General features: G+C 38.3%; 6 protein-coding genes and 10 pseudogenes across 6 annotated transcripts; 4 read left to right on the plus strand and 12 right to left on the minus strand.

The window, feature by feature from the left end:
* Positions 1 to 9,660: 9,660 nt before the first annotated feature.
* On the minus strand, positions 9,661 to 10,691 carry LOC140508696 (olfactory receptor 52H1-like). Its single transcript, XM_072616583.1, has one exon. It carries the CDS (start codon positions 10,689 to 10,691, stop codon positions 9,744 to 9,746), a length of 948 nt encoding a protein of 315 aa, XP_072472684.1. The 3' UTR covers positions 9,661 to 9,743.
* A 10,083-nt stretch (positions 10,692 to 20,774) lies between these two features.
* Positions 20,775 to 21,486, plus strand: LOC140507559 (UTP--glucose-1-phosphate uridylyltransferase pseudogene; annotated as a pseudogene).
* A 302-nt stretch (positions 21,487 to 21,788) lies between these two features.
* Positions 21,789 to 22,595, minus strand: LOC140508698 (olfactory receptor 52B6-like; annotated as a pseudogene).
* A 10,216-nt stretch (positions 22,596 to 32,811) lies between these two features.
* Positions 32,812 to 33,757, minus strand: LOC140508697 (olfactory receptor 52H1-like). The gene is given in 2 exon segments (XM_072616584.1): positions 32,812 to 33,127; positions 33,129 to 33,757. Coding segments are annotated over 2 exon segments (945 nt in total).
* A 6,889-nt stretch (positions 33,758 to 40,646) lies between these two features.
* On the minus strand, positions 40,647 to 41,615 carry LOC140507560 (olfactory receptor 52B6-like). The gene has a single exon (XM_072615601.1). The coding sequence runs from the start codon at positions 41,523 to 41,525 to the stop codon at positions 40,647 to 40,649; it is 879 nt and encodes a 292-aa protein (XP_072471702.1). The 5' UTR covers positions 41,526 to 41,615.
* Positions 41,616 to 51,107: 9,492 nt separating this feature from the next.
* Positions 51,108 to 52,053, minus strand: LOC140508700 (olfactory receptor 52H1-like; annotated as a pseudogene).
* An 8,173-nt stretch (positions 52,054 to 60,226) lies between these two features.
* LOC140507561 (UTP--glucose-1-phosphate uridylyltransferase pseudogene) lies at positions 60,227 to 61,517 on the plus strand (annotated as a pseudogene).
* Positions 61,518 to 61,735: 218 nt separating this feature from the next.
* LOC140508701 (olfactory receptor 52B6-like) lies at positions 61,736 to 62,580 on the minus strand (annotated as a pseudogene).
* A 4,213-nt stretch (positions 62,581 to 66,793) lies between these two features.
* On the minus strand, positions 66,794 to 67,741 carry LOC140507563 (olfactory receptor 52H1-like). The gene has a single exon (XM_072615602.1). The coding sequence runs from the start codon at positions 67,739 to 67,741 to the stop codon at positions 66,794 to 66,796; it is 948 nt and encodes a 315-aa protein (XP_072471703.1).
* Positions 67,742 to 77,856: 10,115 nt separating this feature from the next.
* Positions 77,857 to 78,568, plus strand: LOC140507564 (UTP--glucose-1-phosphate uridylyltransferase pseudogene; annotated as a pseudogene).
* A 302-nt stretch (positions 78,569 to 78,870) lies between these two features.
* On the minus strand, positions 78,871 to 79,602 carry LOC140508702 (olfactory receptor 52B6-like; annotated as a pseudogene).
* Positions 79,603 to 89,484: 9,882 nt separating this feature from the next.
* Positions 89,485 to 90,479, minus strand: LOC140508703 (olfactory receptor 52H1-like). The gene has a single exon (XM_072616586.1). The coding sequence runs from the start codon at positions 90,459 to 90,461 to the stop codon at positions 89,514 to 89,516; it is 948 nt and encodes a 315-aa protein (XP_072472687.1). The 5' UTR covers positions 90,462 to 90,479; the 3' UTR covers positions 89,485 to 89,513.
* Positions 90,480 to 100,549: 10,070 nt separating this feature from the next.
* On the plus strand, positions 100,550 to 101,255 carry LOC140508705 (UTP--glucose-1-phosphate uridylyltransferase pseudogene; annotated as a pseudogene).
* Positions 101,256 to 101,563: 308 nt separating this feature from the next.
* On the minus strand, positions 101,564 to 102,475 carry LOC140507565 (olfactory receptor 52B6-like; annotated as a pseudogene).
* A 10,476-nt stretch (positions 102,476 to 112,951) lies between these two features.
* On the minus strand, positions 112,952 to 113,920 carry LOC140508704 (olfactory receptor 52H1-like; annotated as a pseudogene).
* A 6,887-nt stretch (positions 113,921 to 120,807) lies between these two features.
* LOC140507567 (olfactory receptor 52B6-like) lies at positions 120,808 to 121,776 on the minus strand. The gene has a single exon (XM_072615603.1). The coding sequence runs from the start codon at positions 121,684 to 121,686 to the stop codon at positions 120,808 to 120,810; it is 879 nt and encodes a 292-aa protein (XP_072471704.1). The 5' UTR covers positions 121,687 to 121,776.
* Between the last annotated feature and the right edge of the window lie 17,033 nt (positions 121,777 to 138,809).

A 138,809-nucleotide genomic window follows, 5' to 3' on the forward strand; every position in this document is an offset into this window, starting at 1 on the left:
GGTGCTTTGTGTATCATGACAGGATTTTCAAACAGAATTTGTCTCTACTCATGTTTACACAGTAACAGACTCATGGTGAGCTCTGATGAGTGCATAGATAGAGTGACAGGAGGGTCACTGTTTCTCTTTTTCAGGAGATAGCTGATATAAAGCTACTGATCAATGTCCATTGGAATACCTTTGGAAATACAGGTAATTTAGGACACTGACTGACAATAATGATGATGCCTAAATCAGAAGCTCTCTATTAGCTAGTCTTTAGTGAGTCCAATTTTATAAAGATTCCCAGTTTTTGAAAATGTCTTGACATTAAGAGTTGGCATAAAGATGCTGAAGAGCTTGATAATCCATAGGTCAGATGGGCAGGAAAGAAGGTATAGAGTGCATGCTAGATTGTTAAGATTACCTGTAGCAATCTTCTCAATGTAAGACTATAAATTAATGACAGTGAATGATTTCCCTGTTTCCCTAATGCCTACCTGTCTTTTCAAAAAACTCTAATGGACTCTCAGGAGATGGGTAAAATGGAAACGTTCTTGGACCAGGAATCGACAGAATTCAGTTTTAGTCCTGATTCTGCTATTAATATGTTATATGAAGGTTACCAGCTTCTATGGATTCTACCAGCTCTAACCTGCTGTAATTTCTCTATTCACAAACTAATTTCACTCTTTTTCGTCTTTGCTTAACATTACTTCTTTCCATGCAAGCACATTTTACCTAAACTGTATTCCTGAGTGAGGGAGTTGGAAAGAGAGAGAGGAATAGGAATGGGGAGAAAATAGGTAGAGGAAAACAAAAGGAGGGAGAGAAAGAGAAGAGGAAGGAGAGAGAGAGAGAGAGAGAGAGAGAGAGAGAGAGAGAGAGAGAGAGAGTATGTGTGTCTTTGTGTATGTAGAAGAGAGAAAGTGAAGGAGACAGGGAGAGAGAGAAAGAAAAGGAGAGAAACTGAGTTATGTTCATGTGTGAAGGAGAGATAGCAAGAGAGACTGAGTTATGTGTGTGTGCATGAAGGAGAGCGGGAGAGAGAGAGAGGGAGAGAGAGAGAAAAAGAGATAGAGAGAGAATGAGTTAGTGTGTGTGAAGGAGAGAGAGAGAAAGTGAGTGTGTGTGGAGAGAGAGAGTGTATGTGAGTGTTTGCATGAAGGAGAGTGAGAGAGACAGTGAGAGTGTATGTGTGTGTGAAGGACAGAGGGAGAGAAAAAAAGAAATAGAAAGAGAGAGTGTTTGTGTATGAAGGAGAGAGGGAGAGAGAGAGGGAGTGTGTGTGTGTGTATGTGTGTGTGTGTGTGAAGGAGAGAGGAGAAAGAGAGCGAGAAAGAGAGAGAGAGAGAGAGAGAGAGAGAGAGAGAGAGAGAGAGAGAGAGAGAGAGAAAGAGAGAGAGAGAGCATCTAGCATCTCATTAATACACCTTTAGTGTTGTTTTCCTCCCCTTACCCTTCTCTGTCCCACAGCCCTTGGGAAAGAGGATGTGCTGGGGCTGCAGTAAGAAGGATTCAGGATAGAACACAATCCTTATCCTCCTAGATCAGAGACCATTAAGGCCAAGCTTTACCTGCATAGAATATCCTCTACAACATTTCCAAGGGTGTTTATCCAGTCTTCATTTGAAGACTTTCCGTGATAATGATCCCATCATGTAGGGAGGCAGACGAAAAATTTCCCATTGTTGAGTTTTACTTGAGAATGAGGCATATTGTTGAGAGGGACCAGCACAGACACGCTGAACCACTACCATTTTATTAAGCATTTAATATGTTCCAGATACTGCACAAACAATAAAATTAAACAAAAGAAATTTTCCATCAAGGTGCTTGCATTCTACAGAATTCTTACTATTCTACATTGTAATATATGCAAACTCAGAAAAACATACACATTCATTCAATAATGCACTGATGCATTCCTGTATATTTAACACTTGTCTATATAATTTTAGCATCCTCTCACATTCATTTAAAATAACAAGCATAAACACAGACACAGTGTATTTCTCATGGTGGTAACTGCTTAAGTAAAGTCTTGATGGTTACCTTACAGAAATATAGGGAAAATTGCCATATTGGGTGGATGGAAAATTTGATGACTTTTAATAATTCCTCTGCCTCCAAGAGTTACGGTTCTTTTTCATAATATTAACATTCAAAACAGAAAAATAAATAGATGACATTGACATTTGATAATTTAATATTTTCCTTGATTCTACAGACATTTATCAACTCTCCATGTCAGTCAACCACTAGAATAGTGATTTTCAGAATTTCATTACTCTCGGGCAACTGGCCTTTCCTGCCATTCTTCTAAGTTGTTTTTGTCTGGAAATTTGCTTTAATCCATCTTTTTCTGAGTTCTGCCATGTTGGAATTGGCTTAGAGTTATTATCTAAAGGTATTTGTTGGGATTTGGAAGAGAGCACAGCTGAGTCCCTATCTTTACTCCACCATCACCTCCCATTCCTGTTTTTCACAACAATAGTATTGACTGTTTTTGTCTTACATGTCTACTACCCTCATAGTTGATACATAATAAATGCTTCTAAAGTTATATTGAATTATATTGACTTGAAGGTTGATGTGGTTCAAAGAGAAATGAAGACAGAGGAAATGAAAGTAATTTTCAAGTTCTGAATGCCATAGAGAACAAGGAATATTGAATGAAATTTTAGGCAGTTGATCTTGGCTGAACTTGGAGCCCTCTCCAGGTATTTCCAAGTCTGCACATGTCACTTCCAGGCACTTGTAGGCTGCCTCTTTTCCTTTCATTTCTTTAAAACCTACCTTTGCTCCCTGATTCCCTGAATATTTAACTAGATAAACATTCCTATCCCATTGAGTTTCTCAGATCATGGAGTATTGTGGAATTCCAAGAGCTGAGAAGAGCTCTTTTGCAATGAGCTCCTGTCTGACTTCAAATGGAACCTCTCTCCTGTTCCTCATTTTCTCAATTTCTTGCCATCCCATTGCATTTTTCCCACAATGACTCCTCCAGATCTCCTCTATTGAGTAAAATTTCTGGTTGCTCTTCTTCAAGAAAGCCAATCAATGCAAGCTCTCACCATCCCTCTTCTCTGCCTCAGGGTATCTCCAGTTCAAATTTATTTCCCTTCTCTCATCTCAGGAAAAGAATTTCTTTTGTGTATATTGCCAAGGCAAAATGTCACTCCCAGTCCCAAAGACACTGGGTTCTCACTCCTATACATTTACATTTCTCCAGATTCTACCAGGACTTTAAACCTATACTTAAAGGCACAGGCCCTCACATACCACAATAGACATAATCTCCTTTTCTCTATAGTCTTCTTACCTCCTTTGTCCACAAATGCACTAGCCTTGAAAGATCATTCACTTGACCACAATGATATTTATATGTCATTATATTCAAGTTTTCAAATCATGTACATTATTTCATTTTTCCCGCAAATATTGTTATAGCAGTTGTTATCATCTTGACTTTTCAGGAGTGGAAACAGATACAGAGGGTTGAAATAACTTTGCTCACATTTGAAATCAGAAGAGGGACTTGACTCCAGGTTGATTGACTGATATTTTACACATTCTAGCACTCTTTCCATGATGACACAGTCTCCTCTCTTATTACCATTCCAATCACTTTAGCTTGAAATCACAGTCATGTATAACTCTTTCCTCTCCCTTACCACTCAATCACTTACCTCATCCAAATAATCTAGCTCTTTCCATTCCCCCAGGGATACCACTTATTTGCCTAGTCAATTCCTATCCATTATCAAGGTAGAGTTATATCTTACACTCTTCAGGAAGCTTTGTTTGCTGATCCTTCCTCCATTTAATGTGCAGATGTGCTCTGCTATGTGCTGCAAATACACATAATTATTACTTTCTTGTATTCGTTAATTGTATCATCTCTCTAAAACCAGGAAACCTGGTTAAGATCAAACTGGGAACTAACACTGTAAATGGTTTCTCCCCAGCATCTGAAAGAGTGCTGAGTGTGGAATCAGGAAGCCTCATCACACTTAGTTTAAATCTGGCCTGAGACACTTATTAGGTGCATGACATGGAAAGTCCCTTACTCTTGTTTGCTTTAGTTTCCTTATATATAAAAAGAGAAAGAGACAAAATGGCAAACCACTCCAGCATCTATGCCAAGAAAACATCAAAGGGGTCATGAAGAGTGAGACACAAGTGAAATGACTGAAGAACAACTCCATAAATGCTTATTGAATGAATGAACTATGTATTCTTTCCTTCCTTATGTCTGTCTGTCTGTCTGTCTGTCTCTCTCTCTCTCTCTCTCTCTCTCTCTCACACACACACACACACACACACACACACACATACACACACCACACACACATACACATCCACAGATAAACACCAGTATAGCGGTACACTTTCATACATAGATGCACATATGTAAACACTCTTTCATCTATATCTGAAAATAATCATTGTATAATAACAGAGAGAAACACTTGTATACAATAATCTATGGATCTCTCCCAGGCTTCCCAAAACTTCCTCAGATATAAACAGTCATGTCTATTCCATTGACATGACAGTCAATATGTTCCTCCTTCCATGACCCCTAGAAGCTAGTAAAAGTTTGGGCAAATACTAAGACATCTCAACATGTTTCATTCCCTCATTATTTTTTTCTTTCTCCATAGATGTTTTCATGAGCAATTGTTCCTGTCTTCCTAATCTTCGATTTTCTGATCCCCTACTCTTGAGACCTTCAAACCCCCAATATTACAAATCTATTCCAATGACCTTTATATTCTAGTGAACCAAATCCCCTTTCCTTTATTTACCTGTTGCCCTTCACCTATTCCTCCATTCCCAAACTCATCACCTCACAACCCCCCTACACTTTCAACCCCTATCCTAGCTCCTTAATGAGCCATTATTCTAGGAATTTCCTAATTAGTTTCTCATGATTCCTTGGTATGCTCTCTTTTCCTTCTTCTCTCAATGCTACAATCCCTTTATCCTTCACTTCCCTTCAACCTTCCCTTCCATAGTATGGTTGACAGAATGTCTCATCTCAGACATCTTCTTCTCTACTTATATCAGAAGACCTAGATTTGACTCTTGCCTTTGCCTTTTACAAACTGTGTGACCCCGGGTAAGTTACTGACCTCTCTGTCCCTCAATTTTCTCATTTATTAAATTAAAAATTTGTGTTATATGATATTTCGATCCTGCACTCCTGATGTACAGTATGTCCTCTTCTTCATAGAGACCATGATGTATCTGTGACCACTTTCCCACCTTTCCTGCCAAACCACATACCTGTCGTCAAATATCCATCCCTTTCTGTCTGTATTTACTTACATCTCTGGCTTACTTGTTGACAGACTAGAACTATGTACAAAAGACACAATTTATATGAGAACGATAAAGAAAAGTCTTCAACATGGATCAGGGACTATCTTTTGTCTTTTTTTATATCCGCAGTGCTTAGAAAGGTGCCTAACTTATGAGAGGTGCATAACATAAGCATGCTGATTGATGGTTGTGGTGGATAGCAGTCCATGAAAAAGAAGAACCAGAGGTTTTCCTAAAGGAGTATCCACAAGAGTAGATAATATTTTTGATTATTTCATAAGATCACAGACCTAGAGCTGAAAAAGTTCTTGGAAGCTTATCTTTTTCCCAACCCTTTACTTTACAGATGAGGTAACTGAGATCCAATAAGGTTAAGTGCCTAACTCAGTGTCATACATATAGTGAGTGAGAAAGGGTGGATTTGAATCTAAGTCCTTTGACACTGAAGTCAGGGCTTATTTCTCTGTACCAGGCCTTGGGTATCAATTTAAGGATTTGGAAGTGCTTTACATATGTTTTCTCTTTTGGTTTAGTGTCTTGAAACTCAGCATTAGGCAAAAGTGAGACACAGTACCCGTTTACATTGAACTAGCAATTTACTAAGATCCCCATATCTTTTGGCAGTAATTAAATTCCAGTAGTCATATACTCAATACTATACTTGCAAAGTTGATCCTTAAGGTATGGCTGTATATGTGTATGAATTTAGGTACACATCTCTGCATATATTCTTGTGGATGTTATGTTAGTCTGGTATTGGGCCTCAATCACATCTACCTCTCTTGTAATAGTGTTTATGAATAGCAAATAGGAAACATGACACATATACTCACATATACAGAGATATACTCACAGATAGATATGTTCAGGTAACGGGCAATAGCAAACTCATCCTTGCTCATGAAGATATTTATACATACGTACATACCAGACACCTAGCTCAGGGATTAGTAATGTCTTCCTAGAACTTCATTTTCTGGCTCATCTTCATTCTGCTACGTAAGATATTCCAAAAAAAAGTAGAGAAACTGATACTGTGGGAGTTCTAACTCTGTCTGAAACAGAGAACACTTTGGGGAAGTCAGATACTAGATGATTCCAATAATTATTTTTTATTCTTCATCATGGTTTTCTTCTGTGGACCTAGAGAGTTCTGCCATTTGCCATGTTCTCTTCTCCAAATTCATCCAGTCTTCACCCATTTTACAACTCAGAGAATGACACTCACCAGTCTTTATGATGCTAAGCACAGATAGAGAGGCAGCTATTAATGGAGCCAGGAAAAACGCAGAGAAAATAGGTTGGATGTACATTGGAGAATAGGGATGGACAAATAACTAGAAGAAATGGTTATAAGACAGAAGAAGATAGAATGATAACCATAAAGAAAGAAAGACATGTCCATTTTATCTCTCCCTATGGAGTCCCTTTGGGAGTGGAGTATTCAGAGCCAGCAAGGCTTCTGGGTCCCCTATGCCCAGATCCAGCCTTAAGGATTAAATCAAATTATTTTAAACCTCAAACTACCTAGGGAGTCTGGGGACACCTGTTCATAGACTTTCTTATGTAGTCCAAGACAACCGCAAGTTTCTTAGACTTCACATTTTTGTTACATACTCTGAGTCCAACTGTTTGCTTCTAGTCTTCTTGCAGTCCATTAAAAACCTTCCCTCTTAATTACAAAATTATCCAACTAAGTTCCTCTGACTTTGAACTTGTGAAGTTCGTTCTTTTGAAGTTAAGAATAAAAACGCACATTTATTCTAATTAGACATAATTATGTAAAATTCAGCACACAGGAGTAATTTGTTCAGACATTTTGAATCTTAAAACATTCAATATTTTCTGTAATGTGCCTAACTTTATATCAGTGTCAAAATTGGTGAACATGTCATTTGTTGTTCCAAGTTACTAATAAAAATATTGAATAAAGGCAGGGTCAGGCACAGATCGATAGGGATTCCCTTTCAAGTTACAATTGAACCAATTCCTACTTTTTGCATTTGACCATTCAGATTAGAACTTAGAAAGATCTCATTTCTAGTATAGTGAATTTATTCAAATGTAAATGAATAATATCCTCAATTGATAAATACTCAAAGAATATGAACAGGCAAATATCAGACGAAGAAATTCAAGGTATCAATAGCCATATTTTAAAAAGTGTTTTAAAGCACTAATAATTAGTGAGATACTAATATGAAAAAAGTTTAAGATTTCACCTCATAATCCTCAGATTAGCAAACTTGAGAAAAAATAGAATGACAAATGCTGGGGGGACAGTGGGAAAACAGTCACCTTAATGCACTATTGGTGAAGCTGTAAGCCACAGTTCCAGAAGGCTCATGGTGAAATAGACTACCCTTCTACTGATTGACAATGGACACAGAATTTATAGATTGAAAAAGATTTCATTTGGACAAGGTCAGTATAGGAATCTGTTTTGCTTGGCTAGGAGTTAGTTTTTTGTTTGTTTTGCTTTTGCTTCCTTAGTATGAACATAGACAAAGAAAAGGGTAGATCTTTGTTAGAAAAAAAAGAAACAAATTAATAGATAAGAAGCTCCTTTTTGCTCTCTTTAGCTTTTCTTCCTAGTTCAAGCTGTTCTGAATTTTGCTATACTTTATACTATTTTTTTTCAGAACTGATTATGGTTTTCTACTCACTTTGTATTATCTGTCCTCGTATAGTCTGTAGGTAGTTTTTCTTTCATACGAGTTTGCTGCTGACTTACCTGTGCATCCACATCAGTGGTGTTTTTAAGCTGATATTTTTTCCTTCTCAGAGTTGGGTAGAGGGTATAGCAGGAATTTGTGACTTTCAAGTATCAGCTCAAATTCCATATTCTGTGATGTGTCCTTAATGGTAATGCTTTCCCTCTTGATTATCTCCAATTTACATTTTTCCCAAGTCATTTTCATGTAATCCTTCTTACTCCTACCATTTACTGAGAGAAACTTGAGAGGAGGGAGTGTCTTTTGCCTCTCTTTGAATCCCTATAATTTAGCACATCATCCAGTACATAGTAGGCATCTAATTGATACTTGATGACTATCAATACAAAATGAAAATACTTTGCTCTCATTCCCTGGTGAATTGGGGGGCCAGGTTCATAGTCACTACCTTTTGGAATTCTTTAGGACTTGTTTTCCAAATGTCCCTCTTATTATTTCTGCACAGACACAGTGGTTAATTTTTTTAGCTTGACTGAGAGGTAATATGATTAATACAGATAGGGAATAATAATAATTGCTGCTATATGTATGCATATGTATATATATATGTACATATGTGTATACATATACACATATGTACATATATATTACTTCAGGGTTTCCAAAGCTCTTTAAATATGCTAACTCATGAGATCTTCACAATAATTCCATGAGATGGGTGCCATTATGCTTACTTGAAAGATGAAGAAACTGAAGCAGAGGGGCTGTTAACTAATTTGCCTGATCTCATACACCTAGTGTTTGAATTAGAATTTGAACTCATGTTCTCCTAAATCCAAACCCTATTTTCTATTCACTGCAGCACCTAGTTGCACTAGAGGCAGACTTGTAGCCAGACGACTCAAGTTTGGACTAGATACTTCGGAGATGTGTAAACCTGTCAATACATTTAACTTCCCTGGCCTTGAGTGCCCCCATCTGTAAGAGTGGGTTGGAATCTATGAATGCTAGGTCTCTTCCTCTTCTAAACCATGATCCAGTTATGATCCAAAAATGCCACAGCCCATGAAGGGAAACGAAATTTTCTTACATAAATGGAAATACCAAATTCTTATTTAGTTGTTAAGTTACTGCTTTATTTGTGGACCTGAATCTCAGTGGTCTGGCATTTGCAGTAACAGAATTGGTAAGGGACTTCAAGGCAGAGAATCTTGAAAGTATGGATGAACAAACCTCCAACCAGAAAGTGTCTATATTCCTTTTCAGCAGCTGGGAACTAAAACTCTAAGCTTAAGACCAATTGAGTACAGGCACACATTACTTTCAAATAAACTTGCTTAAGATATATAACCTTAGGCCTGTGCTATCTTTCGTTTTTTTATTCTAGCTGCTAATTGATCCCCAAATTGCCATAGATATGGTAGGGAAAGGAGAGAGGGTATCCTAATTTTTTTTTTTGATTTTGGTAAACCACAAATTCACAATACACACTGCCCCAGTACAAATAGCATCTCTCTCTTGGCCAAAATCAGTCTTGACTTTCTCCTTGAGAATAAATCATCTTTTCTAATTTTCTTGTTATTGTTTTATTATCTTTATTCTGCTTATTCCTTTTACTGAGGTTAGTGTCTTGAATTTTGCGGAGATAAGAAGCAACTTGTGTTTCTGCCTTCTCCTTTGTTTGGACAATATCAAAAATGAATTTTCTTTTATGGATTCCCAACACCTATTCCCAGTTCCCATTCCAATAGCCAGATGTCACTGTGTGCCCTTTGGAGAAAATAACAGGAGAATCTTCTCACGAATTTGCTTGGTCTTCACTCCATAGACAATGGGGTTGAGAGTTGGAGGAATGACAACATAAAAGTTGGCAAATAGGATGAGGATATGACGAGGAACTTTGTGTCCAAAGTGATGAACAAGAATGGAGAAGAAAGCTGGAGTATAGAACATGAGAATGACACAGATGTGAGACCCATAGGTTCCAAGAGCCTTCTGGCGAGCACCATGAGAAGGAAGGCGGAAGACAACACTCAGTATGAGGGTATAAGAGACAACAATAAGCACAATGTCAGATACTACAGTTGTAATGGGAACAGCAATACCATACCAGATGTTGATGGAGATGTCAGCACAGGAGAGCCGGGCCACACCTATGTGTTCACAATATGTATGGGGGATGACAAGTGTTCGGCAAAAGGGCAGTCGCTTTAGCAAGAAAACAACTGGAAAGATCACACAGAAACTCCTGACAATAATTCCCATCATAATCTTGATGATGACTTGGTGAGTCAGGATGGTGGCATATTTCAGTGGGGAACATATGGCCACATAGCGGTCATATGCCATGGCCATTAAGGTGGCAGAATCGATAGCAGAGCTGAAATGGAGGAAGAACACCTGGGTGAGGCAGCCTGAGAAGGTTATTTTCTTCTCACCAAACCAAAGGTTACTGAGCAATTTGGGCACCGTGGTAGATGACAGAATCAGGTCTGTTTGGGCCAGCATGGAGAGGAAAAGGAACATGGGCTCATGGAGGCTGTGCTCTGTGACAATGAGGTACAGCAGGAGAGAGTTACCTGCAATGGCCACAAGGTAGATAGCACAGAAATGAATTGTGATCCAGATGTGGAACTTCTCAAGCCCTGGGATCCCCACAAGGGTAAAGTAGATGGGGTTGTAGCTGCTTAGGTTGAATGTGCCCATCTCCTGATGACTCTTGAAGAGGTGATTCTTGAGCCCTGAAGGAAGACAAAAGCCAGAATTAACTGCCAGAAGTGATAATGGCACTGTAATATATGCCAATGTCAAATTTCTATGTTCTTGGAGGACTCTTTCACAGTGCACAGAATTCTGCAGGGTGTGGTACACTGAAGAACTAACAGCTCACTGTTAACCTGCGTACTTTGTAGGAGGAGTAGAATAGACAGAGGACATTTTGTGTACCAGTAGTAGAAGAGGATCCTAAATATAATAGGCAGAGTCATTCCTATATAAATCCAGATATATATGTATACATACATACTTGTGTTTACGTATATATATGCATTCATTTATATGTAAACACACATATAAAGATAATCAAAGATATATATATATATATGCATATAGGTGTATATGTGTATATGATATATTTTAAGAGCTACTCATGGATGATATACAACTAAATCAGTATATTATATGCATGTGTGTATACAAGTAAAATGCTTATAGAATGTGACATTTACACAAGTGTATATACACACACATATATATATACATATATATGTATGTATATATTGTGCATGTGTGTATGTATAATGTAGTTTTCATCTACTTTATAGCTGAAAAACTGTTTTCCTTACATCAACTCTGTAATATAGGTAACACACAATATTATAATTCCAGTTCATAGATGAGGACCTTGGATTCAGAGTGATTAAATAACTCACCCATATAGACCAAATTAAGAAATTGAAAGCCCATGTCTTGTGGCTGGCCAGTACTCTTTGCATGAAATGGCAGACAATCAGACATGTACATCCTTAACAATTTTGCCTAGGGTGAGTGATCTAATTCATCTGTAAAAATGATCACTTAATGTCCACTTACAATTACAGGATTCTTAATTTCAAGCTACAAGGGGCCTTAGAAGTCATGTAATCCAACAACCTCAACTTACAGATGAGAAAACTGGTTCCCAGAGAGGTTGATTTGTTAAAGGTCTCTCAGGTTTTGTCAGAACATTTTGTTGCCAAGCTTGGCCTTCTTCCTAGTATACTGTGAGTGGAGCACCATTATTTCTAAATGGAAGCCCATTTTCCATTTGAAAAACTTTTAAAGAGTTTCTCTTATGTTTCCTCCTTGTAACTTTATCTCATTGGTGGGAATTCATATCTGCGGGGTTAGGTTTCATAAACTTCATCACCATTTTACTTGCCATTTTTGTGGAGCTTTGCAGACAGTGACCAGATCACCCTAAATGTTATTTTATCTGAACTATATATCTTTCATTCCTTGAAGCAGTTTTCATCTAATCTGGTCTCTGTTTCCCACACCATCCAAATTATCATCATATGGGGATATTCTAAAAATATGACAAGCTGAATGGAAGCCAAAAACTAAATCAGAGTATAGATATGTGATCACCTCTCTTGCTCCAGACAGTCTTGTATCTATTTATGTTGCCTAAGAAAACATATGGCTTTTTAATTGGTAAGCCACATCATTGAATCATCTTGAGTTTATGCCTATGAAAGGGTTTATTCATCTGTGTTTGTTAATTTGTACTTAACTGGTTATCTGGGCATAAAGCACCCCAACCACCTACCACCCATTCTGAACATTTGAAGTTAATTTTTCTGAAGCCCACTTCAAAACTTTACATTGTTACCTATAAAATTTTGCCAGTGAGTTCAGTCTTAAATAAAAAGTTGGGCAAGGCTGTGAACCTTAGGTAATATATTATATATAGAATAGGTAAAGTTATCTAGTGGCCTCTATTGACTTAGAAATCCATATATCAAAGTTCTGTAATTTTTTTTGATAAATATTTCTTACTTGCACAGTTGAGAGTGTTATAGGCCACATCGATCATTTTTCTGATTAGAAAAGTGAGGGCCAGGGATACCAAGTGGTTCCTCTAGGTTATACAAATACTTCATGTGTGTTCGTTTGGGATTTGTTTCTTTTCAAAAACCATCCTAAGAAATGACCTGGAAAATGGATCCAGGAGAGATAATTTAAAAATTATTGGACCGGGGGAGGAGCCAAGATGGTGGAGTAGAAAGATACACATACGCTAGCTCCCAACCCACAGCCCATAAAATACCTGTAAAGAAGAACTCCAGACAAATTCTGGAGCAGCAGAAGACACAGAACAACAGAGTGGAGGAGATTTCTCTTCCAGAGAGACCTGAAAAACTAACACGAAAGGTCCGTCACGCACCAGACTCAGAGCAGAGCCCAGCTTTGCCTCTGTCGCAGGGCACCAAGAGGAGTGAATCCGAGCAGGCTTCAGGGATGGGATCTCCAGCAGCCACACAGGTTCCTCCATCCACAGGCTCCAAAGGTCAGTGAGAGTGTCTTTTCAGCTTCCTGAGAGTGGAGCGGGATGTCTCCATAACTCAGACCCCCTTAGGAGGGAGCAACAGAGGCAACAGTGGATAGGGGCTGCAAAAGCAGGCAGGAGCCCAGATCCAATGTTGAAGGTCCCCTTGTAAACCCCCTGAGGGAACTGAGCCCTGTTAGTCCACCATGACCCCACCTGAGCACCTGAACTTAATCTCACACTGAAGAGCAGTCCTGCCCCCACTGAGAGCTCTGAGGCTGGGAAGCAGCATTTGAATTTCAGCACCCAAGCACTAGCTGGTCAGAACTGGAGGTGAGGTGGGTGTGGAGAGGAAACTCGGAAGTCGAGTTACTGGCTGGGAAAATGCCCAGAAAAGGCAAAAAAAATACGACCATAGAAGGTTACTTTCTTGGTGAACAGATATCTCCTCCCATTCTTACAGATGAGGAAGAACAATACTTACCATCTAGGAAAGACGTAGAAGTCGAGGCTTCTGAATCCCAAACATCCAAAATTAATATACAATGGGCTCAGGCTATGGAAGAGCTCAAAAAGGATTTTGAAAATCAAGTTAGAGAGGTGTAGAAAAATTGGGAAGAGAAATGAGAGAGATGTAAGAAAAGCATGAAAAGCAGGTCAACACCTTCCTAAAGGAGACCCCGAAAAATATTGAAGAAAATAACACCTAGAAGAATAGGCTAACTCAATTGGCAGAAGAGGTTCAAAAAGCCAATGAGGAGAAGAATGCTTTCAAAAGCAGAATTAGCCAAATGGAAGAGGAGGTTCAAAAGCTCACTGAAGAAAATAGTTCTTTCAAAATTAGAATGGAACAGATGGAGGCTAATGACTTCATGAGAAACCAAGAAATCACAAAACAAAACCAAAAGAATGAAAAAATGGAAGCTAATGTGAAATATCTCATTGGAAAAACAACTGACCTGGAAAACAGATCCGGGAGAGACAAGTTAAAAATTATGGGACTACATGAAAACCATAACCAAAAAAGAGTCTAAGCATCATCTTTCATGAAATTATCAAGGAAAACTGTCCTACGATTCTAGAACCAGAGGGCAAAATAAGTATTCAAGGAATCCACCGCCTGAAAGAGATCCAAAAAGAAATACTCCTAGGAACATTGTGGCCAAATTCCAGAGTTCCCAGGTCAAGGAGAAAATACTGCAAGCAGCTAGAAAGAAACAATTCAAGTATTGTGGAAATACAATCAGGAGAACACAAGATCTAGCAGCTTCTACAATATGGGATCAAAGTGAGTGGACTAGGATATTCCAGAAGTCAAAGGAACTAGGACTGAATCCATGAATCATCTACCCAGCAAAACTGAGTATAATACTTCAGGGGAAAAATTGGTCTTTCAGTGAAATAGAGGACTTTCAAGCATTCTTGATGAAAAGACCAGGGTTGAAAAGAAAATTTGACTTTCAAATACCAGAGTGAAGAAAAGCATGAAATGGTAAATAGCAAAGAGAAATCATAAGGCACTTACTAAAGTTGAATTGTTTACATTCCTACATGGAAAGACAATATTTGTAACTCTTGAAACTTTTCAGTATCTGGGTACTTGGTGGATTACACTCACACACACATGCACACACACACACACATAGACAGAGAGCACAGAGTGAATTGAATAGGATGGTATCATATCTTAAAAATATGAAATTAAACGATGAGAGAGAAATATATTGGGAGGCAAAAGGGAGAAATGGAATGGGGCAAATTATCTCGCATAGAAGAGGCAAGCAAAAGGCATTTTCATGGAGGGAAAAAGAGGGGAGGTGAGAGAAAAACATGAACTTTGCTCTCATCACATTTGACTAAAGGAAGGAATAAAATGCACACTCATTTTGGTATAAAAACCTATCTTACAATACAGTAAAGTGGAGGAGAAGGGGATAAGCAGGGTGGAGGGCATGGTGGAAGGAAGGGCAATGGGAGGAGGGAGCAATTTGAAGGCACCACTCTTGGGGAGGGACAGGATCAAAAGAGAGAATAGAAGCAATGGGGGGAAAGATAGGATGGAGGGAAATATAGTTAGTCTTACAGAACAGGACTATTATGGAAGTCATTTGCAAAACTACACAGATATGGTCTATATTGAATTGCTTGCCTTCCAAAGGGAATGGGTGGGGAGGGAGGGATGAAGAGAAGTTGGAACTCAAAATTTTAGGAAAACTGTCGAGTACTGTTCTTGCTACTAGGAAATAAGAAGTACAGGTAATGGGGTATAGAAAGTTATCTGGCACTACAGGACAAAAGAGAATATGAGGACAAGGAAAGGGAGGGATGATAGAAGAGAGGGAAGATTGGTGATAAGAGTAATTAGAATGCTTGCTGTGTTGGGGTGGGAGGAGAGGACAAATGGGGAGAAAACTTGGAACATAAAATTTTGTGAAAATGAATGTTAAAAGTTAAATAAATAAATTTAATAAATAAATAAATAAATTTCTTGCTTGAGAGAAAAAAAAAATCATTGGACTACCTGTAATCCATGATTAAAAAAATGCGTAAAAAGGTTATACAGAATGATTGTAGTTAATTGAGGATTACAGTTAATTTCTGTTTAAGTGGATTAGGTGAAGTTCTTTTCTTTGGCAAGTAATTCTTACCTTGAGTGGCCAGAGAGGAAGGAAAAAGGACTTCAAAGCTGATTTCTTTTCTTTATTCAGAGATTGTCTTTCTTGAAACTTCAAACTGACTTCTTCATACCAGGGCTCTATCCCCCTACAACCTGGAGCCAATTTTTGATCTTATCTCATACTCCAAGATAGCCATATGAGGGATCTCTTCTGCCTGCCTGTGATATACTCTAGGTGAGGTGGACTACTTCCTCTCTTTTCTCACATATTGAAAGGATCATAAATCTGGAGGTGGTAGGGAGTTCAGAGACCTTTTAGTCCAACTCTCATCACTTAACAGATGGAGAAAGTGAGCCCCTAGGCATTAACTGCTTTGTCCAAGGTTGCTTAGGTAATAGACATTGGAAATAAGATTTGAACCAGGTCTTCTAACTCCAGATCCCACTGTTTAACAATGCCATACTTAGAACTCTGTAACTTTGATTTTGGTTTAAACTCTGAGTGGAAAATTCTCTGTCCCTGCCCCTTTTTATCTGTTAAATTGAGACTCATCTTTTAATGTTCAACCTAAATGATATATTTTGCAGCAATCTGTCTCTTCTCCTACGGTAATATGAGGCTAAAGCAAGATAATGGATATAAAACAATTGTAAAACTTAAAGTGCTCTATGACTGGGAGTTATTGTGATTGTAATTACCAGCATTATTAGCCTTCATTTCCTTAACCTTCTAGTATATACTACTACTGCTGAGCTGAAGCAATGTTACATAGAGCCATCCAAGGTTGTGCAGTAAATGTTACTAACTCTAAGGAAAAATATGCCTACACTCACACTTTTCAGTTTAATCTGCATTACCAACATTTTTTTAAGTATAATCAGTGAATGAATATATTTAACTCTACTTTGTGCTGACTTTTGAAGTGTCAATATTCACATTGAAAATTTTAGAGTTCACTCTTGAAAGGTGGTGAGACCTGGCTCCAGCAACACTTCTGTCCAGATTTTCCCTCTCTGTTTGAAAAATTAGTGAGACTTAATTAAAAGCATAAGTATACATTCAACTCCCTCAAAAGTATCTTTGAAGTTTTTGATGATTTAAATGTTTGAATGAAAGGCATAAGTGAATGCTTCTCTGGATAGAAAGTTAATGATCCCTTAAGTCAAGCGCTGAACCTAGTTTAATTTAAATTTTTTCTAATTATGAGGGAGAGAATACAGTGAAAATTCCAGATTCACAGACGACTTTAATGATTTCCAGGCAACTTATTGGGATAATTTTCAGAGACTTTGACATCCCTACATGGTAAAACCAAAAGAAATTGGGCCAATGGTCCCTGTAGATGGTACAACTGATGAAATTTTGAGTGGTCTAGGGAGAAAATTGGGAGAAAACAATATTTTTGAATTCTGAGAAACACATATTCCATTCAAAATATTTTGAGCCTCATTGTTTTTCTCTTTGGGAGCTCATATGTTCCACTTACTCCTGAAGTGTGCAGTAAGAAAATGGAAGGGACCTAATAAAATCCTCAAACGTGCATGTGTAAAAAATGATCAAACAAGGGATTTTGATGCCATTTCCTAGATTCAGGTCCCATTCTAGTACTTTCCTCAGGATTGATTCCCTCTTATATACAAAGAGAAACATGCAAAAACACACACATATTCATATGTCTATTTATGTGTGTATATGTGTATGCACACATATGCACACATGACATTTTCCATCTCTACTCTGTTTCATTCCCAATTAGAAGAAGCCTCTAGTCATCCAAGGTGGTCTTGTGTACTCCCTTGCCTCCAGGTGGGCTTGCTTCATATACAAATCTTTAAAGTCAAGGTAGGTTAATGGCATTTCTGGACATATAGAAAAATACCCCACCCTAACCCAGCTCCACCACCACCATCACTATGCCCACAATCTATGTTTTGCTCATCAAGCTCTGATTTTAATTATCCTACCTTTAGGCATGAAACGTTTGTCTTTGCCATGCAACTCAGCTGAAGGGTGAATGAATGACTTTGTAAGAAGGAGGACAGGTCATTTTATTGTTCTTGGAATCCCAGGAGAGAAAGCTCCAAGCCTACAAATCCCTGAGTACTTAATTCTGTGCTATCATTTACATATAATCCTATCATTAACCCTTTGCCTATCTGAGAGCAGATATTGTATTCTGTGAAGAAAATGGTTCTACAGATTATGGAGGACAAGATTCCTAGTTTCCTGTGGCACTCTGCCTTCCTTCACGGGACCATGACAATAATCTCAGACTATGAATCTGTGGTTCCTTGGATTAGGAGCATCATCACAGGTCAAGAGCATTAGTGACTTCTCTCCTTCTACAGTACGTGTTGATATATCATTAATTTGGCATTCACCACTCTCCAGGGTCTCTGTCCATCTTTTCAGGTTTATTTCCCACTTTCTCAATTCTCACACTCCATATTTCAATTAAAGTGCAACTTTTATATGCTAATCATTGTCTGATCTTCATGTGCCTTCTTTCACCTTTATGCATTTGCATGGGCTGTTTTCCATGCCTGGAATAGACACAATCTGATTTTATCAGGTTGGTTTTTTTATGGTAGGGCCTATTGAATTCCTACCTTTTCTTCAGTTTCTGGGTCTGATGGCATTTTCCCAATAGAGCTTCCTCTGATGCCTCCAGCTAGAGGAAATCTTAGCTCTCTTAATTTCCTAGACCATTTTATTTTGTATTTTTCCCCTTCTAACTTTCATTATTAGAGGCAGTATTTCATATTGGATAGGGAATCAGCCTTGAAAACAAAGACGTGGGTTCAAGTTCTACTCTCTGAAACTTACTAGTCAGAAGACCCTAAACAAGTGTTTTAACCTCTTGGTGATCTATTCTTCTGATAGTGTCAAACTCAAAGAGAAAAGAACTACTGAATCATACATATGGGCTGCATATTGATTTAGACAACTAGGTATTTTATATTTATTTATTTTGTTAACCATTTCCCAATTATATTTTTTATCTGGTTCAGTTACTTGTTGGAATGTTGCCTGTTGCAATGTTAGTGGGTAGAGAATTAGACATTTGAGCTCTAGACAACTCTGTAAGACAATAATTTGTAGACAAAACGTTGTTCTAGTATTTGTGGAGGGAGTTTGCTTTCTTACTTCGGATTTCCCCATACCAGTGAAAGCACAGGTACAATCCATCACTCTAATTTCTACTATAGTTATTTGTAGAGATGTTTTATCCTTATACTAGATTATAATCTGCTTGAGGTCAGGCAGCTTCATATGGCCTACATTTGGCATGGTATCTTGAACATGGCAAATGTCTGTTGAATGACAAGTGATTATTTCCATTTTTCTGTGTACCTGCATGTACATGGCCACACATGTTTAATATGTGTGGTGTTATTTAGAGGAGGAGGTAGAATGACTCAGGACCTTTGTGAAGGTCCAAGGAAAGCAGGATTGTGAAACAAAGTCTTCACTGAACACTTGTTGTCTTAGTACAAATATCAAAGAATGCGATTCTTTCCTGAAAGACAGAACACTTAATATAGAGACATTATTCTTGTACTGCTTTCCTCATCTAACTTCTTCATTTTGCCCACACACCATTCCAAAACCCAGGGTTTCCTCCAGAGAAATTCCCTTATTCATCATCTCATCATGTCAACATCTATCCGCTCCTTCAATGGTGAACACATTGTATGGTGGTTTAATCATTGAAATTTCAAAAAGGATGCAGGCTAGAGAACAGATTTATGCAGTACATGCTTTTCTAAGAGAATCCTTGAAAACGTATCCTTCCTAAGTTGCCTAACTTAGAGGAGCCACAATCTAGGTTATCCAGTGACCCAGCCAATTAGGGAAATACAGTGGGATGAATAGGGACTTGCCTTTGTAATCAAAGTAAAGGTCACCAATTCTCCTCCCTAATGGTAAGGCATGATTACAGATCACTGCTCTGGCCTCTGCACAACAGTGCTGAACCAGTTTTTGAGGGTTTTCAAATTCCATTTATCATCCTGTGCTCAATAATTAGGTATGATGAGGTGATTAGGTAAAGGTGGAGATGTAGATGGGTTTAGGGATGAAATTTAGATGGCAATGTAGATAGGAATAGGGATCAACATGAGTTTGGGAATGGATTGGAGTTGGAAAGATGATGTGACTAACAGCATGGATTGCTGTGGTGATGGATTTTGGATAGAAGTTGGTAAAGTGTTGGTATAAGAGTGAAGGTGGCAAAAGGGATACAGTTAAGGACTGTGGAAGGAACATGATATAATTGGAATGGGAAAAGGATATAAATGTGGTTTAATATGGAATGAATGCTAAGATAGGGATGAGTGTTGAGTGGAGATAGAACAAAAGATTAAGATGGTTTGAAATTGGGGAAAATGTGGAATTTCTTACTTTGTGAAGGAGATATTCATAGGACTAGATGCTGGAACAGAACTGAGAAAACACTAGGGACACAACAGGCTTCAATTTGGGCACAGAGAGAGGGCTTTGATGGAGAAGACAATTTGTTGGAATTAGAAGTCAAGATCATTGGTGTCAAACTCAAGTAGAAACGGATCATGGACCCCACATACTCACTTAGAAAACCACTAATTACCTTCCAGTGAGAGCCAAGAGGGCTGACAGGATGAACTTGCTCTCTGCAGATACTGGGAATTTTGGTAATCTTAGAAAAGCAATATCTCAAGGTGAGATTTCCCAATTCCAAGAAGTCTTGTGACAAAAGCTGGAATTATCAATGAAGAAAAAAACTAGAGAAAATACTTTCAATTGCACCACAAAAAGAGTCTTAGTATACTAAAAAAGTCCTTGAAGAATTTCAGAAGGAATTCAGAAGATAGCAACAAGCTTTTTATGAGAAAAGGGACCTTCTACACACTAGGCAAAAATCCAGAGGGATCCAAAGGATTCAATTAAACCTTATGAGAATATGAAGCCAGAGGCTTACTTGATGATATATCTTCTATCATGCATAAGTAGATCTTGGTAAAACTGAAAGGTGATTTGGGACCTAGCAGAGGTTATAAACTCCCCAAAAGTCTTACTGGTATGAAGAACTTAAACTTGTTTTTGTATCTAACAGTTCAGCAAGTTGAATCCTTGAACAATACCGATGTTCCTCTTGTTTTGATGAACTCTTTCCAAACTGATGAAGGTTCAATAAAAACTTCAGAAATAAAGTTATTGCCATGTGAAAATGTACACTTTAAATAAAAGCATGGAGCAAAAGATACTATCTCACTCGGGAAAATACAGAAGCTTCGTATCCTCCAAATTTTTCTTAAATTTATGGTAGTTTCTGCAATCCTCAGTTGTTTGATACACTTAGAGGAGAGGGATAGGAATACATTTTCATGTTTGACATAGATACTTTGAGTGTCCCAGTGGATCTGTATTTTCTTGACCATATCATGAATCTACCCAACGGAAAATGTTGCCAATTTGTCATGAAAGTTACAAACAAGAAAAGGACAGATGTAAAGGGTGGTACCCTTACACAATATGAAGGCAAACTCAGAGCAGTTGAAAGTGCTGAAGTGCCAAAAGCCCACACTGATAAATTTAATTATGTATCATAATTCAAAATATTTAACAAAAACAACCTGTGGATCTCTCTAGCAGCAGTGAAGAGTTTGCAGGGGAAAATGCCATTGATATGGAGATCATTGTTACTCCAAAGACCTTGGATATAGGTCCTATAGGTATTTAGTTGGACACTGTGGTTGGAGCTGCTATTAGTAGTTTTGAGAATTCTCTTAGCATTGATGTTCCCTGAAGTTGTTTTCTGTCTGTTAGAACTACAGTCAACCTTCTCCTTGTGATGTCAAATCTACAGCCTTAACAATAAACAATAATCAAGAGTTTCCTTCTGTTCTCTTGGTTATTTACGAAAGCTCTTTTATGAAGGTACTATGTTTAAAATAAATATCATGCTAATTCTCTGAGTGAAAACTGTATATCACAAAAAACCCCAAAGAAAATCACAAATTAACATTATCTATGTTTTATTTTTATTCATTTTGTTGTACATCTCATAACAGCATTTAATCTAGGCTAGGTCTTATTAGCAGTACCTTAAGTCCACAAGTCACAAGGCTGAAACCTCTGATAAAGAGACTCTCAGTTTCTTGACCTCCATGTTGTTTATTTCCCCAACTGTGCAGACATCTGGACAGCTCTTTTCCAAATCTGTCTGGTTCTTACACCATAAATGACAGGGTTGAGAATAGGTGGGATAACAGCATAGGGATTGGCTAGGAGGATATAGACACAATGGGGAAAGCTTTTCCTACCAAAGTGGTAGGCAAAAAGAGATAATGTAACAGGAATATAGAAGAGTAGTATGACACAAATATGAGATTCACATGTTCCCAGTGCTTTGCACTGAGCTTCATGTGAGGGAGGATGGAAGACAGTGCGTAGGATGAGTACATAGGAGATGGTGATAAGAATCTGTAGAAAGCAAAGCAGTTGATAAATCATACCAGACATTGACAGAGATATCTGCACAGGATAGCCAGGCAATGCCCATGTGCTCACAGAATGTATGTGAAATTATATTGGTCCAGCAATAAAGTAACCTAATGCAAAAGCTGCGTGTAAGTGTGACCCCAGCTATATTTCTGATGAGGATGGGTGTTAGGATAGTGTTATAGTGTAAAGGTAAGTGGATGGCCACATAGTGGTCAAATGTCATGGCCAGCAGAATGGCTGAGTCAGCCACAGACAGAAAGTGGATACAGAACATCTGAGTGAGACATGCTTCAAAGGAGATGGCTTGGTCCCCAATCAGAAGAAGACTGTCAGAGCCTTTGGCATGGCTGAGGTACAGAGCAGGACATCAATACTGGCCAGTATGCATAGGAACAGGTATATGGGTTCATGAAGTTTCTTCTGGGAGATGATTACAATTATCAGGATGTTATTTCCTGCCAAGGCGGTCACATACATGATGCTGAAGGGGATAGAAGTCCAAATGTGCAGGTGCTCCAGACCTGGGATTCCAGTGAGAAAGTAGTCAGCAAGGTGGGTGTCAGTGATATTCAGAGGAAGCATTGTTACTTTACAGCTTTGGAGGTGAAGTTCTTATTATTTTAGAGATGTTTTGTCTGCATGGGAGAAGGAAGCTAGGAAATTATTTCAGGGTTTTGGTGAAAGCTATGGAATCTACAAACAATGCCAAATTCTGGTTATAACTGCAAACACTTAGAGTCTGTATGAGCAGAGTCTTTGACTATAAACCAAGGACCAGTCTTTAGGTGCTTTGTGTATCATGACAGGATTTGCAAACAGAATTTGTCTCTACACATATTTACACAGTAACAGACTCATGGTGAGCTCTGATGAGTGCATAGATAGAGTGACAGGAGGGTCACTGTTTCTGTTTTTCAGGAGATAGCTGATATAAAGCTACTGATCAATGTCCATTGGAATACCTTTGGAAATACAGGTAATTTAGGACACTGACTGACAATAATTACGGTGCCTAAACCAGAGGCTCTCTATTAGCTAGTCTTTAGTGAGTCCAATTTTATAAAGATTCCCAGTTTCTGAAAATGTCTTGACATTAAGAGTTGGCATAAAGATGCTGAAGAGCTTTATAATCCATAGGTCAGATGGACAGGAAAGAAGGTATAGAGTGCATGCTAGATTGTTAAGGTTACCTGTAGCAGTCTTCTCAATGTAAGACTATAAATTAATGACAGTGAATGATTTCCCTGTTTCCCTAATGCTTATCTGTCTTTTCAAAAAACTCTAATGGACTCTCAGGAGATGGGTAAAATGGAAACATTCTTGGACCAGGAATCAACAAAATTCAGTTTTAGTCCTGACTCTGCTACTAATTTGTTATATGAAGGTTACCAGCTTCTATGGATTCTACCAGGTCTAACCTGCTGTAATTTCACTATACACAAACTAATTTCATTCTTTTTTTGTCTTTGCTTAACATTACTTCTTTCCATGCAAGCACATTTTACCTAAACTGTATTCCTGAGTGAGGGAGTTGGAAAGAGAGAGAGGAATACGAATGGGGAGAAAATAGGGAGAGGAAAACAAAAGGGGGGAGAGAGAGAGAGAGAAAGAGAGAGACAGAGAGAGAGAGAGAGAGAGAGAGAGAGAGAGAGAGAGAGAGAGAGAGAGAGAGAGAGAGAGATAAAGAGAGAATGAGTTAGTGTGTATGAAGCAGAGAGAAAGTGAGTGTCTGTTAGAACTACAGTCAACCTTCTCCTTGTGATGTGAAATATATAGCCTTAACAATGAACAGTAATCAAGAGTTTCCTTCTGTGCTCTTGGTTATTTAAGGAAGCTCTTGCAGGAAAGTAGGCAAAAACAGATAATGGAACAGGAATATAGAAGAGTAGTATGACACAAATATGAGATTCACATGTTCCCAATGCTTTGCCCTGAGCTTCATGTGAGGGAGGATGGAAGACAGTGTGTAGGATGAGTACATAGGAGATGGTGATAAGAATCTGTGGAAAGCAAAGCAGTTGATAAATCATACGAGAGAGAGAGAGAGAGAGAGAGAGAGAGAGAGAGAGAGAGAGAGAGAGAGAGAGAGAAAGAGATAGAGAGAGAATGAGTTAGTGTGTATGAAGGAGAGAGAAATTGAGTGTGTGTGGAGAGAGAGAGTGTGTGTGAGTGTTTGCATGAAGGAGAGTGAGAGAGCGAGACAGAATGAGTGCATGTGTGTGTGAAGGACAGAAGGAGAGAAAAAGAGAAATAGAAAGAGAGAGAGAGTGTTTGTGTATGAAGAAGAAAGGGAGAGAGAAAGTGAGTGTGTGTGTGTGTGTGTGTGTGTGTGTGAAGGAGAGAGGAGAAAGAGAGAGAGAGAGCATCTAGCATCTCATTAATAGATCTTTAGAGTTGTTTTCCTGCCCTTACCCTTCTCTGTCCCACAGCCCTTGGGAAAGAGGATGTGCTGCGGCTGCAATAAGAAGGATTCAGGATAGAACACAATCCTTATCCTCCTAGATCAGAGACCATTAAGGCCAAGCTTTACCTGCATAGAATATCTTCTACAACTTTTCCAAAGGTGTTTATCCAGTCTTCAATTGAAGACTTCCAATGATTATGATCCCATCATGTATGGAGGCAAATGAAAAATTTCCCATTGTTTAGTTTTACTTGAAAATGAGGCATATTGTTGAGAGAGACCAGCACAGACACACTGAATCACTACTATTTTATTAAGCATTTAATATGTTCAAGGTCCTGCAGAAACAATAAAATTAAACAAAAGAAATTTTCCATCAAAGTGCTTGCATTCTACAGAATTCTTACTGTTCTACATTGTAATATGTACGAACTGAGAAAAACATACACATTCATTTAAAGCACTGATGCATTCCTGTGTATTTAACACTTGTCTATATAATTCTAGCATCCTCTCATATTCATTTAAAATAACATGCATAAACACAAACGCTGTGTATTTCTCATGATTGTAAGTGCTTAAGTAAAATCTTGATGGTTACCTTACATAAATATAGGGAAAATTGCCATATTGGATAGATGGATAAATTTGATGACTTTTGTAATCCCTCTGCCTCCCAGAGTTATGGTTCTTTTTCATAATATTAACATTCAAAATGGAAAAATAAACAGATGACATTGCCATCTGGTAATTTAATATTTTCCTTGATTCTGCAGACATATATCAACTCTCCATGTCAGTCAACCACTAGAATAGTGATCTTCAGAATTTCATTACTCTGGGCTAACTGACCTTTCCTGCCATTCTTCGAAGATGTTTTTGTCTGGAAATTTGCTTTAATCCATCTTTTTGTGAGTTCTGCCACGTTGGAATTTGCTTACAGTCATTATTTAAAGATATTTGCTGGGGTTTGGAAGAGAGCACAGGTGAGTCCCCGTCTTTACTCCACCATCACCTCCCATTCCTGTTTTTCACAACAGTAGGATTGGTTGTTTTTGTCTTACATGTCTACTACCCCCATAGTTGACACATAATAAATGCTTCTAAAGTTATATTGAATTGTATTGACTTGAAGGTTGATGTGGTTCAAAGAGAAATGAAGACAGAGGAAATGAAAGTAATTTTCAAGTTCTGAATGCCATAGAGAACAAGGAATATTGAATGAAATTTTAGTCAGTTGATCTTGGCTGAACTTAGAACCCTCTCCAGGTATTTCCAAGTCTGCACACGTCACTTCCAGGCACTTGTAGGCTGCCTCTTTTACTTTCATTTCTTTAAAACCTACCTATGCTCCCTGATTCCCTGAATATTTAACTAGATAAACATTCCTATACCATCGAGTTTCTCAGATCATGGAGTATTGCGGAATTCCGAGAGCTGAGAAGAGCTCTTTTGCAATGAGCATCTGTCTGACGTCGAATGGAATCTCTCTCCTGTTCCTCATTTTCTCAATTTCTTCTCATCCCATTGCATTTTTCCCACAATGACTCCTCCAGATCTCCTCTATTGAGTAAAATTTCTGGTTGCTCTTCTTCAAGAAAGCCAATCAATGCAAACTCTCACCATCCCTCTTCTCTGCCTAAGGGTATCTCCAGTTCAAATTTACTTCCCTTCTCTCATCTCAGGAAAAGAATTTCCTTTGTGTATATTGCCAAGGCAAAATGTCATTCCCAGTCCAAAAGACACTGAGTTCTCACTCCTATACATTCTCATTCCTCCAGATTCTACCAGGACTTTAAACCTATACTTAAAGCCACAGGCCCTCATATACCACAATAGACATAATCTCCTTTTCTCTATATTCTTCTTACCTACTTTGTCCACAAATGTACTAGCCTTGAAAGATCATTCACTTGACCACAATGATATTTATATGTCATTATATCCAAGTTGTCAAGTCATGTACATTATTTCATTTTTCCCACAGAAGATCATCATGATATTGTTATAGCAGTTGTTGTCATGCTGAATTTCGGGAGTGGAAACAGATACAGAGGGTTTAAATAACTTTGCTCACATTTGAAATCAGAAGAGGGACTTGACTCCAGGTTGACTGACTGATTTTTTATACATTCTAGCACTCTTTCCATGATAACACAGTCTCCTCTCTTATTACCATTCCCATCACTTTAGCTTGAAATCACAGTCATCTATGACTCTTTCCTCTCGCTTACCACCCAGTCACTTACCTCATCCAAATAATCTAGCTCTTTCCATTCCCACAGGGATATCACTTATTTGCCTAGTCAATTTCTATCCCTTATCAAGGTAGAGTTATATCTTACTCTCTTCAGGAAGCTTTATTTGCTGATTCTTCCTCCATTTAATGTGCAGATGTGCTCTGCTATGTGCTGTAAATACACTTAATCATTATTTTGTTGTATTCGGTAATTGTATCATGTCTCTAAAAACAGGAAAACTTTTTAAGATCAAACTGGGAACTAACACTGTAAATGGTTTCTCCCCACCATCTGAAAGAGTGCTGAGTCTGGCATCAGGAAGACTCATCACACTTAGTTTAAATCTGGACTGAGACACTTATTAGCTGCATGACATGGGAAAGTCCCTTACTCTTGTTTGCTTTAGTTTCCTTATATATAAAAAGAGAAAGAGACAAAATGGCAAACCACTCCAGCATCTATGCCAAGAAAACCTTAAAGAGGTCATGAAGAATGAGATGCAAGTGAAATGACTGAAGAACAACTCCATAAATGCTTATTGAATGAATGAACTATGTATTCTTTCCTTCCTTATCTCTGTCTGTCTGTCTGTCTGTCTGTCTCTCTCTCTCTCTCTCTATCTCTCTCACACACACACACACACCCACACACACACATACACACACACCCCACACAAACACGTCCACATCCACAGATAAACACCAGTACAGCAGTACACTTTCATACATAGATGCACATATCTAAACACTCTTCCTTCTATATCTGAAAATAATCATTGTATAATAACAGAGAATAACACTTGTATACAATAATCCATGGATCCCTCCCAGGCTTCCCAAAACTTCCTCAGATATAAACAGTCATGTCTATTCCATTGACATGACAGTCAATATGTTCCTCCTTCCATGACCCCTAGAAGCTAATAAAAGTTTGGGCAGATACTAAGACATCTTAACATGTTTCATTCCCTCACTTTTTTTTGCTTCTCCATAGATGTTTTCATGAGCAAATGTTCCTGCCTTCCTTATCTTCCATTTTCTGATCCCCTACTCTTGAGACCTCCTAACCCCCAATATTTCAAATCTATTCCAATGACCTTTATATTCTAGTGAACTAATTCCCCTTTCCTCTATTTACCTGTTGCCCTTCACCTATTCCTCCATTCCCAAACTTATCACCTCACAACCCCCTTACACTTTCAACCCCTATCCTAGCTCCTTACTGAGCCATTATTCTAGGAATTTCCTAATTAGTTTCTCATGATTCCTTGGTATGCTCTCTTTTCCTTCTTCTCTCAATGCTACAATCCCTTTATCCTTCATTTCCCTTCAACCTTCCCTTCCATAGTGCGGTTGACAGAATGTCTCATCTCAGACATCTTCTGCTCTACTTATATCAGAAGACGTAGATTTGACTCTTGCCTTTGCCTTTTATGAACTGTGTGACCCCCGTTAAGTTATTGACCTCTCTGTCCCTCAATTTTCTCATCTATTAAATTAAAAATTTGTGTTATTAAACATTTTGTTCCTACAATAGTGATGTACAGTATGTCCTCTTCTTTGTAGAGACCATGATGTATCTGTGACCACTTTCCCACCTTTTCTTCCAAACCACATACCTGTCGTCAAATATCCATCCCTTTCTGTCTGTATTTCCTTACATCTCTGGCTTACTTGTTGAAAGACTTGAATTATGTACAAAAGACACAATTTTTATGAGAAGGATAAAAAAAGTCTTCAGCATGAATCGGGGACTATCTTTTTCCTTTATTTTATATCCCCAGTGCTTCGAAAGGTGCCTAACTTATGACAGGTACATAACATAAGCATGCTGATTGATTGTTGTGGTAGATAGCCGTCCACGTAAAAAAAAGAACTAGAGGTTTTCCTAAAGGAGTATCCACAAGAGTAGATAATATTTTTAATGATTTCATAAGATCACAGACCTAGAGCTGAAAAAGTTCTTGGAAGCTTTGCTTTTTCCCAACCCTTTACTTTACAGATGAGGTAACTGAGACCCAATAAGGTGAAGTGCCTAACTCAATGTCATACACATAGTGAGTGAGAAAGGGTGGATTTGAATCTAAGTCCTTTGATACTGAAGTCAGGGCTTATTTCTCTGTACCAGGCCTTGGGTATCAATTTAAGGATTTCGAAGTGCTTTACATATGTTTTCTCTTTTGGTTTAGTGTCTTGAAACTCAGCATTAGGAAAAAGTGAGACACAGTACCTTGTTTACATTGAACTAGCAATTTACTAAGATCCCCATATCTTTTTGCAGTAATTTAATTCCAGTAGTCATATACACAATACTATACTTGGAAAGTTGATCCTTAAGGCATGGGTTTATACGTGCATGAATTTAGGTACACATATGTGCATATATTCTTGTGGATGTTATGTTAGTCTGGTATTGGGCCTCAATCACATCTACCTCTCTTGTAATAGTGTTTATGAATAGCAAATAGGAAACATGACACATATACTCACATATACAGAGATATACTAACAGATAGATACGTTCATGTAACAGTCAATAGCAAACTCATCCTTGCTCATAAAGACATTTATAGATACGTACAAACCAGACACCTAGCTCAGGGATTAGTAATGTCTTCCTAGAACTTCGTTTTCTGGCTCATCTTCATTCTGCTGCGTAAGATATTTAAAAAAAAAAGTAGAGAAACTGATACTGTGGGAGTTTTAACTCTGTCTGAAACATAGAGCTCTTTGGGGAAGTCAGATACTAGATGATTCCAATAATTACTTTTTATTCTTCATTATGGTTTTCTTCTGTGGACCTAGAGAGTTCTGCCGTTTGCCATGTTCTCTTCTCCAAATTCATCGAGTCTTCACCCTTTTTACAACTCAGAGAATGACACTCACCAGTCTTTATGATGCTAAGCACAGATGGAGAGGCAGCTATTAATGGAGCCAGGAAAAACGCACAGAAAATAGGTTGGATGCACAGTGGAGAGTAGGGATGGACAAATAACTAGGGGAAATGGTTATAAGATAGAAGAAGATAGAATGATAACCATAAAGAAAGAAAGACATGTCCATTTATCTCTTCCTATGGAGTCCCTTTGGGAGTGGAGTATTCAGAGCCAGCAAGGCTTCTGGGTCCCCCATGCCCAGAACCAGCCTTAAGGATTAAATCAAATTATTTTAAACCTCAAACTACCTAGGGAGTCTGGGGACACCTGTTCATAGACTTTCTTATATAGTCCAAGACAACCACAAGTTTCTTAGACTTCACATTTTTGTTACATACTCTGAGTCAAACTATGTGCTTGTATTCCTCTTGCAGTCCATTAAAACTCCTCCCTCTTAATTGCAAAATTGTCCAACCAAGTTCCTCTGACTTTGAATTTGTGAAGTTGGTTTTTTTGAAGTCAAGAATAAAAACGCACATTTATTCTAATTAGACATAATTATTTAAAATTCAGCACAAGGGAGTCATTTGTTCAGACATTTTGAATCTTAAAACATTCAGTATTTTCTGTAATGTGCCTAACTTTATATCAGTGTCAAACTTGATGAACATGTCATTTGTTGTTCCAAGTTACTAATAAAAAATATTGAAGAAAGGCAGGGTCAGGCACAGATCCATAGGGATTCCCTTTCAAGTTACAATTGAACCAATTCCTACTTTTTGCATTTGACCATTCAGATTAGAACTTAGAAAGATCTCATTTCTAATATAGTGATTTTATTCAAATTTAAAAGAATCATATCCTCAATTGATAAATAGTCCAAGAATATGAACAGGCAAATATCAGAGGAAGAAATTCAAGCTATCAATAGCCATATTTTAAAAAGTGCTTTAAAGCACTAATAATTAGAGAAATAGTAATATTAAAAAAGTTTAAGATTCCACCTCATAATCCTCAGATTAGCCAACTTGACAAAAAATAGAATGACAAATGCTGGGGGGACAGTGGGAAAACAGTCACCTTAATGCACTATTAGTGAAGCTGTATGCCACAGTTCCAGAAGGCTCATGGTGAAATAGACTACCCTACTACTGATTGACAGATTGAAAAAGATTTCATTTAGACAAGTCAATATAGGAATCTGTTTTGCTTGGCTAGGAGTTAGTTTTTTGTTTGTTTTGCTTTTGCTTTCTTAACAAGAACATAGACAAAGAAAAGGGTAGATCTTTGTTTGAAATAAAAGAAACATATTAATAGATAAAAAGCTCCTTTTTGCTCTCTTTAGCTTTTCTTCCTAGTTCAAACTGTTCTGAATTTTACTATACTTTATACTATCTTTTTCAGAACCGAATATGGTTTTCTACTCATTTTGTATTATCTGTCCTCGTATAGTCTGTAGGTAGTCTTTCTTTCATACGAGGTTGCTGCTGACTTACCTGAGCATCCACATCAGTGGTTTTTTTTAAGCTGATTTTTTTTTCCTTATCAGAGTTGGGTAGAGGGTATAGCAGGAATTTGTGACTTTCAAGTATCAGCTCAAATTCCATATTCTGTGATTTGTCCTTAATGGTAATGCTTTCCCTCTTGATTATCTCCAATTTACACTTTTCCCAAGTCATTTTCATGTAATCCTTCTTGCTCCTGCCATTTACTGAGAGAAACTTGAGAGGAGGGAGTGTCTTTTGCCTCTCTTTGAATCCCTAGAATTTAGCACATCATCCAGTACATAGTAGGCATCTAATTGATACTTGATGACTATCAATACAAAATGAAAATACTTTGCTCTCATTCCCTGGTGAATTGGGGTGCCAGGTTCATAATCACTACCTTTTAGAATTCTTTAGGGCTTGTTTTCACAATGTCCCTCTTATTATTTCTGCACAGACACAGTGGTTAATTTTTTTAGCTTGACTGAGAGGTAATATGATTAATACATATAGGGAATAATAATAATTGCTGCTATATGTATGCATATGTATATATACATACATATATATCACTTTAGGGTTTCCAAAGCTCTTTAAATATGTTAACTCATGAGATCCTCACAATAATTCCATGAGATGGGTGCCATTATGCCTACTTGAAAGATGAAGAACATGAAGCAGAGGGGCTGTTAACTAATTTGCCCGATCTCATACAACTAGTGTTTGAATTAGAATTTGAACTCATGTTCTCTTAAATGCAAATCCTATTTTCTATTCACTGCACCACCTAGTTGCCTCACTAGAGGCAGACATGTAGCCAGAAGACCCAGGTTCGGACCAGATACTTTGGAGATGTGTAAACCTGTCAATACATGTAACTTCCCTGGCCTTGAGTGCCCCCATCTGTATGAGTGGGTTGGAATCTATGAATGCTAGATCTCTTCCATTTCTAAACCATGATCCAGTTATGATCCAGAAATGCCATAGCCCATGAAGGGAAATGAAATTTTCATACATAAATGGAAATACCAAATGTTTCTTTTATTTTTAAGCTACTGCTTTATTTGGGGACCTGAATCTCAATTTCTTTGGGGCATTTGTAGTGAAAGACTTACCAGGACTCCTCTTGGAAGAGGCTCTTGAAAGTCTGGATGAACTAATCTCTTACTGGAACGTGCCTAGAATTGTATTTTAGCAGCTAGGGTCTTATTCTCGAAACTAAAAACCAAGTGATTATAGTTTCACCTTTCATTCAAATAAATTAGCTTCACATATGTAACATTGTGCCCATGCTATCTTTCATTTTTCTGCTCTGACTGCTGATTTATCCCCAAAACACCTCTTTGTAAAACACATTTCTAAATGGTAAGGAAAAGAGAGAGGCTATTCTAATTACTGCTTTTGACTTCAGCAGGCTACAAGTTCACAATACATGCTACTCAAGCACAAATAGAGAGTTTCTCCTCGTTACAAACAATCTTGACCTTCTCCTTGACAATAAATCATCCTTTGCAATTTCCTGTCTCTAATTCTGCTGATTTCTTGTACTAACATCTTGAATTTATGGAGACAGGAATAAACATGGGTTTCTGTATTCTTTTTTTTTTATGAAAAATGTCAAAAATGAATATTCTTTTAAGGATTTTCCCCACCTCTTACGAGTTCCCCCATCTGATAGTGTGAGATATCATTGTGTCCCCTTTGGAGAAAATAGGAGGAGAATCTTGTCACGAATTTTCTTGGTCTTCACTCCATAGACAATGGGGTTGAGAGCTGGTGGAATGGTAACATAAAAGTTGGCAAATAGGATGAGGACATGACGTGGAACTTTGTGTCCAAAGCGATGGGCAAGAATGGAGAAGAAGGCTGGAGTATAGAACATGAGGATGACACAGATGTGAGACCCACAGGTTCCAAGAGCCTTCTGGCGAGCTCCATGAGAAGAAAGGTGAAAGACTGTGCTCAGTATAATGGTGTAAGAGACAGCAATAAGGACAATGTCAGACTACAGTCATGAGGGGCACAGAAAAACCATACCAGACATTAATGGAGATGTCAGCACAGGAGAGGCGGGCCACACCTATGTGTTCACAGTATGTATGAGGGATGACAAGTGTCCTACAGAAGGGCAGTCGCTTTAGCGAAAAAACAACTGGAAAGATGTCACAGAAGCTCTTGATGATGATTCCCACCACAATTTTGATGATGACCTGGTGGATCAGAGTGGTGGTATATCTCAGTGGGGAGCATATGGCCACATAGCGGTCATATGCCATGGCCAGTAGTATGGCAGAATCCACAACAAAGCTAAAATGGAGGAAGTACACCTGGGTGAGGCAGCCTGAGAAGGTGATTTTCTTGTCACCAAACGAGAAGTTACTGAGGAGTTTGGGCACTGTAGTAGATGACAGAATCAGGTCTGTTTGGGCCAGCATGGAGAGGAAAAGGAACATGGGCTCATGGAGGCTGCGCTCCATGGCAATGAGGTACAGCAGGAGAGAGTTACCTGTAATGGCCACAAGGTAGATAGCACAGAAAGGAATCGCGATCCAGACGTGGAACTTCTCAAGCCCTGGGATCCCCACGAGGGTGAAGGAGCTGGGGCTGTAGCTGCTTAGGTTGAATGTGCCCATCTCTTGATGACTCCTGAAGAGGTGATTGTTGGACCCTGAAGAGAAGGCAAAAGCCATAATTTACTTCCACGTGGGATGATGGCACTGAGGAATATGCCAGTGTCAGATTTCTGTGTGCTTCGGGACCTCTTCCCCAGTGCAAAGAATTCTGCAGGATGTGGTACACTGAAGAACTAACGGTCACTGTTAACCTGAGCACTTTTCAGGTTGAGTAGAATAAAGAAAGAGCATTTTGTGTCCCAACAGTGGAAGACTGTGCTAAATTGAAGACAGGGGGTCTTTTCTACACACATCGAGACGCATACTTACTTTTTAACATAGTGTATATATATATATATCATATATAAAATGATATTCAAAGATATAAATACATGTACATTTGTGGATATGATGTATATTAAGTCCTATTCATGCAGTATACATGCCTAAATCAGTATATTGTATGCATGTGTGTATAGAAGTAAAATGGGTATTTTAAAGTCCTATTCTCAAGCAAGTATATAAACATAGAGTGCTGTTCATACACTTTATATCTTAAAAACTGCTTGCCTTACAACAACTCTGTTAGCTAGCTAATAAAAAATGCTAGAATCCCACTTCATAGATGAGTGCCTTGTATTCAGAGACCTTTAGTAACTGACTCATAGAGACAAAATTAAGAAATTGAATACCCAGGTCTTATGACCTGCCAGTACTCTTTACATGAAATGCCCAACAATCAAACATTTACATCCTTAGCAATAATGCATGGGGTGATTCACCTAATTCATCCCTAAAAAGTGGTCATGTTGTGTCCTCTTACAATAATTGAATAGTTTATTTCAAGCTAGAAGGGTCCTTAATAGCCATGTAATCCAATTACATCACTTTACTGATTTGAAAACTGGTTCCCAGAGAGGTTGATTTGTTCAAGGACACCCAGATTGCATCAGAACCCTCTGTTGCCAAGGTTGACTTTCTCCTTAGTATTGTGAAAGTAGCCTCATTCCTTCTAAGTGAAAGGCCATTTTCCATCTGAATAACTCTTAGAGAGTTTCTCTTACGTTGAAACAAATTATGCCTCCTTGCAACTTTTTCCCCTTGGTGCAAATTCATATCTGTGGAGCCAATTTGCATAAACTGCATCCCTATTCTATTTACCTGCTTTGGGAGCTTTTCAGACAGTGACCAGATCACCCCTAAATGTTCTTTCATCTGGCCTATATAGCTTTCATTTCTTGGAGCAGTTTTCATCTAGCTTGGTCTCCATTTCCCACACCTATCCAGGTTTTCATTTTATGGAGATATTCTGAAAATACAATACCCTGAACGGAAGCCAAAAACTAGAGCAGAGTACAGTGAGTTGATCACCTCTTTTGCTCCAGACAATCTTGTGTCTATGTATGTGGCCTAAGAAAACCTTCAGCTTTTTAATTTCCAAGTCACATCATTGAATCATCTTGAGCTTCTGCCCATTAAAAGGCCAGACTCATTTGTGTTTGTTTATTTGTACATGACTTGTTATCTGGGCATAAAGCATTCCATCCCTCTACCACCCATTTTGAACATTTAAAGTTAGTTTTTCTGAAGCCCACTTCAAAACTTGACATTGATACCTATAAAATTTTGCCAGTGAGTTCAATATTAAATGAAAAGTGGAACAAGGCTGTGAATCATAGGTAAAGATACCTGCTGGCTACTATTGCATTAGAAAAGCACATATTAACACTATCAAAGTTTTATAATATTTTTATTTATTTTGATAAATATTTCCGCTTTGCAGTTGGGAGTGTTATGGGCCATATCCAGTCTAATGAACTCATTTTTCTGATTAAGAAACTGCAGGTCAGGGAAACCAAATTATTCCTCTAGATTACATGAATTGTTTGTATGGGTTGGTTTAGGGACTATTTGTTTCTAAAAAATCATCCTAAGAAATAACTTAGAAAATAGATCTAGGAGAGAGAATTTAAAAATTATTGGACTACCTGAGAACCATGATGAAAGCAATCTCAATAATGTTATACCAAATGAATATAATTAATTGAGGATTACAGTTAATTTCTGTTTCACTGGATTGATGAAGTTCCTTCCTTCCACAATGGAAGCTTTTCTTAAATGGCCAGAGAGGAAGGAAAAAAGACATCTAAGTTGATTTCATTTATTTATTCAGAGCTTATCTTTCTTGAAACTTGAAACTGATTTCATCATACCAGTGTGCTAACCTCCTACAACCTGGAGCTAATTTTTTATCTTATCTCTTAGTCTAAGATAACAATATGAGGACCCCCTTCTTCCTCCATGGTATATACTCTAGCTGTGGTGAACTACTTACTCTCTTTCCCCAACACACTCAAAGGATCATAAATCTAGAGGCCATTGAGTCCAACTCTCCTCACTTTACAGATGGTGAAAATGAGGCCCCAGGAATTAATTGGTTTCGCCAAGATTTGTTCGACAATAAAGATTTGAGATAGGATTTGCATTCACGGCTTCTTGGGTTCAGGAACTCCAGATCCCACTGTTTCATCATGCCATTCTTGTAGCTCGGTAACTTTGCTTCTGATTTTAACTTTGAGGGGAACATTCTCTAACTCTGCCCCCACTTTATCTGTTAAATTGAGACTCCTCCTGTAAAGTTGAACCTAAATGGTATCCTCTCTTGGAATCTGTCTTTCACCTTTGGATGATAAGAGGGTAGAACAATCTAATGGATACAAATATAATGTAAACTTTAAAGTGCGCTATAACTGCCAGTTATTATGATTATGATTATAGGCATGATTATCCTTCATTTCCTTAGCTTTCTGATATATACTACTCCTGAGCTCAAGCAATGCTACATAGAGCAATACAAAGGTGTGCAGCAAATGTTTGATAACTAGACTCTCTGGGGAAAAATACACACACACTTCCTCTTTTCAGTCTAATCTGCATTATAAACATTTTCTTCATTACAATCCATAAATCAATAAATTAAGCTCTGCTTTCTACCAACTTCTGAAGTGTCACTGGTCACACTGAAAATTTAAGGGCTGGCTCTTGAAAGTGGTTAGAGCTGGCTCCAGTACACTTCTACCCTGATTTTCCTATCTGGTTTGAAAAATTAGTGAGAATTTATTAAATAGGTAAGTATGCATTCACACTTTCCCTGCAAGTACACTTGAGTTTTATGGTGATTTAAATGTTAGAACCAAAGGCATAAATGACTGTTTCTCATTATGGAAAGTTAACTATCCCTTATACCGAGGGTTGAAGGTAGTTTTATTTATTTTTTTCAAAATGATTGAGAAAGAATGCAGTGAAAGCTTCATATTTACAGATGACATTAACGACTTCTAGCCGATTTATTAGGATATTTTTCAGAGACTTTGAAATCACTATACAGTATAACCTAAAGATGCTGGGCCAGTGGACCACTATAGACAGTACATCCAACAATGGGTGGTCTAGGAAGGAAATTGGGGAAAAAAAAACACAGACTTTTCAAATTCTGAGGAGCATGTACGCCATTCACAAGAATTTGAGACATTTATTTCTCTCAGGACGTTCATATCTTTCACTTACTGTTGAATTGTGCAGTAAGAAAGATGAAGGGACATATCAAAAGCCACAAATGCGCATGTATAAGAAATGATTAAGCAAAACGTTCTGATGCCATTCCCTAGAGCCAGATCTCATTACATTACTTTCCTCAGGATTGAGTCCCTCTTGTACACGAACAGAAACAAGCACAAATGTACACATATGTATTTGCCTATTTATGTATATATATGTAATATACATATATGTATGTGAGTTTGTGTGTATATGTATATACACAAATACACATATCACATTTTCCACTATCTGCTCTCTGTTTCTTTCCCAGTTAGAAGAAACTCCTATTCATCCAACCTGGTCTTGGGTACTTCCTTGCCTCCAGGTGGGGTTGTTTCCTACACAAATCTGAGACAGATAGTTTAAGAATATTTCTGGACATATAGAAAAACCTCCACCCAGCATCCCAACCCAGTCTCCCAGCCACCACCACCATCACTATACTCACAACCTTCACTTGGCTCACCAAAGCTCTCTCTGGCTTCAATTATCCTACCTGTAGGCTTGAAAAATCTGTCTTTGACAGAGAACTCAGCTGAAGGGTGAATGAATGCCTTTGTAAGAAAAAAGTTAGGACTTTTTGTTCTTCCTGGAATCCTAAGAGGGAAAGATCCATGCTTATAAAACCTTGAGTACTTACTTCCGTGCTATCCTCCAGGATATAACACAAATCATTCAAACATTAACCCTTTACCTGTCTGAGAACAGATATTGTATTCTGTGCAGGGAATGGGTCTAGAGACTATGGAGGCCAAGGATTTCTGGGCTCCTGAGAGACTCTGAAATTCAGTGGACTGGAGCATGAGAGCAGTCTCAGACTATGAATCTCTGATTCCTTAGATTAGGAGTATCATCTCAGGTCAAAAGCATCTTCTACAGTACATAATAAAACCGTATTAATTTGGCATTTATGACCCTCCAGAGCTGGGGGTTCAAGTTGTCAGGATTATTTTACATTCTCACTTCACACACTCCATATTCCAATTGAAATACAGATTTTATATGCAAATTATTGTTTGATCTTCTTGTGTCTTCTTTCCTCTCTAAGCATTTCCCTAGGCTGTTCTCCATGCCTGGAATATACCCAATCCTTCTTGATCATTTTGGTTCTTTATGGTAGGGACTATTGAAATCTTACCTTTACTTCAATTTCTAGCTCTAAAAGCATTTTCTGAATGTGCTATAATGCCTCCAGCTAGAGAAAACCTTAGCTTTTCTATTTTCCTAGACCATTTTGTTCTGTATTTATCTCCTAATTTTTTTTTTTTTTTTAGGAAGGGCAGTATTTTATAGGGATAGGGAGTCAGCCTTGAAAAAACAGATGTGAGTTTAGGTTCTACACTCTAGTCTTTACTAGTCATGCGTCCCTAAGCAAGTCATTTAAACTTTTGTTACTCTTGACCTCAGAGAGTGTCAAATTCAAACAGAAAAGGGCTACTAAACTGTGTGTATGGGCTGCCTACTAACTTAGAAAACTACATATTAACATTATGTCCTATTGAATTTTTATTTAGTACTTCCCAATTACATTTTCATCTGATTTATCTGCACACTGGAATGTTGGATGCTGCAATACCAATGGCTATAAGGTTGTACATTTGTGCTCTTGACAAATCGGTAAGAGTATAAGTTTTAGAGAAAGTGTTGTCCTATTATTGGTAGAGAGAGTTTGTTTTCTCAACTGATAGTTCCCTATACCAATGAAAGTACAAGTACAGCACCTCACTGTAATTTTTATTATATTTATTTGTAGAGATGCTTTATTCTTACGTTAGGATATAATCTACTTGAGAGCATACAGTGTCATTGGCCCTACATCTAGCATGGCATCTTGAACATGACAAATGTCCCTTTAATGGTAAGTGACTATTTCATTTTTGTGTGTGACTGCATGTACACACACACACACAGGCACACACACACATTTAATAAGTGTGGTATTGATTTGGAGGATGAACAACGAAGATCTAGGACCTTTGAGAGGGCTCAAGGAAATCAGGACTGTAACATAAAAACTTCAGTGCACACTTGTTGTGTCAGTACATATATTGCAGAAGGGGATTCTTCCCTGAAAGAGAGGCAGAACACTTAATAGACACCTTACTCATGTACTACTTTTCTCATCTGACTTCTTCATTTTGCCCACATACCATTCCAATACCCAGGGTTTCCCCCAGAGAAATTCCATTATTCTACAACTCATCATGTCAGCATCTGATTGTCTGCTCCTTCAATGGTCAGCACTTTAAATGCTGATATTGTAGTCTCTTGAGATTTGATAATGGGTACAGAATAGAGAATAATCTGTTTACTACGTGTTTTGCTGGGAGAATCCTTGAAAAAAGTATCCTTTCTAAGTTGGTTAACTTGGAGGAGCAACTCAAAAGGGGAAAATTTCAGTCTAGGTATTCTTGTGGCCCAGTCAATTTGTGAAATACAGTAGGATGACTAGGGACTTGTGCATGTAATAAAATTATAGGTCACGACCTCTTCTCCCTCAAGGCAACCCATGATTGTAGGTCACTGCTATTACTTGTGTACAACTGTGCTGAACTAATTGTTGAGGGTTTTCAAATTCCACTTATCAACCTGTGCTCAGTAGAGAGGTACAATGAGATGATTAGGTAAAAATGTGGATATAGATGGGTTTATGGATAAAATTTAGGATAGGAATGTAGATAGGAATAGGGATCAACATGGGATTGGGAATGAATTGAAGTTGGAGAAATGGTGTGGATGAGAAAAGGGATTGTTATAGTGATAGGTTTTGGATAGAAAAAATTTGAATATTTTTATAGTGTTGGGATAGGAGTGGAGGAGGAAAAGAGATAAAGATAAGGACTGTGTAAGGAAAATGATATGATTGTAATAGGGAAAAGAATACGAATGTTCAAAGCCTTAGATATAGGCCCTATAGTTGGACCCTGTGGTTGGAGCTGGCATTAATAGTTTTGAGAATTCTCTTGGCATTGGTGTTCCCTGAAGTTGTTTTCTGCCTGTTAGAACTAGATTCAGTCTTTTGATGTCAAATCTGTATAGCCTTAACAATGAGTGAAAAACAAGAGCTTGCTACTATGCCCATGGTTAAATTAGGAAGCTCAATAAGGAAGGTAATATTTTAAAAATAAATATGCTGATTCTCTGAGTGAAACTTTATATCACAAAATATTTCAAAGAAAATCCCAAATTAACATTACCTATGGTATATTATTATTTGTTTTGTTAAACATCACATAATTACATTTTAATCGAGGCTAGGCCTTATTTTCAGGCAGTTTAGTCCCCCAAGTCCCAAAGTTAACAACTCTGGTCAAGATGACTCATAGTTTGTTAGTCTCCATCTTGAATATTTCTTCAACTGTGCAAACAACTGGACAGCCCCTTCCCAAATCTGTTTGGGTCTTACACCATAAATCACAGGGTTGAGCATGGGTGGGATAACAACATAGAGGTTGGCTAGCAGGATATGGACGTAATGGGGAATACTTTTCCTACCAAAGCGGTAGGCAAAGACAGAAAATAGAGCAGGGATGTAGAAGAGTAGTATGACACAAATATGAGATCCACATGTTCCCAGTGCTTTGCGTTGAGCTTCATGTGAAGGAAGATGGAAGACAGTGTGTAAGATGAGTACATAGGAGATGGTGATAAGAATGATATCTACACCTGTGGAGAGCAAGGTAGCAGCCAAACCGTACCAGATATTGACAGAGATGTCAGCACAGGATAGCAAGGCAATGCCCATGTGCTCACAGAATGTATGTGAAATTATATTGGTCTGGCAATATGGTAACCTTTTGAGGAGGAAGATAGCTGGAAACATAATGCAGAAGCTGCGTGTAAGTGTGGCTCCAGCTATCTTTCTGATGATGATGGGACTAAGGATAGTGTTATAGTGTAAAGGTGAGCAGATGGCCACATAGCAGTCAAATGCCATGGCCAACAGGATGGCTGAGTCAGCCACAAACAGAAAGTGGATACAGAACAACTGAGTGAGACACGCATCAAAGGAGATGGCTTGTGTCCCCAACCAGAAGATGGTCAGAGCCTTTGGCATGGTTGAAGTGGAGAGCAGGATATCAGCACTGGCCAGCATGGATAGGAACAGGTACATGGGTTCATGAAGGCTCCTCTGGGAGATGATTACACTGATCAGGATGCTATTCCCTGCCAAGGCAGTCACATACATGATGCTGAACGGGATAGAAAGCCAGATGTGCAGGTGCTCCAGACTTGGGATTCCAGTGAGAAAGCAGCCAGCAAGGCGAGTGTCAGTGATATTCAGAGGAAGCATCGTGACTTACAGCTGTGGAGATGAGGGCCTTATTACTTTATAGATGTTTCATCTGCATGAAAGAAGAAAGCTAGGAAATTAGTTCTAGACTTTGGTAAAAGCTATGGAATCTTGACACAATGCCAAATTCTGGTTATAACCACAGACACCTATAGCCTACATGAATAGAATCTTTTGAGTATAAACCACCAAAAATCTTTAGGTGCTTTGTGCATAATGACAGAATTTGTATCTACACATTTTTAGGGGGTGGGGCACAGCAACAGAGTGCATAGATAGAGTGACAGGAGTGTCACTGTATCTGTTTTTCAGGAGATAGCTGATATGAAGCTACTGATCAATGTCCAATGATCAATTGGAATACCTTTGGAAATAGAGGTTATTTAGACCACTCACTGATAATAATGATATTGATTAAATCAGAAACTCTCTATTAGCAAGTCTTTATTGAGTCCAATTTTGTAAAGATTCCTGGTACCGGAAAATGTCTTGACTTTAAGATTTGGCATAAAGCTGCCCAAGAACTTGATAATCCAAAAGTCAAATGAGGGAAGAAAGAGACTGTTATGGTTACCTCTAGCAATTTTCTCAATATAAGAGTATGAATTAATGACAGTTATTGATTCCCTAATTTCCCTAAATATCTATTTGTCTTTTCCAAAACCTATAATGGACTATGAAGAGGTGGGTACAATGGAAACATTCTTGGACCAAGAATCAACAGATTTCAGTTTTAGTCCTGACTCTGCTACTAATTTTCTGTATGAAGGTTACCAGAATTTAGTGATCCCACTGGCCCTAAACTGCTGTAATGTCATTATACACAAACGAATTTCACTCTTTTTCATCTTTATTTAACATTACTTCCTTCCGTGCAAACACATTTTACCTAAACTGGACTCCTGAATGAGGGAGTTGGAAAGGAGGGAATAATAGATATGGGGATAAAAATGGTGATAGGAAAACAAAGAGGGGAGGGAGAAAAGGAGATGAGAGAGAGAGAGAGAGAGAGAGAGAGAGAGAGAGAGAGAGAGAGAGAGGGAGAGAGGGAGAGAGGGTGTATGTGTGTGTGTGTGTGTGTGTGTGTGTGTGTGTGAGTGAAGGAGAAAGGAGGGGAGAGAGAGAGAGAACATGTAGTATGTTATTAATAGAACTTTAGTGTTGTTTTCCTCCGCTTACCCTTCTCTGTCCTGCAGCCCTTGGGAAAGAGGATGTGCTGAGGGTGCAGTAAGAAGAATTCAAGATAGACACAATCCTTTACCTCCTAGATCAGAGACCATTAAGGCCAAACTTAACCTGCACAGAATATCCTCTACAACATTTACAAGGGTATTTATCCAACCTTCAGTTGAAGACTTCCAGTGATAATTATCCCAGCATGTCTGGAGACAAATAGAAAACATCCTATTATTGAATTTTATGTGAGAATGCGACGTCTTGTTGAGAGAGACCAGCACAGACACATTCAACAACAACCACCACCATTTTATTAAGCATTTAATATGTCAGGTTACTGCGCCAATAATGCAATGAAAAACAAATGAAACCTTCCGCATTTTACAGAGGGTGGAGGAGATGTAGTATGTGTAAATTCAGAAAGACATACACATTTATTTAATAATGCACTGATACACATTCTGGTGTGTTAAACATATGTCTATGTAATATTAGCATCCTCTCAGATGCATTTAAAATGGCATGCATAAACACAGACATAGTGTATTTGCTATTACTACAAGTGTTTAAGTTCAATCTGGATGGTTACCTTACAGAAATATAGGCAAAACTGCTATATTGGGTGAATGGATAAATTTGATGACTTTTAATAATCCTTCTGCCTCCCAGAGTTTATGGTTCTGTTTTTCAAAATATTAATATTCAAATGAAAAAAAAAACCAGACAACTGACATCTGATAACTTAAAATTTCCCTTGATTCTACAGATATTTAGCAACTCTCCATGTCTGTCAACCATGAGAATAGTGATTTTCAGGACTTCATCACTCTGGGGCAACTGGCCTTTCCTGCTGTTCTTCTAAGTTGTCTGTGACTGGAAATTTGCTTTAATTCACCTTCTTCTGGGTTCTGTCATGTTGGAATTTGCCTAGAGTCATTATGTAAAGGTATTTGTTTTGGTTTGGGAGAGAGCACAGGTGAGTCCCTGTCTTTACTCCACCATCACCTCCCATTCCAGTTTTTCAAAACAATAACACTGAATGTTTAATTTTTGTCTTGTATGTCTAGTGCTTGACACATAGTCGACACTTAATAAATGCTTGTTAAATTATATTGAATTGTATTGACTTGGAGGGTGATGTGGTTCAAACAGAAATGAAGACAGAGGAAAGGAAAGTAATTTTCAAGTTCTGAATGCCATAGAGAACAAGGAATATTGAATGAGATTTTAGGCAGTTGATTTTGGCTGAACTTGGAACCCTCTCCAGGTATTTCCAAGTCTGGACAAGTCCTTTCCAGGCACTTGTAGGCTGCCTCTTTTACTTTCATTTCTGTAAAACCTGCCTATGCTCCCTGATCCCCTGAATATTTAACTAGGTATATATGACTCTCCCATTGAGTTTCTCAGATCATGTAGCACTGCTGAATTCCAAGAGCTGAGAAGAGCTGTTTTGCAATGAGCTCCTGTCTGACTTCAAATGGAACCTCCCTCCTCTTCCTCATTTTCTCAGTTTCTTGTGATTCCATTGCATTTTACCCACAATGGCTCATCCAGACCTCCTCTATTTAGTAAAATCCCTGGTTGCTCTTATTTGAGAAATCCAATCAATGCAAGCTCTCACCATCCATCTTCTCTACCTCAGGGTATCTCTAGTTTAAACATTTTTCCTTTCTCTCTTATCTCAGAAAAATAATTTCCTTTGTATTGCCAAGGCAAAATGTCACCCCAAGTCCCAAAGACACTGGGTTCTCACTCCTATCCATTCTCATTCCTCCGGATTCTACCAGGACTTTAATTCTCTACTTAAAGCCAAAGGCTCTCGCATACCACAATAGACATAATTTCCTTTTCTCCATTTTCTTCTTACCTCTTTTGTCCATAAATGCACTAGCCTTGAAAGGTCATTCACTTGACCACAATGATATTTACATGTCATTATACCTAAGTTTTCAAATTATGTACACTATTTCATTTTTCCCCCAAAGAATCACCGGGATATTGTTGTAACAGTTGTTACCATCCTGATTTTTCAGGAGTAGAAACAGATTTAGAGAAATTAAATACTTTGCTCACATTTGAAATCAGAAGAGAGATTTGACTCCAGGTAAATTGACTGATGTTTTTACTCTTATTCCAGCACTATATCTATGATGACACAGCCTCTCTTATTATCTTTCCAGCCATTTAACTTGAAAACACTGTCATCTTTGATGCTTTCTTCTCCCTTACCACCCCATCACTTACCTCATTCAAATAAGCCAGGTCTTTCCATTCCCACGGGGACATCACTTTTGTGCCTAGTCAATTTCTATCCATTGTCAAGGTTGAGTTATATCTTACTCTCTTCAGGAAGCTTTGCTTGCTGATCCTTCCTCCTATTTAATGTGCAGGTGTGCTCAGCTATGTGCTGTAAATACACTTACTGTGTATATACATTACTTGCTTGTGCTTATTAATTGCCTCATTTCTCTAAAACCAGGAAAATATGTCTTAAAGTCAAACTGGGAACTAACACTGTAACTGTTTTCTTTCCAATTCTGAAAGAGTGCTGGGCCTGGAGTCAGAAGACTCATCATGCTGAGTTCACATCTGGCCTCAAACACTTACTAGTTGTATGACACTGAAAAATTCACTTAACCATGTTTGCCTCAGTTTCCTCATAAGTAAAATGAGCTGAAGACAAAAGGGCAAAGCACTCCAGCATCTATGTTAAGGAAACATCAAGCGGGCCATGAAGAATGAGACACAAGTGAAATGACTGAACAGCAACTCAATAGATGCCTATTGGATGAATGAACTATGCATTCTTTCCTTCTCTCCCTGTCTCTCTGTCTCTCGCAAATACACACACACAAACACATACACACCCACAGATACACACAAGTGTAACAGTACACTTGCATACATAGATGCACATTTTTAAACATATTTTTCCATCTATATGTGAAAATAATCATTGTACAATAACAAAGAGAAAGACTTGTATGTAATAATCCATGGGTCCTTCCAAGGCTCACCAAAACTTCCCCAGACATAAACACTCATGTCTACACCATTGACATGACAGTCAATATGTTTCTCCTTCCACGATCTCTATAAACTAGTAAAAGTTTGGGCAAATACTAAGCCATCTCAACATTTTTCATTCCTTCACTTTTTTGCTTCTCCGTAGATGTTTTCACAGGCAAACATTGCTGCCTTCCTGATCTTCCATTTTCTAATCCACTTGTCTTGAGACCTCCAATCCACCAATCTTCCACATGCATTCCAATGACCTGCATATTCTAATGAACCAATCCCCCTTTCCTCTGTTTATCTGTTGCCCCTCACCTATTCCTCTGTTCCAAAACTCATCACCTCAAAAGCCTCCTCCACCTGCAGCTCCTACCCTTAGCCCCTTCCTGAGCTATTTCTCTGGGAATATCCTAATTAATTTCTCATGATTCTTTGATATTCTCTCCTTTCCTTCTTCTCTTAATGCTACAATCCCTTTCTCCATCATTTCCCCTCAACCTTCCCTTCCTCAGTACAGTCAGCAGAATGTCTCATCTCAGACATCTTCTTCTCTACTTCCATCCAAAAACCTGGAAATGATTCTTGCCTCTGTCTTTTACAAACTGTGTGATCCTTGCTAAGTTACTGACCTCTCCGGCCCTCAATTTTCTCATCTATTAAATGAAGGATTTATATTATATGATTTATTAGGTGTCTTCCAGATCAAAATCCTTTGATCCTGTAATCCTGATGTATTGTATGTCTTCTTCTTCATAGAGACCATGCTGTATCTTGGACACCTTCTTCCACCTTTTCTGCCAAACCACATACCTCTCATCAAATATCCATCACTTTCTGTCTGTATTTCCTTACGTCTCTGTCTTACTTGTTGAACTATGTACCAAAAGAAACAGTTAATGTAAGAGGGATAATAAAAAAGTCTTACATAGAGGTAAGGGACTATCTTTTGTCCTTTTTTATCCCTAGTGCTTAGAAAGGTGCCTAGCCTATCCTAGGTACTTAACAAAAGAATTTTAAAGGATGGTTGGTGTGGATAGGGGTCCATGTAAAAAAAGAACTAGAGGTTTTCATAAAGGAGCATCCACAAGAGTAGCTGAAATATTTTATCAGTTCATAAGATCACAGACCTAGAGCTGAAAAAGTTCTTGGAAGCTTTCTAGTCAAACCTTTTCTTTTTCAGATGAGCTAAGAGACACAATAAGGTAAAGTGCCTAACTCGATGTCATACACATAATGAATGACAGGTAGGATTTGAATCTAGGTCCTTTGCCGCTAAAGCCAGTACATTTTTCTCTGTCCCAGGCCTTGGGTTTCCATTTAATGATTTCAAAGTACTTTATACATTATCGTTTTTGGTTTAGTGTCCTGAAACTCAATATTAGGCAAAAGTGAGACACTGTACCTGTTTACATTGAACTAACAATTTAGTTAGATCCTCATATCTTTTTGCAATAATTAAATTCCAGTTGTCATATACTTTTAATACTATACTTGGAAAGTTGATCCTTAAGGCTTGGCTGTACATGTATATGAATATATGTACACATGTGTGCATGTATTCATGTGCATGTTATATTAGTCTGCTTCTGGGCATCAATCCCATCTGCTTCTCCTGTAATAATGTTTATGAATAGCAAACAAGAAATATGACAAATACTCATATAAAAAGACATATATATTCAGGTAACAGGCAATAGTAAACTCATCCTTGCTCGTAAAGACATTTATAGACACATACAAACCAAACACTTAGCTCAGCTTTAGTAATGTCTTCCTAGAACTTCGTTTTCTGGTTCATCTTCATTCTGCTACATAAGGTATTCCAAAAAATAACTAGAGAAGTTGATACTGTGGGAGTTCTAACTCTGTTTGAAACATAGAGCTATTTGAGGAAGTTAGATACGAGATGATTCCGAAAATTATTTTTTTCTTCATCATAATTTTTTTTCTGTGGACCTAGGGAGTTCTGCCCTTTGCCATGTTCTCTTCTCCAAACTTATCCTGTCTTCACCCTTCTTACAAATCAGAGAATGACACTCACCTGTATTTGTGATGCTAAGTACAGATGGAGAGGCAGCTGGTAATGGATCCAGGTAAAACACGGAGAAAATAGGTTGGTTGCACCTGGAGGGTGGGGATGGACAAATACCTAGGAGAAATTATTATAAGAGAGAAGGAGATAGACTCATTACCTGAAAGCAAGAAAGTCACGTTCATTTATTTCTCCCTATGAATTCCCTTTGGGGGCGGAGTACTCAGAGCCAGCAAGGCTTCTGGGTCCCCATGTCCAGAACCAGCTTTAAGGATGAAGTCAAATTATTGTAGACCTCAAACTGCCTAGGCAGGTTGTTAACACCAGTACATTGTCTTTCTTATGTAGTCCAAGACAAATGCAAATTTCTTAGACTTCACATTTTTGTTACATACTCTGAGTCCAACTGTTGGCTGGTATTCATCTTGCATTCCATTAAAACTTTTCCCTCTTATTTACACAATTATCCAACCAAGCTTCTCTGTCTTTGATCTTATGAAGTTGGAACTTTTGAAGCAAAGGATAAAAATGTACCTTTATTCTAATTAATCATGATCATGTAAAATTCAGTTCAAGGGAGTAGTTTGCCCAGATATTTTGAATCTTAAAACATTCCATATTTTAGGTAATGTTCTTAACTTTATATCATTGTCAAATTTTATGAACATGTCATTTGTTACTCCAAGTTACTAATAAAAAGTCTTGAAGTAAGGCAGGGTTGGGCACGGATCTATATAGGGATTCCCTTTCAAGTTGTGATTGAACAAATTCCTACTTTTTGGATTTGGCCATTTAAATGAGAACTTAGAAAGATCTCATTTCTAATTTAGTGAATTTATTCAAATTTACAAGAATAAGAGCCATTCCTCATTTGACAAATTGTCAAAGAATATGAACAGGCAAATTTCAGAGGAAGAAATTCTAGCTACCAATAACCATATTTTAAAAAGTGTTTTAAAGCACTTTAAAGTACTAATAGTACTAATTTAAAGTACTAATAATTAAAAAGACATAAAAAAATCTAAGACTCCACCTCAAACTCCTCAGATTAGCAAAGTTGTCAAGAAATAGAATGACAAATGCTGGAGGAACAGTGGGAAAACAGGTACTTTAATGCACTACTGCTAAAGCTGTAAGCCACAGTTCCAGAAGATTCGTGGTGAAACAGACTTCACATCTACTGATTGACAATGGATGCAGAATATACAGATTGAAAAATAATTCCTTTGGACAAGACCAATATAGTAATCTGTTTTGGTTGGCTAAGAGTTGGTTTTTTGCTTGTTTTGCTTTTCCATTTTTACTATGAAAATAGAGAAAGCAAAAGGGTAGATCTTTATTTGAGAAAAAAAGAAGCATGTGAAAAGATAAAAAGTTCCTTTTTGCTGCCTTTAGCTTTTCTTCCTAGTTTAAACTTGTTCTGAATTTTACTATACTTCATATGATTTTTTCATAACCATAAATGGTTTTCTACTCATTTTGTATTACCTCTGCTCCTATCATGTGTAAGGAGTCTTTCTTGCATACAAGTTAGTTTGTGATTTATCTGTGCATTCATATCAGTGGTCTTTTTAAGCCGATTATTTTTTTCTTTATCAGAATTGGGTAGAGGGGATAGCAGGGATGTGTGACTTTCAAGTATCCGTTCAAATCCCATGTTTTGTGATGAGTTTTTCCTATTTGTCCTTAATGTTAATGCTTTCCCTCTATTGATTATCTCCAAGTTATGTTTGTTCACAGTCGTTTTCATGTTATCTTTCTTGCTCATACCATTTACTGAAAGACCCTTGAGAGGAGGGAGTGTCTTTTGCCTCTCTTTGAAACCTTAGCACATCATCTAGCACATAGTAGGCACCTAACTGATATTTGTTGACTATCAATACAAAATGAAAATTCTTTTCTTACTCTCTGGTGAATTAGAGTGTCATAGGTTCATAATCACTACCTTTAATTACACTTTGGGACTTGTTTTCATAATATCCTTCTTATTGCTTCTGCACAGGCACATTGGCTAACCTTTTAGCTGGACTGAGAAGTAATATGATTAATACAGATAGAGAATTATAATAATAGTTTCTATATGTATGTATGTATATGTATATATGTATATATATGATATATATACATATATATGTGTGTATATATATATACATATATATATGTGTGTGTGTGTGTGTGTGTGTGTGTGTATACATATATCACTTCAGGGTTTCCAAAGCTCTTTAAATATATTAAATCATGAGATCCTCACAAAAATTCCATGAGGTGGGTGACATTATGCCTACTTGAAAGATGAGGAAACTGAGGTAGAGAGACGGTAAGTAATTTGCTCGATCTCATACAACTAGTAAGTATATGAATTAGAATTTGAACTCAGCTTCTCCTAAATCCAAATCCTATTTTCTATTCACTGCATGACCTAGTTGCCTGACTAGAGGCAGACTTGTAGACAGAAGACCCAGGTGTGAATCAATACTCCAGAGATATGTAGCCCTGTCAAGACATTTAATGTCTCTGTCCTTCAGTGTCCTCATCTGTAAAAAAGAGTGGGTGGCAATCTGTGAATGCTTGGTCTCTTCAAGTTCTAAACCATGATCCAGTCATGATCCAAAAATGTGACAGCGCAGAAAGGGAAATGAAATTTTCTTACATAAATGGGAATGTCAAATGCTTCTTTTATTTTTAAGCTATTTTATTTGGGGACCTGAATATCAATTGTTATTGGCATTTATGGTGAAAAATTACAAGGGGGCCTCATGGAAGAGACTCTTGAAAGTGGATGAACAAACCTCTTACAGCAAAGTGCCTAGAATCCTATTTTAGCAGCGAAGCTCATATTCTCTGAAACTAAAGACAAAATGATTATAAATTCTCTTTTCATTCAAATAAATTTTGCTTCAGATATGTAATATTGTGAGTTTGCTATATTTCATTTTTCTACTCTGCCTGCTGATTTATTCTCAAAACACCTGTTTGAAAAACACATTTCTAAATGGTAAGGAAAAGAAAGAGGCTATTCCAATCACTGCTTTTGATTTCAGGAAGCCAGAAGCTTCACAATACATACTACTCAAGCACAAATAGTGTCTTTCCTGGTTACAGATAGTCTTGATCCCCTTGAGAATAAATCACCTTTCCTAATTTCCTTGTTATTTTTTTACTGTATTCTTTTTAGGGAAAATGCCAAAAAATGAATTTTCTTTTAAGGATTTCCCCCACTTCCTATGAGTTCCCCTTTGCAATAGTGTGAGATGTCACTGTGTCCCATTAGGAGAACATAGGAGGAGAATTTTATCACGAATTTATTTGGGCTTCACTCCATAGACAATAGGGTTGAGAGCTGGTGGAACGGCAACATAAAAGTTGGCAAATAGGATAAGGACTTGATGTGGGACATTATGTCCAAAGCAGTTGGCAAGAATGGAGAAAAAGGCTGGAATATAGAACATGAGGATAACACAGATGTGAGACCCACAGGTTCCAAGAGCCTTCTGGCGAGCTCCATGAGAAGGAAGGCGAAAGACTGCTCAGTATAATGGTGTAAGAGACAGTAATAAGGATAATGTCAGAGAGTACAGTCATGAGGGACACAGCAAAAGCATACCATATGTTGATGGAGATGTCAGCACAGGAGAGTCGAGCCACACCTATGTGTTCACAGTATGTATGAGGGATGACAAGTGTCCTGCAGAAAGGCAGTTGCTTTAGCAAGAAAACAACTGGAAATTGAACACAAAAGCTCCTGACAATGATTCCCACCATAATTTTGATGATGACCTGGTGGGTCAGGATGGTGGTATATCTCAGTGGGGAGCATATGGCCACATAGCGGTCATATGCCATTATCATTAGTATTGCAGAATCCAAAATAAAGCAGAAATGGAGAAAGAACATCTGGGTGAGGCAGCCAGAGAAGTTGATTTTCTTGTCACCAAACCAGAAGTTACTGAGGAGTTTGGGCACCGTGGTAGATGACAGAATCAGGTCTGTGTGGGCCAGCATGGAGAGGAAAAGGAACATGGGCTCATGGAGGCTGCGCTCCATAGCAATGAGGTACAGCAGGAGATAGTTACCTGCAATGGCCACAAGGTAGATGGCACAGAAAGGAATCACAATCCAGATGTCGAACTTCTCAAGCCCTGGGATCCCCACTAGAGTAAAGGAGCTGGGGCTGTAGCTGCTTAGGTTGAATGTGCCCATCTCCTGATGACTCCTGAAGAGGTGATTCTTGGGCCCTGAAGAGAAGGCAAAAGCCAAAATTAATGATGATGGCTCTGAGTAATGTGCCAGTGTCAAATTTCTGTCTTCTTGGAGGCCTATTCCACAGCGCAAAGGATTCTGCATGGTGTGGTACACTGAAGAACTAACCACTCAGTGTTAACCAGAGCATTTTGTAGGCAGAGTAGAATAGAGAGACGGCATTTTGTGTCCCCGCAGAGGAAACATGTGCTAAATTAAATAATGGGAGTCATTGCTACACAATACAAATATGTAGATGTATATATACATATTTTATATGTAATATATATAAAATTATAGTCACAGATGTACATACATATATACAAGTTCTTGTATAATATATACAAAATGGTCTTCACACAACATACATACATAAATCTATATCCATCCATGTGTGGATACAAGTAAAAAGCATATAAAAAGTGCTTTTCACATATAAGGATATACATGTAGGTGTATATAATGTGAAATTCTTACATTTTATACATTTCTTCCCTTACAGCAACTCTGTGAGGCAGGTAATACAAAGTGTTACAAATCTGCATTATAGCTGAGGGCCTTGGATTTTGAGAGATTAAGTAATTGGCTCCTTGTGAAAAAATTAAGAAATTTGAGAAGCCAGGTCTTGTGACCTGATCACTACTCTTTGCCTAAGATGGCAGACAATTATACACTTCATCCTTTGTAATTACTTAATAATAATTTTTTCTCTTTTTACCCAGGAACCCTGAGGGTGTTCCCTTCCTAGTTTGATTTTTTTTTTTTTATTATTAAAGAGGTCATCGCCTTGAATAACTACTTAAAGAAGACTTTTCATTGAATGGGTGTATCTCACTCAAAGTGTGAATGTGTTAAGACCTTAGCCCAATAGGTTCAGGGTCTTACATTGCATCCTGGGCCATCTCCAGTTGTCCTGATGATTATCTGGTCACTGCACCCAGATGGCTCAGGAGAAGAAGGGAGGTGAGTGACCTTGCACAGCCCTCCCTTAGTCAAATCAAAGTCAACTGCAAGTCAAATCATCAGCTTGATGTCATGGTCCTCTTTGAGAACGAAGGACAAACACAACAACAATAAGTCTAGGATGATCCTTAACCTTAGAATAAGGTATAAATTCTTCAAATTGGGTAGGTTACCTGATAGCCATGATAAAGAAGTCTAAAAAATTATACAGAATGAATACAACTAATTAAGGATTTCAGGTAATTTCTGTTGAACTAGATTGGATGAAGTTCCTTCCTCCCACAAAACAGTCTATCCTTGAATGGTCGGAGTAGAAGAAAATCATCAAAGTAGACTGGATTGCTTTATTCAGAGATTATCTTTCTTGTCACTTCAAAGTGACTTTGTCATACCAGGGTGTTAACCCTCCCCAACCTGGAGCTAACTTTGTGTCTTATCTCAAACTCCCATACAGCAATATGCGAGCCCCCTTCTGACTCCATATTATATACACAAGCTGAGGTGGACTACTTACTCTCTTTCCCCCACAAGCTGAAAGAACCATAAATCTAGACGTGGTAGGGACCTTAGAGGTCAACTCTCCTCACTTTACAAAATGAGATTCCAGGAATTAATTGGTTTTGTCAAGATTGCTTAAGCAATAAGTGAGATAGGATGTGAAGCCAGTGCTTCTTGCGTTCAGGAACTCTAGATTCCACTGTTTAATAATGCCATTCTTACAGCTCTGTAGCTTTGCCTTTGATTTAACTCTGAGTGGAACATTTTCTATCCCTGCCTCATCCTTTAAATTTGAACCTAAATGGTAACCTATCCAGGAATCTGTCTCTTGTCCTGGGGTGATGTGAGCCTTAACTGAGGTAATGTATATAAAGCACAATGTAAACCTTAAGGTGCTGTATAGCTGCCAGTTATTGTGATTACAATTGCAGGCATTATTATCCTTCATTTCCTCAGCCTTCTATTATAAAGTACTGCTGAGCTCAAGCAATGTTACCTAGAACAATCCGAGGATATGCAGCAAATGTTGTATAACTGAACTCTCTGTGGAAAAATATGCCTACACTCCCACATTTCAGTTCATCTGAATTATAAACATTTTGTTAAGTATAATCAGTGAGCCAATAGCTTAAATTCTGCTTTGTGCTGACTTCTGAAGTGTGAATAGTCACACTGAAAATTTCAGTTGACTCTGTAAAGGTAAATAAAGCTGCCTTCAGCACACTTCTGCTCTGCTTTTCTTTATCTAGGTTGAAAAGTTACTGAAAGTTGTTTAAATGGGAAGTTATACATTTACACTCCCCCTGAAAGTACGGTTGAGTTTTATTATGTCTTGAATACTACAACTAAAGGTATAAGTGAATGCTTCTCTGGATAGAAAATTAATGATCCCTTACATCAAGTGCTGAACCTAGTTTTACTTAAATGTATTTCTAAGTGATTCAGAGAGAGTGAAGTGAAAACTTCACATTTGCAGATGATATTAATGCCTTTTAGCCAACTTACTGGGATGCATTTCACAGACTTTGAAATCATTACATGAGCTAATGACATTAGGCCAATGGTCTCTGCAGACAGTACATCCAATAAAAGTATGAGTGGTCTAGAAAGAAAATTGAGAGGAAAACACAGACTTTTTAATTTCTGATTAGTACATACCCAATTCAAAAGAATTTGAACCTCATTTTCGTTCTCTCTGACAGCTCATATCTTTCACTTACTGCTGAATTATGCAGTACGAAAAATGAAAGGATATATTAAAAGCCACAAATGTGCATATGTAAGAAATGATCAAGCACAGTTTCTGATTCTAGTCCCTAGACCCAAACCCCATTCTAGTATATTACTGAGGACTGAGTCTCTCTCTCTCTTTCTCTCTCTCTCTGTCTCTTTCTCTCTCTCTCTCTCCCTCTCTCTCTTTTCCTTTCACACACATACATACACACACATGAATATGTGTATTTATGTGTGTTTACATTTATGTGTGTGTACAAATGTGTATACATATGTGTATGTGTGTGTGCATAAATGTGTATACATGTGTGTATGTGTGTGTACACACATGCATCACATTTTCCATATCTACTCTCTGATTCTTTCAGAAATAGAAGAAACCCTTATTCATCCAATGTGGTCTTGTGCACTTCCTTATCTCCAGGTGGGGTTGTGTGCTACAGAAGTCTGAGATCAGGTAGTTTCATCAAATTTCTGGACACATGAAACAATCCTCCGACCCCCACCCCACTCCCCTAGCTGCCACCCTCATCATTATGTTCACAACCTTGGTTTAGCTCACCAAGCTCAGGCTTCAGTTATCCTACTTGTGGGAAGGAAAAATCTGTGTTTGACTGAGATCTCAGATGATGGCTGAATGAATGCCCTTGTAAATAATAAGACTGGACTTTTTTATTCTTTTCCTTGGAATCCCAGGAGGGAAAGCTCCAAGGCTGCAAATCTCTGAATACTTTCTTCTGTGCTATCCTCCAAGTTTCTCTGAGACGCTGTAGAGACCAAGGATTCCTGTGTTCCTGAGGGAGTCTGCCTTCTGCAGGCTGGACCATGAGAATAGTTTCAGACAACGAATCTGTAGCTCCTTGGATTAGGATTCAAAAGCATTAGTGGCTTCTTTTCTTCTACAATACATAGTACTCATTAGTATGGCATTCATGACCTTCCAGATTTTGTGTTCAACTTTTCAGATTTATTTCACACTTTCTCACTTCACACACTCCCCATTCCAATTAAAGTGCAGCTTTTATATGCAACTTATTGTCTGATCTTCATGTGTCTTCTTTCACCTCTAGGAATTTTCCTGAGCTGTTCTCCATGCCTGAAATATATACAATCCTTTTCTGTCACTTGGGTTCCTTATGGTAGGGCCTATTGAAATCCTACCTTTTCTTCAATGTCTACCTCAGGTGGTATTTTCTTACTGAAGCCTCCTGTGATGCCTCCAGCTATAGGAAACCTTAAATTTCTTAATTTATTTATTTATTCCCTTCTAATTTTTGTTATGAGAAGCAGTATTGCATATTGGATTTGAAGAAGCCTTGAACAGAAAAACCTGGGTTCAACTTCTACCCTCTGACACTTACTAGCTAGAGTCCTTCCAGGAAGATGGTCACATACCTGAGAGCCAGTGTGGCTTCAGAAAAGACCAAGGAACAGTTGATATGCTGATTGCTGCCCAACACCTCCAGGAGAAAGAACAGGAGCAGAACAGAGGTCTGTACACAACCTTTGTAGATCTGACCAAGACCTTTGACACTGTTAGCCATGAGGGCTTATAGAAAATTATGTTAAAATTGGTTGCCCGGAGAAGTTCATTAATATTGTACGTCAATTTCATGATGGCATGTTTGTCTGGGTTTTGGATAGTGGACAATGGTCTCGTGCCTTACATGTCACCAATGAAGTAAAAGAGGGCTGTTTGCTTGCTTCCACACTTTGTAGCATGATATTTTCAGTCATGTTGTCAACCGCTTTCAATGAGGATAAACAAGGCATCAAGGTCAATTTTGCTGATGGTAAGTTCTTCAATTTGAAAAGTCTACAAGCCCAGACCAAAGTGGAGGGAGTGTTGGTGCATGATTTTCTGTTTACAGATGGTTGTGCACTCAATGCAGCCTCTGAAACTGAGATGCAACAAAGTGTGGATGAATTCTCTGCTGCCTATGCTAATTTTGGCCTAATAATTAACACCAAGAAAACACAAGTGCTCCATCAGCTACCATCAAAGTATCCATACGTGGAACCATTTATTACAACAAATGGAGAAGTTTTGAATGCTGTGAATAAGTCCAATTACCTTGGCAGTGTACTTTCCATGGATGTGCACAGTATGAGGTTGATGCATGTATTCCAGAGCTAGCTCAGTGTTTGGGAGGCTCTGAAGAAATGCTTGGCACATAAGAGCTATTATTAGACTACCAAACTGAAGGTCTATAGAGCCATTGTGCTGACCTCATTGTTGTATGCCTGTGAAACATGGACAGTCTGCCAGCGCCATGCCAGGAAAGTGAATAGCTTCCATTTGAACTGTTTTAGGAAGATTTTGAAGATCACCTGGCAGGACAAAGTACCAGACACTGATGTCCTTACTTGAACTGAACTGCCAAGCGTTCAAACTATGCTGCATAGAGCGCATCTCTGATGGGCTGGCCACTTTGTTCGAATGTAAAATGTATGCTTGCCAAAACGACAATGTTATGGAGAACTCACATGGGGCAGGTGATCACATGGTGGTCAGAAGAAGCTATACAAGGACACTCTCAAGGTCTCTGTCAAAAATTTTGTATTTAACTGTGTTTGTACATCAGAAAAGGTGCTGTGCTCTGTGAGCAAAGCAGAATTGAGACAGCGCAAAGTAAACATAGAATGGGGAAATTTGGAGTATCCACCCCAAAAATTCATATGGACTATCTGTGCCTTGAAACTTCACTTTATCAGGGTGATGTCAGTGTGGTCCTCTTTGAAATTTAGGACAACCACCACTAGCCATGTGATACTAAGTAAGTTATTTAACCTCTTGATGCTCTAGACCTCAGATAGTATTAAATTCAAATGGAAAAGGGCAAAGAGAAAATAGTAAGCCATACATTTGGGCAGCACATTCACTTGGAAAACCACATATTAACATTATCTATGTCTTATGTATTTTTATTTATTTTGTTAAATCCTTCCCAATTACGTTTTAATCTGGTTCAGCTGCACGCCAGGAATATTGCTTTTTGAAATGCCAGCAAGTGGAATGTTTGACATATCTGCTTTAGACAATGGTGTAAGACTTTAAGTTTCAGAGAAATCATTGTCCTAGTATTGGTAGAGGGAGTTTATTTTCTCACCTGGGAATTCCCTATACGAATGAAAGCACACATACAATCCCTTGTTCTAATTTGCATTATAGTTATTAGTAGAGGTATTTTGTCCTTATGCTAGATTATAATCTGAGTGAGGGCAAACAGGTTCATCTGGTCCTACTTCTACCATGGTGTCTTGAACATGGCAAATATCTGCTGAATGTTGACAATTTCCATTTCCATGTGTGCCTGCATGGACAGACGCACATACACACACACACACACACACACACACACATATGCATGCATTTAATAAGTGTGGTACTGATTTGGAGTGGGAGGGAGAATGATCCTGGACCTTTGAGAGGGTTCAGAGAAATCAGGACTGTGAAACAAAATCTCCAGTGGACACGTGTTGTCTCTGTACAGATATCACAGAAGGGGAGTGTTTCCTGAAAGCAAAACATTGCTTAATATAAACACATCATTCTTATACCGTTTTCCTCAGCCGAACTTCTTCACTTTGCCCACATACCATGCCAAAACTTAGGGTATCCTCCAGTGAAATTCCATTATCTTATATCTCCTCATGCCAACATCTGATTATCTGCTCCTTCAATGATGAGGACTTTATATGGTGATTTTGTAATCTCTTGAGATTTGATAATGGATACAGAATAGAGAAGAATCCTGTTTACTACATGATTTTCTAGGAGAATTCTTGAAAAAAGTATCCTTCTTAAGTTACCTAATTCAGAGAGCCATTCAAATGAGGAAAGTTTCAGTCTAAGATTTATGGTGGCCCAGAAAATTTAGGAAATACAGTTGGAGGAATAGAGAGTTGCCCTTGTAATCAAACTATGGATCTGCACCTCCCCTCCCTAAAGGTAACCCATGATTACAGGTCACTGCTCTGACCACCCAACTGTGCTGAATCAATTTTTGAGGGTTTTCAGATTCTACTAATCACCTTGTGCTCAACCCTTAAAGAGAGAAATTTCATAGGGTCTACTTCACCATCCTCTTTACCCAGCTAGTCTGTAACTGTGTCACCAAAGTGATATGTTAAAGCAAGTAATTCTTAATTACAAGATTCTGGGATTCAGATATGGGTTTGATCTCCTTCCCTTCTGGTCTCCTTTAAAAAACAAAACAAAACAAAAACAAACAAACAAAAAAAAAAAAAACAACAGTACCTACTAAACACGTATTAGGATGTTTTGACTTGCAATCACCAAAGATAAGGATTGATGAGAGAGGAGGTACACTCACAGGAAAGTTTTTTATAAGTCAAACTTATTGGCTTAGTTATTATTCTAACCCTTCTGCTTTTTTGTCCTAACAGGAATAAAAGTTTCCCTTGGAAAGCAGGTTAGAGATGTGTACACAAAGTGACATAAAGGTAATTGAATTCCAGGTATTGAATAGGTGATATATTCACAGGTAACACTAAATGTGTGCATCCCATATGGTATATATGAGTGCTTAAAGGGTAAAGACACAGCATTGGAGGCTTTCTGTATGAATGGGTAGGCTTAAAAGACCTAGGTTGGGGATGATGTTATATTTCTTTCGGTATGTCCAACAGGCTGTCCTGAAGGTGGCAGCTTTCAGGAACCCCTTGAAGACTACTAGGGAAGGTATTTAGTAAGCTAGTAGAATGGAAGGTGTTACTGATATGTCTGCACAGCAGACAGGGAAAGCAGAGTGGAGGTAAAATGGAGTATCTATTGGTGGAGATTCATAAAACGTTGTAGTGAGGTGACTAGGTAAAGATGGGGATGTAGCCGGGTTTAGGGATAAAACAGGGTGAGAATATAGATAGGAAGAGGCTTTGGGAACATGGCTTTGGGAATGGATTGGAGTTGGAGAAGATATAGTGAATGAGAATAGGGATTGTTATGGCGATGGATTTTAGATACAAATGTTGAATATTGGGATAGCATTGGGACAGGACTGGAGGTGGGTAAAGGGATAAAGATAACGACTGTGTTAAGAAAGTGATATGATTGGAATAGGGACAAGGGTATGGATTTTGCCTAGTATGTAATGGATGCTGAGATAGGGTATGGTTGAGTGGTGATAGAACTAGAGATTAGGATAGAGTTGGAGTTGGGGATAAATATGGGGCATCTTACTTTGTGAAGTTGATAAACAAAGGAACAGACACTGAAAGGGGATTGATCAAAGACCAGGGATGAAGCAGGCTTTTGAATTTGGGCATAAGAAAAAGACTGGAGTGGAGAAGACAATATGCCTGGGTTAGCAATCTAGCTCGGTGGTGTCAAACTCAAATGGAAATGGGTGCTTGAAACCACATATTTACCTAGGAAACTACAAATTACTTTTGTGTGAGATACCTGAGACCTCGCAGAATGAACTTACTCCCTGCAGATGTTGAGAAGTTTGGAGGAGAGGCAGATCCATGTAATCTTAGCAAAACAATATCTGAAAGTGGGGCTTCCCTGTTCCAAGAAGTGATCTGGCAAAAGCAGGAATTATCAGTGGAGAAGAGACTAGAGAAATCGTATAACAAAATGAATCTTAACATCCTAAAACTATCTTGAAGTATTTCAGAAGTCATTCCCTAGATTCTTACAATAAAAGGGACCTTCTGTGCATTGGGGGAAAAATTCAAAAAGTTCCAAAGGATTGATTTCAGCCTTATGAAAAGATAAAGTTTAGAGGCTTACTTTATGATATATCTTTTGTCCTGAATAATGTGGTGTTGGTGCAACTAAATGGTGGTTTAGAAACTAGCAGGTGCAATAAAAGTCCCTCATTGTTAAGCAGAATGAAATTTGTTTTGACATCTAACATTTCAGCAAATTAATTACTTGAAGAAAATATACAATACAGATGTTCCTCTTCATTTGATGAACTCTTTTTAACACTGATAAAGATATAGAAATAATGCCTCAGAAGTACAGTTGATGTATGAAAATCTACACTTTTTATCAAAGAAGGTACCAAAAGATACACCTTCCTCAAAGGAAAAGACAGAAAGTTGATATCTTCTAGATCATGGTGGTATTTTCACCAGTATCTACAAATCTGGCTTACTTGATACTCTTACAGAAGAGGGAAAGGAGTGCATTTTCATCTTCAGTACAAATAATTTGAGTGCCACAGTGAATATATATATTCTTAACCATCTTATGAATCCACCCAGTGGAAAATGTTGCAAATTTGTCATGGAAGTAACAAAGAAGACAAGGGCAGATGTAAAGGGTGGTACCCTCATAGAATATGAAGACAAACTGAGATTGGTTGAAATCTTCCAAGTGCAAAAGGCACACATTGATGAATTCAAGTCTATATCAAAATTCAAAATATTTAACAAAACAACCTGTGGATGTCTCTAGGAACAGTCAAGAGTCTTCAGGGGGAAAACGGCATTTATATGGAAATCATTGTTACTCCATACACCTTGAATGTAGTCCCTATAGTTATTTAGTTGGAGACTGTGGTTGGAGCCCCTTTTAAAAGTTTCAAGAATTCTCTTGGTGTTGATACTCCCCAAAGCTGTTTTCTGCCTGCTAAAACTATATCAAATCTTGTATTTATGATGCTGAATCTCTACAGCCTTAACAATGAGTTACAAGAGAGTCTTCTAGTGTGCCCTTGGTTAAATTAGGAAGCTCTTTTACAAAGTTAACATTTTAAAAGTAAATATCACATTGATTCTCTGAATGAAACTGCATATTGGAAAAAAAGGAAACCACAAATTAACATTATCTATGTCCTACTTTTAGTTTTGATAAATATTTCATAATTACATGTTAATCTAGGCCAGACCTTATTTGCAGGGAACTTAGGCCCAGAAGTCACAAATTTGACAATCATGGTCAAGATGGCTCTAGGTTTGTAGGCTTCCATCTTGATTACTTTCCTAATTGTAGAAACTTTGAGACAGCCCCTTCCCAAATATTTTTGGCCCTTATAACATAAATGACAGGGTTGAGCATGGGTGGGACAACAAGATAGAAGCTGACTAGGAGGATACGGACAAAATGGGGAATACTTTTCCTACCAAAGTGGTAGGCAAAGACAGAAAATGGAACAGGGATGTAGAAGAGTAGTATCACACAAATGTGAGACCCACTTGTTCCCAGTACTTTGTGCTAAAGTTCATGTAAGGGAAGATAGAAGACAATGCATAAGATGAATATATAGTATCTTGCAATAAGTATAATATCTGGACCTGTGGAGAGCAAGGCAGCAGCCAAATCATACCAGACATTGACAGAGACATCAGGGCAGGACAAACAAACCAAGTCCATGGGTTCACAGAATGTATGTGAAATTATATTGGTCAGGGAATAGGGTAACCTTTGAGCAGGAAGATAAATGGGAACATAATGTAGAGACTGCGTGGAAGTGTGGTCCCAGTTATCTTTTTGAAGATGGTGGGAATAAGGATAGTGTTATGGGGTAAGGGGGAGCACATGACCATATAGTGATAAAATGCATGGCCCATAAGATGGAAGAGTCAACCACAAACAAAAAGTGGATACACAACATTTGGGAGAGGCGTACATCAAAGGACATGGCTTGGGTCTTCAACCAGAAGATGGTCAGAGCCTTTGGCATGGTGGAAGTAGAGAGCAGGATATCAGCAGTGGCCAGCATGGATAGGAAGAGGTGGTACATAAATCCAGGAAGGCTCCCTGTGGGGAAAGTTTACACTGATTAGGATGCTATCCCCTGCCAAGGCAGCCTCATACATGATGCAGAAGGGAATAGAAAGAAGGATGTTTAAGTGCTGGAGACCTGATCTTCCAGTGACAAGAGGCAGCAGAAGAGGGATTTAACTTCAGGTAGACTGATTAATTTCTTACTCTTATTCTAGCACTCTATCCATGAGGACACATTACCACTACTATTATTGATACTGCTATATCTTCTTAGTCAATTGTGTTTGAAACCACAGTCATCTTTGACTCTTGACTCTCCCTTCCTATATCCAATCATTATCTCATCTAAATAATCTATGTCTTTCTATTTCCAAAGGAACAACAATTCTTTGCCTAGTCAAATCCTATCCGTTGTCCAAGGCTGAAGTTTGTTTTACTAAGCCTAGGAAGCTTTTTTTGTTGATCCTCCCTCCTGCTTCATAATAATGTGTGCTGTGCTATGTGCTATAAATACACCTAATTATTACCTTGTAGTGTTTATTAGTTGTGACGTGGGTTCTCTACAAAGAGGAAGAAATGACTTTAGGTCAAACTGGGGACTAAAACTGTAATTCTTTCCTCCCCAACATCTGATAGAGTCCAGTACTGGGCTCAGGAAGACTCTTTCTGAGCTCAAATACTGCCTCAGAAAGTTCGCAGCTGGGTGATCTTGGGCAAGACCCTGTTTCCCTTAGTTTCCTCATGTGTAAAATGCGTTTGCTATAGAAATGGCAAAGTACTCCAGTATCTTTGCCAAGAAATGTCTGAACAACTCAGTAGATGCCTATTGGATGAATGAGTTATGCATTCTCTGTCTCTGTGTCTCTCTGTCTCTCACTTTCTTTCTCTTTCTCCTTCTCGCACCCAAATGTATAAGAGTACATTTACAAACAGAGATGCACATATTTAAACATATGCTTCCATCCATATGTATTTGAAAAGAAGTACAGGACAATAACAGAAAGAGACACTTGTATACCGTAATCCATAGATCCTTCCCAATCTCCCCTAGCCTTGCTTAGACACGAACACCTATGTCCATGCTATTGACAGAACAGTCAATATTTTCCTCCTTCCAAGACCCCTGTATGCTGAGAAAAGTTTGTGCAAATACTAAGACATCTCCCTCACTTTCTTGGTTCTTCTTTCTTGTTTTCATAAACAAACATTCCTGCCTTCCTGATCTTCCATTCTCTGATCCACAAATCTCTAGACCTTCAATCCACCAGTATTCCACATGAATTCCAATGACCTATATACTCTAATGAACCAATTCCCTTTCCTCTATTTACCTGTTACCCCTTACCTACTCCTCCATTTCCAAACTCATCACTTCACAAGACCCCTACACCTCCAGCCCCTACCCTACACAATTACTGAACTACTATCCTGGGATCTTCCTAATTAATTTCTCATGATTCTTTGGTATTTTCTCCTTTCCTCCTTCTCTCAGTGCTACAATCCCTTTCCCCATTGTTTCCCTCAACCTTCCCTTCTCCAGCAGAGTCAGCAGAATGTCTCATCTCAGTCAGATATCTTTTCTACTTATATCAGAACACTTGGATTTGAACATTGCCTCTGAATTTTACAGACTGTGTGACCATGGCTAAGTCAGTGATCTCTCTGGCCCTCAATTTTCTCATCTATTAATTAAAGGATTTGCATTGTATGATCTATAAGGTCTCTTCAAGCTCCTAATGCTATGGTCCTCTAATCCTCATATGTCCTCTTCTTTGTAGATACCATGATCTGTCTATGACACCCTCTCCCAACTTTTCTGCCAAATCAACATACCTCTCTTCCTAAATTAAATTAACCCAGGTGCTTGCCCTTGAAGAAGATTTTATAGATTCAGTTTCTTCTTTTAAGATCTCTCTTAACTGTCCATGAAGAATTTGGTTTTCTGCATATTTATTTTTCAGGTAAGGTTCCTGGCTTTAAGATACTCTATATACAGTATCTTTTCTTTCCGGGACTAGATCCCAGATTCCTCCACCTCTTGGGTACTTTCACTTTCCCCATCTCCAGGCCTCAGCATAGTGTGCTCTCTAATCCATATTCCACCTGGAATTTGATAGACTCTCTTGGGCCCAAAGTCAAATGGATAGATATTACATGTTACTTTTAGGTAAGGTATAGCAGTAATCACTCTGACCCAGCCAGGATGGCCTGCTAGCACAAGTTTTAGATCTGCTTTTCTGAATGGAAAACAACTTTTGAGGGGTCAACAATCTTGTTTAATTACATTCATCGACAGAGAAAATGCAAGCAGAGAAGTAAAAATCAATAGACAGGGCTTATACTTTTCTGAACATAAGCAATACATACATCAAAGATCCACAGACAGATCCAGCTGTCTGATCATTACATACATGCCTAGTTACCAGAGAGAGATGAACCAACATCTAGACTTTCAAAGCCGGGGGGTCCGGGTAGGTCCTTAACAGGTAACAAGGTTCTCATCCAGCACATGAACCTTCTTCCAAAGTTTAAGGTCCCAAAGCAAAATGTCACTTCAGAGTATATATACACTTTTCTGAGCCCTAGGGCATCAGGACCTTTATAGCCCAGTGCCTCATTAGAAATTAGCAAAACACACGAGTCTTCCTACTAAACAATCTGGGCAAATACATTAATGGGCAGTGGAGGGAGAAGATCTTTAACTCACTCCCATAACTGACATAGCAGAAGAATGACCCTGCCAGAAAATCTCAAACTCACCAACCACTTTTCTCCATTATTCATTTTTTTCTTATCTTGAAGGAATTCCAGGGAGTTCTGGAATACGTAGTATAAACCTTTGTCCCTGGCCTTTCCACTTTTGCCTTTGAAGCCCCCTTCCAGGACACTGATCAGACCATTTATTTTTCCTGTTCTCCATTTATTCTTCCTCTCCTCTTACCTCTCTTGTACCCATCATCAAACATCCTTCTCTTTCTCTCTGTATTTTCTTAGTGCTCTGTCCTACTTGTTGATAGACTTGAACTATGTGACAAAAGAAACTATGTAACAAAACAGCATGCTGATTGATGGTCGGGGTAGATAGCAGTCCATGTGGAAAAAGAACTAGAGATTTTCATAAAGGAGCTGCCACAAGGGTAGTTGATATTTTTATTAGTTCATAGGATCACAGACCTAGAGCTGAAAAGGACCTTTGAAGCCTTCTGCTCCAAGGCCTTATTTTACAGATGAGGAAACTGAAGCCCAACAAGGGTAAGTGCCTTCCTAATGTGATACATATAATAAATAACAGGGACAGAACTTGCATCCAAGTCCCTTGACACTAAAGTTAGTGCATCTTTGCTGTTCTAGGTCTTTGGTATCAATTTACTGAAAGCTCAACATTAACCAACAAGGTAACATGGCACCTATTAGTTAACTTATCTTTTATTATTTAAATTGAAAGCTAAGTTGGAATCACATATATAGAAGATGTGGAACCTGGTCAAAACATTTAACTTCTCTGACCTTCAGTGTCCTCATCTGTAAAATGAGAGGGTTTGAATTCATGAACGTTTGGTCACTGCTTGCTACAGACCATGATCCAGTTATGATCCCCACATGCTGTAGACCTTGGAGGGAAATGAAACATTCCTATAAAAATGGGAATATCAAATGCTTCTTTAGTTTTTAAGCTACTGCTTTATTTGTGGCCCTCAATCTCAATGTTCTGACATTTGCTGTAACAGCATTGACAAGGAACTTCAAGGCAGAGAATCCTGAAAGTATGGATGAACAAACCTCGAATCAGAAAGTGTTTATATTCCTTTTTAGCAGCTGGGCTCTTAAACTCTTAACTTATGCCCAATTGACTACAGCCTCACATTTCTTTCAAATAAATTGGCTTAGGATATATAATGCTATGCCTGTGCTATCTTTTGTCTTTTTTTTCTACTTTCTGATTGATCCCCCAATTGCCATTGAAATGGTAGGGAAAAGAGAAAGGGTATCCTAATTATTTCTTTTGATTTTAGCAAACCACAAATTCACAATACACACTTCCCCCGTACAAATGGCAGCTCTCTCTGGGACACAAGCAGTATTGACTTTCTCCTTGAGAATAAATCATCTTTTCTAATTTTCTTGTTATTGTTTTATTATCTCTATTCTTCTTATTCCTTTTACTGAGGTTAGTCTCTTGAATTTTGCGGAAATAAGAAGCAACTTGTGTTTCTGTCTTCCACTTTGTTTGGACAATATCAACATTGAATTTTCTTTTATGGATTCCCAACACATCTTTCCAGTTCCCATTCCAATAGCCAGATGTCACGGTGTGCCCTTTGGAGAAAATAACAGGAGAATCTTCTCACGAATTTGCTTGGTCTTCACTCCATAGACAAAGGGGTTGAGAGCTGGTGGAATGACAACATAAAAGTTGGCAAATAGGATGAGGATATGACGGGGAACTTTGTGTCCAAAGCGATGAACAAGAATGGAGAAGAAGACTGGAGTATAGAACATGAGAATGACACAGATGTGAGACCCACAGTTTCCAAGAGCCTTCTGGCGAGCACCATGAGAAGGAAGGTGGAAGACAGCACTCAGTATGAGGGTATAAGAGACAACAATAAGCACAATGTCAGATACTACAGTTGTAATGGGAATAGCAATACCATACCAGATGTTGATGGAGATGTCAGCACAGGAGAGTCGGGCCACACCTAGGTGCTCACAGTATGTATGGGGGATGACAAGTGTCCTGCAGAAGGGCAGTCGCTTTAGCAAGAAAACAACTGGAAAGATCACACAGAAACTCCTGACAATGATTCCCATCATAATCTTGATGATGACTTGGTGGGTCAGGATGGTGGCATATCTAAGTGGGGAGCATATGGCCACATAGCGGTCATATGCCATGGCCAGAAGTGTGGCAGAATCCATAGCACAGCTGAAATGGAGGAAGAACATCTTTGTGACGCAGCCTGAGAAGGTGATTTTCTTGTCACCAAACCAGAGGTTACTGAGAAGTTTGGGGACTGTGGTAGATGACAGAATCAGGTCTGTTTGGGCCAACGTAGAGAGGAAAAGGAACATGGGCTCGTGGAGGCTGTGCTCCATGGCAATGAGGTACAGCAGGAGAGAGTTACCTAAAATGGCCACAAGGTAGATGACACAGAAAGGAATCGCGATCCAGACATGGAACTTCTCAAGGCCTGGAATCCCCACAAGGGTGAAGGAGCTGGGGTTGTAGCTGCTGAGGTTGAATGTGGCCATCTCCTGATGACTCCTGAAGAGGTGATTCTTGGGCCCTGAAGGAAGAGAAAAGCCAGAATTAAGTGCCAGAGGTGATGGTGGCACTGTAGGATATGTCAATATCAAATTTCTGTGTTCTTGGAGGACTCTTTCACAGTGCACAGAATTCTGCAGGGTGTGGTACACTGAAGAACTAACAGCTCACTGTTAACCTGGCTACTTTGTAGGAGGAGTAGAGTAGACAGAGGACATTTTGTGTACCAGTAGTAGAAGAGGGTCCAAAATATAATAGGCAGAATCATTCTTATATAAATACAGATATATATGTATACATTCATAATTGTGTTTACATATATATGCATTCCTTTATATGGTCACACACATATACTGATATTCAAAGACATATATGTATATATATGCATATAGGTGCATATGTGTATATGATATATTTTAAGAGCTATTTATGGATTATATACAACTAAATCAGTATATTATATGCATGTGTGTATAAAAGTAAAATGCTTATAGAATGTGACATTCACATAAGTGTATATACACACACATATATATATATACATATATATGTATGTATGTATTGTGTATGTGTGTATGTATAATGTAGTTTTCATCTACTTTATAGCTTACACACTACTTTTCTTATATCAACACTGTAATATAGGTAACACACAACATTATAATTCCAGTTCATAGATGAGGACCTTGGATTCAGAGTGATTAAATAACTCACCCATATAGACCAAATTAAGAAATTGAAAGCCCACGTCTTGTGGCTGGCCAGTACTCTTTGCATGAAATGGCAGACAATCAGACATGTACATCCTTAACAATTTTGCCTAGGGTGAGTGATCTAATTCATCTGTAAAAATGATCACTTAATGTCCACTTACAATGACAGGATTCTTAATTTCAAGCTACAAGGGGCCTTAGAAGTCATGTAATCCAACAACCTCAACTTACAGATGAGAAAACTGGTTCCCAGAGAGGTTGATTTGTTAAAGGTCTCTCAGGTTTTGTCAGAACATTTTGTTGCCAAGCTTGCCCTTCTTCCTAGTATACTGTGAGTGGAGCACCATTATTTCTAAATGGAAGCCCATTTTCCATTTGAACAACTCTTAAAGAGTTTCTCTTATGCTTCCTCCTTGTAACTTTATCCCATTGGTGGGAATTCATATCTGCGGGGTCAGGTTTCATAAACTTCATCACAACGTTGCTTCCCAGTTTTGTGGAGCTTTGCAGACTGTGACCAGATCACCCTAAATGTTATTTCATCTGAGCTATGTGTCTTCCATTCCTTGAAGCAGTTTTTATCTAATCCAGTCTCTGTTTCCCACATCATCCCAATTATCATTATATGGGGATATTCTAAAAATATGACAAGCTGAATGGAAGCCAAAAACTAGATCATACTAGTTAGGTGATCACCTCTCTTACTCCAGACAGTCTTGTATCTATTCATGTTGCCTAAGAAAACATTTGGCTTTTTAATTGGCAAACCACATCATTGAATCATCTTCAGCTTATGCCTGTTAAAAGGCATATTTTTTTTTGTTTGTTAATTTGTACTTGACTTGTTATCTGAGTATAAAGCAGCCCACCCACCTACCACCCATTCTGAACATTTAAAGTTAATTTTTCTGAAGCCCGGTTCAAAACTTTACATTGTTACCTATAAAATTTTGCCAGTGAGTTCAGTCTCAAATAAAAAGTTGGGCAAGGCGGTGAATCTTAGGTAATATATAACATATAAAATAGGTAAAGATATCTAGTGGCCTCTACTGACTTATAAAACCACATATCAAAGTTCTGTAATTTTTTTTTTTTTTGTGAAATATTTCTTACTTACACAGTTGGGAGTGTTATAGGCCACATCGATTATTTTTCTGATTAGAAAAGTGAAGGTCAAGGATATCAAATGGCTCCTCTAGGTTATACAAATACTTTATGTTTGTTGGTTTGGGATTTGTTTCTTTTCAAAAATAATCCAAAGAAATGACCTGGAAAATAGATCCGGGAGAGATCATTTAAAAATTATTGGACTGGGGAAGAAGCCAAGATGGTGGAGTAGAAAGATACACATACGCTAGCTTCCAACCCACAGCCCATAAAATACCTGTAAAGCAGAACTCCAAACAAATTCTGGAGGAGCAGAAGACATATTACAACAGAGTGGAGTAGATTTCTCTTCCAGAGATACCTGAAACACTGACATGAAAGGTCTGTCACACACCAGACCTGGAGCAGAGCTCAGCCCTGCCTCAGTCGCAGGGCACCGAGAGGAGCAGATCCCAGCAGACTTCAGGGATGGAATCTCCAGCAGCCACACAGGTCCCTCCATCCACAGGCTACAAAGGTCAGTGAGAAGGACTTTTCAGCTTGCTGAGAGGGCAGCAGGATGTCTCCATAACTCAGGCCCCCTCGGGAGGGAGAAATAGAGGCAGCAGTGGACAGGGGCTCCAAAAGCAGGCAGAAGCTCAGATCCATTGTTGAAGGTCTCCTTGTAAACCCCCTGAGGGAACTGAGCCCCAGGAGGCCACCCTGCCCCCAGCTGAGCACCTGAACTTAATCTCACACTAAAGAGCAGCCCTGCCTCCACTGAAAGCCCTGAGGCTGGGAAGCAGCATTTGAATTTCAGCCCCCAAGCACTAGCTGGGCAGAACTGGAGGCGAGGTGGGTGTGGAGAGGAAACTCAGAAGTCAAGTAACTGGCTGGGAAAATGCCCAGAAAAGGGGAAAAAAAATATGACCATAGAAGGTTACTGTCTTGGTGAACAGATATCTCCTCCCATCCTTTGAGATGAGGAAGAAAAATGCTTACCATCAAGGAAAGACATAAAAGTCAAGGTTTCTGTATCCCAAACATCCAAAATTAATTTTCAATGGGCTCAGGCCATGGAAGAGCTCAAAAATGATTTTTAAAATCAAGTTAGAAAGGTGTAGGAAAAACTGGGAAGAGAAATGAGAGAGATGTAAGAAAAGCATGAAAAGCAGGTCAACACCTTCCTAAAGGAGACCCAAAAAAATGCTGAAGAAAATAACACCTTGAAAAATAGGCTAACTCAATTGGCAAAAGGGGTTCAAAAAGCCAATGAGGAGAAGAATGCTTTCAAAAGCAGAATTAGCCAAATGGAAAAGGAGGTTCAAAAGCTTACTGAAGAAAATAGTTCTTTCAAAATTAGAATGGAACAGATGGAGGCTAATGACTTTATGAGAAACCAAGAAATCACAAAACAAAACCAAAAGAATGAAAAAATGGAATCTAATGTGAAATATCTCATTGGAAAAATAACTGACCTAGAAAATAGATCCAGGAGAGACAATTTAAAAATTATGGTACTACCTGAAAACCATAATAAAAAAAAGAGTCTAGACATCATCTTTCATGAAATTATCAAGGAAAACTGCCCTGATATTCTAGAACCAGAGGGCAAAATAAGTATTAAAGGAATGCACAGATCACTGCCTGAAAGAGATCCAGAAAGAGAAACTCTGAGGAACACTGTGGCCAAGTTCCACAGTTCCCAGGTCAAGGAGAAAATATTGCAAGCAGCTAGAAAGAAACAATTCAAGTATTGTGGAAATACAATCAGAAGAACACAAGATCTAGCAGCTTCTACATTATGGGATCAAAGGGAGTGGAATAGGATATTCCAGAAGTCAAAGGAACTAGGACTGAAACGAAGAATCACCTACCCAGTAAAACTGAGTGTAGTTCATCAGGGGAAAAATTGGTCTTACAATGAAATAGAGGACTTTTAAGCATTCTTGATGAAAAGACCAGAGTTGAAAAGAAAATTTGACTTTCAAACACAAGAGTGAAGAGAAGCATGAAAAGGTAAATAGCAAAGAGAAGTCATAAGGGACTTATAAAAGTTGAATTGTTTACATTCCTAACCGGAAAGACAATATTTGTAACTCTTGAAACTTTTCAGTATCTGGGTAGTTGGTGGCATTACACACACACACATGAACACACACACACACACATATACACACACAGAGACAGAGAGCACAGAGTGAATTGAATAGAATGGTATCATATCTTAAAAATATGAAATTAAGCTTTGAGAGAGAAATATATTGAGAGGAAAAAGGGAGAAATGGAATGGGGCAAATTATCTCTCATAGAAGAGGCAAGCAAAAGACTTTTTAGTGAAGGGGAAAAGAGGGGAGGTGAGATAAAAACATGAGGTTTGTTTTCATCACATGTGACTAAAGGAAGGAATAAAATGCACACTCATTTTAGTATGAAAACCTATCTTACAATACAGTAAAGTGGAGGAGAAGGGGATAAGCAGGGTAGAGAGCATGATGGAACGAAGGGCAATGGGAGGAGGGAGCAATTTGAAGTCACCACTCTTGGGGAGGGACAGGAACAAAAGAGACAATAGAAGCAATGGGGGACTGGATAGGATGGAGGGAAATATAGTTAGTCTTACATAACATGACTATTATGGAAGTCATTTGCAAAACTACACAGATATGGTCTATATTGAATTGCTTGCCTTCCAAAGGGAATGGGTGGGGAGGGAGGGATGAAGAGAAGTTGGAATTCAAAATTTTAGGAAAACTGTCGAGTACTGTTCTTGCTCCTAGGAAATAAGAAATACAGGCAATGGGGTATAGAAAGTTATCTGGCCCTACATGACAAAAGAGAAGATGAGGATAAGGGAAGAGAGGGATGATAGAAGAGAGCGCAGATTAGTGATAAGGGTAATTAGAATGCTTGGTGTGTTGGGGTGGGGGGCAGAGGACAAATGGGGAGAAAACTTGGAACCTAAAATTTTGTGAAAATGAATGTTAAAAGTTAAACAAATAAATCTAATAAATAAATAAATTGCTTGAGATAAAAAAACAAAACAAAACAAAACAAAAAAAAAAAAAACATTGGACTACCTGTAATCCATGATTAAAAAAATGCCTAAAACAGTTATGCAGAATGATTGTAGTTAATTGAGGATTACAGTTAATTTCTGTTTAAGTGGATCAGGTGAAGTTCTTTTCTTTGGCAAGGAATTCTTACCTTGAGTGGCCAGAGAGGAAGGAAGGATTTCTTTTCTTTATTCAGAGATTGTCTTTCTTGAAACTTCAAACTGACTTCTTCATACCAGGGCTCTATCCCCCTACAACCTGGAGCTAATTTTCGATCTTACCTCATACTCCAAGATAGCCATATGAGGGGCCTCGTCTGCCTGCCTGTGATATACTCTAGGTGAGGTGGACTCCTTGCTCTCTTTTCTCATATATTGAAAGGATCATAAATCTGGAGGTGGTAGGGACCTCAGAGACCTTTTAGTCCAACTCTCCTCACTTAACAGATGGAGAAAGTGAGCCCCTAGTCATTAACTGCTTTGTCCAAGGTTGCTTAGGTAATAGACATTGGAAATGAGATTTGAACCAGTTCTTCTGACTCCAGATCCCACTGTTTAACAATGCCATTCTTAGAACTCTGTAACTTTGATTTTGGTTTTAACTCTGATTGGAATATTCTCTATCCCTGCCCCTCTTTATCTGTTAAATTGAGACTCATCTTTCAATGTTCAACTTAAATGATATCCTTTGCAGCAATCTGTCTCTTCTCCTGGGTAATATGAGGCTAAAGCAAGATAATGGATATAAAACTATTGTAAAACTTAAAGTGCTCTATGACGGGGAGATATTGTGATTATAATTACAGCCATTATAAGCTTTTATTTTCTTAACCTTCTAGTATATACTACTACTGCTGAGCTCAAGCAATGTTACATAGAGCCATCCAAGGGTGTGCAGCAAATGTTACTATCTCTAGGGAAAAATATGCCTACACTCACACTTTTCAGTTTACTCTGCATTACAAACATTTTTTTAAGTATAATCAGTGAATGACTATATTTAACTCTACTTTGTGCTGACTTTTGAAGAATCAATATTCACACTGAAAATTTTAGGGTTCACTCTTGAAAGGTGGTTAGACCTGGCTCCAGCACACTTTTGTCCTGATTTTCCCCTCTCTGTTTGAAAAATGAGTGAGACTTAATTAAAAGCATAAGTATACATTCAACTCCCTCGAACGTGTCTTTGAATTTTGTGATGATTTAAATGTTTGAATGAAAGGCATAAGTGAATGCTTGTCTGGATAGAAAGTTAATGATCCCTTAAGTCGAGTGCTGAACCTAGCTTCATTTCAATTTTTTCTAAGTAAGAGGGAGAGAGTACAGTGAAAATTTCATATTCACAGATGACACTAATGATTTCCAACCAACTTATTGGGATAATTTTCAGAGACTTTGAAATCCCTACACAGTATAACCAAAAGAAATTGGGCAGATGGTCTCTGTAGATAGTACATCCAATGAAATTTTGAGTGGTTTAGGGAGAAAATTGGGAGAAAACAATATTTTTGAATTCTGAGAAACACATAATTCATTCAAAAGATTGTGAGCCTCATTGTGTTTCTCTCTGGGAGTTCATATCTTCTACTTACTCCTGAAGTATGCACTAAAAAAATGGAAAGGACCTAACAAAATCCTCAAATGTGCATATGTAAATAATGATCAAACAAGGGATTCTGATGCCATTTCCTAGATTCAGGTCCCATTCTAGTACTTTCCTCAGCAGTGAGTCCCTCTTATATACAATGAGAAACATGCACAAACACACACATAGGCATATGTCTATTTATGTGTGTATATGTGTATGCACACATATACACACATGATATTCTCCATCTCTGCTCTCTGTTTCTTTCACAATTAGAAGAAGCCCCTATTCATCCAAGGTGGTCTTATGTACTCCCTTTCTTCCAGGTGGGCTTGCTTCATATACAAATCTTTAAAGTCAAGATAGCTTAATGGCATTTCTGGACATATAGAACAACACCCCACCCTAACTGAGCTCCACCTCCACCATCACTATGCCCACAATCTATGTTTTGCTCACCAAGCTCTGGTTTCAATTATCCTACCTGTAGGCATGAAAAATTTGTCTTTGACAGGGAACTCAGCTGAAGGGTGAATGAATGACTTTGTAAGAAACAGGACAGGTCATTTTATTCGTCTTGGAATCCCAGGAGAGAAATCTCCAAGCCTACAAATCCCTGAGTACTTAATTCTGTGCTATCATCTACATATCATCCTATCATTAACCCTTTGCCTATCTCAGAGCAAATATTGTGTTCTGTGCAGAAAATGGTTCTACAGACTATGGAGGACAAGATTCCTAGTTTCCTGTGGGACTCTGCCTTCCTTGACTGGACCATGACAAGAATCTCAGACTATGAATCTGTGGTTCCTTGGATTAGGAGCATCATCACAGGTCAAGAGCATTAGTGACTTCTCTCCTTCTACAGCATGTGTTGATATATCATTAATTTGGCATTCACCACTCTCCAGAATCTGTGTCCAGCTTTTCAGGCTTATTTCACACTTTCTCAATTCACACACTCCATATTTCAATTAAAGTGCCACTTTTATATGCTAATCATTGTCTGATCTTCATGTGCCTTCTTTCACCTTTATGCATTTGCATGGGTTGTTTTCCATGCCTGGAACAGACACAATCTGATTTTATCAGGTTGGTTCTTTATGGTAGGGCCTTTTGAATTCCTACCTTTTCTTCAGTTTCTGGGTCTGATGACATTTTCCCAATAGAGCTTCCTCTGATGCCTCCAGCTAGAGGAAAAGCTCGCTCTCTTAATTTCCTAGACCATTCTATTTTGTATTTTTCCCCTTCTAACTTTCATTATTAGAGGCAGTATTTCATATTGGATAGGGAATCAGCCTTGAAAACAAAGACGTGGGTTCAAGTTCTACTCTCTGAAACTTACTAGTCAGAAGACCCTAAACAAGTGTTTTAACCTCTTGGTGATCTATTCTTCTGATAGTGTCAAACTCAAAGAGAAAAGTACTACTGAATCATACATATGGGCTGCATATTGATTTAGACAACTAGGTATTTTATTTTTATTTATTTTGTTAACCATTTCCCAATTACATTTTAATCTGATGCAATTACTTGTTTTAATGTTGCCTGTTGCAATGCTAGTGGGTGGAGAATTTGACATTTGAGCACTAGACAACTCTGTAAGACTACAATTTGTAGACAAAACTTTGTTCTAGCATTGGTGGAGGGAGTTTGTTTCCTTACTTGGGAGTTCCCCATAACAGTAAAAGCACAGGTACAATCCATCACTCTAATTTCTACTATAGTTATTTGTAGAGATGTTTTATCCTTTAACTATATTATAATCTGCTTGAGGTCAGGCAGCTTCATATGGCCTATATTTGGCATGGTATCTTGAAAATGGCAAATGTCTGTTGAATGACAAGGGATTATTTCCATTTTTGTGTGTACCTGCATGTACATGGCCACACATGTTTAATATGTGTGGTGTTATTTAGAGGAGGAGGTAGAATGACTCAGGACCTTTGTGAAGGTCCAAGAAAATCAGGATTGTGAAACGAAGTCTTCAGTGAACAGTTGTTGTCTCAGTACAAATATCACAGAATGGGATTCTTTCCTGAAAGACAGAACACTTAATATAGACACATTATTCTTGTACTGCTTTCCTCATCTAATTTCTTCATTTTGCCCACACACCATTCCAAAACCCCGGGTTTCCTCCAGAGTAATTCCCTTATTTATCATCTCATCATGACAACATCTATCTGCTCCTTCAGTGGTGAACACATTATATGGTGATTTAATCATTGCAATTTCAGAAAGGATAGAGGTTAGACAACAAATTCATGTAGTAGATGCTTTTCTAAGAGAAACCTTCGACAACGTATCCTTCCTAAGGTGCCTAACTTAGACGAGCCACAATCTAGGTTATCCAGTGACCTAGCCAATTTGGGAAATATAGTGGGATGAATAGGGACTTGCCTTTGTAATCAAAGTAAAGGTCACCAATTCTCCTCCCTAATGGTAAGCTATAATTACAGATCACTGCTCTGACCTCAGCACAATGGTGCTGAACCAATTTTTGAGGGTTTTCAAATTCCATTTATCATCCTATGCTCAATAATTAGGTATTATGAGGTGATTACATAAAGATGGAGATGTAGATGTGTTTAGGGATAAAATTTAGGATGGGAATGTAGATAGGAATAGGGATCGTCATGGGTTTGGGAATGGATTGGAGTTGGAAAGATGATGTGACACAGCATGGATTGCTGTGGTGATGGATTTTGGATAGAAGTTGGTAAAGTGTTGGTATAAGAGTGAATGTGGGGAAAGGGATAAAGTTAAGGACTGTGGAAGGAACATGATATAATTGGAATGGGAAAAGGTTATGAATGTGGCTTAATATGGAATGGATGCTAAGATAGGGTTGAGTGCTGAGGGAAGATAAAACAAAAGATTAGAATAAGTTTGAAATTGGGGAAAATGTGGAGTTTCTTACTTTGTGAAGGAGATATTGATAGGACTGGATTATGGAAGAGAACTGAGAAAACACTAGGGACACAACAGACTTGAATTTGGGCACAGAGAGAGGGCTTTGATGGAGAAGACAATTTGTCTGAATTAGACGTCAAGATCATTGGTGTCAAACTCAAATAGAAATGGATCATGGAACCCACATACTCACTTGGAAAACCACTAATTACCTTCCAGTGAGAGCCAAGAGTGCTGACAGGATGAACTTGCTCTCTGCAGATACTGGGAATCTTAGCAGGCTTAGAAAAACTATATCACAACGTGAGATTTCCCAGTTTCAAGAAGTCTTGTGACAAAAGTTGGAAACATCAATGAAGAAAAAACTAGAGAAAATACTTCCAATTGCACCACAAAATGAATCTTAGTATACTAAAAAAGTCCTTGAAGAATTTCAGAAGGAATTCAGAAGATTGCAACAAGTTCTGTTGCAAGGAAAGGGACCTTCTACACACTAGGCAAAAATCCAGAGGGGTCCAAAGGATTCAATTTTACCTTATGAGAAGATAAAGCCAGAGGCTTACTTGATGATATATGTTCTATCATGCATAAGTAGATCTTGGTAAAACTGAAAGGTGGATTGTGAACGAAGAGGGCTTATAAACTCCCCAAAAGTCTCACTGGTATGCAGATTTTAAACTTGTTTTTTAATCTACAGATCAGCAAGTTGAGTCCTTGAACAATACTGATGTTCCTCTTGTTTTGATGAACTCTTTCAAAACTGATGAAGATTTCAATAAAAACTTCAGAAATAAAGTTATTGCCGTGTGAAAATGTACACTTTTAATAAAAGCATGGAGCAAAAGATATTGTCTGACTCTGGAAAATACAGAAGCTTGGTATCCTCCAGGTTTTTCTTAAATTTATCGTACTTTCTGCAATCCTTAGTTGTTTGACACACTTAGAGGAGAGGGATAGGAGTACATTTTCATGTTTGACATAGATACTTTGAGTGTCCCAGTGGATCTGTAGTTTCTTGACCATATTATGAATCTACCCAGTGGGAAATGTTGCCAATTTGTCATGAAAGTCAGAAACAAGAAAAGGACAGATGTAAAGGGTCGTACCCTTACACAATATGAAGACAAACTCAGAGCAGTTCAAATTGCTGAAGTGCCAAAAGCCCACACTGATAAATTTAATTCTGTATCAAAATTCAAAATTTTAACAAAAACAACCTGTGGATCTCTCTAGCAGCAGTGAAGAGTTTGCAGGGGAAAATGCCATTGATATGGAGATCATTGTTACTCCAAAGACCTTGGATATAGGTCCTATAGGTACTTAGTTGGACACTGTGGTTGGAGCTGCTATTAGTAGTTTTGACAATTCTCTTGGCATTGATGCTCCCTGAAGTTGTTTTCTGTCTGTTAGAACTATAGCCACCCTTCTCCTTGTGATGTCAAATCTACAGCCTTAACAATGAACAATAATCAAGAGTTTCCTTCTGTTCTCTTGGTTATTTAAGGAAGCTCTTTTATGAAGGTACTATTTTGAAAATAAATATCATGCTGATTCTCACAGTGAAAATTGTTTATCACAAAAAACCCCAAAGAAAATCACGAATTAACATTATCTATGTTGTAATTTTATTCATTTTGTTGTACATTTCATAACTGCATTTAATCTAGGCTAGGTTTTATTAGCAGCTACTTAAGCCCACAAGTCACAAGGCTGACACCTCTGCTAAAGAGACTCTCAGTTTCTTGGCCTCCATCTTGTTTATTTCCCCAACTGTGCAGACATCTGGACAGCTCTTTCCCAAATCTGTCTGGTTCTTACACCATAAATGACAGGTTTGAGCATAGGTGGGATAACAACATAGGGACTGGCTAGGAGGATATGGACATAATGGGGAATGCTTTTCCTACTAAAGTGGTAGGCAAAAACAGATAATGGAGCAGGAATATAGAAGAGTAGTATGACACAAATATGAGATTCACATGGTCCCAGTACTTTGCACTGAGCTTCATGTGAGGGAAGATGGAAGACAGTGTGAAGGATGAGTACATAGGAGATGGTGATAAGAATCTGTGGAAAGCAAAGCAGTTGATAAATCATACCAGACATTGACAGAGATATCTGCACAGGATAGCCAGGCAATGCCCATGTGCTCACAGAATGTATGTGAAATTATATTGGTCCAGCAATAAGGTAACCTAATGCAAAAGCTGTGTGTAAGTGTGACCCCAGCTATCTTTTTGATGAGGATGGGTGTAAGGATAGTGTTATAGTGTAAAGGTAAGTGGATGGCCATATAGTGGTCAAATGCCATGGCCAGCAGAATGGCTGAGTCAGCCACAGACAGAAAGTGGACACAGAACATCTGAGTGAGACATGCTTCAAAGGAGATGGCTTGGTCCCCAATCAGAAGAAGACTGTCAGAGCCTTTGACATGGTTGAGGTAGTGAGCAGGACATCAATACTGGCCAGAATGGATAGGAACAGGTACATGGGTTCATGAAGTTTCTTCTGGGAGGTGATTACAATGATCAGGATGTTATTTCCTGCCAAGGCGGTCACATACATGATGCTGAAGGGGATAGAAGTCCAGATGTGTAGGTGCTGCAGACCAGGGATTCCAGTGAGAAAGTAGTCAGCAAGGTGGGTCTCAGTGATATTCAGAGGAAGCATTGTTACTTTACAGCTTTGGAGGTGAAGTTCTTATTATTTTAGAGATGTTTTGTCTGCATGGGAGAAAGAAGCTAGGAAATTATTTCAGGGTTTTGGTGAAAGCTATGGAATCTACAAACAATGCCAAATTCTGGTGATAACTGCAAACACTTAGAGCCTGTATGAATAGAATCTTTGACTATAAACCAAGGACCAGTCTTTAGGTGCTTTGTGCATCATGACAGGATTTGCAAACAGAATTTGTTTCTACACATGTGTTTAGGGGGTGGGGCACAGCAACAGACTCATGGTCAGCTCTGCTGAGTGCATAGATAGAGTGACAGGAGTGTCACTGTATCTGTTTTTCAGGAGATAGCTGATATAAAGCTACTTATCAATGTCCATTGGAATACCTTTGAAAATACAGGTAATTTAGGCTACTGACTGACAATAATGATGATGCCTAAATCAGAAGCTCTCTATTAGCTAGTCTTTAGTGAGTCCAATTTTATAAAGATTCCCAGTTTCTGAAAATGTCTTGACATTAAGAGTTGGCATAAAGATGCTGAAGAGCTTGATAATCTATAGGTCAGATGGGCAGGAAAGAAGGTATAGAGTGCGTGCTAGATTGTTAAGGTTACCTGTAGCTACCTTCTCAATGTAGGACTACAAAATTAATGACAGTGAATGATTTCCCTGTTTCCCTAATGCCTATCTGTCTTTTCAAAAAACTCTAATAGACTCTCAGTAGGTGGGTAAAATGGAAACATTCTTGGACCATGAATCAACAGAATTCAGTTTTAGTCCTGACTCTGCTACTAATTTGTTATATGAAGGTTACCAGTCTCTATGGATTCTACCAGCTCTAATCTGCTGTAATTTCATTATACACAAATTAATTTCACTCATTTTCGTCTTTGCTTAACATTACTTCTTTCCATGGAAACACATTTTACCTAAACTGTATTCCTGAGTGAGGGAGTTGGAAAGAGAGAGAGGAATAGGAATGGGGAGAAAATAGGCAGAGGAAAACAAAGCAGGAGGGAGAGAAGGAGAAGACGGGGGGAAGAGAGAGAGAGAGAGAGAGAGAGAGAGAGAGAGAGAGAGAGAGAGAGAGAGAGAGAGAGAGAGAGAGAGAATGAGTTAGTGTGTATGAAGGAGAGAGAGAATATATGTGAGTGTTTGCATGAAGGAGAGTGAGAGAGACAGAGTGAGTGTATGTGTGTGTGAAGGACAGAGGGAGAGAAAAAGAGGAATAGAAAGAGAGAGAGTGTTTGTGTATGAAGGAGAGAGGGAGAGAGAGAGTGAGTGTGTGTGTGTGTGTGTGTGTGTGTGTGTGTGTGAAGAAGAGAGGAGAGAGAAAGAGAGGGAGCATCTAGCATCTCATTAATAGATCTTTGGTGTTGTTTTCCTCCCCTTACCCTTCTCTGTCCCACAGCCCTTGGGAAAGAGGATGTGCTGGGGCTGCAGTAAGAAGGATTCAGGATAGAACACAATCCTTATCCTCCTAGATCAGAGACCATTAAGGCCAAGATTTACCTGCTTAAAATATCCTCGACAACATTTCCAAAGGTGTTTATCCAGTCTTCAATTGAAGACTTCCAATGATTATGATCCCATCATGTATGGAGGCAAATGAAAAATTTCCCATTATTGAGTTTTACTTGAGAATGCGGCGTATTGTTGAGAGAGACCAGTGCAGACACACTGAAGCACTACCATTTTATTAAGCATTTAATATGTTCAAGGTACTGCACAAACAATAAAATTAAAGAGAAGAAATTTTCCATCAAAGTGCTTGCATTCTACAGAATTCTTACTATTCTACGTTGTAACATGTAGAAACTGAGAAAAACATACACATTCATTTAATAATGCACTGATGCATTCCTGTACATTTAACACTTTTATATATTATTTTAGCATCTTCTCACATTCATTTAAAATAACAAGCATAAACACAGATGCTGTGTATTTCTCATGATTATAAGTGCTTAAGTAAAATCTTGATGGTTACCTTACATAAATATAGGGGAAATTGCCATATTGGGTAGACGGATAAATTTGATGACTTTTGTAATCCCTCTGCCTCCCAGAGTTATGGTTTTTTTTCATATTAACATTCAAAATGCAAAAATAAACAGATGACATTGCCATCTGATAATTTAACATTTTCCTTGATTCTACAGACGTTTATCAACTCTCCATGTCAGTCAACCACTAGAATAGTGATCTTCAGAATTTCATTACTCTGGGCTAACTGGCCTTTCCTGCCATTCTTCTAAGTTGTTTTTGTCTGGAAATTTGCTTTAATCCATCTTTTTGTGAGTTCTGCCATGTTGGAATTTTCTTACAGTCATTATTTAAAGATATTTGTTGCGGTTTGGAAGAGAGCACAGGTGAGTCCCCGTCTTTACTCCACCATCACCTCCCATTCCTGTTTTTCAAAACAATAGGATGACTGTTTTTGTCTTTCATGTCTACTACCCTCATAGTTGACACATAATAAATGCTTCTAAGGTTATTTTGAATTATATTGACTTGAAGGGTGATGTGGTTCAAAGAGAAATGAAGACAGAGGAAATAAAAGTAATTTTCAAGTTCTGAATGCCATAGAGAACAAGGAATATTGAATGAAATTTTAGGCAGTTGATCTTGGCTGAACTTGGAACCCTCTCCAGGTATTTCCAAGTCTGCACACGTCACTTTCAGGCACTTGTAGGCTGCCTCTTTTCCTTTCATTTCTTTAAAACCTACCTATGCTCCCTGATTCCCTGAATGTTTAACTAGATAAACATTCCTATCCCATTGAGTTTCTCAGATCATGGAGTATTGCGGAATTCCGAGAGTTGAGAAGAGCTCTTTTGCAATGAGCTCCTGTCTGACTTCAAATGGAATCTCTCTCCTGTTTCTCATTTTCTCAGGTTCTTGTCATCCCATTGCATTTTTCCCACAATGACTCCTCCAGATCTCCTCTATTGAGTAAAATTTCTGGTTGCTCTTCTTCAAGAAAGCCAATCAATGCAAACTCTCACCATCCCTCTTCTCTGCCTAAGGGTATCTCCAGTTCAAATTTACTTCCCTTCTCTCATCTCAGGAAAAGAATTTCCTTTGTGTATATTGCCAAGGCAAAATGTCATTCCCAGTCCAAAAGACACTGAGTTCTCACTCCTATACATTCTCATTCCTCCAGATTCTACCAGGACTTTAAACCTATACTTAAAGCCACAGGCCCTCACATACCACAATAGACATAATCTCCTTTTCTTTATAGTTTTCTTACCACCTTTGTCCACAAATGTACTAGCCTTGAAAGATCATTCACTTGACCACAATGATATTTATATGTCATTATATCCAAGTTGTCAAGTCATGTACATTATTTCATTTTTCCCGCAGAAGATCATCATGATATTGTTATAGCAGTTGTTATCATCCTGAATTTCAGGAGTGGAAACAGATACAGAGGGTTTAAATAACTTTGCTCACATTTGAAATCAGAAGAGGGACTTGACTCCAGGTTGACTGACTGATTTTTTATACATTCTAGCACTCTTTCCATGATGACACAGTCTCCTCTCTTATTACCATTCCAATCACTTTAGCTTGAAATCACAGTCATCTATGACTCTTTCTTCTCCCTTACCACCCAGTCACTTACCTCATCCAAATAATCTAGCTCTTTCCATTCCCACAGGGATATCACTTATTTGCCTAGTCAATTCCTATCCCTTATCAAGGTAGAGTTATATCTTACTCTCTTCAGGAAGCTTTATTTGCTGATCCTTCCTCCATTTAATGTGCAGTTGTGCTCTGCTATGTGCTGTAAATACACTTAATCATTACTTTGTTGTATTCGTTAATTGTATCATGTCTCTAAAAACAGGAAAACTTTTTAAGATCAAACTGGGAACTAACACTGTAAATGGTTTCTCCCCACCATCTGAAAGAGTGCTGAGTCTGGCATCAGGAAGACTCATCACACTGAGTTCAAATCTGTCCTGAGACAATTATTAGCTGCATGACATGGGAAAGTCCCTTACTCTTGTTTGCTTTAGTTTCCTCATATATAAAATGAGATAGGGACAAAATGGCAAACCACTCCAGCATCTATGCCAAGAAAACATCAAAGGGGTCATGAAGAGTGAGACGCAAGTGAAATGACTGAAGAATAACTCAATAAATGACTATTGAATGCATGAACTATGTATTCTTCCCTTCCTTCTGTCTCTCTCTCTCTCTCTGTCTCTCTCTCTCTCTCTGTCTCTCTCTCTCTCTCTCTCTCTCTCTCTCTCTCTCTCTCTCTCTCTCTCTCTCACACACACACACACACACACACACACACACACAAACACATCCACATCCACAGATACACAGAGGTATAGCAGTACACTTTCATACATAGATGCACATATTTAAACATAGTTTTCCATCTATATCTGAAAAAAATCATTGTATAATAACAGAGAGAAACACTTGTATACAATAATCCATGGATCCCTCCCAGGCTTCCCAAAACTTCCTCAGATATAAACAGTCATGTCAATTCCATTGACATGACAGTGAATATATTTCTCCTTCCATGACCCCTAGAAGATGGTAAAAGTTTGGGAAAATACTAAGACATCTCAACATGTTTCATTCCCTCACTTTTTTTTTCCTTCTTCATAGATGTTTTCATGAGCAATTGTTCCTGCCTTCCTAATCTTCGATTTTCTGATCCCCTACTCTTGAGACCTCCAAACCCCCAATATTCCAAATCTATTCCAATGACCTTTATATTCTAGTGAACCAAATCCCCTTTCCTCTATTTACCTGTTGCCCCTCACCTATTCTTCCATTCCCAAACTCATCACCTCACAACGCCGCCCCCCCCTACCCTTTCAACCCCTACTCTAGCTCCTTACTGAGCCATTATTCTGGGAATTTCCTAATTAATTTCTCATGATTCTTTGGTATAATCTCTTTTCCTTCTTCTCTCAGTGCTACAATCCCTTTAACCTTCATTTCCCTTCAACCTTCCCTTCCATAGTACGGTTGACAGAATGTCTCATCTCAGACATCTTCTTCTCTACTTATATCAGAAGACCTAGATTTGACTCTTGCCTTTGCCTTTTACAAACTGTGTGATCCTGGCTAAGATACTGACCTCTCTGTCCCTCAATTTTCTCATCTAATAAATTAAAACTTTATGTTATATGATATTTTAATCCTGTAATCCTGATGTACAGTATGTCTTCTTCTTCATAGAGACCATGATGTATCTGTGACCACTTTCCCACCTTTCCTGCCAAACCGCATACCTGTCATCAAATATCCATCCCTTTCTGTCTGTATTTCCTTATGTCTCTGGCTTACTTGTTGACAGACTTGAACTATGTACAAAAGAAACAATTTATATGAGAACGATAAAGAAAAGTCTTCAGCATGTATCAGGGACTATCTTTTGTCTTTTTCTATATCCCCAGTGCTTGGAAAGGTGCCTAACTTATGACAGGTGCATAACATAAGCATGCTGATTGATGGTTGTGGTAGATAGCAACCACGTAAAAAAAAGAACTAGGGATTTTCCTAAAGGAGTATCCACAAGAGTAGATAATATTTTTGATTATTTCATAAGATCACAGACCTAGAGCTGAAAAATTTCTTGGAAACTTTCCTTTTTCCCAACCCTTTACTTTACAGATGAGGTAACTGAGACCCAATAAGGTTAAGTGCCTAACTCAGTGTCATACATATAGTGAGTGAGAAAGGGTGGATTTGAATCTAAGTCCTTTGCTACTGAAGTCAGGGCTTATTTCTCTGTACCAGGCCTTGGGTATCAATTTAGGGATTTCAAACTGCTTTACATACATTATCTCTTTTGGTTTAGTGTCTTGAAACTGAGCATTAGGCAAAAGTGAGACACAGTACCTGTTTACACTGAACTAGCAATTTACTAAGATCCCCATATCTTTTGGCAGTAATTAAATTCCAGTAGTCATATACTCAATACTATACTTGGAAAGTTGATCCTTAAGGCATGGCTGTATATGTGTATGAATTTAGGTACACATCTCTGCATATATTCTTGTGCATGTTATGTTAGTCTGGTATTGGGCCTCAATCACATCTACCTCTCTTGTAATAGTGTTTATGAATAGCAAATAGGAAACATGACACATATACTCACATATAGAGAGATATACTCATAGACAGATATGTTCAGGTAACAAGCAATAGCAAACTCATCCTTGCTCATAAAGACATTTACAGATATGTACAAACCAGACACCTAGCTCAGGGATTAGTAATGTCTTCCTAGAACGTCGTTTTCTGGTTCATCTTCATTCTGCTATGAAGGATGTTGAAAAAAAAAAAACTAGAGAAACTGATACTGTGGGAGTTCTAACTCTGTCTGAAACATAGAACTCTTTGGGGAAGTCAGATACTAGATGATTCCAATAATTATTTTTTATTCTTCATCATGGTTTTCTTCTGTGGACCTAGAGAGTTCTGCCCTTTGCCATGTTCTCTTCTCCAAATTCATCCAGTCTTCACCCTTTTTACAACTCAGAGAATGACACTCACCAGTCTTTATGATGCTAAGCACAGATGGAGAGGCAGCTATTAGTGGAGCCAGGAAAAACGCAGACAAAATAGGTTGGATGCACAGTGGAGAGTAGGGATGGACAAATAACTAGGAGACATGGTTATAAGAGAGAAGAAGATAGACTCATAACCATAAAGAAAGACATGTCCATTTATCTCTCCCGATGGAGTTCCTTTTGGAGTGGAGTATTCAGAGCCAGCAAGGCTTCTGGGTCCGCTATGCCCAGAACCAGCCTTAAGGATTAAATCAAATTATTTTAAACCTCAAACTACCTAGGGAGTCTGGGGACACCTGTTCATAGACACAAGTTTCTTAGACTTCACATTTTTGTTACATACTCTGAGTCAAACTGTTTGCTTGTATTCTTCTTGCAGTCCATTAAAACCCTTCCCACTTAATTACAAAATTATCCAACCAAGTTCCTCTGACTTTGAACTTGTGAAGTTGATTCTTTTGAAGTCAATAGTAAAAATGCACATTTATTCTAATTACACATAATTATGTAAAATTCAGCACAAGGGAGCCATTTGTTCAGACATTTTGAATCTTAAAACACTCAATATTTTTTGTAATGTGCCTAACTTTATATCAGTGTCAAACTTGATGAACATGTCGTTTGTTGTTCCAAGTTACTGATAAAAAATATTGAAGAAAGGCAGGGTCAGGCACAGACCCATAGGGATTCCCTTTCAAGTTACAATTGAACCAATTCCTACTTTTTGCATTTGACCATTCAGATTAGAACTTAGAAAGATCTCCTTTCTAATATAGTGATTTTATTCGAACTTAAAAGAGTAATGTCCTCAATTGATAAATAGTCAAAGAATATGAACAGGCAAATATCAGAGGAAGAAATTCAAGCTATCAATAGCCGTATTTTAAAAAGTGCTTTAAAGCACTAATAATTAGTGAGATACTAATGTGAAAAAAGTTTAAGATTTCACCTCATAATCCTCAGATTAGCAAACTTGACAAAAAATAGAATGACAAATGCTGGGGGGACAGTGGGAAAACAGTTACTTTAATGCACTAATGGTGAAGCTGTAAGCCACAGTTCCAGAAGGCTCATGGTGAAATAGACTACCCTTCTACTGATTGACAATGGACACAGAATTTATAGATTGAAAAAGATTTCATTTGAACAAGGTCAATATAGGAATCTGTTTTGCTTGGCTACGAGTTAGTTTTTTGTTTGTTTTGCTTTTGCTTCCTTAGTATGAACATAGACAAAGAAAAGGGTAGAAATTTGTTAGAAAAAAAGTAACAAATTAATAGATAAAAAGCTCCTTTTTGCTCTCTTTAGCTTTTCTTCCTAGTTCAAACTGTTCTGAATTTTATTATACTTTATACTATTTTTTTCAGAACTGATTATGGTTTTCTACTCATTTTGTATTATCTGTCCTCATATAGTCTGTAGGTAGTCTTTCTATCATACGAGTTTGCTGCTGACTTACCTGTGCATCCACATTAGTGGTTTTTTTAAGCTGATTTTTTTTTCCTTATCAGAGTTGGGTAGAGGGTATAGCAGGAATTTGTGACTTTCAAGTATCAGCTCAAATTCCGTATTCTGTGATTTGTCCTTAATGGTAATGCTTTCCCTCTTGATCATCTCCAATTTATACTTTTTCACACGCATTTTCATGTAATCCTTCTTGCTCTTACCATTTACTGAGAGAAACTTGAGAGGAAGGAGTGTCTTTTGCCTCTCTTTGAATCCCTAGAATTTACCACATCATCCAGTACATAGTAGGCATCTAATTGATACTTGATGACTATCAATACAAAATGAAAATACTTTGCTCTCATTCCCTGGTGAATTGGGGGGCCAGGTTCATAGTCACTACCTTTTAGAATTCTTTAGGACTTGTTTTCCAAATGTCCCTCTTATTATTTCTGCACAGACACAGTGGTTAATTTTTTTAGCTTGACTGAGAGGTAATATGATTAATACAGATAGGGAATAATAATAATTGCTGCTATATGTATGCATACGTATATATATGTACATATATGTATATATGTACATATATGTACATATATATTACTTTAGGGTTTCCAAAGCTCTTTAAATATGTTAACTCATGAGATCCTCATGAGATCCTCACCCATCCATGAGATGGGTGCCATTATGCTTACTTGAAAGATGAAGAAACTGAAGCAGAGGGGCTGTTAACTAATTTGCCGAATCTCATACACCTAGTGTTTGAATTAGAATTTGAACTCATGTTCTCCTAAATACAAATCCGATTTTCTATTCACTACAGCACCTAGTTGCACTAGAGGCAGACTTGTAGCCAGACGACCCAAGTTTGGACCAGATACTTCGGAGATGTGTAAACCTGTCAATACATGTAACTTCCCTGGCCTTGACTACCCACATCTGTAAGAGTGGGTTGGAATCTATGAATGCTAGGTCTCTTCCTCTTCTCAACCATGATCCAGTTATGATCCAAAAATGCCATAGCCTATGAAGGGAAATGAAATTTTCTTACATAAATGGAAATACCAAATTCTTATTTAGTTGTTAAGTTACTGCTTTATTTGTGGACCTGAATCTCAGTGTTCTGGCATTTGCAGTAACAGAATTGGTAGGGGACTTCAAGGCAGAGAATCTTGAAAGTATGGATGAACAAACCTCCAACCAGAAAGTGTTTATATTCCTTTCCAGCAGCTGGGCTCTTAAATTCTAAGCTTAAGACCAATTGAGTACAGGCACACATTACTTTCAAATAAATTGGCTTAAGATATATAACCTTAGGCCAGTGCTATCTTTCGTTTTCTTATTCTAGCTGCTGATTGATCCCCAAATTGCCATAGATATAGTGGGGAAAAGAGAGAGGGTATCCTAATTATTTCTTTTGATTTTGGTAAACCACAAATTTACAATACACACTGCCCCAGTACAAATAGCATCTCTCTCTTGGCCACAGTCAGTCTTGACTTTCTCCTTGAGAATAAATCATCTTTTCTAATTTTCTTGTTATTGTTTTATTATCTTTATTCTGCTTATTCCTTTTACTGAGGTTAGTGTCTTGAATTTTGCGGAGATAAGAAGCAACTTGTGTTTCTGCCTTCTGCTTTGTTTGGACAATATCAAAATTGAATTTCCTTTTATGGATTCCCAACACCTATTCCCAGTTCCCATTCCAATAGCCAGATGTCACTGTGTGCCCTTTGGAGAAAATAACAGGAGAATCTTCTCACGAATTTGCTTGGTCTTCACTCCATAGACAATGGGGTTGAGAGTTGGAGGAATGACAACATAAAAGTTGGCAAATAGGATGAGGACATGACGTGGAACTTTGTGTCCAAAGCGATGAACAAGAATGGAGAAGAAAGCTGGAGTATAGAACATGAGAATGACACAGATGTGAGAACCACAGGTTCCAAGAGCCTTCTGGCGAGCACCATGAGAAGGAAGGCGGAAGACAACACTCAGTATGAGGGTATAAGAGACAACAATAAGCACAATGTCAGATACTACAGTTGTAATGGGAACAGCAATACCATACCAGATGTTGATGGAGATGTCAGCACAGGAGAGTCGGGCCACACCTATGTGCTCACAGTATGTATGGGGGATGACAAGTGTTCGGCAAAAGGGCAGTCGCTTTAGCAAGAAAACAACTGGAAAGATCACACAGAAACTCCTGACAATAATTCCCATCATAATCTTGATGATGACTTGGTGAGTCAGGATGGTGGCATATTTCAGTGGGGAACATATGGCCACATAGCGGTCATATGCCATGGCCATTAAGGTGGCAGAATCGATAGCAGAGCTGAAATGGAGGAAGAACACCTGGGTGAGGCAGCCTGAGAAGGTTATTTTCTTCTCACCAAACCAAAGGTTACTGAGCAATTTGGGCACCGTGGTAGATGACAGAATCAGGTCTGTTTGGGCCAGCATGGAGAGGAAAAGGAACATGGGCTCATGGAGGCTGTGCTCTGTGACAATGAGGTACAGCAGGAGAGAGTTACCTGCAATGGCCACAAGGTAGATAGCACAGAAAGGAATTGCGATCCAGATGTGGAACTTCTCAAGCCCTGGAATCCCCACGAGGGTAAAGTAGCTGGGGTTGTAGCTGCTTAGGTTGAATGTGCCCATCTCCTGATGACTCTTGAAGAGGTGATTCTTGAGCCCTGAAGGAAGACAAAAGCCAGAATTAACTGCCAAAAGTGATAATGGCACTGTAGGATATGCCAATGTCAAATTTCTACCTTCTTGGAGGACTCATTCACAGTGCACAGAATTCTGCAGGGTGTGGTACACTGAAGAACTAAGAGCTCACTGTTAACCTGGGCACTTTGTAGGAGGAGTAGAATAGACACAGGACATTTTGTGTACCAGTAGTAGAAGAGGGTCCTAAATATAATAGGCAGAGTCATTCCTATATAAATACAGATATATATGTATACATACATACTTGTGTTTACATATATATATGCATTCATTTATATGTAAACACACATATAAAGATATTCAAATATATATATATATATATATGCATATAGGTCCATATGTGTATATGATATATTTTAAGAGCTACTCATGGATAATATACAACTAAATCAGTATATTATATGCATGTGTGTATAAAAGTAAAATGCTTATAGAATGTCACATTTACATAAGTGTATATACACACACATATATATACATATATATGTATGTATATATTGTGCATGTGTGTATGTATAATGTAGTTTTCATCTACTTTATAGCTCACAAACTGTTTTCCTTACATCAACTCTATAATATAGGTAACATACAACATTATAATTCCAGTTCATAGATGAGGACCTTGGATTCAGAGTGATTAAATAACTCACCCATATAGACCAAATTAAGAAATTGAAAGCCCATGTCTTGTGGCTGGCCAGTACTCTTTGCATGAAATGGCAGACAATCAGACATGTACATCCTTAACTATTTTGCCTAGGGTGAGTGATCTGATTCATCTCTAAAAAATGATCACTTAATGTCCATTTACAGTTACAGGATCCTTAACTTCAAGCTAAAAGGGGCCTTAGAAGTCATGTAATCCAACAACCTCAACTTACAGATGAGAAAACTGGTTCCCAGAGAGGTTGATTTGTTAAAGGGCTCTCAGGTTTTGTCAGAACATTTTGTTGCCAAGCTTGCCCTTCTTCCTAGTATACTGTGAGTGGAGCACCATTATTTCTAAATGGAAGCCCATTTTCCATTTGAAAAACTCTTAAAGAGTTTCTCTTATATTTCCTCCTTGTAACTTTATCCCATTGGTGGGAATTCATATCTGCGGGGTTAGGTTTCATAAGCTTCATCACCATTTTACTTGCCAGTTTTGTGGAGCTTTGCAGACAGTGACCAGATCACCCTAAATGTTATTTTATCTGAACTATATATCTTTCATTCCTTGAAGCAGTTTTCATCTAATCTGGTCTCTGTTTCCCACACCATCCCAATTATCATCATATGGGGATATTCTAAAAATGTGACAAGCTGAATGGAAGCAAAAAACTAGATCAGACTACAGTTAGGTGATCACCTCTCTTGCTCCAGACAGTCTTGTATCTATTTATGTTGCCTAAGAAAACATATGGCATTTTAACTGGTAAGGCACATCATTGAATCATCTTGAGTTTATGACTATGAAAGGGTTTATTCATCTGTGTTTGTTAATTTATACTTAACTTGTTATCTGGGCATAAAGCACCCCCCCATCTACCACCCATTCTGAACATTTGAAGTTAATTTTTCTGAAGCCCACTTCAAAACTTTACATTGTTACGTATAAAATTTTGCCAGTGAGTTCAGTCTTAAATAAAAAGTCGGGCAAGGCTGTGAACCTTAGGTAATATATTATATATAGAATAGGTAAAGTTATCTAGTGGCCTCTACTGACTTAGAAAACCATATATCAAAATTCCATAATTTTTTTTTGATAAATATTTCTTACTTGCACAATTGAGAGTGTTATAGGCCACATCGATCATTTTTCTGATCAGAAAAGTGAGGGCCAGGGATACCAAGTGGCTCCTCTAGGTTATACAAATACTTCATGTGTGTTGGTTTGGGATTAGTTTCTTTTCAAAAATCATCCTAAGAAATGACCTGGAAAATAGATCCAGGAGAGATCATTTAAAAATTATTGGACTGGGGGAGGAGCCAAGATGGTGGAGTAGAAAGATACACATACGCTAGCTCCCAATCCACAGCCCATAAAATACCTGTAAAGAAGAACTCCAAAGAAATTCTGGAGCAGCAGAAGACACAGAACAACAGAGTGGAGGAGATTTCTCTTCCAGAGAGACCTGAAAAACTGACACAAAAGGTCCTTCACGCACCAGACGTGGAGCAGAGCCCAGTGTTGCCTCAGTCATGGGGCACCGAGAGGAGTGGATCCAAGAAGGCTTCAGGGATGGAATCTCCAGCAGCCACACAGGTCCCTCCATCCACAGGCTCCAAAGGTCAGTGAGAGGGTCTTTTCAGCTTGCTGAGATTGGAGCGGGATGTCTCCATAACTCAGGCCTCCTTGGGAGGCAGCAACAGAGGCAACAGTGGATAGGGGCTACAAAAGCAGGCAGGAGACCAGATCCATTGTTGAAGGTCTCTTTGTAAAGCCCCTGAGGGAACTGAGCCCTGTGAGTCCACCCTGCCCCCACCTGAGCACCTGAACTTAATCTCACACTGAAGAGCAGCCCTGCCCCCACTGAAAGCCCTGAGGCTGGGAAGCAGCATTTGAATTTCAGCCCCCAAGCACTAGCTGGGCAGAACTGGAGAGGTGGTGGGTGTGGAGAGGAAACTCAGAAGTCAAGTCACTGGCTGGGAAAATGCCCGGAAAAGGGAAAAAAAATATGACCATAGAAGGTTACTTTCTTGGTGAACAGATATCTCCTCCCATTCTTTCAGATGAGGAAGAACAATACTTACCATCTAGGAAAGAAGTAGAAGTCAATGCTTCTGTATCCCAAACATCCAAAATTAATATTCAATGGGCTCAGGCCATGGAAGAGCTCAAAAAGTATTTTGAAAATCAACTTAGAGAGGTGTAGAAAATTTGGGAAGAGAAATGAGATAGATGTAAGAAAAGCATGAAAAGCAGGTCAACACCTTCCTAAAGGAGACTCAAAAATATGGTGAAGAAAATAACACCTAGAAAAATAGGCTAACTCAATTGGCAGAAGAGGTTCAAAAAGCCAATGAAGAGAAGAATGCTTTCAAAAGCAGAATTAGCCAAATGGAAAAGGATGTTCAAAAGCTCACTGAAGAAAATAGTTCTTTCAAAATTAGAACGGAACAGATGGAGGCTAATGACTTTATGATAAACCAAGAAATCACAAAACAAAACAAAAAGAATGAAAAAATGGAAGCTAATGTGAAATATCTCATAGGAAAAACAACTGACCTGGAAAATAGATTCGGTAGAGACAATTTCAAAATTATGGGACTATATGAAAACCATGATCGAAAAAAGAGTCTAAGCATCATCTTTCATGAAATTATCGAGGAAAACTGCCCTGATATTCTAGAACCAGAGGGCAAAATATGTATTCAAGGAATCCACTGATCACCGCCTGAAAGAGATCCAAAAAGAGAAACTCCTAGGAACATTGTGGCCAAATTCCAGAGTTCCCAGGTCAAGGAGAAAATATTGCAAGCAGCTAAAAAGAAACAATTCAAGTATTGTGGAAATACAATCAGGAGAACAAAAAATCTAGCAGCTTTTACAATATGGGATCCAAGGGAGTGGATTAGGATATTCCAGAAGTCAAAGGAACTAGGACTGAATCCAAGAATCATCTACCCAGCAAAACTGAGTTTAATACTTCAGGGGAAAAATTGGTCTTTCAATGAAATAGAGGACTTTCAAGCATTCTTGATGAAAAGACCAGGGTTGCAACGAAAATTTGACTTTCAAACACCAGAGTGAAGAAAAACATGAAAAGGTAAATAGCAAAGAGAAATCATAAGGCACTTAGTAAAGTTGAACTGTTTACATTTCTACATGGAAAGACAATATTTGTAACTCTTGAAACTTTTCAGTATCTGGGTAGTTGGTGGGATTACACTCACACACACATGCACACACACTCACATAGACAGAGAGCACAGAGTGAATTGAATAGGATGGGATCATATCTTAAAAATATGAAATTAAGCGATGAGAGAGAAATATATTGAGAGGAAAAAGGGAGAAATGGAATGGGGCAGATTATCTCTCATAGAAGAGGCAAGCAAAAGACTTTTCAGTGGAGGGAAAAAGAGGGGAGGTGAGAGAAAAACATGAAGTTTGCTCTCATCACATTTGACTGAAGGAAGGAATAAAATGCACGCTCATTTTGGTATGAAGACCTATCTTACAATACAGTAAAGTGGAGGAGAAGGGGATAAGCAGGGTAGAGAGCATGATGGAACGAAGGGCAATGGGAGGAGGGAGCAATTTGAAGTCACCACTCTTGGGGAGGGATAGGATAAAAAGAGAGAATAGAAGCAATGGGGGGAAGGATAGGATGGAGGGAAATATAGTTAGTCTTACACAACAGGACTATTATGGAAGTCATTTGCAAAACTACACAGATATGGTCTATATTGAATTGCTTGCCTTCCAAAGGGAATGGGTGGGGAGGGAGGGATGAAGAGAAGTTGGAACTCAAAATTTTAGGAAAACTGTCGAGTACTGTTCTTGCTACTAGGAAATAAGAAGTACAGGTAAGGGGGTATAGAAAGTTATCTGGCCCTAGAGGACAAAAGAGAATATGAGGACAAGGAAAGGGAGGGATGATAGAAGAGAGGGAAGATTGGTGATAAGAGTAATTAGAATGCTTGCTGTCTTGGGGTGGGAGGAGAGGACAAATGGGGAGAAAACTTGGAACCTAAAATTTTGTGAAAATGAATGTTAAAAGTTAAATAAATAAATCTAATGACTAAATAAATAAATAAATTGCTTGAGAGAAAAAAAAAAATCATTGGACTACCTGAAATCCATGATTAAAAAAATGCCTTAAAAGGTTCTACAGAATGATTGTAGTTAATTGAGGATTTCAGTTATTTTCTTTTTAAGTGGATTAGGTGAAGTTCTTTTCTTTGGCAAGGAATTCTTACCTTGAGTGGCCAGAGAAGAAGGAAGAAGGACTTCAAGTTGATTTCTTTTCTTTATTCAGAGATTGTCTTTCCTGAAACTTCAAACTGACTTCTTCATAACAGGTCTCTAACCCCCTACAACTTGGAGCTAATTTTCGATCTTATCTCACACTCCAAGATAGCCATATGAGGGGCCTCTTCTGCCTGCCTGTGATATACTCTAGGTGAGGTGGAGTACTTACTCTCTTTTCCCATATATTGAAAGGATCATTAATCTGGAGGTGGTAGGGACCTCAGAGACCTTTTAGTCCAACTCTCCTCACTTAACAGATGGAGAAAGTGAGCCCGTAGACATTAACTGCTTTGTCCAAGGTTGCTTAGGTAATAGACATTGGAAATAAGATTTGAACCAGGTCTTCTGACTCCAGATCCCACTGTTTAACAATGACATTCTTATAACTCTGTAACTCTGATTTTGGTTTTAACTCTGAGTGGAAAATTCTCTGTCCCTGCCCCTTTTTATCTGTTAAATAGAGACTCATCTTTTAATGTTCAACCTAAATGATATCCTTTGCAGCAATCTGTCTCTTCTCCTGGGGTAATATGAGGCTAAAGCAAGATAATGGATATAAAACAATTGTAAAACTTAAAGTGCTCTATGACTGGGAGTTATTGTGATTGTAATTACAGGCATTATTAGCCTTCATTTTCTTAACCTTCTAGTATGTACTACTGCTGCTGAGCTCAAGCAATGTTACATAGAGCCATCCAAGGTTGTGCAGCAAATGTTACTAACTCTAAGGAAAAATATGCCTACACTCACAATTTTCAGTTTAATCTGCATTAGAAACATTTTTTTAAGTATAATCAGTGAATGAATATATTTAACTCTACTTTGTGCTGACTCTTGAAGTGTCAATATTCACACTGAAAATTTTAGAGTTCACTCTTGAAAGGTGGTGAGACCTGACTCCAGAAACACTTCTGTCCCGATTTTCCCTCTCTGTTTGAAAAATTAGTGAGACTTAATTAAAAGCATAAGTATACATTCAACTCCCTCAAAAGTATCTTTGAAGTTTTGATGATTTAAATGTTTGAATGAAAGGCATAAGTGAATGCTTCTCTGGATAGAAAGTTAATGATCCCTTAAGTCAAGTGTTGAACCTAGTTTAATTTCAGTTTTTTCTAAGTATGAGGGAGAGAATTTAGTGAAAATTCCAGCTTCACAGATGACTTTAATGATTTCCAGGCAACTTATTGGCATAATTTTAAGAGACTTTAAAATCCCTACATGGTAAAACCAAAAGAAATTGGGCCAATGGTCCCTGTACATAGTACCACTGATGAAATTTTGAGTGGTCTAGGGTGAAAATTGGGAGAAAACAATGTTTTTGAATTCTGAGAAACACATATTCCATTCAAAAGATTTTGAGCCTCATTGTTTTTCTCTCTGGGAGCTCATATCTTCCACTGACTCCTGAAGTGTGCAGTAAGAAAATCTAAGGGACCTAATAAAATCCTCAAATGTGCATGTGTAAAAAATGATCAAATAAGGGATTTTGATGCCATTTTCTATATTCAGGTCCCATTCTAGTACTTTCCTCAGGATTGATTCCCTCTTATATACAAAGAGAAACATGCACAAACACACACATAGGCATATGTCTATTTATGTGTGTATATGTGTATGCACACATATACACACATGGCATTCTCCATTTCTACTCTGTTTCATTCCCAATTAGAGGAAGGCCCTAGTCATCCAAGGTGGTCTTGTGTACTCCCTTGCCTCCAGGTGGGCTTGCTTCATATACAAATCTTTATAGTCAAGATAGCTTAATGGCAGTTCTGGACATATAGAACAACACCCCACCCTAACCCAGCACCACCACCACCATCACTATGCCCACAATCTATGTTTTGCTCATCAAGCTCTGGTTTTAATTATCCTACCTGTAGGCATGAAAAGTTTGTCTTTGACAGGGAACTCAGCTGAAGGGTGAATGAATGACTTTGTAAGAAAGAGGACAGGTCATTTTGTTCTTCTTTGAATCCCAGGAGAGAAAGCTCCAAGCCTACAAATCCCTGAGTACTTAATTCTGTGCTATCATTTACATATCATCCTATAATTAACCCTTTGCCTATCTGAGAGCAAATATTGTATTCTGTGCAGAAAATGGTTCTACAGACTATGGAGGACAAGATTCCTAGTTTCCTGTGGCACTCTGCCTTCCTTGACTGGACCATGAGAGCAGTCTCAGACTATGAATCTGTGGTTGCTTGGATTAGGAGCATCATCACAGGTCAAGAGCATTAGTGACTTCTCTCCTTCTGCAGCATGTGTTGATATATCATTAATTTGGCATTCACCACTCTCCAGGGTCTCTGTCCAGCTTTTCAGGCATATTTCACACTTTCTCAATTCACACACTCCATATTTCAATTAGAGTGCAACTTTTATATGCTAATCATTGTCTGATCTTCATGTGCCTTCTTTCACCTTTATGCATTTGCATGGGCTGTTTTCCATGCCTGGAACAGACACAATCTGATTTTATCAGGTTGGTTCTTTATGGTAGGGCCTTTTGAATTCCTACCTTTTCTTCATTTTCTGGGTCTGATGGCATTTTCCCAATAGAGCTTCCTCTGATGCCTCCAGCTAGAGGAAAAGCTAGCTCTCTTAATTTCCTAGACCATTCTATTTTGTATTTTTCCCCTTCTAACTTTCATTATTAGAGGCAGTATTTCATATTGGATAGGGAATCAGCCTTGAAAACAAAGACCTGGGTTCAAGTTCTACTCTCTGAAACTTACTAGTCAGAAGACCCTAAACAAGTGTTTTAACCTCTTGGTGATCTATTCTTCTGATACTGTCAAACTCAAAGAGAAAAGTACTACTGAATCATACATATGGGCTGCATATTGATTTAGACAACTAGGTATTTTATTTTTATTTATTTTGTTAACCATTTCCCAATTACATTTTTTATCTGGTTCAGTTACTTGTTGGAATGTTGCCTGTTGCAATGCTAGTGGGTAGAGAATTTGACATTTGAGCTCTAGACAATTCTGTAAGACTATAATTTGTAGACAAAACGTTGTTCTAGTATTTGTGGAGGGAGTTTGTTTTCTTACTTGGGAGGTCCCCATACCAGTGAAAGCACAGGTACAATCCCTCACTCTAATTTCTACTATAGTTATTTGTATAGATGTTTTATCCTTATACTAGATTATAATCTGCTTGAGGTCAGGCAGCTTCATATGGCCTACATTTGGCATGGTATCTTGAACATGGCAAATGTCTGTTGAATGACAAGGGATTATTTCCATTTTTGTGTGTACCTGCATGTACATGGCCACACATGTTTAATATGTGTGGTGTTATTTAGAGGAGGAGGTAGAATGACTCAGGACCTTTGTGAAGGTCCAAGGAAATCAGGATTGTGAAATAAAGTCTTCAGTGAACACTTGTTGTCTTAGTACAAATATCACAGAATGAAATTCTTTCCTGAAAGACGGAACACTCAATATAAACACATTATTCTTGTACTGCTTTCCTCATCTAACTTCTTCATTTTGCCCACACACCATTCCAAAACCCATGGTTTCCTCCAGAGAAATTCCCTTATTCATCATCTCATCATGTCAACATCTATCCGCTCCTTCAATGGTGAACATATTGTATGGTGATTTAATCATTGAAATTTCAGAAAGGATGCAGGCCAGAGAACAGATTTATGCAGTACATGCTTTTCTAAGAGAATCCTTGAAAACGTATCCTTCCTAAGTTGCCTCACTTAGAGGAGCCACAATCTAGGTTATCCAGTGACCCAGCCAATTTGGGAAATACAGTGGGATGCATAGGGACTTGGCTTTGTAATTAAAATAAAGGTCACCAATTCTCCTCCCTAATGGTAACCCATGATTACAAATCACTGCTCTGACCTCTGCACAACCGTGCTGAACCAGTTTTTGAGGATTTTCAAATTCCATTTATCATCCTTTGTTCAATAATTAGGTATGATGAGGCGATTAGGTAAAGATGGAGATGTAGATGGGTTTAGGGATGAAATTTAGATGGGAATGTAGATAGGAAGAGGGATCAACATGAGTTTGGGAATGGATTGGAGTTGGAAAGATGATGTGACTAACAGCATGGATTGCTGTGGTGATGGATTTTGGATAGAAGTTGGTAAAGTGTTGGTATAAGAGTAAAGGTGGCGAAAGGGATACAGTTAAGGACTGTGGAAGGAACATGATATAATTGGAATGGGGAAAAGGATATGAATATAATTTAATATGGAATGAATGCTAAGATAGGGATGAGTGTTGAGTGGAGATAGAACAAAAGATTAGGATAGGTTTGAAATTGGGGAAAATGTGGAATTTCTTACTTTGTGAAGGAGATATTCATAGGACTAGATGCTGGAACAGAATTGAGAAAACACTAGGGACACAACAGGCTTGAATTTGGGCACAGAGAAAGGGCTTTGATGGAGAAGACAATTTGTCTGAATTAGAAGTCAAGATCATTGGTGTCAAACTCAAATAGAAACGGATCATGGACCCCACATACTCACTTAGAAAACCACTAATTACCTTCCAGTGAGAGCCAAGAGGGCTGACAGGATGAACTTGCTCTCTGCAGATACTGGGAATTTTGGTAATCTTAAAAAAGCTATATCTCAAGGTGAGATTTCCCAGTTCCAAGAAGTCTTGTGACAAAAGTTGGAATTATCAATGAAGAAAAAAACTAGAGAAAATACTTCCAATTGCACCACAGAAAGAATCTTAGAATACTAAAAAAGTCCTTGAAGAATTTCAGAAGGAATTCAGAAGATTGCAAGAAGTTTTTTATAAGAAACGGGACCTTGTTCACACTAGGCAAAAATCCAGAGGGATCCAAAGGATTCAATTAAGTCTTATGAGAAGATAAAGCCAGAGGCTTACTTGATGATATATCTTCTATCATGCATAAGTAGATCTTGGTAAAACTGAAAGGTGGTTTGGGAACTAGCAGGGGTTATAAATTCCCCAAAAGTACTGTTATAAAGAACTTAAGCTTGTTTTTTAATCTAACAGTTCAGCAAGTTGAATCCTTGAACAATACTGATGTTCCTCTTGTTTTGATGAACTCATTCAAAACTGATGAAGGTTCAATAAAAACTTCAGAAATAAAGTTATTGCCGTGTGAAAATGTACACTTTTAATAAAAGCATGGAGCAAAAGATATTATCTCACTCAGGAAAATACAAAAGCTTGGTATCCTCCAGGTTTTTCTTAAATTTATAGTAGTTTCTGCAATCCTTAGTTGTTTGATACATTTAGAGGAGAGGGATAGGAGTACATTTTCATGATTGACATAGATATTTTGAGTGTCCCAGTGAATCTCTATTTTCTTGACCATATCATGAATCTAGCCAATGGAAAATGTTGCCAATTTGTCATGATAGTCACAAACAAGAAAAGGACAGATGTAAAGGGTGGTACCCTTACACAATATGAAGACAAACTCAGAGCAGTTCAAATTGCTGAAGTGCCAAAAGCCCACACTGATAAATTTAATTCTGTATCATAATTCAAACTATTTAACAAAAACAACCTGTGGATCTCTCTAGCAGCAGTGAAGGGTTTGCAGGGAAAAATGCCATTGATATGGAGATCATTGTTACTCCAAAGACCTTGGATATAGGTCCTATAGGTATTTAGTTGGACACTGTGGTTGGAGCTGCTATTAGTAGTTTTGAGAATTCTCTTGGCATTGATGTTCCCTGAAGTTCTTTTCTGTCTGTTAGAACTACAGTCAACCTTCTCCTTGTGATCTCAAATATATAGCCTTAACAATGAACACTAATCAAGAGTTTCCTTCTGTTCTCTTGGTTATTTAAGAAAGCTCTTTTATGAAGGTACTATTTTTAAAGTAAATATCATGCTGATTCTCTGAGTGAAAACTGTATATCACAAAAAACCCCAAAGAAAATCACAAATTAACATTATCTATGTTGTATTTTTATTCATTTTGTTGTACATCTCATAACTGCATTTAATCTAGGCTAGGTCTTATTAGCAGCAACTTATCTCCACAAGACACAAGGCTGAAACCTCTGATAAAGAGACTCTCAGTTTCTTGGCCTCCATCTTGTTTATTTCCTCAACTGTGCAGACATCTGGACAGCTCTTTCCCAAATCTGTCTGGTTCTTACACCATAAATGACAGGGTTGAGAATAGGTGGGATAACAGCATAGGGATTGGCTAGGAGGATATGGACACAATGGGGAATGCTTTTCCTACCAAAGTGGTAGGCAAAAACAGATAATGGAGCAGGAATATAGAAGAGTAGTATGACACAAATATGAGATTCACATGTTCCCAGTGCTTTGCACTGAGCTTCATGTGAGGGAGGATGGAAGACAGTGTGTAGGATGAGTACATAGGAGATGGTGATAAGAATCTGTGGAAAGCAAAGCAGTTGATAAATCATACCAGACATTGACAGAGATATCTGCACAGGATAGCCAGGCAATGCCCATGTGCTCACAGAATGTATGTCAAATTATATTGGTCCAGCAATAAGGTAACCTAATGCAAAAGCTGTGTGTAAGTGTGACCCCAGCTGTCTTTCTGATGAGGATAGGTGTTAGGATAGTGTTATAGTATAAATGTAAGTGGATGGCCATATAGTGGTCAAATGCCGTGGCCAGCAGAATGGCTGAGTCAGCCACAGACAGAAAGTGGATACAGAACACCTGAGTGAGACATGCTTCAAAGGAGATGGCTTGGTCCCCAATCAGAAGAATACTGTCAGAGCCTTTGGCATGGCTGAGGTAGAGAGCAGGACATCAATGCTGGCCAGAATGGATAGGAAGAGGTATGTGTGTTCATGAAGTTTCTTCTGGGAGATGATTACAATGATCAGGATGTTATTTCCTGCCAAGGTGGTCACATACATGATGCTGAAGGGGATAGAAGTCCAAATGTGCAGGTGCTCCAGACGTGGGATTCCAGTGAGAAAGCAGTCAGCAAGGTGGGTGTCAGTGATATTCAGAGGAAGCATTGTTACTTTACAGCTTTGGAGGTGAAGTTCTTATTATTTTAGAGATGTTTTATCTGCATGGGAGAAGGAAGCCAGGAAATTATTTCAGGGTTTTGGTGAAAGCTATGGAATCTACAAACAATGCCAAATTCTGGTTATAACTGCAAATACTTAGAGCCTGTATGAATAGAGTCTCTGACTATAAACCAAGGACCAGTCTTTAGGTGCTTTGTGTATCATGACATGATTTTCAAACAGAATTTGTCTCTACACATGTTTACACAGTAACAGACTCATGGTCAGCTCTGCTGAGTGCATAGATAGAGTGACAGGAGTGTCACTGTTTCTGTTTTTCGGGAGATAGCTGATATAAAGCTACTGATCAATGTCCATTGGAATACCTTTGGAAATACAGGTAATTTAGGCCACTGACTGACAATAATTACGATGCCTAAACCAGAAGCTCTCCATTAGGTAGTCTTTAGTGAGTCCAATTTTATAATGATTCCCAGTTTCTGAAAATGTCTTGACATTAAGAGTTGGCATAAAGATGCTGAAGAGCTTGATAATCCATAGGTCAGATGGACAGGAAAGAAGGTATAGAGTGCATGCTAGATTGTTAAGGTTACCTGTAGCAACCTTCTCAATGTAGGCCTATAAATTAATGACAGTGAATGATTTCCCTGTTTCCCTAATGCCTATCTGTCTTTTCAAAAAACTCTAATGGACTCTCAGAAGGTGGGTAAAATGGAAACATTCTTGGACCAGGAATCAACAAAATTCAGGTTTAGTCCTGACTCTGCTACTAATTTGTTATATGACGGTTACCAGCTTCTATGGATTCTACCAGCTCTAACCTGCTGTAATTTCACTATACACAAACTAATTTCACTCTTTTTTTGTCTTTGCTTAACATTACTTCTTTCCATGCAAGCACATTTTACCTAAACTGTATTCCTGAGTGAGGGAGTTGGAAAGAAAGAGAGGAATAGGAATGCAGAGAAAATAGGGAGAGGTAAACAAAGGGGGGGAGAGAAGGAGAAGAGGGGGAAGCGACAGAGAGAGAGAGAGAGAGAGAGAGAGAGAGAGAGAGAGAGAGAGAGAGAGAGAGAGAGAGAGAGAGAGTGTATGTAGGAGAGAGAAAGTGAAGGAGACAGGGAGAGAGAGAAAGAAAAGGAGAGAAATTGAGTTGTGTGCATGAGTGAAGGAGAAATGGCGAAAGAGACTGAGTTGTATGTGTGTGTATGAAGGAGAGAGGGAGAGAGAGAGAGAGGGAGAGAGAGAAAAAGAGATAGAGAGAGAATGTGTTAGTGTGTATGAAGCAGAGAGAAAGTGACTGTGTGTGGAGAGAGAGAGTGTGTGTGAGTGTTTGCATGAAGGAGAGTGAGAGAGAGAGACAGAATGAGTGTATGAGTGTGTGAAGGACAGAAGGAGAGAAAAAGAGAAATAGAAAGAGAGAGAGAGTGTTTGTGTATGAAGGAGAAAGGGAGAGAGAAAGTGAGTGTGTGTGTGTGTGTGTGTGTGAAGGAGAGAGGAGAAAGAGAGAGAGATAGCATCTAGCATCACATTAATAGATCTTTAGAGTTGTTTTCCTCCCCTTACCCTTCTCTGTCCTGCAGCCCTTGTGAAAGAGGATGTGCTGCGGCTGCAATAAGAAGGATTCAGGATAGAACACAATCCTTATCCTCCTAGATCAGAGACCATTAAGGCCAAGCTTTACCTGCATAGAATATCTTCTACAACTTTTCCAAAGGTGTTTATCCAGTCTTCAATTGAAGACTTCCAATGATTATGATCCCATCATGTATGGAGGCAAATGAAAAATTTCCCATTGTTGAGTTTTACTTGAAAATGAGGCATATTGTTGAGAAAGACCAGCACAGACACACTGAAGCACTACCATTTTATTAAGCATTTAATATGTTCAAGGTACTGCACAAACAATAAAATTAAACAAAAGTAATTTTCCATCAAAGTGCTTGCATTCTACAGAATTCTTACTGTTCTGCATTGTAATATGTACGAACTCAGAAAAACATACACATTCATTTAAAGCACTGATGCATTCCTGTGTATTTAACACTTGTCTGTATAATTCTAGCATCCTCTCATATTCATTTAAAATAACATGTGTTGGGATTGGAAGCTCAATTCCATGTGGACGGTCTCGGGCGGGTAAAAGTGGGACTTCTAAATCTTAGAGTCTTACGAGGCCCTCCATGAACAGCGGGGGTTCGAGAAGGTCAGATTGAGCTAGCTCGGCTAGCTCTGGTATTTCCGCCTCTCCCGGGGAGATACGTGATGGGTGGAGTCTCCCTGCCCTCGAGATTGTTCCGGATTGGAGCACACCTAGTTACCTAACAGCACGGTATTGAGATGCAAACTGTGCGGCTGAAGGTTAAGTAGGATTGAGGAAGCCTGAAAGGTCTCTTAGCACGTGAGGAGCCAAGAGGACAGTAGGCTCCGTTTCTCTTCTCTTCTCTCTCCCCTCCCCCTCTCTCCCCACTTGTACTTCTGTTTCCAAGCCCTTAAGATCCTAGCCTCCTTAGGAAATCTCCCCCTCTTCCTTTTAAGGAAGACTCCCCTGCACTTGTAACTAGACCCTGAAATAAAGCTCAACCCTTGTTCCACTCTGGAACGTCCTTTCTCTCATATGTGCATCTGGTTTTGGCCAACCGAAGACCTCGGAGGTGAGGTAAGAAAGACTCGGGTAGCCCACACAGGCCTCTAGGCCTGGCAAACATGCATAAACACAAACGCTGTGTATTTCTCATGATTGTAAGTGCTTAAGTAAAATCTTGATGGTTACCTTACAGAAATATAGGGGAAAATGCCATATTGGGTAGATGGATAAATTTGATGACTTTTAATAATCCCTCTGCCTCCCAGAGTTATGGTTCTTTTTCATAATATTAACATTCAAAATGGAAAAATAAACAGATGACATTGCCATCTGGTAATTTAATATTTTCCTTGATTCTACAGACATATATCAACTCTCCATGTCAGTCAACCACTAGAATAGTGATCTTCAGAATTTCATTACTCTGGGCTAACTGGCCTTTCCTGCCATTCTTCTAAGTTGTTTTTGTCTGGAAATTTGCTTTAATCCATCTTTTTGTGAGTTCTGCCACGTTGGAATTTGCTTACAGACATTATTTAAAGATATTTGTTGGGGTTTGGAAGAGAGCACAGGTGAGTCCCCGTCTTTACTCCACCATCACCTCCCATTCCTGTTTTTCACAACAGTAGGATTGATTGTTTTTCTCTTACATGTCTACTACCCCCATAGTTGACACATAATAAATGCTTCTAAGGTTATTTTGAATTATATTGACTTGAAGGGTGATGTGGTTCAAAGAGAAATGAAGACAGAGGAAATGAAAGTAATTTTCAAGTTCTGAATGCCATAGAGAACAAGGAATATTGAATGAAATTTTAGGCAGTTGATCTTGGCTGAACTTGGAACCCTCTCCAGGTATTTCCAAGTCTGCACACGTCACTTTCAGGCACTTGTAGGCTGCCTCTTTTCCTTTCATTTCTTTAAAACCTACCTATGCTCCCTGATTCCCTGAATATTTAACTAGATAAACATTCCTATCCCATTGAGTTTCTCAGATCATGGAGTATTGCGGAATTCCGAGAGCTGAGAAGAGCTCTTTTGCAATGAGCTCCTGTCTGACTTCAAATGGAATCTCTCTCCTGTTTCTCATTTTCTCAGGTTCTTGTCATCCCATTGCATTTTTCCCACAATGACTCCTCCAGATCTCCTCTATTGAGTAAAATTTCTGGTTGCTCTTCTTCAAGAAAGCCAATCAATGCAAACTCTCACCATCCCTCTTCTCTGCCTAAGGGTATCTCCAGTTCAAATTTACTTCCCTTCTCTCATCTCAGGAAAAGAATTTCCTTTGTGTATATTGCCAAGGCAAAATGTCATTCCCAGTCCAAAAGACACTGAGTTCTCACTCCTATACATTCTCATTCCTCCAGATTCTACCAGGACTTTAAACCTATACTTATAGCCACAGGCCCTCACATACCACAATAGACATAATCTCCTTTTCTCTATATTCTTCTTACCTCCTTTGTCCACAAATGTACTAGCCTTGAAAGATCATTCACTTGACCACAATGATATTTATATGTTATTATATTCAAGTTGTCAAGTCATGTACATTATTTCATTTTTCCCGCAGAAGATCATCATGATATTGTTATAGCAGTTATTATCATCCTGAATTTCAGGAGTGGAAACAGATACAGAGGGTTTAAATAACTTTGCTCACATTTGAAATCAGAAGAGGGACTTGACTCCAGGTTGACTGACTGATTTTTTATACATTCTAGCACTCTTTCCATGATGACACAGTCTCCTCTCTTATTACGATTCCAATCACTTTAGCTTGAAATCACAGTCATCTATGACTCTTTCCTCTCCCTTACCACCCAGTCACTTACCTCATCCAAATAATCTAGCTCTTTCCATTCCCACAGGGATATCACTTATTTGCCTAGTCAATTCCTATCCCTTATCAAGGTAGAGTTATATCTTACTCTCTTCAGGAAGCTTTATTTGCTGATCCTTCCTCCATTTAATGTGCAGTTGTGCTCTGCTATGTGCTGTAAATACACTTAATCATTACTTTGTTGTATTCGTTAATTGTATCATGTCTCTAAAAACAGGAAAACTTTTTAAGATCAAACTGGGAACTAACACTGTAAATGGTTTCTCCCCACCATCTGAAAGAGTGCTGAGTCTGGCATCAGGAAGACTCATTACACTGAGTTCAAATCTGCCCTGAGACAATTATTAGCTGCATGACATGGGAAAGTCCCTTACTCTTGTTTGCTTTAGTTTCCTCATATATAAAATGAGATGGAGACAAAATGGCAAACAAGTCCAGCATCTATGCCAAGAAAACATCAAAGAGGTCATGAAGAATGAGATGCAAGTGAAATGACTGAAGAATAACTCAATAAATGCTTATTGAATGCATGAACTATGTATTCTTTCCTTCCTTATCTCTCTCTCTCTCTCTCTCTCTCTCTCTCTCTCTCTCTCTCTCTCTCTCTCTCTCTCTCTCTCTCACACACACACACACACACACACACCACACACAAACACGTCCACATCCACAGATAAACACTAGTACAGCAGTACACTTTCATACATAGATGCACATATTTAAACACTCTTCCTTCTATATCTGAAAATAATCATTGTATAATAACAGAGAGAAACACTTGTATACAATAATCCATGGATCCCTCCCAGGCTTCCCAAAACTTCCTCAGATATAAACAGTCATGTCTATTCCATTGACATGACAGTCAAAATGTTCCTCCTTCCATGACACCTAGAAGCTAATAAAAGTTTGGGCAAATACTAAGACATCACAACATGTTGCATTCCCTCACTTTTTTTTTTCCTTCTCCATAGATGTTTTCATGAGCAAATGTTCCTACCTTCCTTATCTTCCATTTTCTGATCCCCTACTCTTGAGACCTCCTAACCACCAATATTCCAAATCTATTCCAATGACCTTTATATTCTAGTGAACTAATTCCCCTTTCCTCTATTTACCTGTTGCCCTTCACCTATTCCTCCATTCCCAAACTCATCGCCTCACAACCCCCCTACACTTTCAGCCCCTATCCTAGCTCCTTACTGAGCCATTATTCTGGGAATTTCCTAATTAGTTTCTCATGATTCCTTGGTATGCTCTCTTTTCCTTCTTCTCTCAGTGCTACAATCCCTTTATCCTTCATTTCCCTTCAACCTTCCCTTCCATAGTGCAGTTGACAGAATGTCTCATCTCAGACATCTTCTTCTCTACTTATATCAGAAGACCTAGATTTGACTCTTGCCTTTGCCTTTTATGAACTGTGTGACCCCGGGTAAGTTATTGACCTCTCTGTCCTTCAATTTTCTCATCTATTAAATTAAAAATTTGCGTTATACGATATTTTGTTCTTACAATAGTGATGTATAGTATGTCGTCTTCTTTGTAGAGTCCATGATGTATCTGTGACCACTTTTCCACCTTTTCTGCCAAACCACATACCTGTCGTCAAATATCCATCCCTTTCTGTCTGTATTTCCTTACATCTCTGGCTTACTTGTTGACAGACTTGAACTATGTACAAAAGACACAATTTATATGAGAAGGATAAAAAAAGTCTTCAGCATGAATCGGGGACTATCTTTTGCCTTTTTTTTATATCCCCAGTGCTTGGAAAGGTGCCTAACTTACGACAGGTGCATAACATAAGCATGCTGATTGATTGTTGTGGTAGATAGCCGTCCACGTAAAAAAAAGAACTAGAGTGGATACTCCTAAAGGAGTATCCACAAGAGTAGATAATATTTTTAATGATTTCATAAGATCACAGACCTAGCGTGGAAAAAGTTCTTGGAAGCTTTTCGTTTTCCCAACCCTTTACTTTACAGATGAGGTAACTGAGACCCAATAAGGTTAAGTGCCTAACTCAATGTCATACACATAGTGAGTGAGAAAGGGTGGATTTGAATCTAAGTCCTTTGCCACTGAAGTCAGTGCTTATTTCTCTGTACCAGGCCTTGGGTATCAATTTAAGGATTTCAAAGTGCTTTACATATGTTTTCTCTTTTGGTTTAGTGTCTTGAAACTCAGCATTAGGCAAAAGTGAGACACAGCACCTGTTTACATTCAACTAGCAATTTACTAAGATCCCCATATCTTTTTGCTGTAATTAAATCCCAGTAGTCATATACTCAATACTATACTTGCAAAGTTGATCCTTAAGGTATGGCTGTATACGTGCATGAATTTAGGTACACATCTCTGCATATATTCTTATGGATGTTATGTTAGTCTGGTATTGGGCCTCAATCACATCTACCTCTCTTGTAATAGTGTTTATGAATAGCAAATAGGAAACATGACACATATACTCACATATACAGTGATATACTCACAGATAGATACATTCAGGTAACAGGCAATAGCAAACTCATCCTTTCTCATAAAGACATTTATAGATACGTACAAGCCAGACACCTAGCTCAGGGATTTGTAATGTCTTCCTAGAACTTCGTTTTCTGGCTCATCTTCATTCTGCTGTGTAAGATATTTAAAAAAAAAACTAGAGAAACTGATACTGTGGGAGTTCTAACTCTGTCTGAAACATAGAACTCTTTGGGGAAGTCAGATACTAGATGATTCCAATAATTATTTTTTATTCTTCATCATGGTTTTCTTCCGTGGACCTAGAGAGTTCTGCCCTTTGCCATGTTCTCTTCTCCAAATTCATCCAGTCTTCACCCATTTTACAACTCAGAGAATGACACTCACCAGTCTTTATGATGCTAAGCACAGATGGAGAGGAAGCTATTAATGGAGCCAGGAAAAACGCAGAGAAAATAGGTTGGATGCACAGTGGAGAGTAGGGACAAATAACTAGAAGAAATGGTTATAAGACAGAAGAAGATAGAATGATAACCATAAAGAAAGAAAGAAAGACATGTCCATTTATCTCTCCCTATGGAGCCCCTTTGGGAGTGGAGTATTCAGAGCCAGCAAGGCTTCTGGGTCCCCCATGCCCAGAACCAGCCTTAAGGATTAAATCAAATTATTTTAAACCTCAAACTACCTAGGGAGTCTGGGGACACCTGTTCATAGACTTTCTTATGTAGTCCAAGACAACCACAAGTTTCTTAGACTTCACATTTTTGTTACATACTCTGAGTCAAACTATTTGCTTGTATTCCTCTTGCAGTCCATTAAAACCACTCCCTCTTAATTGCAAAATTGTCCAACCAAGTTCCTCTGACTTTGAACTTGTGAAGTTGGTTGTTTTGAAGTCAAGAATAAAAACGCACATTTATTCTAATTAGACATAATTATGTAAAATTCAGCACAAGGGAGTCATTTGTTCAGACATTTTGAATCTTAAAACATTCAATATTTTATGTAATGTGCCTAACTTTATATCAGTGTCAAACTTGATGAACATGTCATTTGTTGTTCCAAGTTACTAACAAAAAATATTGAAGAAAGGCAGGGTCAGGCACAGATCCATAGGGATTCCCTTTCAAGTTACAATTGAACCAATTCCTACTTTTTGCATTTGACCATTCAGATTAGAACTTAGAAAGATCTCATTTCTAATATAGTGATTTTATTCAAATTTAAAAGAATAATATCCTCAATTGATAAATAGTCAAAGAATATGAACAGGCAAATATCAGAGGAAGAAATTCAAGCTATCAATAGCCATATTTTAAAAAGTGCTTTAAAGCACTAATAATTAGTGAGATACTAATATGAAAAAAGTTTAAGATTTCACCTCATAATCCTCAGATTAGCAAACTTGACAAAAAGTAGAATGACAAATGCTGGGGGGACAGTGGGGAAACAGTTACTTTAATACACTATTGGTGAAGCTGTAAGCCACAGTTCCAGAAGGCTCGTAGTGAAATAGACTACCCTTATACTGATTGACAGATTGAAAAAGATTTCATTTGGACAAGTCAATGTAGGAATCTGTTTTGCTTGGCTAGGAGTTAGTTTTTTGTTTGTTTTGCTCTTGCTTTTTTAGCATGAACATAGACAAAGAAAAGGATTGGTCTTTGTTCGAAAAAAAGAAACACTAATAGATAAAAAGCTCCTTTTTGCTCTCTTTAGCTTTTCTTCCTGGTTCAAACAGTTCTGAATTTTACTATACTTTATTCTATTTTTTTTTCAGAACCAAATATGGTTTTCTACTCATTTTGTATTATCTGTCCTCGTATTGTCTATAGGTAGTCTTTCTTTCATACGAGGTTGCTGCTGACTTACCTGTGCATCCACATCAGTGTTTTTTTAAGCTGATTTTTTTTTTCCTTATCAGAGTTGGGTAGAGGGTATAGCAGTAATTTGTGACTTTCAAGTATCAGCTCAAATTCCATATTCTGTGATTTGTCCTTAATGGTAATGCTTTCCCTCTTGATTATCTCCAATTTACACTTTTCCCCAGTCATTTTCATGTAATCCTTCTTGCTCCTACCATTTACTGAGAGAACCTTGAGAGGAGGGAGTGTCTTTTGCCTCTCTTTGAATCCCTAGAATTTAGCACATCATCCAGTACATAGTAGGCATCTAATTGATACTTGATGACTATCAATATAAAATGAAAATACTTTGCTCTCATTCTCTGGTGAATTGGGGGGCCAGGTTCATAATCACTACCTTTTAGAATTCTTTAGGGCTTGTTTTCATAATGTCCCTCTTATTATTTCTGCACAGACACAGTGGTTAATTTTTTTAGCTTGACTGAGAGATAATATGATTAATACAGATAGGGAATAATAATAATTGCTGCTATGTGTATTCATATGTATATATACATACATATATATCACTTTAGGGTTTCCAAAGCTCTTTAGATATGTTAACTCATGAGATCCTCACAATAATTCCATGAGATGGGTGCCATTATGCTTACTTGAAAGATGAAGAACATGAAACAGAGGGGCTGTTAACTAATTTTCCGGATCTCATACAACTAGTGTTTGAATTAGAATTTGAACTCATGTTCTCCTAAATCCAAATCCTATTTTCTATTCACTGCACCACCTAGTTGCCTCACTAGAGGCAGACTTGTAGCCAGAAGACCCAAGTTCAGACCAGATACTTTGGAGATGTGTAAACCTGTCAATACATTTAACTTCCCTGGCCTTGAGTGCCCACATCTGTATGAGTGGGTTGTAATCTATGAATGCTAGATCTCTTCCATTTCTAAACATTGATCCAGTTATGATCCAAAAATGCCATAGCCCATGAAGGGAAATGAAATTTTCATACATAAATGGAAATACCAAATGTTTCTTTTATTTTTAAGCTACTGCTTTATTTGGGGACCTGAATCTCAATTTCTTTGGGGCATTTGTAGTGAAAGAGTTACCAGGTCTCCTCTTGGAAGAGGCTCTTGAAAGTCTGGATGAACTAATCTCTTACTGGAACGTGCCTAGAATTCTATTTTAGCAGCTAGGGTCTTATTCTCGAAACTAAAAACCAAGTGATTATAGTTTCACCTTTCATTCAAATAAATTAGCTTCACATATGTAACATTGTGCCCATGCTATCTTTCATTTTTCTGCTCTGACTGCTGATTTATCCCCAAAACACCTCTTTGTAAAACACATTTCTAAATGGTAAGGAAAAGAGAGAGGCTATTCTAATTACTGCTTTTGACTTCAGCAGGCTACAAGTTCACAATACATGCTACTCAAGCACAAATAGAGAGTTTCTCCTGGTTACAAACAATCTTGACCTTCTCCTTGATAATAAATCATCCTTTGCAATTTCCTGTCTCTAATTCTGCTGATTTCTTGTACTAATATCTTGAATTTATGGAGACAGGAATAAACATGAGTTTCTGTATTCTTTTTTTTTTTACAAAAAACGTCAAAAATGAATATTCTTTTAAGGATTTTCCCCACCTCTTACGAGTTCCCCCATCTGATAGCGTGAGATATCATTGTGTCCCCTTTGGAGAAAATAGGAGGAGAATCTTGTCACGAATTTCCTTGGTCTTCACTCCATAGACAATGGGGTTGAGAGCTGGTGGAATGGCAACATAAAAGTTGGCAAATAGGATGAGGACATGACGTGGAACTTTGTGTCCAAAGCGATGGGCAAGAATGGAGAAGAAGGCTGGAGTATAGAACATGAGGATGACACAGATGTGAGACCCACAGGTTCCAAGAGCCTTCTGGCGAGCTCCATGAGAAGGAAGGTGAAAGACTGTGCTCAGTATAATGGTGTAAGAGACAGCAATAAGGACAATGTCAGACTACAGTCATGAGGGGCACAGCAAAACCATACCAGACATTAATGGAGATGTCAGCACAGGAGATGCGGGCCACACCTATGTGTTCACAGTATGTATGAGGGATGACAAGTGTCCTACAGAAGGGCAGTCACTTTAGCAAGAAAACAACTGGAAAGATGTCACAGAAGCTCCTGATGATGATTCCCCCCACAATTTTGATGATGACCTGGTGGGTCAGAGTGGTGCTCTCAGTGGGGAGCATATGGCCACATAGCGGTCATATGCCATGGCCAATAGTATGGCAGAATCCACAACAAAGCTAAAATGGAGGAAGTACACCTGGGTGAGGCAACCTGAGAATTTGATTTTCTTGTCACCAAACCAGAAGTTACTGAGGAGTTTGGGCACTGTAGTAGATGACAGAATCAGGTCTGTTTGGGCCAGCATGGAGAGGAAAAGGAACATGGGCTCATGGAGGCTGCGCTCCATGGCAATGAGGTACAGCAGGAGAGAGTTACCTGTAATGGCCACAAGGTAGATAGCACAGAAAGGAATCGCGATCCAGACGTGGAACTTCTTAAGCCCTGGGATCCCCACGAGGGTGAAGGAGCTGGGGCTGTAGCTGCTTAGGTTGAATGTGCCCATCTCCTGATGACTCCTGAAGAGGTGATTCCTGGGTCCTGAAGAGAAGGCAAAAGCCAGAATTAACTTCCACGTGGGATGATGGCACTGAGGAATATGCCAGTGTCAGATTTCTGTGTGCTTCGGGACCTCTTCCACAGTGCAAAGAATTCTGCAGGATGTGGTACACTGAAGAACTAACGGTCACTGTTAACCTGAGCACTGTTCAGGTTGAGTAGAATAAACAAAGGGCATTTTGTGTCCCAATAGTGGAAGACTGTGCTAAATTGAAGACAGGGAGTCTTTTCTACACAAATAGAGATGAATACTTACTTTTTAACATAGTATATCTATATCTATATCTATATATATATATCATACATAAAATGATATTCAAAGATATAAATACATGTACATTTGTGGATATGATGTATATTAAGTCCGATTCATGCAGTATACATGCTTAAATCAGTATATTGTATGCATGTGTGTATAGAAGTAAAATGGGTATTTTAAAGTCCTATTCTCAAGCAAGTATTTAAACATATAGTGCTGTTCATACACTTTATATCTTAAAAACTGCTTGCCTTATAACAACTCTGTTAGCTAGCTAATACAAAATGCTAGAATCCCACTTCATAGACGAGTGCCTTGTATTCAGAGACCTTTAGTAACTGACTCATAGAGATAAAATTAAGAAATTGAATACCCAGGTCTTATGACCTGCCCAGTACTCTTTACATGAAATGCCCAACAATCAAACATTTACATCCTTAGCAATACTGCATGGGGTGATTCACCTAATTCATCCCTAAAAAGTGTTCATGTCATGTCCACTTACAGTTATTGAATAGTTGATTTGAAGCTAGAAGGGTCCTTAGTAGCCATGTAATCCAATTACATCACTTAACTGATTTGAAAACTGGTTCCCAGAGAGGTTGATTTGTTCAAGGACACCCAGATTGCATCAGAAGCCTCTCTTGCCAAGGTTGACCTTCTTCTTAGTATTGTGAAAGTAGCCTCATTATTTCTAAATGAAAGGCCATTTTCCATCTGAATAATTCTTAGAGAGTTTCTCTTACATAGAAACAAAATATGCCTCCTTGCAACTTTTTCCCCTTGGTGCAAATTCATATCTGTGGAGCCAACTTGCATAAACTGAATCCCTATTCTACTTACCTGCTTTGGGAGCTTTGCAGACAGTGACCAGATCACCCCTAAATGTTTTTTTTTTCATCTGGCCTATATAGCTTTCATTTCTTGGAGGAGTTTTCATCTAGCTTGGTCTCCATTTCCCACACCTATCCAGGTTTTCATTTTATGGAGATATTCTGAAAATACAATTCCCTGAAACGGAAGCCAAAAACTGGAGCAGAGTACAGTGAGGTGATCACCTCTTTTGCTCCAGACAATCTTGTGTCTATGTATGCAGCCTAAGAAAACCTTCAGCTTTTTAATTTCCAAGTCACATCATTGAATCTTCTTGAGCTTCTGCCCATTAAAAGGGCAGACTCATTTGTGTTTGCTTATTTGTACATGACTTGTTATTTGGGCATAAAGCATTCCATCCCTCTACCACCCATTCTGAACATTTAAAGTTAGTTTTTCTGAAGCCCACTTCAAAACTTGACATTGATACCTATAAAATTTTGCCAGTGAGTTCAATATTAAACGAAAAGTGGGACAAGGCTGTGAATCATAGGTAAAGATACCTGCTGGCTACTATTGCATTAGAAAAGCACATATTAACACTATCAAAGTTTTATAATATTTTTATTTATTTTGACAAATATTTCCCCTTTGCTGTTGGGAGTGTTATGGGCCATATCCAGTCTAATGAACTTATTTTTCTGATTAAGAAACTGAAGGTCAGGGAAACCAAATTATTCCTCTAGATTACATGAATTGTTTATATGGGTTGGTTTAAGGACTATTTGTTTCTAAAACATCATCCTAAGAAGTAGCTTAGAAAATAGATCTAGGAGAAATAATTTAAAAATTATTGGACTACCTGAGAACCATGATAAAAACAATCTAAATAATGTTATACCAAATGAATATAGTTAATTGAGGATTACAGTTAATTTGTGTTTCTCTGGATTTGATGAAGTTCCTTCCTTCCACAATGGAAGCTTTTCTTAAATGGCCAGAGAGGAAGGAAAAAAGACATCTAAGTTGATTATTTTATTCAGAGATTATCTTTCTTGAAACTTCAAACTGATTTCATCATACCAGTGTGCTAACCTCCTACAACCTGGAGCTAATTTTTTATCTTATCTCACAGTCTAAGATAGCAATATGAGGACCCCCTTCTTCCTCCATGGTATATACTCTAGCTGTGGTGAACTACTTACTCTCTTTCCCCAACACACTCAAAGGACCATAAATCTAGAGGCCATTGAGTCCAACTCTCCTCACTTTGCAGATGGTGAAAATGAGGCCCCAGGAATTAATTGGTTTGGCCAAGATTTGTTAGACAATAAATATTAGAGATAGGATTTGCATTCATGGCTTCTTGGGTTCAGGAACTCCAGATCCCACTGTTTAATCATGCCATTCTTATAGCTCGGTAAATTTGCTTTTGATTTTAACTTTGAGGGGAACATTCTCTAACTCTGCCCCCACTTTATCTGTTAAATTGAGACTCCTCCTGTAAAGTTGAACCTAAATGGTATCCTCTCTTGGAATCTGTCTTTCACCTTTGGATGATAAGAGGGTAGAACAATATAATGGATACAAATATAATGTAAACTTTAAAGTGCGCTATAACTGCCAGTTATTATGATTATGATTATAGGCATGATTATCCTTCATTTCCTTAGCTTTCTGATATATACTACTCCTGAGCTCAAGCAATGCTACATAGAGCAATACAACGGTGTGCAGCAAATGTTTGATAACTGGACTCTCTGGGGAAAAATACACACACACTTCCTCTTTTCAGTCTAATCTGCATTATAAACATTTTCTTCATTACAATCCATAAATCAATAAATTAAGCTCTGCTTTCTACCAACTTCTGAAGTGTCACTGGTCACACTGAAAATTTAAGGGCTGGCTCTTGAAAGTGGTTAGAGCTGGCTCCAGTACACTTCTACCCTGATTTTTCCTATCTGGTTTGAAAAATTAGTGAGACTTTATGAAATAGGTAAGTATGCATTCACACTTTCCCTGCAAGTACACTTGAGTTTTATGGTGATTTAAATGTTAGAACCAAAGGCATAAATGACTGTTTCTCGTTATGGAAAGTTTACTATCCCTTATACCAAGGGCTGAAGGTAGTTTTATTTATTTTTTTCTAAATGGTTGAGAAAGAATGCAGTGAAAGCTTCATATTTACAGATGACATTAACGACTTCTAGCCGATTTATTGGGATATTTTTCAGAGACTTTGAAATCACTATACAATATAACCTAAAGATGCTGGGCCAGTGGTCTACTATAGACTGTATATCCAACAATGGGTGACCTAGGAAGGAAATTAGGGGGAAAAAACACAGACTTCTCAAATTCCGAGGAGCATGTACCCCATTCAAAAAATCTGAGACATTTTTTTCTTTCAGGAAGCTCATATCTTTCACTTACTGTTAAATTGTGCAGTAAGAAAGATGAAGGGACATATCAAAAGCCACAAATGCGCATGTATAAGAAATGATTAAGCAAAAGGTTCTGATGCCATTCCCTAGAGCCAGGTCTCATTACATTACTTTCCTCAGGATTGAGTCCCTCTTGTACACGAACAGAAACAAGCACAAATGTACACATATGTATATGCATATTTATGTATATATATAATATACATATATGTGTGTGAGTTTGTGCGTATATGTATATACACAAATACACATATCACATTTTCCACTATCTGCTCTCTGTTTCTTTCCCAGTTAGAAGAAACTCCTATTCATCCAACCTGGTCTTGTGTACTTCCTTGCCTGCAGGTGGGCTTGTTTCCTACACAAATCTGAGACAGATAGTTTAAGAATATTTCTGGACATATAGGAAAAACCTCCACCCAGCATCCCAACCCAGTGTCCCAGCCACCACCACCATCACTATACTCACAACCTTCACTTGGCTCACCAAAGCTCTGGCTTCAATTATCCTACTTGTAGGCATGAAAAATCTGTCTTTGACAGGGAACTCAGCTGAAGGGTCAATGAATGCCTTTGTAAGAAAAAGGTAGGACTTTTTGTTCTTCCTGGAATCCCAAGAGGGAAAGATCCAAGCTTATAAATCCCTGAGTACTTACTTCTGTGCTATCCTCCAGGATATGACACAAATCATTCAAACATTAACCCTTTACCTGTCTGAGAACAGATATTGTATTCTGTGCAGAGAATGGGTCTAGAGACTATGGAGGCCAAGGATTTCTGGGCTCCTGAGAGACTCTGAAATTCAGTGGACTGGACCATGAGAGCAGTCTGAGATTATGAATCTGTGGTTCCTTAGATTAGAAGTATCATCTCAGGTCAAAAGCATCTTCTACAGTACATAATAAAACCTCATTAATTTGGCATTTATGACCCTCCAGAGCCGGGGATTCAAGTTGTCAGAATTATTTTACATTCTCACTTCACACACTCCATATTCCAATTGAAATACAGATTTTATATGCAAATTGTTGTTTGATCTTCATGTGTCTTCTTTTCTCTCTAAGCATTTGCCTAGGCTGTTCTCCATGCCTGGAATACACCCAATCCTTCTTGATCATTTTGGTTCTTTATGTAGGAACTATTGAAATCTTACCTTTCCTTTAATTTCTAGCTGTAATAGCATTTTCTGAATGTGCTATAATGTCTCCAGCTAGAGAAAGCCCTACCTTTTCTATTTTCCTAGACCATTTTGTTTTGTATTTATCTCCTCCTAATTTTTTTTTTTTTTTTTTTTTTTTTTTTTTTTTTTTAGGAAAGGCAGCATTTTATAGGCATAGGGAGGCAGCCTTGAAAAAACAGGTGTGAGTTCAGGTTCTACACTCTAGTGTTTACTAGTCATGCGTCCCTAAGCAAGTCATATAAACTTTTGGTACTCTTGACCTCAGAGAGTGTCAAATTCAAATAGAAAAGGGCTACTAAACTGTGTGTAGGGCTGCCTACTAACTTCGAAAACTACATATTAACATTATGTCCTATTGAATTTTTATTTAGTACTTCCCAATTACATTTTTATCTGGTTTATCTGCACACTGGAATGTTGGCTGCTGCAATACCAATGGCTATAAGGTCCTACATTTGTGCTTTTGACAAATCTGTAAGACTACAAGTTTTAGAGAAAGCATTGTCCTATTATTGGTAGAGAGAGTTTCTTTTCTCAACTGTAAGTTCCCTATACCAATGAAAATACGAGTACAGTACCTCACTGTAATTTTTATTATATTTATTTGTAGAGATTCTTTATTCTTACATTAGGATATAATCTACTTGAGAGCATACAGTGTCATTGGCCCTACATCTAGCATGGCATCTTGAACATGGCAAATGTCCCTTAAATGGTAAGTGACTATTTCATTTTTGTGTGTGACTGCACATACACACACACACGCACGCACACACATTTAATAAGTGTGATATTGATTTGGAGGATGAACAAGAAAGATCCAGGACCTTTGAGAGGGTTCAAGGAAATCCGGACTGTGACACAAAACTTCAGTGCACACTTGTTGTGTCAGTACAAATATCACAGAAGGGGATTCTTCCCTGAAAGAGAGGCAGAACACTTCATAGACACTTTATACATGTACTGCTTTTCTCATCTGACTTCTTCATTTTTCCCACACACCATTCCAATACCCAGAGTTTCCCCCAGAGAAATTCCATTATTCTACAATTCATCATGTCAGCATCTGATTGTCTGATCCTTCAATGGTCAGCACTTTAAATGCTGATATTGTAGTCTCTTGAGATTTGATAATGGGTACAGAATAGAGAATAATCTGTTTAGTACGTGTTTTGCTAGGAAAATCCTTGAAAAAAGTATCCTTTCTAAGTTGGTAAACTTGGAGGAGCAACTCAAAAGGGGAAAATTTCAGTCTAGGTATTCTTGTGGCCCAGTCAATTTGTGAAATACAGTAGGATGAATAGGGACTTGTACATGTAATAAAATTATAGGTCACCACCTCTTCTCCCTAAAGGCAACCCATGATTGTAGATCACTGCTATTACTAGTGTACAACTGTGCTGAACTAATTGTTGAGGGTTTTCAAATTCCACTTATCAAACTGTGCTCAGTAGAGAGGTACAATGAGATGATTAGGTAAAAATGTGGATATAGATGGGTTTATGGATAAAATTTAGGATAGGAATGTAGATAGGAATAGGGATCAACATGGGTCTGGGAATGAATTGAAGTTGGAGAAATGGTGTGGATGAGAAAAGGGATTGTTATAGTGATAGGTTTTGGATAGAAAAAATTTGAATATTTTTATAGTGTTGGGATAGGAGTGGAGGAGGAAAAGGGATAAAGATAAGGACTGTGTAAGGAAAATGATATGATTGTAATAGGGAAAAGAATACGAATGTTCAAAGCCTTAGATATAGGCCCTATAGTTGGACCCTGTGGTTGGAGCTGCCATTAATAGTTTTGAGAATTCTCTTGGCATTGGTGTTCCCTGAAGTTGTTTTCTGCCTGTTAGAACTAGATTCAGTCTTTTGATGTCAAATCTGTATAGCCTTAACAATGAGTGAAAAACAAGAGTTTGCTACTATGCCCATGGTTAAATTAGGAAGCTCAATAAGGAAGGTAATATTTTAAAAATAAATATGCTGATTCTCTGAGTGAAACTTTATATCACAAAATATATCAAAGAAAATCACAAATTAACATTACCTATGGTATATTATCATTTGTTTTGTTAAACATCACATAATTACATTTTAATCGAGGCTAGGACTTATTTTCAGGCAGTTTAGTCCCCCAAGTCCCAAAGTTAACAACTCTGGTCAAGATGACTCATAGTTTGTTAGTCTCCATCTTGAGTATTTCTCCATCTGTGCAAACATCTGGACAGCCCCTTCCCAAATCTGTTTGGTTCTTACACCATAAATGATAGGGTTGAGCATGGGTGGGATAACAACATAGAGGTTGGCTAGGAGGATATGAACATAATGGGGAATACTTTTCCTGCCAAAGCGGTAGGCAAAGACAGAAAATAGACCAGGGATGTAGAAGAGTAGTATGACACAAATATGAGACCCACATGTTCCCAGTGCTTTGCGTTGAGCTTCATGTGAAGGAAGATGGAAGACAGTGTGTAAGATGAGTACATAGGAGATGGTGATAAGAATGATATCTACACCTGTGGAGAGCAAAGCAACTGACAAACCATACCAAACATTGACAGAGATGTCAGCACAGGATAGCCGGGCAATGCCCATGTGCTCACAGAATGTATTTGAAATTATATTGTTCTGGCAATAGGGTAACCGTTTGAGGAAGAAGATAGATGGTAACACAATGCAGAAGCTACGTGTAAGTATGGCTACAGCTATCTTTCTGATGATGGTGGGTGTAAGAATAGCATTATAGTATAAAGGTGAGCAAATGGCCACAAAGCGGTCAAATGCCATGGCCAACAGGATGGCTGAGTCAGCCACAGACAGAAAGTGGATACAGAACATCTGAGTGAGGCACGCATCAAAGGAGATGGCTTGTGTCCCCAGCCAGAAGATGGTCAGAGCCTTTGGCATGGTGGAGGTAGAGAGCAGGCCATCAGTACTGGCCAGCATGGATAGGAACAGGTACATGCGTTCATGAAGGTTCTTTTGGGAGATGATTACACTGAGCAGGATGCCATTCCCTACCAAGACAGACACATACATGATGCTGAAGGGGATAGAAAGCCAGATGTGCAGGTGTTCCAGACCTGGGATTCCTGTGAGAAAGCCGCCAGCAAGGAGAGTATCAGTGACATTTAGAGGAAGCATTGTGACTTTTACAGCTTTGGAGGTGAAGTTCTTATTATTTTATAGCTGTTTCATCTGCATGAGAGAAGAAAACTAGGAAATTAGTTCTAGGCTTTGGTAAAAGCTATGAAATCTTTAAACATTGCCAAATTCTGGTCATAACTACAGAGAGCTACAGCCTCTATGAATAACATCTTTGGCCATAAAACAAGGACCAGTCTTTAGGTGCTATGCACATGATGACAAGATTTGTAAAGAGTGTTGATTTCTGCACGTTTTGTGAGGGGGTGTGTCACAACAGGAGACCTATAGTCAGCTTGCTGAGTGGATAGATAGAGTAGCAAGACTGTCACCATCTCTGTTTTTCAGGAGATAGCTGATATAAAACTAGTGATCAATGTCCATAGGAACACCTTTGAAAGTACAGATTATTGATAGAAACTGACTGACAATAATGATGATGTTTAAATCAGAAGTTTTCTATTAGGAAATCTTTAGTAAGTCTAATTTTATAAAGTTTCCTGGTTTGTGAAGGCATCTTGACTTTAAGACTTGGCATAAAGATGCTTCATAGCCTGATAAACCATAGGTCAGGTGGGGCAGGAAACAAGTTATTGAATGCATACTGGATTGGTATGGTTATCTGTAGCAATCTCCTCAACATAAGGGTATAAATTAATGACCATGATTATTCCCATGTTTCCCAAATATCTATTTGTCTTTTTGTAAAACTTTAATGAACTATCAGGTGGTGGGTACAATGGAAACGTTCTTGGGCCAGGAATCAAGAGAATTCAGTTTTAGTCCTGGCTCTGCTAGTAATTTGCTGTGTGAAAGTCACCATAATCTAATGATCACCATAATATAATCGGCTGTAATTTCACTATGCACAAAGGAATTTTTCTCTACCAATAACTTTTTCATCTTTATTTAGCATTGCTTCCTTTCTTGCAGACACATTTTACCTAAACTGGACTCCTGACTGAAGGAGATGGAAAGGGAGGGAGGAAAAAGAATGGGGATAAAGATAGGGAGATAGGAGAAGAGAGAGTGTGTGTGAAGGAGAGAGGTAGAGAGACAGAGACAGAGAGAGATACAGAGAGTCAGAGAGGGACAAAGAGGGAGTCAGAGAGGGACAGAGAGAGAGACACAGAGAGACACAGAGAGACAGTCAGACAGGGAGAGAGAGAGCACGAGAGAGACAAAAAGACAGAGAAAGAGAGACAGAGACAGAGAGATGAGAAGTAGGAGGAAGAGGAGTAGGGGAGAAGGAGTTGGTGGTAGTGGTACTTTTCTAAGGATAAGCAGGGAAGGATTGTCTGTTGAGTCAGGATCTGGACTGAAAGGATGGACCTCTCAGTACCTCATTCTTAGGAAGGATAAGTGTTCATACCTCTTGAAAGAAGTCCATATGGCTTGGGTAGTAGCAACAGAGATCAGAAGCTGACTGATTCTCTACTCCTTTCTGTGGTGCCAAGAACAAGAGGGTGTCTTTGTCTGGATACAAAAGAATATCTTTGAAGTGGTCAAGCAAGACAGAAAAAAAATGAATCAATTATTCATTTAAAATGAGATTGGATTTGTGATTTCACCAGTATATTGTCTGTAAGGAATTTCCTATACAAATACACATAGACCCCATCTCTGCAGCTTACAATCTTACAGAAGCCTGGAGGCACTTAGAGATAAAATGACTTGTCCAGGTGCACATAGAGTATGTATATGAAGGAGGATTTTGTCTCAGACTTCAAGGCCAGTTTTTTAGCATCTCATCAGTACGTTATTTAGTGTTGTTTTCCTCCCCTTACCCTTCTCTGTTCCTCAGTCCTTGGGAAAAAGGATAAGCTATGGATGCAGAAAGGAGGATTCAGGACAGAACACAATCCTGTAACCTCCTAGATGGAAAGGACTTCAGAGACCATTAAGAATAACTTATACCTGCATAGAATATCCTCCATAACATTTCCAAAGATGTTTATCCAGCCTTCATTTGAGGACCTCCAGTGATTATGATTCCATCATGTCTGGAGGCAAATGAAACACTTCCTATTACTGACTTTTACTTGAGAATGAGGCATACGGTTGAGAGAGACCAACACAGACACTCTCAACCACCACCATCATTTTATTAAGCATTTAATATGTGCAGGTTACTGCACCAAGAATACAACGAAACAAATGAAACTTTCCCTCAAGGTGCTTACATTCTACTGGGGATAGTGCGATGGTGTAACATGTAAATTCAGAAACACATACACACTTATTTAATAATGCGCTGATATACATTCCTGTATATTAAACATATGTCTATAATACTAAGATCCTCTCACACGATTCACTATAACATGCATAAACACAGATGCAATATGAGAATTTCCCATTATTGCAAGTGTTTAAGTACAATCTTGATGGTTACCTTACAGAAATATAGGAACAATTGGTATATTGAGTAGATGGATAAATTTGATGACTTTTAACATTTCTTCTATCTCCCAGGATCTATGGTTCTGTTTTTCATAATATTAACATTCACAAGGAAAAACCAAAGGACATTGCCATCAGATAATTTATCTTTTTCCTTGTTTCTACAGACGGTTATCAACGCTCCACATCAGCCAACCACTAGAATAACCATTTTCAGGACTTGATCACCCTGGTGCAACAGACCTTGCCTGTCATTCTTCTAAGTTATCCTTGGTTCAGAATTTCTTCAAATCCATCTTTTTGTGGGTTCTGCCTTGCTAGAATTAGTTTAGAGTCTTTATTTAAAGGTATTTGTTGGGGTTTGGGAGAGAGTACAAAGTGAGTCCTTGTCTTTACTCCACCATTTTGGCATCACCTCCCATGCTCATTTTTCAAAACAATAGGATTGACTGTTTAATTTTTTGTGTTGCATGTCTAGTACCTGACACATAATTGAAAATGAATGCTTGTTAGGTTATACTGAATTGTATTGACTTGATGGTTGATGGTGTTCAGAGGAAAGAGGACAGAGGAAATAAAAGTAATTTTCAAGTTCTGAATGCAATAGAGAACAAGGAATATTGAATAAAATTTTAGGCAGTTGATTCTGGCTGAACTTGGAACCCTCTCCAGCTGATTTCCAAGTCTGGATAAGTGACTTCCACATGCCTGTAGGCCACCCCTTTTACTTTCCATTCTTTAAAATGTGCCTATGCTCCCTGATTCCCTGAATATTTAACTAGGCAAATATAACTATCCCATTGATATTCTGAGATCATGGAGCACTGCTGAATTTCCAGAGTGGAGACGAGCTGCTTTACAGTGAGCTCATGTCTGACTTCAAATGGAACCTCTCTCCTGTTTCCCTATTTTCTCAGTTTCTTGTGATTCCATTGCATTTTATCCACAATGGCTCATCCAGACCTCCTCTAGTTAGTGAAATCCCTGGTTGCTTTTATTCAAGAATCCAATCAGTGCAAGCTCTCATCATCCCTCTTCTCTGAAATATTACCCCCAGTCCCACAGATTTTGGATTCTCAGTCCTATCCAAATTCCTATCTATTCTCATTCCTCCAGATTCCACCAGGACTTTACACCTATACACCATATGCACCAGCCTTAAAAGATCACTCACTTGACCACAATGACATTTATACATCATTATATCTGAGTTTTCAAATTACTTAATGTACATTATTTCATTTTACCCACAAGAGAATACTGTGATATTGTTATAGCAGTCGTCATCATCCTGACTTTTCAGGAGTGAAAATAGATTCAGAGAGATCAAATACTTCACTTATATTTGAAATCAGAAGAGGGATTTGACTCCAGGTAGATTTACTGACTTTTTTCCTCTTATTCTAGCACTCTATCCATGATGACACAGTCTCCTCTCATTATCTTTCCAGCCACTTTCCAGTCACAGTCATCTTTGACTCTTTCCTCTGCCTTACTACCCTGTCATTTACTTCATTCAAATAATCTAGATCTTTCCATTCCCACAGGGACATCACTTTTTCGCCTAATCAATTCCTATCCATTGTCAAGGTTGAGTTATACCTTACCCTCTTCAGGAAGCTTTGTTTGCTGATCTTTCCTCCTATTTAATGTGCAGGTGTGCTCAGCTATGTGCTGTTAATGCACTTAATCATTACTTTGTTGTGTTTATTAATTGCATTATTTCTCTAAAACCAGGAAAAAATGTCTTAAGCTCAAACTGGGAACTAACACTGTAATTGTTTTCTCCCCAGCATGTGAAAGAGTGCTGGGCCTGGAGTCAAGAAGACTCATCATACTGAGTTTAAATCTGGCCTCAGACATTTACTAGTTGTATGACTCTAGGAAAGTCTCTTAACCTTGTTTGCCTAAGTTTCCTCATATGTAAAATGAGCTGGAGACAAAATGGTGAACTACTCCAGCATTTATACCAAGAAAACATCAATGGGGTCACTAAGAGTGAAATACAAGTGAAATGACTGAACAACTCAATAGATGCCTATTGGATGAATGAACTGTGCATTCTTTCCTTCCCTCCCTCTCTGTCTCTCTGTCTCCCACAAACACAAGCACACACACAATCACGCACACACACACCCAGATACACATAAGTATAACAGTACACTTGCATGTATAGATGCACCTATTTAAACATATTCTTCCATGTATATGTGAAAATAATCACTGTATAATAACAGAGAGAAACATTGTATATAGTAATCCATGAGTCCTTCTCAGGCACTTCTAAGCTTCCCCAGACATAAACACTCATATCTATACCATTGATCTGACAATCAATATGTTCCTCTTTCCATGATCCATATAAGCTGAGAAAATTTTGTGCAAATACTAAGACATCTCAACATTTTTTATTCCTTCACTTTTTTTGTTTCTCCATAGTTGTTTTCTTAAACAAACTGTCTTGCCTTCCTGAGCTTCCATTTTCTGATCCACTTGTCTTGAGACCTCCAATTCATCAATCTTCCACATGTATTCCAATGAACTGTATACTGTAAGGAACCAATTCTCCTTTCCTCTATTTATCTGTTGTCCCTCACCTATTCCTCTATTCCCAAACTCATAACCTCACAAGCCCTGACACCTTTAGACCCTTACCTAGCCCCTTACTGAGCCATTATTTTGAGATCTTCCTAATTATTTTCTCATGATTCTTTGGTATGCTCTCCTTTCCTTCTTCTTTCAATGCTACAATCCCTTTCTCCATCATTTCCTCTCAACTTTCCCTTCCTCACCACAGTCCACAGAATGTCTGGTCTCAGACATCTTCTTCTCTACTTACATCAAAAGACCTAGATTTGAATCTTGCCTTTGTCTTTTACAAACTGTGTGACCCTGGCTAAGTTACTAACCTCTCTGGTACTCAATTTTCTCATCTGTTAAATGAAGGATTTGTAATATATGATTTTTAGGTGTCTTCCAGCTCAAAATGTGATACTGATGTGCTTTATGTCCTCTTCTTCATATAGATCTTGCTCTATCTGTGACACCTTCTCCCACCTTTTTTGCCGATCTACATATATGTCATTATATATCCTTCCCTTTCTGTCTGTATTTCCTTACTTCACTGTCTTACTTGTTGATAGATTTTAACAATGAATCAAAAGAAAATTATTAATATGAGAGAGTTAAAGAAAAGTCTTAAGTGTAGATCAGGGACTGTCTTTTGCCCTTCTTTACATCTCCAGTGCTTAGAAAGGTGCCTAGCCTGTGGTAGATGTTTAACAAAACTATGCTTGTGGATGATTGGTGTGGACAGTTGTTCATGTAAAAAAAAAGAACTAGAGGTTTCATGAAAGAGCATCCACAAGAGTAGCTGATATTTTTGATTAGTTCATAAGATCACAGACCTAGAGCTCAAAAAGTTCTTGGCAGCTTTCTAGTCCAGCCCTTTATTTTATAGTTACATTATTGGGTAACTGAGACCCAATAAGGTTAAGTGCCTAACTCAATGTCATGCATATAATGAATGACAAAGGTGGGATTTGAATCTAAGTCCTTTGCCTCTAAAGCCAGGGCTTCTTTCTCTGTACCAGGTCTTGGGTATCAATTAAAGGATTTCAAAGTGCTTTACACACATTATTTCATTTGGTTTTGTGTCCTGAAACTCAACATTAGTCAAAAATGAGACATGGCACCTGATAGCTAACTTCTTTTAGTCTGTATTAAGTAAGACCTAGAACTTAGGATGAAGGAGGGCATAGAAACTGAAGACTGATCAGGAGACAGCAGAGGAAATATAATGATATTTTTTGGTACCGAAAGGCAGATCTAGAGACATTTCCCTCTGGGGAGAAATATAGGAGTCTCAGGGAATGGAATTTCACAGCTAAGTGGTGCTATGAATATAAACCTCTTTGTTAGGAAGGTCTGAGTTAAAGTCCTGCCTTATACTTACTAGTTGCAAGTATCTGGTCAAGTCACTAAACCCTTGGGTTGCCTTAATCTATTTTCACAGTTTGCTCTTCCATATTATTCATTCATTCATTCATCTGTTAAGTTTTAGCAATTTGAATTGCATTTATTTGAAAACAGAAGTAGGGAAAATAGTCACTATATTTGAACGTCTATCAAAATCAAACTGATAGGTTTAATCATAGTGGTTCAAAACAGCAAATGAAGATGCTAATGCCTGGCATATAGTGAATACTAGAAAGATAATATTGTCATATTTATACAAACAATGTAAACTTTTATTTTAAGGCAGCTGCTACTCATGGTGCTCAAGGGCATAGTTCATCACCCATTAAAGAAATGGGACAGTTAGCACTTTAAAACCAGATAGGGAGAGGGAAGCCTCAGGATTATCTCATCAAAATGATGTCAAAATATTTTCCTTTTCACATGAAAAAGAAAAAGTTTTTTCTAATTTTGGGGCTAATATGATATAACACTTGTAAAATACTTTGAAAACCTTAAGGTGTTCTTATTTAAGGGATATTTAATATTATTATTATTATGCTTAATAACTGTTTTTTTTTCCCTTTCTTACATGTGAAGTTTTGATGTATATTGAATTATCAGGAAATGACTACAGTGTATGGACAAGTCACTGCTAATAAAACTTTTTTAAAAGAGTGTCCAAAGGAGATGAAGAGAAATAAACCAAGTTCTTGCAAAATGTCAGGGAAGATTATTGCCTAGATAAGAACATAGGCATTCTTTTTGATGGGAAAGATGGAGAGGAACTGAAGTTGGGAAGAAATCTTTAACCTGGGTTTCATTTCTCCCTTATAATCTCCATCAAAAGTGTTATCTAGCAAAGACAGGAGATGGAGATAGGCTTAGGGTTTGAGCTACTTGGTCCCAGAAGACATAAATATGGACAGTGGTATCAAATTATAGAAAACTAGAATTCAACTCACTTTATGGCAAAAAAAATATGTCCTAATAATTTGAATTGATCAAAAGGACAATTCCCTGTCATTTGCCCTTCCAACTCAGAGGTTGGTTGTTTCCCATACCTACACTGTGCTGCTTTCTTACCTTCATCTTCTGGCTTTCTTGATCTTTGATAGCATTAAATGAGACAAAAGGCCTTTGACTGCCTAGATAAAGCAGAATTGACCATATTTATTTACACTGTTCCATGTTCATCTACTCATTATCATATGATCAAAAGATATAACAAAGGAATCTTGTCCTAAACGAATGATAACATTCTTATTTCTATATTTCCATGTATATTTTACTTTGTATCCTGCTTGAGTGTGGAGGGAACCAATGAAACTGACCAGGTTTGTCCCTCAGTCACACATCCATCTGTTATAAATTTCATAATTTCCTCAATACATGAACTCATTTCTGAAGAAATCAAGGTTTTGCAAACTCTCTTCCTATTCTTTTTATCTCCTGGATTTATTCAAGTCCTAGGTAAAATCCCACCTTCTACCAGAAAAGTTTTCCCTATGCCCCTTCTCTCTAAGACTATCTCCAATTTGTAATATATATATATATATATATATATATATATATATATATATATATATATATATATATATCTTGATTGTACATATAATTTGCATGCTGCCTGCCCTATTATACTGTTAATGAAGAGACTGTCTTTTGCCTTTCTTTGTAGCCCCACTTCTTAACATGGAGTCTGGCATGTAATAGGTACTCAACAAATCCTTATCAGCTGACTGATAGGTACCTAAATATGCTGAAACATTTTCAAAAACATGCACAACCTAGATATATATATTATATTATATTATATTAGTATGTTTAAAGAGACAGGATTATTCAATGTATATGTTTCTATAGGTATTGTGTCATCTGTTTGCACATAGGTAGTGATTAATAAGTATTTTACTGTAAATTCATTCATATATTCTTTACTATCCACTTTTATTATGCATTGGCTTTTACCACCCTTTTACTATCTATGACATTCTTTAATGCATCAAAAGATCTATAATTTCATTGAGAGGTGTAGTCTTTCCACTGATGTAGAGTTCAAGTTCACTCTGGTGTTGAGTTGTAAGTTCTTGGGAAAACTATTCCTCAGACTATCAAAAAAGTATTGTTTATTTTTTGGGATCATTCTTGTAGAGTTTTCCACTTGATAGGAATTTCCAAGACTTGTACTCAACTGGAATATACTTAAAGAACTCAAGGTCACGTCTGCACCTTCCTGAAGAATAAAATATACATTCCCTAATTTCATATTAAAGGGTTTCTGGGTACCGAGTGGGAGGCTGCTAGTTGTCAATGGTGCATAGATCATAGAATCCTTGTCATGAAATCTTAGAGGTAGAAAGTATCTCAGAAGGCATTATTCAGAAGGAGGACTGATATTCTGTGAACATTCTGAGAAATATATATTTTTTTTTATTATTATTAAATTTATTTATTTAACTTTTAACATTCATTTTCACAAAATTTTGGGTTACAAATTTTCTCCCCTTTTATCCCCTCCCCCCCCAAACACCAAGCATTCTAATTGTCCCTATGACCAATCTGCTCTCTCTTCTATCATCCCTCTCTGCCCTTGTCTCCATCTTCTCTTTTGTCCTGTAGGGGCAGATAGCTTTCTATACCCCTTTACCTGTTTTTCTTATTTCCTAGTGGCAAGAACATTACTCGACAGTTCATCCTAACACTTTGAGTTCCAACTTCTCTTCCTCCCTCCCTCCCCACCCCTTCCCTTTGGAAGGCAAGCAATTCAATATAGGCCATATCTGTGTAGTTTTGCAAATGATTTCCATAATAGTTGTGTTGTATAGGACTAATTATATTTCCCTCCATCCTATCCTGTCCCCCATTACTTCTATTCTCTTTTGATCCTATCCCTCCCCATGAGTGTCAACCTCGAATTGCACTCTCCTCCTCATGCCCTCCCTTCTATCATCCCCCCCACCCTGCTTGTCCCCTTATCCCCCACTTTCCTGTATTGTGAGATAGGTTTTCCTACCAAAATGAGTGTGCACTTTATTCTTTTCTTTAGTGGAATGTGATGAGAGTAGACTTCATGTTTTTCTCTCACCTCCCCTCTTTATCCCTCCACTAATGAGTCTTTCGATTGCCTCTTTTATGAGAGATAATTTGCCCCATTCAATTTCTCCCTTTCTCTTCCCAATATATTTCTCTCTCACTGCTTGATTTCATTTTGTTTTAAAGATATGATCCCATCCTATTCAATTCACTCTGTGCACTCTGTCTCTATGTATGTGAGCGTGTGTGCATGTGTAATCCCACCCAGTACCCAGATACTGAAATGTTTCAAGAGTTACAAATATTGTCTTTCCATGTAGGAATGTAAACAGTTCAGCTTTAGTAAGTCCCTTATGACTTCACTTTACTGTTCACCTTTTCATGGTTCTCTTCATTCTTGTGTTTGAAAGTCAAATTTTCTTTTCAGCTCTGGTCTTTTCATCAAGAATACTTGAAAATCCTCTATTTCATTGAAAGACCATTTTTTCCCCTGAAGTATTATACTCAGTTTTGCTGAGTAGGTGATTCTTGGTTTTAGTCCTAGTTCCTTTGACTTCTGGAATATACTGTTCCATGCCCTTCGATCGCTTAATGTAGAGGCTGCTAGATCTTGTGTTATCCTGATTGTATTTCCACAATACTTGAATTGTTTCTTTCTAGCTGCCTGCAGTATTTTCTCCTTGACCTGGGAACTCTGGAATTTGGCCACAATGTTCCTAGGAGTTTCTCTTTTTGGATCTCTTTCAGGCGGTGTTCTGTGGATTCCTTGAATATTTATTTTGCCCTCTGGTTCTAGAATCTCAGGGCAGTTTTCCTTGATAATTTCATGAAAGATGATGTCTAGGCTCTTCTTTTGATCATGGCTTTCAGGTAGTCCCATAATTTTTAAATTGTCTCTCCTGGATCTATTTTCCAGGTCTGTTATTTTTCCAATGAGATATTTCACATTATCTTCCATTTTTCCATTCTTCTCTCTTTGTTCTGTGATTTCTTGGTTTTGCATAAAGTCATTAGCCTCCATCTGTGCCATTCTAATTTTGAAAGAACTATTTTCTTCCGTGAGCTTTTGAATCTCCTTTTCCATTTGGCTAATTCTGCTTTTGAAATCATTCTTCTCCTCATTGGCTTTTTGAACCTCTTTTGCCAATTGAGTTAGGCTAGTTTTCAAGGTGTTAATTTCTTCAACATTTTTTTGGGTCTCCCTTAGCAGGGAGCTGATCTGCTGTTCATGCTTTGACTTCATGTCTCTCATTTCTCTTCCCAGCTTTTCCTCCACCTCTCTAACTTGATTTTCAAAATTCTTTTTGAGCTCTTCCATGGCCTGAGCCCATTGGGTGGGCTGGGACACAGAAGCCTTGATTTCTGTGTCTTTGCCTGATGGTGAGCATTGTTCTTCCTCATCAGAAAGGAAGGGAGGAAATGCCTGTTCGCCAAGAAAGTAACCTTCTATAGTCTTATTTCTTTTCCCTTTTCTGGGCATTTTCCCAGCCAGTGACTTGACCTCTGAATATTTTCCTCACACCCACCTCACCTCCTGATCCTCCCAGCCCGTGTTTGTGGTCTGAGATTCAAATGCTGCTTCCAGCCTCAGGGCTTTTGGCGGGGGCAGGGCTGCTATTCAGTATGAGATTATGTTCTGGTGCTGAGGTCGGGGCAGGGCCGCCTCTCAGGCTCAGTTCCCTCAGGGGGTTTATGCACAGACCTTCCGCAATGGATTCAGGCTCCCGCCCGCTTGGGGAGCCCCTGTCTGCAGCCGCCTCTCAGCTTCTACCTCCCGGGGGGGGCCTGAATTATGGGGGCACCCCACTCCCCTCTCGACCCGCCAAAGAGACTCTCTCACCCACCCCTGTCACCTGTGGGTGGAGGGACTTGTGAGGCCACTGGAGATCCCATCCCTGAAGCCTGCTCAGATCTGTTTCTCTCGGTGCCGCAGCCGTGGCCGCAGCGGGTCTGGGCTGGGCTTTGTGTCTGCAGCGCGACGGACCTTTTCCGAGAGGTTTGCAGATCCCTCTGTGGGTGGAGGGACCGCGTGGCCGCTGGAGATCCTGTCTGTGAAGCCTGCTCGGATCTTTTCCTCTCGCGGCCGCGGCAGGGCTGCACTCAGCTCCCAGTCCCGGCGCCCAGTCCGCAGCGCGAAGGACCCCCCCGCGAGAGGTTTGCAGGTCTCTCTGGAACAGAAATCTCCCTCGCTCCAATGTTCCGTGGCCTCTGGGTGCGGAATTCGCCGTGAGTTACTTCCCTGTAGCCATTCTATGGGTTGTGGGTTCAGAGCTATGTGTATGTGCGTCTTTCTACTCCGCCATCTTGGCTCCGCCCCCCATTCTGAGAAATATAGAGTAACTAAGTGCTGAAATAGAAATGATGTTGAACCTTGGAAGCAAGTGATGTTTGTGATAGATAAAGAGGAGAAAGCATGGTCTTGCAGGGACTATGAGGGCTCTGAGAGCAGATTTAAAAGAATGAGAAAAAGAAAGTGAGGGAAAGGGGGAAACGGAGAGAAAACAGTTTTCAAGAGAGTAGAGGATAGTTGAACTTTGAAACTGAAACTCAGAAAATCTGAGTTCATATCTGTGTTGTCTTATCCTGTGACTTTTGGCAAACCAATTCAATTCTCTGGATGTTTATTTGTAAAATGAGGGTGTTGGAAAAGATATTTAAGTCTGTCTGCAGCTCACGGGCTCAAATTCAATTGAGTGAAAATTAGCTCGTGGGAGTGGGAAGCTCAAATGCCAATTATTTTAATGAGGAGGAACATAAAAGAAGTTGTCTAATGCCACTGCCATGGATGTACAGGAAGCTAGCGTGATTCTACCTAAATTTTTAAAAGCAATACATGGAAGAGGGAAACAAAGGTAGGTAATTAAGAGAAAATATGAAAGAGTGAACAGAGTGAGGCAGAAATAGTGTCATGAAAGCTAAAATTCATAAGTTAAGGCAGCTGATGAGTGCTGAGGGTGATAGAAACAGGTCTTAGTGGGAAGCAGATTAATTAAAGGTGACAGAGAAGCATTGCTTGGTTTGAACAGACTGTGATAATGAACACAAAGGAGAAGTCAGAGCTATTCATCTCTTTTTTTTTGCTTTCTGTTCCAGAAAAAATGATATATGTACTGGAAAAAACAGAAATGTTTAGGATGGAGTTACAAACCCAGATTAGAGAGGAGTGGGGAAGATAGCACCTAGCTGTCTGCAATGAGTTCAAGGCATTTGATGCAGATAAAGTACATCCCAGAATACTGATAGTGTTGACAGTTGTGATGGCTGTATCCTTGAAATATTGTGGAGAAGGGAAGAGGTGTCACAGACAGAAAAATATATGGGAAATTAATGTCCCAATTTAAGAGAGAGAGAGAGAGAGAGAGAGAGAGAGAGAGAGAGAGAGAGAGAGAGAGAGAGAGACAGACAGACAGACAGACAGACAGACAGACAGACAGAGACAGAGAGAGACAGAGACAGAGAGACAGAGACAGAGAAGAAGAAGAAGAAGAAAAAGAAGAAGAAGAAGAAGAAGAAGAAGATGAGGAAGAGGAAGAGGAAGGAGAAGAAAAATTCCATAAAGTATAGGCCAGCATAGAATTCCTGTCCAACCACAGGTTGATTAAGATAACCTATGAGACTCCTTCCACCTTTGAGAGCCTGTGATAGAGTCCAATGTCAACCCTAGAAGTAATCCTATTTAGAGACACCTAGGTGGTGGAGAGAACTGAGAGATGAACCTGGAGTCTGGAAGACCTGAGTTCTTATCCTGCCTCAGACAGTTATCAGCTGGCAAGTCATTTCAACTCTCTTTGCCTCTGTTTCCTCATCTGAAAATGGGAATAATCATAGCACCTACTTCTCAGGATTGTTTTGAGGATCAAATGAGATAATTATTGCAAAGTGCTTAGCAAAATGTCTGTCACATAGAAAATACTACATAAATGTTATTGCTATTATAATTCTGTCTACAATACCATTGACAAATCACCTCTCAGTCTGCATAAACCTCTGTTGAAGTAGACCTTTCAATTAAAGGATAATTTGTTTAGTTGTTTGTTTTATTTTTCCTTTCATGCAAATTAATTTTGTTGTTTTGGATTTTCTCTTCCTTGTTTGTACTTCTGATCTTTAGGGCCAAGTAACAGAGTAGAAATCCTTTTTCATCCAATAGCCTTTCACATAGTTGAAAACATTTATCATCTCCCTCTATACACATACACACCAATTCTTATCTTCTCAAAACTAAATATCCACCATTGAATTAATAAATTTACATGCAAAAACAACTTTGAATTCCTTTATTATGTTGATTTCCAGAACTGCTTGATAGGAAAACTTTCAAAAATAACTTTAAAAACCTTTGCTATGATGTGAAACCTTGCATAGGTCACAATACTCCGCATGGGAGCCTCACCTTCTCTGGATATGAGGAAACTATCATCTCCCTAAAGTTAGACATTTTTACCTCTTGTCATACTACCTAAAGCTGCATTAGTTGTATCCTTTACTGCTTTACTGTTTATATTGAAGTGGCAATTTACTAAGATCCCCATATCTTTTTGCAATAATTAAATTCCAGTAGTCATACACTCTTAATATTACACTTGGAAAGTTGATCCTTAAGGCATGGCTGTACATGTATATGAATTTATGTATACATATGTGCATATTTTAATGTGCATGTTATATTAGTCTGGTTCTGGGCCTCAATCACATCTGCCTCTCCTGTGATAGTGTTTATGAGTAGCAAACAAGCATTATGATGCATGCATGCATAGATAGATGCATATATTCAGGTAACAGGTAATAGCAAAATCATCCTTGCTCATGAAGACATTTATAGATACATAAAACCAGATACTTAGCTTAGGGATTAGTGATGTATTGCTACACCTTTGTTTTCTGGTTCATCTTCATTATGTTACATGAAACATTATAAAAAACACTGAAAAAGTTGATCCTGTGGGAGTTTTAGCCTCTGTCTGAATCATAGAACTATTTGGGGAAGTCATATACCAGGTGATTCCAATAATCATTTTTTTTCTTCACGATGGTTTTCTTCTGTGGACCTAGGGAGTTTCGCCCTTTGCCATGTTCTCATCTCCAAATTTATCCAGTCTTCACCCTTTTTACAACTCAGAGAATGACACTCACCTGTCTTTGTGATGCTAAGCATAGATGGAGAGGCATCTGGTAATGGAGCCAGGTAAAACGCAGAGAAAATAGGTTGGAGGCATCTGGAGGGTGGGGATGGACAAATAACCAGGAGAAATGATTATAAGACAGAAGGACATAGACTCATAACCAGAAAGAAAGAAAGTCATGTCCATTTATCTCTCCCTATGGAGTCCCTGTGGGAATGGAGTTCTCAGAGCCAGCAAGGCTTCTGGGTCCCCTATGCCCAGAACCAACCTTAAGGATGAAGTCAAATTATTGTAAATCTCAAACTACTTAAGGAGCCTGGGGACAACTTGTTCATAGACTTTCTTATGTAGTTCAAGACAATCACAAGTTTCTTATACTTCACATTTTTGTTACATACTCTGAGACAAACTGTTTGCTTGTGTTCATCTTGCAGTCTATTTCAACCCTTCCTTCTTATTTACAAATTGTCCAACCAAACTTCTCTGACTTTGAACTTGTGAAGTTGTATCTTTTGAAGGAAAGGATAAAAGTGTACATTTATTCTAATTAAACATGTTCAGGTTAAAATCAACCCAAGGGAGTAATTTGTCCAGATATTTTAACTCTTAATACATTTGGTACTTTAGGTAACATTCCTAACCTTATATCATTGTCAAACTTGATGAAAGTATCATTTGTTATTCCAAGTTACTAATAAAAAATGTTGAGGTAACATAGGGTTGGGCACAGATCCATAGGGATTCCCTTTCAAATTGTTTTTGAACTAATTACTACTTTTTGGATTGGCCATTCAAATGAGAACTTAGAAAGATCTCATTTCTAATATAGTGAATTTATTCAAAATGATAAGAATAAGAGCCACTTCCCATTTCAAAAGTAGTCAAAGAATATGAACAGGCAAATTTCAGAGGAAGAAATTCAAGTTATCAATAGCCATATTTAAAAATGCTTTAATGCATGGATAATTAGAGAGATACAAATTTTTGAAAATCTAAGATTCCACCTCAAACTCCTCAGACTAGCAAAGTTGACAAAAAAAAAATAGAATGACAAATGCTGGAGGGACAGTGGCAAAATAGGTACTTTCAACTATTGGTAAAGCTATAATCCACAGTTCCAGAAGGCTCGTAGTGAAACAGACTACCCATCCATTGATTGACAAAGGACACAGTATATACAGATTGAAAAAGAATTCATTTGGACAAGATCAATATAGGAATCTGTTTTGCTTGGCTACGACTTGTTTTTTGTTCTTTTTTTGTCTGTTTTGCTTTTGCTTTCTTAACATGACACAGAGAAAGAAAAAGGATAAATCTTCTTTTGGAAAAATAATAAACATATTAAAAGATAAAAAGCTCCTTTTTGCTGTCTTTAGCTTTTCTTTCTACTTCAAACTTCTTCTGAATTTTACTGTAATTTATACTATTTTTTCAGAACTATAAGTGCTTTTGTGCTCATTTTGTGTTATCTGTCCTTCCTCATATCCTCTCTAGGTAGTCTTTCTTTCATACAAGTTAGCTGGCGACTTACCTATGTATCCACATCAGTGGTCCTTTTAAGACCATTTTTTTCCCCGAATTGGGTAGAGGGCATAGCAGGAAAGTGTGACTTTCAAGTAACAGCTAAAATCCCGTGCTCTATAAGTTTTTCCTATTTGTCCTTAATGTTAATGCTTTCCCTTTATTGATTATCTCCAATCTATGTTTGGTCACAGTCATTTTCATGTTATCCTTCTTGTTTATACCATTTACTGAGAGACTCTTGAGGGGAGGGAGTGTCTTTTGCCTCTTTTTGAATCCCGACAACTTAGCACATCATCTAGTATGTAGTAGGCACCTAACTGATATTTGTGAACTATCAACACAAAATGAAAATTCTTTTCTGTCATGCCCTGGTGAATTTCAATGTCATGCGTTCATAATCACTACTTTTTTGGAACTCTTTGGGGCTAGTTTTTATAATTTCTTTCTTGTTGCTTTTGCATAGGCACAGAAGCTAACTTTTTAGCTTGACTGAAAGGTAATGTGATTAGTACAGATAGAAAAATAATAATAATAGTGTCTATGTGTATGTATATATATGTATGTATGTATGTATGTATTACTTTAAGGTTTCCAATGCTCTTTAAATAGGTTACCTCATGAGATCCTCAAAATAATTTCATGAGGAAGGTGCTATTTTGCCTACTTGAAAGATGAGGAAACTGAGGCAGAGAGACATTAAGTGATTTGCCCAATTTCATACAGCTAGTAAGTGTCTGAATCAGAATTTGAACTCAGGTTCTCCTAAATCCAAATCCTATTTTTTATTCACTGCTTGACCTAGTTGCCTCACTAGAGGCAGACTTATAGCTAGAAGACCCAGGTTGGAATCAAATACTTCTTGGATGTGTAACCCTGCCAAGACATTTAACTTCTCTGGCCTTCAGTGCCCACATCTGTAAAATGAGTGGGTTGAATCTATGAATTCTTGGTCTCTTCTATCTCTAAACCATTATC

Source organism: Notamacropus eugenii, chromosome 5 (assembly GCF_028372415.1).
Source record: "Notamacropus eugenii isolate mMacEug1 chromosome 5, mMacEug1.pri_v2, whole genome shotgun sequence".
NCBI lineage: Eukaryota > Metazoa > Chordata > Mammalia > Diprotodontia > Macropodidae > Notamacropus > Notamacropus eugenii.

Excerpts from the sequence above, each read along its gene's own strand:
- LOC140508696 (XM_072616583.1), bottom strand. The coding sequence starts at position 10,691 with ATGGGCACATTCAACCTAAGCAGCTACAACCCCATCTACTTTACCCTT.
- LOC140507560 (XM_072615601.1), bottom strand. The coding sequence starts at position 41,525 with ATGTATGTGACTGCCTTGGCAGGGAATAGCATCCTGATCAGTGTAATC.
- LOC140507563 (XM_072615602.1), bottom strand. The coding sequence starts at position 67,741 with ATGGCCACATTCAACCTCAGCAGCTACAACCCCAGCTCCTTCACCCTT.
- LOC140508703 (XM_072616586.1), bottom strand. The coding sequence starts at position 90,461 with ATGGGCACATTCAACCTAAGCAGCTACAACCCCAGCTACTTTACCCTC.
- LOC140507567 (XM_072615603.1), bottom strand. The coding sequence starts at position 121,686 with ATGTATGTGTCTGTCTTGGTAGGGAATGGCATCCTGCTCAGTGTAATC.